The 138,195-nt window shown below is 42.0% G+C and overlaps 1 protein-coding gene across 1 annotated transcript; it reads right to left on the bottom strand.

The window, feature by feature from the left end:
- Positions 1–636: 636 nt before the first annotated feature.
- LIN28B (lin-28 homolog B) lies at positions 637–94,104 on the bottom strand. Its single transcript, XM_068412966.1, has 4 exons — positions 94,071–94,104; positions 87,386–87,573; positions 47,861–48,045; positions 637–1,006 (listed from the first exon to the last, which is right to left on the bottom strand). The coding sequence occupies exons 1-4, from the start codon at positions 94,102–94,104 to the stop codon at positions 637–639; spliced, it is 777 nt and encodes a 258-aa protein (XP_068269067.1).
- Positions 94,105–138,195: the final 44,091 nt, after the last annotated feature.

Consider the following 138,195-nt stretch of genomic DNA (forward strand, 5'->3'; position numbering starts at 1 on the left):
GTCATGCTGAGTTGTGACACTGCCCTATATGGGCATGGGGAGGGGAGAGGTTTTGATACTTTGTGAAGATGAGAAAGAAAATAACTCAAATTGATGGCATGGGGGATGTCTTAGTATCTTTAGTACCATATGGCAGCTTTAAAATATGAAAGTATCCTTTGGTTCACAAGAGAAGTAACAGTCTTGATCTCAGTTCTGTGTGTGGTTTTTCAGGTTTGGTTTGTTTTTAAGTGAGGTTTCTTGAGTTTTCTTGTTTGTTTTTTTTGAACATGTTTGGAAATAGGTTCAAGGAATGAGTTCAGGAATGTTTGTAGATACTGTGCCTATTGCTTCACAGTAGTGTCTTGTGGGAGCTGGAGAGTGGTCTGATGGAAAAAATATATATTTATAGATATGTACACATACACACACACGCGTGCACACTCATACACACACATACAGAAGGTAAAACATAATGCACCCTGCTCAAATGTATTTTTCTTGGAGTGATTTGTCTATCAAAGAAAAAAAATTCACAGTTCCTCAACAGTAGTTAAAATTCCAGGTCAGCTACTGATAATGAAATTATTTCCCCTGTACTTGCATGAGGTAGACATCCCGAGAGGATAAAGAAAATGGAAAGTTATGACAAATGCTTTAAGTTTTTTTCCTTTTCTGAACAGAAGGCCCCTTTCTGCTCGGTTCTTCGGGCGATGCAGACAACTTACTCGACGAAGCTTCCTGTGGTGACCTGCCCGAGTGCTCCGAGATCTCTGGCCTGCCCTCCTGAGAGTATGATGGAGATGAGTAGCCGTGCGTTCCTCCCCCTTCTCTCGGGAAAGCAGAAGTGGAAGGCTGCGGTTCAGCTTCGTGTCTTCCCTGAGAACTAGTGGGCTGCTGCGAGACAGTTTTATGGGGGCAGTTAGCCACCATGTGCATGATGCTCTGACAGTAATGGCACTTCTTTGGCTGCGGAGGTAGACTACATTCTTTAGCGTGGTGGTCGAGGCCACCACAGTTGTAGCATCTAAAACCAAAGACAGACAGCTAGTTATAAAACGCAGTGTCAAACGGTAGGATTTTCTACATCAGGTAAGCTCAGAGTAAGCCTTCACAAGGTCTGCTGGTGAAACAGCGGGGGCTTCTGCACCCATAGCCCACTGCCGCAGGCTGAGGGACATCTGAGTTTTGCTTTTTAAGTCACTGTGAAGGCACCCCTTTGTCGCACCGGTGCCAAAAACACCTTGTGCTTGGGACTGGGAACCTTTTACCGGGGGTCCAGGCCTGCCGGCTCGGCTCTCCCCTCCCTACCGGGCCGCCGCCGGGGCGCGGCCGCCGCCTCCCGGGCCCGGCGCCGGGCCCCGGCCCCACTAGAGGGCACCCGATACTCAGGCATGGCTCCGCCGCCAACAGCTCTGTTTACCAGGCATTTACAGCATTAAACGCCTGCCAGTACTCGTGTTTCAGCGCCCGACGGAACGAACATGGCAAAGCGGGGCGAGGAGCGCAGAGGAGGCCGTCACCAGCGCTGGCCTCCTCACCCTGAGGCGGCTTCACCCTGAGGCGGCTTCGCCCTGAGGCGGCTTCACTCCGCGTTCGCCCGTCGCCGGGTCGGGGCCATAAAGAAACGTGCAGAGAGATGTTCAGCCTCAGATGTAACCATGTCCTAACGGACGTGCTGCTTTCAGCCAGGGAAGCCCAAACGTGGAGGAGGGATGTGGTGCCCTGTCACCAGCCAGGCTCTCACCCGGGGCCTGGCACCTTGCCTCCCCCGGCTCAGCCAAGACACGACGAGCAGGGGTGGGGGCCAAACTTTTACAACGCTTATGTTGCAGAGGGTTCATAACTGGCATTTACAGTTTCGATTCAAAAGAAAATAAATAAAGCCCTGGCAAGAGTCATAAAACAGGGTTGGTTTGTTTTCTCTCAAAATTCCCAAGCCACGTGCAAGTGGTGGTGACCCGCGGTGCCTCAACAGGACATGGCTGCCCAGGAGCCGCCCCCACGCAGCACAGGCAAGGCCTCCTCCCCAGTTGTCAAAAATGGCTAAAATCCGCTAAATACTCTGCTATTGACCTTGTTAGGCAGGCGAGTCCGGAAGAAATCTCCAGCAATTCCTTACTGAATCCTCTCGCTTTGTAACACACGCCAAGAACACCAGTCCTTGCATTACCTTGTTCTAACATGATACAAAGAAAGAATTATATGCCTTTGGCATGGTGACCCTATGCCAGTCATGTTCACCACTCAGCTTTCTATTTTGGCTATTTTTCTATAGTTTCTGATTTTGTTTTATAAAACTTGCACTGCATGCACAGACATTTAATTAATTATAATCTAACATGTCACTGGAGAGAGCTAAACCAGTAATTTTTTTTGCTTTCCCTTAACCATCAACTAATATAAAAAACAACCACACAAATACTTAGGCTTGGTGGAGTCAACTAAAGGATTAAAAAAGACTGTAATTATAACTAACTATATATACAAAACAGTGCAATGTGTTCTGGCTTGAGCACACATCAAAATATTTTAAATTTTCAGATTCCTGGAAAGTAACAAGGCACTGTTTCAGCTAGTATTTAGTGGTCACTACTAGTCTATACAAACTGAAGAAGTTTAGTTCATGCAAAGCTGTATGTACAGCTGGAGTCTCACCTACAGAATTTACTTTACCTTCCAAAGAAATGCTATTGGTGAAACCTGCGTAATTTTTAACAAGATTGCAAAATGGCTGTTAACATTTGCAAATCCACTCCAAGAAACAATCCCTCAGCACCTCCCTCTTCATATCTCTTCTTCTTTATTAGCGACACACTAACCATATCTTTATTTTAACAGACAAATGAAAAAACAGCATAGGTTGCCCATGGCATGCTGTCATGTCCTACAAGACTGACCTATAACTTAGGGAAGTTAAATGATGAACAGAACTTCATTATCGTTTCAGAAAACATTGTAATTAAATTGTCATATCTTCCCTATAAATTAATAAGAAACAAGAAACCAAACCTATTATATGAACTCTGCACTTCTATGATAACTGCAATAGCATATTTTAGGTGAACTGGTTCCTTTTTTATGTCACCACTGCACTGAAGTTTTATGTGATTTTTCAGTGGAATTTGAAGACTATGCTTACACTAGTCTGTCTACATATACTACAGAATAACCCATGAAGAGACACAGAATGTAAAGCTTCCTTTGAATCAGGTAGAAAATAACATGTACAAGCCCCATTGTCATTTAGTATTGATTTCCCTAGCAGGTACATACTAAATATGTTGTAAAATACAAACATGCTGATCTAAGACCAAAACATCAACCTTTTTCCCCCTCTAACTTAAAAAAAAAGGTTTAAGTTATTAAACAATATCCATCAGACTACTTTTTTCCCAACTCATTGCAGATATTTTCAAATTACTGACCCCCATTTAACAGTAGCACTCAGTCTTCTTAATTGGCATTCAGCTATGTTTCCTTGACAAGCTTTCTAAACACCTTCTGGGTAAAATAATAAGAGACTAAAACTTGCAATTAGAGAAACAAAAGAACAGCAACAACAAAAACCCTTAAGCATTTTACTTTCTCCCCCTCCAAAAAATACATCTAAGAATTCACAAGTGTGGTATTTATTATAATTTAGGTTATACTAAAGAATTATGTTTATTATTTTCTTCATTGGTTTCTAGCAGTGTACTGTTCCCGGGCTAAGTGTGGTGTAATAAATACAGTATAACATGGGAGCGTGCAGACATTCTGAAAATCGTGCGTTTTATCTTAATTCAGAATATAGAATTTTATAGCTGTGAATTTATTTGGACTTGCTTCTTTCCCTTAATATCATATGTATTTAGAATGGTTAAAAAAGCTTGAAAATAGGTTAAAGGGCCTCAGTAGCAGGGTAGGAGGTAGTCATGGACAAATCAATTTAATCAGTCACTATGGTATGCACTGTGTTATCCAATTCAGTGAACCATTTCACCTCACCAATTGACCAAGAATCTGCTGTCAGGGCCCCTGCTTCCACTCAAGAGGCTCCCGTCACCTTCTGCATATATATTTATCAATACATCCTACTTGCAAAATATTGTAATTCCCTGCATTTATTCAAATTGTCACTAAAATGTCACCATAAAAGAAAACTCTATCACAAGCACTTGTGATTAAACGACGATTTGGCTTTTCAGGAATGTTTTTTCTTAACAACCAACGCAAGCATCTGGCTAAAGTGTTTCATTAGAATATATATGTGCCAGCCGGGGTGTGCCTGGACTTAAACAGGGGGGTGGTATTTATTCATTTCTTTTAACTATTTATTCATTCCTTGTCAATCACTCTTACCAGGAGAACAGATCACACCCAGCTCTGAAATGCCTTCCCTCTCAAGGGATTTACACCAAAATGGAAATGGTCAGCCACCTCAGAGCTCACAAATGATACCACATGGCATCATCCAGCGCATTAACGTATGGTATTAACCCTTTTGTCCAAAATGCTTCAACTCTTTGCTCCTCTCTCCTGTATATACTTCTGTTACAACATAATGAAACCTGATAGCATATGATATGTGCACATAAGCTTATACATCCACATCTCTATATACATACATATATAGAGCAATAATATACAAGCTGGCTTCTCTAAGAAAATTAGCAAATTCTCATTTGAGTGTGTTCTCAGAAACTCTGTATTAGTACAACCATAACAAGTATTTCTTCACTTCAGAAGCACCATGGAAATAATGTATGTTAGCTTAAACACAACCTAGAAGTTTATATGTAAATTTCATGATGAGATGAATAAACCGCAAAAATCCCTTAAAGTGCAATTATAGTGGAAGCAACCCTTACAAAAAAAGCAACAGCAAGGATTTGTTAAAATAGGCCTGTCTTTCTCACAGTAGGCTCTCATGATTTACTAGGTAGCTTCAGGCTCAAAAAATAATGTAACAGAGTACTCTCAAAGAGATGGCAACTATCCTAATGGGGAATCCTTTCCTCACTACAGCACTGACAGGAAGGTGAATCAGAGTGATTTTTTTGATATAAAAAAGATGAACACTTTAATAAAGGAATGGCTCGAGGAACTTGTCTAGCATTTTATTTCAATATTCTCTAGAAAACAGTAACATTAATACCTATTAACGAAGAAAGAAGAGAGCATATAGCAAGGTTAAAAAAAACACTTCTAAATTCTCCTTCTCTATGGATTTGTGATTGCACAGAACTATAGATATTAAAGAAAACATGAACAAGCAAAAAGCATACAGATTCCAACAGAAACTATGCTGTATTAAGTGCAATAAGCTGATGACTGAAATTCACTAGAAGTACTCAATTTCACAACCAAATGCAAATACAAAGTAAAACAGTCTGTAGTTTTCAGCTTTTTTCCTTGTCCGCTCCAGCAGTCAGCTCCTACTTAGGAAGCACACCCTAGCCCTATCCCTTTTAAAATTACAATAGCCCTGCCTTGAAAATATGTTCACCACAATAACAGCTCAGCTGAGCTAAGCAGTAAGGAGGGCAAGCACAACTGCTTGCTTCTTCATGCCGCTTTATAATATGATTTAGATGATAATCCAATATATATGACAAGTAGAGAATAATTTCTGTGGCTCCACACTATTATCCGTTGAGAGAAAAAGCCTTAAAATTACCCTGATGACTGACTTTTTCTTGGGCGGGGGGGAGGGGGGGAGAAGGGAAGAGGTTAACATCTAACAGGGATAGAAAAGGGAAGAAAGGGAGTATAGTCAGAGGAAGACTAAAATAATTCACCAGGATATTCCCTACACCAACTCCTCTCTTGTTTTTCCTTTTTGAATGCTATCAGACAACAAAAAAATGCATCTTGGCTAACAATGCTCCATCTAGCAATGTTAATGCTTTGAAAACTGGCATGGTATTCTAACAGCATGTGCAAGAGATGTTTTTACAATACACTGAATGCCAACTAAGCAGTTAAAGCATAAAGGACATGTTTAAAATTGTACCTAAATGTGCTTTTTTTCGTCATTACTTTCACAACCTACCTAAATAAAGGCCAGTTCTTGCAGACAGAACACGCAGCAGATTGCTTGAACTACCCTATTTTGCTGTAAAGGGAGGTTGAACTATCCATGATCTAACAGAAATATGGATCTTAAACAAAACTAAGATGTTTTATTCTTCAAGGGCTTCAGTGACTTGTCTTGAAAATCAGGCCGTGGGGCAGTGCAAGGGGACACTTCTGGCTGGTGGATGTGAACACTTAGAAAAGCTCAGGGAGGCCTGTGCTTGCTCAGGCACCACCTGGGACGAGTAAGAAACACCTCCAACACCTCCACAGGACTGAAAGAGGCTCTGGACTGTCGATGATCTCCTAATTTCAAACTCTAAGTATATTTTAATGGATTACTTAAATACTCCAGTAACCAAATCTTGGATATAAAATCTGTCACAGCAACACTCCAAGGACTGACAGGATCACAGGTGACTGCTGCTAAATGGGCACCTCTCGTATGTTACTGTATTATAAAAGGACTAATCATTTTTACTTAATACAGGTATAATACGAAAATCCTTCTTGCTGAGAAGCCTACACTTAAAAGTGAAAAAACAGTTTGAGTATTTTTTGAAACAGGACATTACCCTTATGCCTTAAAAACAGACAGCACATGCAGACCTCATCCTTCAGAGCAAGAAATGCTGGAACTAAATAGAAGGCTGCAGTCATTGCAACTTAAAAACAGGCAGCAACTGTCCCTGGAAAATAGAAAAGTTTGGTCGGCTGCCAGGGCAACAAGCTGCAGGAGCAGCAGTAGAACAGGAGCAAGAGGAGCAGGAGCAGCAGCTGCAGCGTGTGGCAGCGGAGGAGCGGGAGGCAGTGGGGACCCCCGCGCACCCCGAGCAGCCGCCAGCACCTGCCGGCAGCCCCGCACTGGGGACCAGCTCCTCTGGCATTTCACTCCTTCCTCCGCTGCTTTTACTGCGCTGCTCCGCTGCTTTTACCGGGGGATTCCCTTGCAGGCGTTGTTTTGGGAGATTTCTCCTTCCCAAACCTTTTAAGCAGCATTAAATCCCAGGAGAAATAAAGCTGGCCTGTGTTTTTTAAAAAGTCATAGGGCGCAGGAGGGAGCCTCGCCGCAGTGTATGGCCGTGCTCCCTCGCTGCCGAGCTGTGCTCCACAGCTGCCCTGCTGCCCGCACCCAACGGGGAGTTAATCCGCAGAAATGTGGCCCAGGTTTTTGTTTTTAAAGGACGAAAACCAGCGGTGAGTCAACGAGACGTACAGAAGACGCACTGAACGTATACACTCTGTCTGTGCCCTCGGAAAGGGAAGTTGCTGGAATGTTTCTGCTCACATTCACATTGCTGGGTTTTATGATATTTTGTTTATCAACCTTTAATTCTTAAGCTGTAGCAGAATGCAGGAGAGAATACAGGTAACTGAAAACACTCTAATAAGGTATTAGTATTCAAAATGTTGAACACTGAAATAATACTGAAAAAATCATTTAAGGTCAAGTGAAATTATCTTGTTAAGTAAACTGGAGAATGAAGCATTTAGCATCTTCATGAGAACATTTATGGTCTGTCCAGCAAGCAGGGTCACACTATGGCAGAAAACTTCACTAGCACCCTCACTTACCAATCCATAAAAAAAAAATCAGTTTAATTTTAAAACTGTGTATTTCCAGTGTATTTTTAGCAAGTACACTGGAAAATGGTGTATTACCAATTCAGAAAGTGGCACATCAGGGCCATATTTAGATTTGTGCTGATCCTGTGAGTATTTGCTACCCTGAACCCCCCGTTCATGCAAAACACTGTGCAGAGGCAACATGCTGGGAAAGTTAATTGCAGGCTGTTGCTCTTCAGTAAAATTCAGTTTGAAAATTTCCTGTGCTTTACTAGCTTTTTGAGATTAACAGAAATGTAATTTTCAAAAAAAAAGATAACCTCCTAAAGAAATAAAGATTAATTAAAATAAAAATGCTCATCTATCTATTTCTCCTCCAGATCCTACAACACATAACGTACCAGACATTGGAGACTTTCGATTTCATGAGACAAACAAGGTCCCTCCATTTTTTTAAGCTTGCCTTCTTTCATCTTACAGATAGCCCCAGTGTGCTGACACAAGCCCCGTCTGCAAGGTTTCCAATAACACAGGGTCGAGTATTGATGATGTTTACTCTTTAGAAATAAATAAATAAAAAAGCTCCATTGTAAACTAATCAGATCGACTAGTTTTCTGTGGTTAGTTCTAAATCAATCTATTTCCCCCGGTGTATTGCAGAAGTAATATCAATAGGTTATGGTCTTTTGTTGCTTGGGTTTCCCCTCCCCCTCACCCCCCAACAAAGAAGCTGACAAACAACGTGGGGCATTTGCCTGATAAACCAGGCCTGACGGGATACAATTTAGCTTAAGTTCATGAGGAAATGAATTTGTTTAAAATCTGCTAATATGATTTCACTGGAAGGTGGATTATTTTTGGGGGTTTTTTTTGGAGAACCAAGAACAACAATGAAACAGAAAGGTGGTTCAAAATGCACAAAATGCAGTCTCTTTCCCCACAAAAATTGAAAGGACTACAAGGACAGCAGCTCTTAAAAAATAACCTCAACGATGTTGTTTCCATTTTTTCTTCCTTTCCATGAAACCTTATCTCTGCTAGCCACTCAGCCCTCTTTACAGGCATGGAGGAAAATTATTTTTCAGATAATCACTTAAAAATCCTTATGAAATGCATCCTCATGAAGGAATGCTTTAGATGTACTTTCATTTGTTACAACAAAAGGGTTTTCTTTATTTTGATAGTTAAGAACTCCTGAAATAACAATTTACAAATTGCAAAGCAAGGTCTTTTTTTCTAAATAACATGAAAGATGGTTTTGCTCCAACAGTATCAATATAGCGTGGAAAGAACGTGTGTATTTTAATGGCTTTAACCCATCCAGATAAAGCAGATACAAGATCAATGATGGTTTAAGTAAGTTATGTTTTAAACAGTCGTATACCACGCATTTCAAACATGAAATGTTATACCATGATTTCAAATAAGTCTACTACTGTTAATCTTTTTGCATTATGAAACCACACACACAAATATTTTGAAACCACACACACAAACTTCCCTTGTAAGTCTTAATTTCTGTGGGAATAATAATTTAAAAAAAGGGATTTTAAATTAAAACAGTTCTGTACGCAGTACTTTCAAAAACAGTAAGTATTTTCCATAGTTCATGTTGGTGGAAAGGCTGCCATAAAGATGTCGTCAGGGTTCTGCTGCAGTGTCTACCCACATTTGCAGCATATTGCCAATGTTAGCTGGTGTACAGCACTGGGCAGGCATGGGGGTGGCCAGAACTAAGCTGGCTGCATTTGAAACCAGTCCTCAGTGCCCCTGTTTACAGAAGCATAGTTTAGTAACACCAGAAGTCTTCACAGAGGTGGCTTGAGCCTCCTGGCCATGTGGATAAGGATGCACGCTGCATAAAACCAGCTCAACTCTTTCTGAGTCAGTGAGGTGCTGTTCATGAGCTAAGAGGCATGCCTGACCTTATCTGCCTCTGAGCCGGTCCGGGGTTTCTACATCCACTGATCAGATAATCCACAGATGAGATAAGAGGGTAGTAGGTAACTGGGAATTAGCTGTTAAAAATTGCCGTTTCCCTTTGTTCCTTATTTTATCACTAACGTTAGCGGCAAATACAAGTAACACCAACTCCTCACAACAGCAGGAAACAGCAAATGACATCCTGGCAGTAGGTTAGAGCACTTAAGCAAATAGTGGTAGAGGAAGAGGAGGAGAAGGAAGGCTGCTCTTGAAGTTCATAACCCATTCTTCTTCCCAAAATACCAGTTTAGAGTCATATGACTTTAGGTATCCCTTATAAATCAGTATCATGCACAAAGTTTCAGAAATAATCTGGCAACAGGAGTACAGACTAACTTAGATCCTAGCCTTGAAACTGAATCTCCTATTGCATTCACTGAATTAGATGACTTGCATGAATATAGGCTTCACAAGCATTAAGGATTGCAGGATTTGACCAGCAACTCACATCTTCATTTCATTCTTCAGAAATAAAGGTGTGGTTACATTGTGACACACTCATATGAGGAGGCCATGCCAGCTATCTCTATAGGGGTTCCTTCCAGAGCTCGTGGAATCGATAGAATAAGTCATGTCACGTGGAATACACACAGGGCATCCTTTCCCAACTGTGTAACAAAAGGCTAACAAACATGGTGGTTGGTTTTCCTTGAAACAGCACCTACAAGTTCACATGTTCAATACCTGCAAGAAGGATTAAGCCATTCAGATGCTCTATAGCCACATTTTACTGGTATGGGAAATTTGTATCACTGTGATGCACTGACTGAGAAAACAAGCAGTCAGTTCCTAATTCAGTTTTCCAAACTTGCATCTTAAGATGTCTAAAAGGGACTAGCTCCATATATTGACATTATTACCAAATGTCTGTGTTCAGCATTTTCTATAACACATTTTTAAGAGGCTTTCAACATCTTAAAGAAAAAAAATAGTTTTGAAACTTTTCACATCAAAATGCAGAAGCAACAGTAAAGCATGAAAAGAAGATTTCAGCTGCAACAGGATTAAGCCTCATGTATGTTAAAGCTTTTAATTCCCACCTGAGTCAGGTATTTCTGTTGTCCCACACTGCCTGATCCCCGAGAATTAAAAGTCAAATAATGCCATTTTCTACTATTCCACCCTATCTCACCACCAGATTTATGTTCGTTGTTAATTCTCTCAATAATTGTGTACATAAAAATAAAACCCACATTTGTACACATAAAAACATTATTAATTCAAAATTCAGAGTTTTCTTTTTCGTAGTTTGGCCTCAGGATAGCAAATCTCATCCACAGGTTTGAGTTTAATACTTCTTTCTCTGAATTCTGTTAATTTTGTGTACAGCTAAAAATAATGAAACATAAATGAAATAATTTCACTATACGTGGTAAAGTAGATCACTTTATCCCTCTTGGTTGTGATTACGCAGATTAAGTGACACCACTCCAGTAAAATGATAACAATGAGGTTAATGAAACTTTTTTAAAATATTGCATCTTCCCAGAAACAGAGAATCTTCTTAATGGTCTTAATTCTGCTCTCAGTCACATGGGTGTAAATCCAGAGCAATTCTGATGACTTCACTGAGCTTATTCTCCATTAACTTTAATAGCGTAACTGAGAAAAGAATTTCCCACTGTGTATGAATACTGAAAGTCACATTGCAGTAGCCAAGGCTGGTTGCAGAGGTCAGGCTGATACAAGCTGTGAGGCAAGGTAGCAATGAAGGCTGAAGCCCCTCAGTTCCACCAGTACATCTGTGTTTGCTGGCTGATGTAACACTTGAAAGCATAATGCAGCATACATCACAAAGTTGAAAAAAGAAAACCAAAGAATCATGGACAAGGTAGAGGAGTGATGTGTTTGATTCTTCTGCCCATTTATGTTCAGCCTTTCAGGTTAAGAAAGAATGAACGAATGATTTCCAAAGTAAGGATGTTTATAGGCCAAGGATCAATTTTTCTGGCATGACTGACGAACTCTGCATCAGCAGATTTAGATAAAACAGGAACTCTAGACTTATATAAAATGTTTGAAAGCAAAGAACAATTTAGATAAGGGCACCCCAGTCGTGATCAATGCAAGGAGACAGCAGATTACAAGTTGGACACCGAGTGCACTGGCCAAAGAAAAATGCAATGGATGCGCTCACTGAGCACAGCACAATGAGCTATCTGTAGTTTTGATCAGAAATTCATACCCAAACCACAGCTTCAATTATGGAAGCCCTGAATTTACAATTTTGAAAGCAGGCTCAAACCAGAAGAGCAGTTAATGCCAGCATGGTGTCTGTGCCTTAACAATTCATCTATACTCTAAACCAAACAACCTTCCAGTTATCAGTAGCATTCACTGTGCAAGGCAGGAAAACTGTATGTTAAGACGGAAAGTGCACAGAGGCAGAAAGTGCAACACGTTTTTAATACAAGCCCTGAAGTTGCTAGTGATGAATCAGACCTGTGGTTGGGATAGAAGAAGGCACGTATGTCTCTGCAGCCACTTACACGAAGCATGCACAGGCCAGCAAGGTACTGAATTTCTGTCGGGGGAATGGTTACGAGTTCTTCCCATTTTGGAGGGCAAATCCCGACTTCTTGCAAAATAAAGGATTACTCAGTTATGCTTATAGGCTGCCTGCTCTCGTCTGATCCCAGGTTCTGGGGGCAGGTTAGAAGACATGGAAAGGTGACTGGGACATACTGCAGTGGCTAGGAATGGAACATATAACATGTCAAATGCACAGGAATTAATGGGATTTCATTAGCCCTGACTGAAACCCAGTTTCTTCCTGTTTCAGTGATTATTGGCCATACCGCTACGAGTTTATGGAGACAACTCTTACTATTCATTGAGCAGTTAATTATTTCAGTGATAGATCTTCTGCAGGAAAAATTGAGAGTCTGCTTCTCCCACAAGGCCTTAAAATATCGCACCTGAACCAGCTGGGGCAGTGGATTTGAACTCGCAGCTAGACAGAAAACTGGATCTATTTTATTTCCATTCTGGATAAATGCCCATTGCTGGGTAGAGGGAGCAGGGAGTTAGCTGGCAGGCAGAGTGAGGGAGCCTGGCCGCTCAGCACCAGGCTGGAGCAGGGGCCCTACCATGAAGTCAGCGTCCTCCATTTGAGTGAACCCTTCCTCACAGCTACTCCTGAGGGGTGGCATATGGTGCCACAACCCTCAATCTGTGCAATAACAAATTGTATTGGGTGTCAGTGTTGGGTATCTGTATTACTGCACCATTGAAAAAAACACACCACCAGTCTTAGGAGCTGCCGTATGCTTTGTCGCTGAACTCTTCACCCTGTATTGCCCAGAGCCTCCCCTGCTGCCTGCCCTCTTTAGGCAGAGCCTCCCCTCACGCCTCATGGTGCTGCTTCCACCACTGGGTGTAATCCTCCTGCAACTGGTCAGTGACCCCTGTTCCCCAGAGAGTGAAGATGAGAAACTCCTGTCTCTTACCTACAATCTACTAATCCTTCTTCAAAAGGCTGAACAACAACCATCTGGAGATCACAGCAACCTCCTGACAGAGTGAAGACTTGCATACAAACATGTCTTTCACACTGAGTGAGGTATGTGGTGAACCCTTGGGGACCCTTTGTGTAGGTTAAAGTGTGCTCACTAGCTTGGGCCATATAGGTGAAGGGGAGGGCTCAGGAGCCAACCTGATAATTTTGTGGGACTCAGCTGTAAGCTAGAGCACCGAGTTGCTGGCCGCCCAGTAGAAAACCCAATTGATACAAGACACAGTAAGTAAACTCGGGTTTTGAGGCTCTTGGCAGGACCTAAACATTAAATCTAGGAACCCAACGCCTTCTGTGTGGTTGAAAATAGTAATACCTGAACAGTTTTAGCCATAGAAGACAAAGGACCAGACCTTTAAAGGTCTGACACTTCCTACGTTATTCCTGGATACTTCCAGGAACAAACCAATTGTTTATTAAACTGGTCTCACTCTTGAAAACCTGGAAGGCCAGAAAGCCCTGCTCCTAAATCAAGATCCCTTTGGCCCTCCACCTTACAAGCCTTATAATTCTAAATATCCGAAATACCTGGAAATACCCAATTCCAAATAACCACAGAGTGGAGGGAGACTGTCCCCTCCACCCAGGACAGATTTCCCACATGAAAAGTCTCATCCTTCCCAGGCTCAGAAGCTGGTGGTGGAGGGTGTGGCACCACCTTCTTTTTCTGTCACAGGCAGCCCGTGTGACCCTGTTGTGTAAAAACAAACATTTACAGGTATTTAAATGCCTAAGGCCCGCTGACTTCAGAGGCAAGCAAGATCCTCATAGCTTTGAGGATCTGGGTCTGTGACCCTCGGGTTTATATCTGGTAAAGTAAGGAAAAAAAAATGTTACGGTGCAACACAGTACAACCATATGGTGATCAGGACACAAATTAATTGGCATTCACTGAACTAGAGCAGGAATCAAGCATGTCCTAGACAATGCATAAAATACCTGATTTTGATATTGTTGTCTTTGTTACGGCTATTTCACTGCTGTCCAACTATTGGGATGAAAAGTCATAGACAAGTTGTGAAAATTCATTTCACTTACATCTCCAATCCAAACATTACAGAGAAAATGAGGGCTATCAAGAGCTTAATTCGCACAATGCAGAAAAACCCTCCACAGGTCTTTTTCATTCCCTGTTGGCAGGAAGCACAAAAATGAGAATCAGATGCAGAAAACACACGCTTTCTACGCGGTGCAAAAGTCTGAACCAGAATGTCTTCAACAAACTACTGTGCTTAGCTTTCATCCCAGTTTCCTGGAAAGCTTTGCACAGTGAGAGCCACCGCTGCTTGCTGTCTTGGCAGCATCAGCGACAGCTCCTGGGGTGCCCTTCTGTTTTCACACTCTGTACTGTGAAACAAGCCAGCAACAGTGTGCTCTGCCAGGCAGGACGTGGGGAACTGCCAGGGATCCTGCTCGAGTGCTGCAACACATCCAGAACTGTACTCAGTGACCAGGACCCCAGCTCAACTACTTCACGTTTCACACATAGCTTTTCTTTGGTAATGTGAAAATTAAGGCAAGATAATCACCCAGCAAACAGCCCCCTTTTCAAGAAGAATGCTTCCAAAGACATTTGATCTGCTTTCAAAAACTCCTGAGGATGATCTGTGCAGCAACCAAAACTGCCAGCCAATTCTCAACAGCAAAAGTTTTCAGTTAATTCATCTGCTTTTTTCAGTTTATAGTGTTTGTTTAGCTTGGTTCACATCACACTTCCAGTTTTGAGGCAAAATCATAATCCACTGCATTGCCACAACTGTGGGTGCGATAAACACTGGCAGGAGGTGGGAGGGAGTAGATTAAGCAGTGAGATTCCCATCGTCCTCAAACGCTCTTGCTAGAGAAACTGCAACGTGGAACCGCACCCTGTGGCTGGGACTTAACCCTGGTCACAGCGCACACAGGGCCTTCACATAAATCTATGCCAGATTTCTACCTGGGTTCATTAATATGTTCATAATATTTCATTTATCTGATCTGCACCAGTAGGAGTGTGTATGTGAAGGATGGATGAAAGAATCATGCATTGGAAGTCCAGGCACAAGATACAGATGTTGAACTTGGTTTTGTAAACAGGGTGGCCGTGGCTGAACTCCCTTTCAGTTAAGAGACAATGAGCCGGAAGAGAACTCAGCTGACAAAAAAGTAGCCGAGTTGGCTGCAAAGTGTGTTTTGAGTTAAATACATGCTAAATACAGCACACAGAGATGCATATTTTCCCTCTTCTAAGTAAATATGGTTTTACACCATATTCCCCATAAATCAACCATCCCTATTTCAGGTTAACTAGTTCTTTTTTTGTGAACTTTCCCTGTACTCACGCATAGCATAGCTCGGGCAGTTTCCACCTTATGCTCATGCAAGTGCTACATGCAGCTGGACAATTTCCCTTCTACCTCCTTCACAGGTTCTGCCTTGCTGCGTTATTCTTTCTTTGCTTTCTTTCCACTGCAATGCTTGGTGTGGAAGCATTGCACCTGTCAGGACTCAGCAAGAATAGCACTCAAACTATTTTTTCTTTCTGAGGCCATTGTGAATATAGGGCTTGAGTCAAAAGCTGTTGCTCAGGGACAGAGAGCAGTCTGGTAGCTAAAAAAGGAGAAGAGAAGGGAATGTCAATGGTTTGTGACCAATTAGTCATGAGATGACTTCTCAGCTCCATTTGCTTTGCCTGTAGTTACCTCAAATGCAGTGGGCAGGAAGCCTTTGAGAGGAGCCTGGCAGCTTCGACGTGCCTGTCAAATGGCATCTTACAATGATCATGGCTGTGATTACAGGACTGCTGCATACAGTCAGAAACGAAAGTGTAATGTTTAAGGATATTCCTGTCTTTGTCAGAGATATGAAAAGGCAGCACAGAGGGGCCATGAGGGTGGGTCGGACAGTTGGACAACAGAGGAGGGAGAGGGATAAACAAGCACAGGGCCATTCACACCAACCCCTCTATTAATGGCAGATAACGGAGGCCATCATCAGTGACACTGCCTCACCTGCCAGCAAAGCCTGGAAGGCACAAAGCAACTGCAGGGCTGTTCAACGCTGGCGAGGCCGAAGCCAGCCTAGCCAGCCTTTCGGCAGCAGGCTCAAGAGGAAGCGTGCCCTGTCACAGCGGCACTGCACAGCTCACCAAGGAGGAAGCTCAACGTGGCGGGCCACTTGTGTGGGGCCTTCCTGCGTGAGACTACAGATGTTGCTAGGATAACTGTTACTCAACAATGTCTGCTGGTTTTATGGTATGCAATTGTAATTGTTTAACTTCAGGAGAAGTATGATGTTTTGCTCCATTACTGAACTCATGATTTATGGTCAAAGGCAGCCAAGATGGCGAGTTTTCTTGTAGTAGTTGTCACCCAGTGCAACACTCGCCCTGCTCTGTGGAATGCCTTGAACACCTCTGCAGTAACAATAGAGGTATTCTTTCTCTGGAAATTACCCTAGATCTTTACCACAGAGTTAACTGCTCAAATGCTTGTCTTACAGATCATAAAACAGCTTCACAATTTAATTATCAACTTTGATATTCATTCAATAACAATTGCATTTTTATTCAAGAATGGGACAGCCTATAGGACAGTCGGGTTCCCTTGAAGCATCGCAAAGCTGAGACAAAGAGCATGATTTCCACAAAATGTTGTGGTAATTCCAATGCTTTATTACACTCAATGGCATAGAAATTAACAGGCCAACATATCTGTTGATACACCGCTGGCTCTCTACAGCTGAAATTTTTTGAAAGTCATTATTTGCCATGGTTAACTATTCTATTACCTAAGTATTTTGGTGGCTCCGAAAGCAGAATGCTTTACAACAGAATACATTTCCGTGCATCAATATCTCTTTTAGTTTAAAAGTGGATTGGAGTTTTCAGGTTACCCTACCAGAAATGCTGGTGGTAACATTTCTCAGGCCTCTAATAATTTCTGCTGTTAGCTGAATCCAGGCACTAATATTATAATGCCCTTAAAATATTTTGAGTAAACAATATTTGACTGTGATTCTAATTTGTTGACAGGAAATTTTTTTTGTAAATGATTTAGCCAAAAAATCTGCACTTTCCAAACAGTACTTACAAATTATCTAAATGCTACTACTCTGTATCTTTCAAAGAGCATCAATACCAAATGCGTTTACCACACATGTTAGGAGACCCTTGCCACGTGCGTTTAGAGTGGTGCTCCCTCCAGTCTGGCTCCAAAGTTAAAGCATCTGAAGTGTAAATTGTATGTGACACAGCCAAGGAAACCCACTTTACTTTAACCTTGTTAATGGCGAGCCAGATGGAACTGCTGAGGCCACCCATTGTTCAGGTTTGCATTTTTGTGTAATGCCATGGTGTAGGTCCATAGGGCCTCATGAATTCCCCTCCTCTGAATATATGCTGTGCTGTTAAAGGCACTGAAAGGATCAAGCTCTGCTCTGAGAGCAGCTGGCTTTGTATTTTTTTAATGGTTGTTAGCAGCAGCAGCAGGCCCATTCTACTCCCCCATTCTCCCCCTGCCCTTCTTAAAATCCTGATCTGTCAGTTCTTGAGTGAAATCAAGCCCTAACTCTGTCCTATGCAGCACATCATACATTACCTCAGGTTTATTCCCCCAAATATTAATCAAAAAGTCTCAGATTCTCTCTCCCTTGCAGCCTCAGACCCTGCCCCAGCCGTTTTTAATCACACAAATAATCATCACCGATTTCATCAAGTCAGGTCATAATTTCTTTCCTACCAAACCCAGCTAACCTGTGCCTGCATAATTTTTGCTACTGATCACCGCCTTCTGAAAATTTGGTCAAATTTCCCTGTCTTGACCTCTTTTGTGCCTTTAAGATGAAAATGCAAGCAAGAGGAATTTTGAGTAAAGATAGCCCACAGCAGACCCCTCAGTCTGAGAAATAAGGGGTAGCTTGCGAATTGTTATATGCCAAGACCCATCTGTACAGTGCTCTGATGTAGAAGATAACATCTTGCAATGCCTGCGCCATGATGCAGCTATGTCAGACATCTGCTGATTAAAAGCTACAACACACGATGTAACAGAGGTAGTGAAAAACCCACAAGGTTGTAGGTGGCTGCCTAGCAGATTTGCAGCTGTGGTGTGATATTGCAAGGCGTCAGTGGTTGGGAGAGGGGAGTACTGTTCTCCCTGCTTACTCCAGCTGTGGTGCATGCTGTTCTGAACGAGATGAGAAAAAGCGTGAAGCCATCCCTCCAGCCCTTCCTCCCCAGTGGGCCTAACATCAGAAAAACAAACTGCACCTCACAAAAAGGAGACTGCAGCCAGAAATGACTGAATTGCACCACCGAGCACCAAATAATGCAATTGCCTCTTTGTGAGAGGACTTTGACATCCTGGCTCCTGAAGACAATGCAGTTAGCATAACCTGTGAGTGATATTAGAGGGATGTTGCAAACAATTATCTGTTGTTACAGAAAGTACACAGAGGCTTTTGCAACACTGGGGCTGATCAGATTATTAAAAGGGATGAGAAACCATAATCAATATTTCAGAGCAAATTCCCTGACCGGTTCAAAGTGACTTGCTTTTGTACTACACTGGCAGAGTAAGGAAGGAAATCCCCCTACCAGATCCTCAGGTCGTGCCTCACCTGGTTTAGGAGACACACCGCTCATTGAAATATACTATATTCCTGCTGTTCCCAGCTGGCCTACGTGCCTTTGGGAAGAGGAGCCAGGAGGCACCTGAAGCTCAGCAGCACTGAGCCTGCTCTAGCGTGAACCAGAGCAGGGAATCAAGGACCTGATCGTTTCTCTTCTTTCCCCAAGCTGCTCTAGACACCTTTAATGTTTCTTTAATATGGTTGTCCTTAAAGGCTGCCTAGATGCTGTGAGGTGGCTCAGCAGGATACACTGCACAAGGCACGGCAGTTTTATACTCACTATGTTGATAAAAACATTTCTAATTCCAAACCATAAATCACAGGGAAGCATGGGAGGTTCAAAAACAAGTGAAGCTCTTCAGGTCAGTAAACTGTTTTTTACCCATTTCAGAGTTCATGTGGTAGACCTTATTTTAACTGATAATTTTCCCTTGCACACTGTAACAGATCCTTTTTGAAGGCCAGGTTACCTTTGGTACACTTCCATTGTCTAAGAAAATAATCTAGGCAACAAAATACAAATGCTAGGTAGGGTACAATAATAAAGGTAAGGCACGATTTGCAACTGATAAACTAACTTCGCACTTCACCCACTTTTTCTAATTTTTCCAGGTCTTCTCTATTAGTAGGATGCAGGGCAGTTACACATATTTTGAGATCAGACTGGCTTGATTGCCATTGCCTGCAGTTTTACGTCCTTCTTTCATGGGCACTCTTTAGCCCTAAGTCCATATCCCAAAGCAAAAGCTGTTAATAACCCTGGACTGATGTGACGCTTGGTACTTTAGCACCCTAGGATGGAGATTAGATGCTCCCCTTGATTTCAGCATGCTAAGCTTCCTTGAAGCATTGTTTCTTTCAGAGGCAGCTGTCTGCATTTCCATACCTTACCCTGCCTCTCACCACCAAAGTTAAAATCACATGTGTATCAGTTAGAAAAAATAGCTGCAAAAATTATTTTTCCTATGAAGTCTTGTAGAATGAATTAGAAAATTTCCTTTGAAGAACTGTCATTGGGAAACCCAAAACATTATCTTCTTATGTATTACATAGAAACACTTTGTAATTGATGCATATACTAAAATTAGACAGAAATAATATGGTTTCTGCTACTGTGTGTGAAATTTATGTTATTTTTTTCCTTGTCACAAAGAAGGCAGGTTATCATTTTAGTGCATTTAAGTTCCAAAGTAAAACTCTGAAACCGTAACACACTTAAAGTAATATGATCAATGTGAAATAGCAGAACACTACAATAGGAAATGCTAGTTTTAGTACGTATCTCCAATTGTCTTCACGTAATTCACAGCAGTTCAAACTAATGCAACAGAAGGAGAAAAAAAATTAAACAGGTTGCTCAGAGGAAGCTGGTGGGGAAGGAAGAGCTGTGATTACACCACACGCTGCGTTTCTCCAAGCCTACCGCTCGCATTTTGCAAGTTTTGAGGAGGAGCAGGAAGGGAACGGAGAAATTACCACTGCGCTGCTCTGCCACGCTAAAATGCCAAACTAGAACTTAAGAGTGAATTAAGCCTGATCACTGCAGCTTTTAAAGGCTGTTCTTCAGTCCCACAAGCATGTTGGGCACAGAGGTGAGGAATGCTGCTCACCTTCCCAGTCAGTTACCAGCTTCCTGGTACTGTACAGTTTAATAGCCGAGTTAATGGTGTGGTGTCACCAAAGCATCTCAAATAGGTAGGATTTGCTTTTCTCATCCTGTTTTCCTTCCCTGGCCAGAAAAACCACAAGTTGCAGCCCTGCTAAAAGCACAGGCCATCATTCTTGTAGGGAACTGGTGTGCAGTGGGATCTGGTACTTCAGGTCTGTGTGGCAGTCCAACAGGGGAAGCTCGAATAGAAAAGGCCTTGCTTGGGATGCTCCCCAAACCCTCTGCGAGGTGTTGCCAATGCCTATTTACATCTCTGGTCTTTTGGAGGCCAAACCCAGCTTCCTGCTGGGTTTTGTGCTCCTGATGCTTTCCTCCAGTAAACCCCGCAGACTCTTAAATCCCCACCTGCCACCAACGAGGGCAGACCTCGCATCGCTCCTACTACAGGGGTCACAAAGCCGTGGTCGTGTTGCAGGGACGTCTCTGCCATGCCCAGCAGAGCACAACATGTTTCATGCTGAGCTGCCTGTAGGGTTTTGTACTCCAGATAAACCCACTGAATGTGGAGCTGTTACCAAGAGGCATCCCCTGCTCCGCCACCACCCTATCCATTTGATCCTTGGTACCCTTTTTTTTTTTTTTTTTCAGGATTAGTTTCTCTCAGTTACGCTCCCTGAACTGGCTCCGGGTGGGATTAGATCAGCACCAGCAACCCTGCGGGGAAAGGACCACAACGCTGGCTGGGGGTGCGGGGGGTGGGCACAGCAGCCAGCCAGTCCCCAGTAATATGAAACTGCACCCTGGCAGAGACCTGGCTTACAGAGTCAGGGGCACCATCCATTTATTTTAAAGTCACAGTTCCCCTACAGGAAAAATAACGAATGGGGATTCAATCTGTTAATTCTGTCCAGTAGCTGCGAGATCCCTGCTTCTTCAGCTTGTACAGCACAGTGCAGAAAAATCTATAACTCAAAAACCTAGTATGCTTTATCCTTAAAACTAGTGCAGTATCGCTTTCTGAAATTTACAGTATTTTCAACTTAATAGTGTCTCTCTAACAAGGAAAAACACCCTGAAAGGCATCATTTGTCAGCCACAAAAAAAAAAAAAAAAAAATCAGTTGGATTGTGAAGTACAGCTGTCTGAGTCTTTGGCTGAAGAGTTTTAGGGCAATTGTTGGGGAGAGTTTTGGCAAGCCTGGACCAGACGTAGTTGAAAACTAGCTGTGTGTCCCCAGGGGATGTCAGCGTGTGAAGAGGAAGAGTCCCAAGACCCAGCTATGTATTAATGGACACAGGCATGAGATATAGAACGCAGCTGGAAGTTTATGCTCTTGATATTTGGCATATGTGATTTACAAACACATAAAAAGGAAAAAAAAAATCTCAGGATGTTCAATGCCTACGTCGACAGTAACTTAAATGTATGCATGCACTGCACGTTTAAGAACATCATTATTGATGCAAGCAATTTTAAGTTAACCCTCAAATCTGAAGGAATCTGTCCTGAACGCTCCCTGGGCCAAGGCCATGTCTGCACGTTTCCCATCTGCTGAGGGGTACATACCAATCCAATTGCACTTGGTAGGGGAACACTGACCTGACCAGACTGCAGACCTCACCTTTCTTCCAGAGAGGCTCTTTTCCTCTGTAGAAAGAGACTGCAGCACAGGCAGAATTAAGTTATTGGCACACTCTGCCAAACGGGTCTCTAGGGCTGCATTTATCACAACATCCTCAGGAGAAGTCTCCTGGCCATGTTGCTTGACCGTCTCAGCAGTCTCAGCCTGTGGGTGCGTTTGGCAGTGTCACAAGCACTGCCTGTCTGAAATATCAAGAGGGGAATTTTACAAGCACCTGCCTTTTTATAGCAAGCACAGGAGGGGCCACCCTGGGACACCTGAGCCTGCTCATCCACATCCCACATGGCAGCAGCAGAACCCCTACCTTCAGGCCGCACACTTGGCCTCCTTCCTCAAATAGTCTGTGCACAGCCAGGAAAACCAGCCCTCCCGCTCCCCAGGGCTACACACCAGTCACAGCACACCTACGAGGAGACTGGCACTTGGCACCAAGCCTTTCCCCCACCACACTTCAGCGCAACCACAGCTGCAGCACGCGTCTTCATTTGCACTGGCTTTCACAGGTAATGCACATCCCCCAAACACAGAGTGCTTGGGGCCCCTGGGCAGCTTCAACTGTACAAGCACCCAGCCTGCCCCAGCAGAGAGCTGTACCCCAGCCAGGGAGAGCCCTGGCCAGTCATGTACCCTGGACACCTGTGCTGTTCTCTGTCTCTTGGTCACCTCGCAGCTGACCCATGTTTGGCACTCCACTTCCTCTGAATCATGTGAAATATGCACATTAATGAAGCATCTCTAACTATTCCTCACCTTTTCTGGGGGAAAAATAGGGGCAAGAGGAAGGTGAGCACTACAGCCTGACTGATTCGGGGCTGAAGTATGCTGAAGACCTGTCTACAGGCACTAGAAGTCATCAGTCCACAGAAAGCATCAGGTAGGAAGCAGCCCTGCTTTCCTCTGCCGTGGAGAGGTGAGCACTGTCCACCCACCACTTCTCTTTAATCCAGTCAGCCCCAGTCCCACCAACTACCTCGCTCATATCCAGCAATCCCTTTTACCACATTTCCTCCTCATCTCCAGTTCTTCACACCCCCACCTTCACTTCCATCCCGATTCTGCTCCCAATCGTCACATTTAGCTTTTACATACTGATATGCATGAACCATTTCAGAGGTCATAGCTGGCTACTTCAAAGAAATGAGGATTTTTAAACGGACAAACTTAAACTATCGTTTAATAAAGTCACGCCTTTTTTTTAAAAAACAGACTTGTTTCAAGTCTTTACACATGAACCTGTCCCTGTGGAATCTTTTATTTTTTCTTTAACTGAGAATGAGAATCTACTTTAAGAAAACAATTCCAAGTTAAATGAAAATGGATTTATATGCCACACACAAACTGCAGTCCTCTACAGTGTAACAAAATACGCAAGCTCAAGCAAATTTACCACCTGCTACCATAGAAAGGGAACATGGTGGTATCCTGTTCCCAACAAGGCACCTCATTATAGCAGCCGGATGTTTTCACTACAGTGATTAGTGTGCATACAGTGTCATGACTAATTTCCAGCACTAATACCACCTTACAATTCATCTACTTTTTCACTTACAGTCTCAATCATAATTTGTAATTCAAGAATTTTTTGCAGGTTTGTGAAATCTCTCAACCGATCTGCCTACACAAGCGAGACTGTACATACAAAAGGCGCATGTCGTGACATCGTTACTTCTGTTGTTACCTGGCTTAATGAGAGTGAGCTATATATTGGTATAGCTTCGTTTTGCCTGATACCTCATACTGCAAAAGGGGAATAATGTAAAGCAATGCACTCTAGGATGGTCCAGCAGAGAGAACCGGGAGAAAGACGCAGACTAGGGACTGTCAGCTGGTTAGAGGAAGATGTCCTACTAATGCAACACATGCAGCACCTTTTAGAAGAAGCCACACAGAGCCTTAGCTACCAGCGACTGCAATAAACTAAACTGGGTTACAAAGCCAGGATTCGCCACGTTCCACAGCGTCACTTTGTTACATGACTACCTGTACCAAGCTCACCCTGTGGAAGTTTGGTATAGAAAGGGAATATCACTGTCAGCATAAGAAAGAAGCACTAATCCATTCCTGTCAGCTTTACCATGCAACTATACAAATGGTATATGTCATCAACATATACATTTCATTCTGAACTGATCTCTTATTAGGTCATCTTCCTTTTGATACCCGCTTTCTTCAATGCAGCTGAGGCAACCTTGCATAAATCTATTGTGTATACATTTATGTGTATACTGTATATATGTATACAATACGTACGTATACAACAGATTTAACAGAATTTTTTTTTGGCTCTTCACAATTAAAGTCAACCTTCTATAAAATGCATCTTACCATTACACTAGTGTAAGGACTATTATTATTCTGCCAAATTCAAAAGCTTTCCAAATTTGACTAATTCATATTTTATGAAATAAAGAAATGTGGGTCATTAAGAAAAATGAGATATAACAGCTTAGATATATTACGATATACTTCTAAAGATTTTATGGATAGCTATCACCTGAAAGTATCTCATAGACATTCATGTTCACCTGGCAGTTGGGAACAACTATAACCACTACTCACAAAGAAAACCAACATGCTGCTTTGCTGGCTTCTCATTCAAATTAGCAGTTAGAAACAGAGGAGGAACACAAAAACCAATAGTCCCTTCAACAAAAAAGACCACCAGTAATCCAGATTTCTGAAACCTTCCGAACTCAACTGCATTACTACAAAAGGTATTTTCTGATGAGTTCTTACTTTGAAAAGCAGGGGGGCAGTGCAGGCTAAACCCTAGAAAGCAAAGCGAAGAAATCGTCTCTCTATAGCAGTTCATGGTAAGGAAGTGACTCAGCTGAGGCAAATTTCAAAGTCCATTTGGAGACACTGATTCCAAGAGCACTGGGGGCTTCAGTCAGAAATCTGGTGCAGCGGCACTGCCAGAAATTTCAACCTTCACAAGCACATAAACCTGAAAACACTACTTGCAGTAATTCTGATCACTTTTGTCTAGTTCCGCAGCAACTTTTTGTTGTGAAAAGAGTGAGGGAACTGAGGATATATTCTCTACCTATTTCTCACACAGATTAAGCAAAAACAAAGCAGGGTTTCATCATAAAACCTCAAATATAATTTCTAAGTCATTCAAAAATTGTATTATAACTTCCTTGAGTTTTGAATTCCCCCTTCCTCAAACTCAGCAAGCAGTCTACTCTGCCCTGCAAACTACTGCACACTAAACTTGGAGGCAGTTCTTAATACATTTAGAACTAATGCGACAATAATTAAGTGATGAAAAACCTCCAGCACCCTACTCTCCACTAGAGCAGTTTTCGATCTGTAAATCTCAGGGGTTTTATAGTCTATTTTTTAAATAGACTATTTTTAAAGGGTAGGCCAAAAATAGTTAAGAAAAGCACGTTTGTGGACAGGATGTTTGAATCATCAAACATCGTGAAACAAGAGGATACATACCTCCAACAAAAATCCTGAGGAGCAGGTCTTCCAGATTAAAAAAATGTGTGTGTATCACTGCTCTCTAATAATTCAAATATCCAAGAACCACAATTACTATCATAATTAAAGCCAGGAGTGATTTTAAGTATTGTGCGGACTAAGAAGGAAACCGATTCTGCAGTGAAGAGTTTACTATCTAAACAGATAGAACAGAGGGAAGGTACAGAAAGGGCTTAGGCAAACAAGAAAGTTATCTTAAGTCATGTCAGGCACACTATCTTTGCAGTTGCTTAACTTTTTTCCTTTACCAATTAACAATTCTTCTGTTCCTTCACAATGATTCACGTGTTCTTACAAGTGGGTAACCAAAGTTGTTCTGTAAAACAGAATTAGCTCTCTACCCATTGATCCTACCTATTTATTTAACCACAGAGAGGGCTGAGAAGCAAGAATCACAAAATGGCTGATCAGAAGCTACCCCATTTTACCCCAAGAATTTAAATGGGGAACAGATCTCCAAGATACAACAGCCTTCAGGGTTGGTCTTGCCCCTTCAAATGGTCCCTCTTTCCCCTATGCCTGCAGTACTCGGGGGGATGCGGGCCACAGCTTGTTGTGGCAGTACCACCAAGGATGAAGGGCACACCCAGGCATGGTGACACTGCTGGGGTCGCGGGGCGTGCCCGGCTGCAGCAGCTCTTGCAGCTGGTAAGAGCTTCTCCAGCCACCCCAGTGAAATGGTACGAAGGAAACAAAGCGGTGGCTGCATCCGTGGGAACGGTCCATGGGTTTCTGCAGTCCATGACAGCTCCTCTTGCTTTCCCTTCTTTTCCTTCCATGAAGGAGGAAGAAATGATGGTGATAATTTTGCTCAGTTTCCCCTCACATGTAAGTCAGGCCTAAGAGCTAAAAAAGGTTTTAGCCTTTAGAGGAATAGTTTGGAAAGTTATACGCTTGCAAAGGGGTTTAAATCTCATATCCTTCACTATCAAAAGAACAATAATAACGTGTGGAGGTTAGACAGAGGCTGACAGACGGCTGTCCACTTGAGTTTAGCTGTGTTTTATAGTACTTTAATTTAATTAGTAGCCATACCTATAGGACAAGTACCAGAATCTATAAACTGTTAGACTGAGCCTAAGCTGTGAGATATCTGTAACTTTTCATTTTCTTTCCTGCTAGGTGAGTTTGCACGCGGAAACACTAGTCTGGCTTTTGCAAGCGATACTGAAACCACTTTTATTTGTGCTTTAAACAAGCAAGATAAAAACATGACTGCTTACACAAATCCTTAAACTTTCGTAATTTTCAGATGTGGAAATTTTCAGATGTGGAAAGGTCTTTTTCTAGGTAATATCATCTTTGAAATTGATTGTACAGATGAAAGATGAAGTCCTCGTTCTTCTAAAAACACATACTAATGAATTTTGAACTATGACAGACAAGAACAAACAGACAGTGCTGTTTTCTTTTAAATCAGTCTATGAAAGAACATTCCTTGGTGACAAGTTTGCATTGGAAAGGAATTAACTTTTGAACAACTGTAACAAAAAGAGATGCTTACAAATGTTTTTAAGCATCACACTTAGGAAATTTTAATATGGGAATATTTTTTCCTGTGTACTGACAGCACCTGTATTCTCCAATGAGAGCGAAGGGTCTTCAGATCATAAGCAAGATTCAGGTTCCACAACACTTACTATTGCTGCTTCTAAGAAACAGAGCTGATTAAGTGCATACAGGCTGTATGATCAGATCCTGAATTATTATCCTAAAAAATGTTGTGCAAAAGCATTTAGCATACAAAATACATACTGCATTTATACTGAACAGGCATTATGTTTCTCCAATAAAAAAAAATTCTTCAGCGTTAATGTCCTCAAATAATATAAATTGCTTGCATCAACAAACACAGTACAATTAGCTTGTTACCCTTAAACTGAGTTTAAAATAAGCAAATTGTTTGATGACTTTGATGTTTTCCACCCAAAATGTGCTGGCTAATTTTTCCATTCCAGTTCCCATTCCAATCTTTTAACTGCCTTAATCTCCTGCCCTCAGATGTTGACCTCCTAAGAACAGAGGTCATAGGTTAGCACAGACAGACCTCAAAAGATCTGGACTATCAATTCATGCCTGAAAGATTTCTCTTCCACAAAAGAACCACTAAAAAAGCAAATTCCAAAATCCAGCTCCACAGGCTGCATAAAATCTAAACTTGTTGATATGTTACATTCATAAATTTTCTAAAAAGATTGAATCTAAACAGTATGAATTAATTTCTGTAGGATACAAAAATAAATAAAGCCAATGGCATCGACATGGAATAATGACTGAACTCAAAGATAAAAAAGGAAAGCTCTAGATAGGGGAGAATTAAGAGTTGGCATCTTTAACCACTGATATGTATGTTTTAAATGTTTCTAACCTCTACATTCAAAAGTAGCTTTTTTCTACATCAGGCATTTTTAAACACAATTTGTTTTCTTGTAAGGGTGAAAGAATGACATTAGCTAACTCAAAAAATGAAACAGCACCAGTTTATACAAATTTTACTGATTATTAGTGAGACTGCTAACTCATTTTCTTGCCATAATCAGCCATACAACAGATTCCTTGCTGCTTGCTTGGTCAATGAGCGTACAGCTCTCATTAAAAAAATGCCAGATGTTTCTTTTCTATGCATAAATGAAATGTATAGATTGTAAAGGAGAAAGATAACTTCATGAGGCTCCAGTGAGTTAGAAATACAGGGATAACAGGAACAACCCATTTGATAAAATTAATTCTGAGCTCCAAGTAAAATTTGTACGTTACAAAACATACACGAGGACAAAAATTCTAAAAGTGAAGTGATTAATGATACTCCCACATTTAATAACACAAAATCCCATTGAACTATTTAACAAAAAGTAAATTAAAACACTCTGTGGGTTCTTTTTTGACTTTAGTTTCCTAAGTGCTTTGCACATTTTAAGTAATTATTAACAGGAGACATAGGCACATACTCCTAGTATTAATTATGCGAACAGCTAACCATGGTTCTCTAAAAATATATCAAAGCACAAAAACATGGAAAAATGAGCCTGATTAACAGGAAATTAACAATTTGTCATATACTTACTAGAAAGAAGTGATTTACAATGAGTAACTCAGGAAAAAGAATGTAAATAAAATTAAACCTTTAAAAAGGTAAATAACCAGGCTTTTCCTTATCTCTGAGCTAAATACAATTTCTAATCCTGTTGCCAACTACTGATAATTCCCTCCCATTGACGGAAGAAGCAACTCTGCATAATTTTATAGAACAACTCGTCTCATTATGCACACACAGACTGATACACACACACACGCTATTGTCTTGTTTTACATTATTAGTTTAGCACAACAAAAAGGTAGAGCTACTAACTTTAAACACTAGCAAATCTGAAGCTGAATTTGAAACATTGAACTATTTCAGCTTTTTGTCTTGGTTAAAAGATATCCATTTATCCTTGAGGAAATCAAAGCATTCTGGTTAAACTTTGATGCAAAGGCTGTTGCAACATTAATTGCAGACAATGAAATAAGAGCAGTCTGTGGTTTGCTATTGTTTTCAGAGCTGTCTGAAGTAAATTAAATGCTTAGCATTTAAACAGTCCAACAGCTAAAAGAGTAAAACTCCCAAGTAACTTCTAGGCTAAAGAAAGTCATTCAGCACAAGACCAGTGCCATTTAAATCAATTTTTGTACTTTCAACTATTCATTGTAAAAGCTCTAGTGCCAGGAGACTCAACACCAGTAAGCTTATAAATGAATGGAGATCAAAGAAAATAAATTGTTTAGCTCACTCCCATATTTCATAGTGACCCTTCACAACTCCTTCCTCCTTAACCGTTCCACGGGTCTGTTACTGAGCAAACCCAGCTCCCTCTACTCCATCAATAACACCGCCTCGGCTCGCTATTCCTCCAGCTCGGTCATGGCCACCTTTGTTCTCTCTTGCATGTGTACATGCAATTTCTTCCGTGAAACCAGTCTCTTCATCCTCATCCTACAGTGTCACAGTATGGTTTCAAAGAAAAAACAGTCCAAATTTTCAAGCCTAGCTTCTAGTCAGAGGAGCGTTCACACTAATTTCTACCCATTACCTACAAATTCAGCATTTGAAAACAATTTACACTGAAGTTAACACAGCCTGTGAACCGACATGTGAGTTCTCCTACATGGCCTTTTCTCATTTGCTGCATGAATTATAAAATAGTTATTGCATACTTCTTCTTTTGCCTACTCAATTCAATGCTTGGACTCAGCACTAAATCCAGCTAAATCTTGAACACAATACAGAAGTACTGACTTTGGGACTCTAGCTAAGATATCTTCATGCATTACAAACATTAATTACTTTGCAATGGCTCTATGAAATTGTGTAGTTTAATTGGTCTCAATGAAATGCACAGGATTCTGGAGCACAAGAAAAAAGCCAAAATAATTTTCCAGAGGAGCCTTATTCTAGGTGCCTGATTTGAAATATTAGAGCCCGTAGAGCACTTACTATTTTATAGCACCCGATACGTTTAGGGCAAATCTCAAACTGAGCAACTGTTACAGCTGGGAGCATTTGGTGGTTCTGCAAAACAAACTCCAGATGTGTTAAGTTTGTCACCTGGTAAATGAGGAACACACAACAAGCAGACTACTGCAGAAAGCCCCATTTCAGATCAACCCTCCCAGATCTGCTGGGATCACCTCAATCTTTGCAGGGCTGAAAAGAGGGACTTCAGCTCCTTGTGCATTAGCTCTTGACCTGCAGCAATCTTTCAAAATGAAGGAAACTTTGATTGAATCCCTGTTTGTGCCTGAGGGGATTCAGGCTTCTCTCTGCACTCCCTGAAGAGTGCCCTAACTACCAGCTTTGAGGTGATCATTAGGAGACTGGGAAAACTCTGTACTTCTCATATTGACACCATTTTCAATGGTCTGTCCTCCCATCCACAAACCGTTCTCTTCCCTCTCCTTCCTGATCTGCCCTATGTTTGTGTTTTCATATTCCTGCTCCTTCCTAATCTTCTCAGGTGGGGAAGAAGCTGCATCCCGTAGTCTGAGGGGGATGAAGAAAGACTACAAGGCCCTAGGACGGTTGGTGAAAGAGTCTGGGGCGCAAGTTGTTTTCTCCTCCCTCCTTCCATTTTCAGGTGATGACGTGGGATGGAACAGTAGGATTCTCTCTATTAACGCCTGGCTACGAGACTGGTGCTACAGGCAGGGCTTTGGGTTCTTTGATAATGGCTGGTTTTATAAGGCAACAGGCGTGACAGTGATACATGGGAAAGGTTTATGTCGTAGGGGCAAAAGGGTTCTGGGACAGGAATTAGCAGGGCTCATTTGGAGAGCTTTAAACTAGATTCGAAGGGGGATGGGGTGGTAGCTGGGCTTGCACCACTGGGGCAATGCTCTAGTGTTGAGGTAGACCAGGAGGCCCCCCATCCCCCTGGGGTGAAGTCAGGGGGTGAATCTGGGATGAAATCGGTGTGCCCAGCTCGCTCCCTGAAATGCCTGTACACCAATGCACGCAGCATGGGGAATAAGCAGGAGGAGTTAGAAATCCGTGTTCGGTCGGGGGGCTATGATTTAGTGGCAGTTACAGAGACTTGGTGGGACGCCTCGCATGACTGGAATGTGGTCATGGATGGCTATGTCCTGTTCAGGAAAGACAGGCCGCTAAGGAGAGGTGGTGGAGTTGCTCTTTATGTGAGTGAGCAGCTAGAATGTATTGAGTTCTGTCCAGAGGCAGATCAGGAGCGAGTTGAGAGTTTGTGGGTGCGAATTAAGGGGCAGGCTGGCAGGGGTGATACTGTTGTGGGTGTCTATTACAGGCCACTGGATCAGGATGAGGAGGGTGATGAGGCCTTCTACAGGCAGCTGAGAGCAGTCTCGCAATTACAGGGCCTGATTGTTGTGGGGGATTTCAACTACCCTGATATTTGCTGGGAGGCCTACTCAGCCAGCCATCCCCAGTCCAGGAGGTTCCTCCAGTGCATTGATGATAACTTTCTGATGCAAATGGTGGATGAGCCAACTAGGAGAGGAGCGCTGCTGGATCTGATCCTCACTAACAAGGAGGGTCTGGTTGAAGAGGTGAAGGTTGAGGGCAGCCTTGGTTGTAGCGACCATGAGATGGTAGAGTTCAGGATCTCATGTGGCAGGAACAGAATAGCTAGCAGAATCACAACCCTGAACTTCAGGAGGGCCAACTTTGGCCTTTTTAAGCAATTGCTAGGGGAAATACCATGGGTCAGGGTACTAGAAGGTAAGGGGGCCCAAGATAGTTGGTTAGCGTTCAACGACTGCTTCTTCCGAGCTCAAGATCAGAGCATCCCAACAAGTAGGAAGTCAAGGAAGGGGACCAAGAGACCTGCATGGTTGAACAGGGAACTGCTGGGCAAACTCAAGTGGAAGAAGAAGGTGTACAGATCGTGGAAGGAGGGGCTGGCCACTTGGGAGGAATATAAGTCTGTTGTCAGAGGATGTAGGGAGGCAACTAGGAAAGCTAAGGCCTCCTTGGAATTAAACCTTGCAAGAGAGGTCAAGGACAACAGAAAGGGCTTCTTCAAATACACTGCAGGTAAAGCCAACACTAGAGACAATGTAGGCCCACTGATGAATGAGGTGGGGGTCCTGGAGACAGAGGATAAAAAGAAGACGGAGTTACTGAATGCCTTCTTTGCCTCTGTCTATACTGTTGGAGGCTGTCCTGAGGAGCCCTGGACCCCTGCGGCCTCAGAAGAAGTCAAGATAGAGGAGGAATCTGTCTTGGTTGATGAGGGCTGGGTCAGGGACCAATTAAGCAACCTGGATGTCCATAAATCCATGGGCCCTGATGGGATGCACCCGCGGGTGCTGAGGGAGCTGGCGGAAGTCATTGCTAGGCCACTCTCCATCATCTTTGCTAAGTCGTGGGCAACGGGAGAGGTGCCTGAGGACTGGAGGAAAGCGAATGTCACTCCAGTCTTCAAAAAGGGCAGGAAGGAGGACCCGGGTAACTATAGACCGGTCAGCCTCACCTCCATCCCCGGAAAGGTGATGGAGCAACTTGTCCTTGGTGCTGTCTCTAGGCACATCAAGGATAGGGGGATCATTAGGGGCACTCAGCATGGCTTCACCAAGGGGAAGTCTTGCTCAACCAACTTGATAGCCTTTTATGAGGATGTTACCCGGTGGATAGATGATGGTAAAGCTGTGGATGTGGTCTATCTCGATTTCAGTAAAGCGTTTGACACGGTCTCCCACAGCATCCTTGCAGCTAAACTGGGGAAGTGTGGTCTGGATGATCGGGTAGTGAGGTGGATTGTAAACTGGCTGAAGGAAAGAAGCCAGAGAGTAGTGGTCAGCGGGACAGAGTCCAGTTGGAGGTCTGTGTCTAGCGGAGTCCCGCAAGGGTCGGTACTGGGACCAGTTCTATTCAATATATTCATTAATGACTTGGATGAGGGATTAGAGTGCGCTGTCAGCAAGTTCGCTGATGACACAAAACTGGGAGGAGTGGCTGATGTGCCGGAAGGCTGCGCAGGCATTCAGAGAGACCTGGACAGGCTGGAGAGTTGGGCGGGGAGAAATTTAATGAAATATAACAAGGGCAAGTGTAGAGTCCTGCATCTGGGCAAGAACAACCCCATGTATGAGTACAAGTTGGGGACAGAGCTGTTGGAGAGCAGCGTAGGGGAAAGGGACCTGGGGGTCCTAGTGGACAACAGGATGACCATGAGCCAGCAGTGTGCCCTTGTGGCCAAGAAGGCCAATGGCATCCTGGGGTGTATTAGAAGGGGTGTGGTCAGCAGGTCAAGAGAGGTTCTCCTCCCCCTCTACTCTGCCCTGGTGAGGCCGCATCTGGAGTATTGTGTCCAGTTCTGGGCCCCTCCGTTCAAGGACAGGGAACTGCTAGAGAGAGTCCAGCGCAGAGCCACAAAGATGATTAAGGGAGTGGAACATCTCCCTTATGAGGAGAGGCTGAGGGAGCTGGGTCTCTTTAGCTTAGAGAAGAGGAGACTGAGGGGTGACCTCATTAATGTTTATAAATATGTAAAGGGCAAGTGTCAAGAGGATGGAGCCAGGCTCTTCTCAGTGACATCCCTTGACAGGACAAGGGGCAATGGGTGCAAGCTGGAGCACAGGAGGTTCCACTTAAATTTGAGGAAAAACTTCTTTACTGTAAGGGTGACTGAACACTGGAACAGGCTGCCCAGAGAGGTTGTGGAGTCTCCTTCTCTGGAGACATTCAAAACCCGCCTGGACGCGTTCCTGTGTGATATGGTCTAGGCAATCCTGCCCCGGCAGGGGGATTGGACTAGATGATCTTTCGAGGTCCCTTCCAATCCCTAACATTCTGTGATTCTGTGATTCTGTGATTCTCCCTATCTGTTGTCCTTGAACTATCTTCCTGTCACCCTGCTTGAGGGATCATGGACATCACAGGAGCATTTCTATGTGAGCTCCACTGTCTCTTCCCTGAACAGCTTCCCATAACCAGAAGAAGTAACTGCAAAGTCCCACTCAGTCCTGCTACTTCTGGATGGAGGATTACACATCGCTATGCAGGGGGTGGCTTAAACCGGTAATTTTTTTCCAAAATAAACCTACCTTTCCTGGTGTAAATGCGCCCTTAAAGCCATGATTTCTTTCACGACATAGCCTATGTCTTATTACCTGCTTGGGAAGTGCTCTGGCATACTGTAGGTGCACTTGGGGGGGTGTGCACATTGGGAAGAGCATTAGCATGCCTGCTCCACCTCTACAGAGATGACTACCTCTGTGACACTTTCCTCTTACATAATAAGCTGCTGAGCTCATTATAAGATATCAAAATAAGATATTGAAGTAAATTCACATTTTAAAATTATTCATATTTAAGTAGGTTTGATCTTCAAGTGTCAAGGACAGAAACATGAAGCCACAGCTAATAAAAGAAACAGCTGCAGCAATTTGGAATTATATTACTGCACAGACTTTATTAATTTGAAGTTAAAGGGCTCCAGAACTTTTATTCCTTCTGAAGAGCTTCAGATTCATCAACAGTGGTAAATCAAAGGCAATGTTTTGGGAATACCTGATTTAGCAGCTATGCTATAATTCAGTTTTCTCCAACTTTCAAGTTCTTGGTATCTTTTTCAACCGGCCAAGATATTTGGCAAATGTTTCTCTCATCTGGAATCACCATTGTCTCTTGCCTTAGTGTTATATATTTATTACATGCCTTGAGTACGTTTGCTAGGTGATGCTAGAGTGCAACACATCAAGAAGAGCAAGGAAATGCAACTGTTTTCCTAAAATAAAAGGGATTTGGGGTTTAACTATTTACACTGAACATTTTTGTAGTAAAATATAGCACAGACTGTGTGCATCTTTTTAAAAGACAGTTCGTCCTGCGAGCAGTTCTGTTCCCAGTTCATTCATAGCTATAGCACAGCACATGAGCAAAAAGCAGCACAGTCTGTAGAGAGGGTCAACATCAACTTGAAATTTCCATGATCAGGCAAATCTTTTCAAATTACACCCTCTTCCCTACTACTTTCAAAGCACAGGCTTAAGTATTTACTGAGTTGGGCCCTGAAAATGTATGCACTTTTTTGTTTATTCTTGTCTACTTGAAAGTAGTATATTAGTAGAAGTAAGAAATTAAATGGCAAGAGATAAATTTGAATTAAGGAAGAAGATGCTAGTTATATTAGGAAGACTTTTAGAAACAGAAATGATGTTTTATAAATTATTTACTGAAATACTTTAAACATACACTCTACTGAAGTTACGCATAATCTCTGTTAAATTGAGCAAAGTTCTCAATTCTTTCTTGCTTCTAAATTGCTTCAGATATGGGGAATCATTACTACAGGTAAGACTCCAGTATGATCATTAGGCATATCAGTACACCATAGCAGAGGCCTGAACATATGCTGGTACTTCACTGTAAGACCTCTTCCCTGGATGAAAGAGGGTGAAATACTCAGAAAACATGAGGCCTGAGAAGACATCCAACTAAAGAAAAATATTCTGCATTACAAAAACAGTGTATGTACTTAAGAAACCCATATGCTGTGCAGGGACAGCTTTACTCTACATGAGGCTGCATAAAAACGACACCTTCCTACTCACTTCATATGTTCCTTGTACATTTTCAGAATTGTATCTACTTACTTTAGCATCAAATTTGGATTTATTATAAACAGTATGAAAAATTTGGGGCCTATCTCTTCTTAATTGTACATGCATACAAACGGATACCAAAGACAACTTATTCAGGCTCTACTTTGATATTAACACAAGCTTGCAATGAAGAGAATTAGGCTTAGATACCACTTAGTGGTATCACTGCCACCAGGTTCCCAGCTCTTGCTTTAGCACAGAAACTTGGCATTCACTTGAAGCACACGAATAGCCCTATCAGAAGGCACATCTGATGGAAAGGAAGCACATATTTTTGTGTGTTCTATTGATTCGTACACCTAACTGCAAAGCCCAATTCCTGCCCGCACCTGAGCGAGCAGGCTGAAACACCGTGGGGTCATGCACGTTCACCAGCAACCCGAGATCTGAACAGAGCCCTTTCAAGTGGCCTTGTGATGGCTTTGGTAGTTAAATTGTGTGAAACCAGAAAACAGTCTTTCAAATGAACGAGGAATTGCCTGTATTACCACCCAGCGCATTACAGTGTGTCTGTGTACCCCAAAGTAACTCTAACTGACCTTGGTCTCAGAAGCAGCGTAGCCGGTAAGGGATCAAATTAAGGTTTGTAGCCTGCATCTAACTATGGGTACTTGGCTGTGCAAATTAAACAATGTTCTCTACATTTAAAATTTGCAATAGGATTTCCTCCATGTCTTCTGAAAGACAAACCCTTTTATTCTAATATTATACATATTGTTATGCACAACTGTAACCATTTCTACACCAAGCTCCAACATTCAAGTACTGATCTATTGGCTCGGCATCCTGGCTCCCTACTGTTTGAGCTACGGAAATAGGCAGGAAGAGAAATCCATTGTCTTTTGAGGAAGGCAACTCCTGACGCTGTGTGCTGGATCTGGGGGTAGAAGCTAGGCTAGACATGGCTTGCTGTCTTCTGAGAGGCGAGGCTTTCCTGCTTGTGCTCTCACTCTAGGGCACTTATGCTACCATAGCTCTACACCTGCATTTACAGAAGACTGAAGTTTAGCTACACCAGAGGCTGGAGATGAAATCATGCCAAATAGTGTATGGTCCATAGATACTCAGCACTATACACACCAGTCAGGGGCAGTTGTTGTCTTTCCTCCCTCAAGCCACCTTCCTTTCATCTTTTGGTGAAGAAAATATGCAGTCTTGGCGATAGGAATCTGTTCTCATCACACTGGACGGACCAAGTCCTGGAAGCACATCGTGTGTTTCATAGAATCACAGAATCATAGAATTGTTAACGTTGGAAAAGACCTAAAAGATCATCAAATCCAACCATCAACCCAATGCCACCATGCCTGCTAAACCATGTCCTGAAGCGCCACATCTAGACTTTTTTTGAACACCTCCAGGGATAGTGACTCCACCACCTCCCTGGACAGCCTGTTCCAATGCCTAATGACTCTTTCAGTGAAGAAATTCTTCCTAAGATCCAGCCTGAACCTCCCCTGGCGTAATTTGAGGCCATTTCCTCTCGTCCTATTGCTGGTTACCCAGGAGAAGAGACCGACCCCCCCCTCACCACAACCTCCTATCAGGTAGTTATAGAGGGCGATAAGGTCTCCCCTCAGCCTCCTCTTCTGCAAACTAAACCACCCCAGTTCCCTCAACCGCTCCTCATAAGACTTGTGTTCCAGACCCTTCACCAGCTTTGTTGCCCTTCTTTGGACACGCTCCAGCAGCTCAATGTCCTTCTTGTAGTGAGGGGCCCAGAACTGGACACAGTATTCGAGGTGCGGCCTCACCAGTGCTGAGTACAGGGGAACAATCACTTCCCTTGTCCTGCTGGCCACACTATTTCTGATACAAGCCAGGATGCTGTTGGCCTTCTTGACCACCTGGGCACCCTGCTGGCTCATATTCAGCCATCTGTCCACCAGCACCCCCAGGTCTTTTTCTGCCAGGCAGCTTTCCAGCCACTCTGCCCCAAGCTTGTAGCGTTGCATGGGGTTGTTGTGACGAAGCGCAGGACTTGGCACTTGGCCTTGTTGAACTTCATATAGTTACACAGAATCACAGAATGTTATATATATATATATAGTTAGTTAGTTAGTTAGTTAGCTTGGGCCCATCGATCCAGCCTGTCCAGATCTCTCTGCAGAGCCTTCCTACCCTCAGGCAGATCAACACTTCCACCCAACTTGGTGTCGTCTGCAAAATTACTGAGGGTGCACTCAATCCCCTCGTCCAGATCATCAATAAAGATATTAAACAGTATTGGCCCCAAGTATTGGCCCCAAGACCGAGCCCTGGGGGATACCACTGGTCACCGGCCGCCAACTGGATTTAACTCCATTCACTACCACTCTCTGGGCTCAGCTGTCCAGCCAGTTTTTTACCCAGTGAACAGTACTCTTGTCCAAGCCACAAGCTGCCAGCTTCTCCAGAAGAATGCCGTGGGAGACTGTGTCAAAGGCTTCACTGAAGTCTAAGTAGACCACATGCACAGACTTTCCCTCATCCACTAGGCAGGTCACCTGGTCATAGAAGATCAGGTTGCTCAGGCACGAACCCATGCTGGCTGGGCCCGATCCCGTGGTTGTCCTGGACATGCTGTGTGATTGCGCTCAGGATGATCTGCTCCATCACCTTCCCCAGCACCAAGGTCAGGCTGACAGGCCTGTAGTTCCTGGGATCCTCCTTCTGGCCCTTCTTGTAGATGGGTGTCACATTGGCCAGCCTCCAGTCGTCTGGGACCTCCCCAGTTAGCCAGGACTGCTGGTAAATGATGGAGAGCAGCTTGGCGAGCTCATCTGACAGCTCCCTCAGTACCCTTGGGTGGATCCCATCCGGCCCCAGAGACTTGTTCATGTCTAGCTGGAGCAGCAGGTCGCTAACTGCTTCCTCCTATATGATGAGGGGATTATTCTGTTCCCCATTCCCGTCATCCAGTTCAGGGGGCTGAGTGCCCTGAGGATAACTGGTCTGACTGTTAAAGACTGAGGCAAAGGCAGCATTAAGTATCTCTGCCTTTTCCTCATCCTTGGTGACAATGTTTCCCCCCACATCCAGTAAAGGGTGGAGATTCTCCTTGGTCCTCCTTTTGTTGTTAATGTGTTTGTAAAAACATTTTTTGTTGTCTTTTACGACAGTGGCCAGAGTGAGTTCTATCTGGGCTTTCGCCTTTCTAATTTTCTCTCTGTACACCCTGACAGCATCCTTGTACTCTTCCCGAGTTGCCTGTCCCTTCTTCCAAAGATGGTAAACACTCTTCTTATTCCTGAGTTCCAGCCAAAGCTCTCTGTTCAGCCAGGCCGGTCTTCTTCCCCGCCGGCTCATCTTCCAGTACACAGGGACAGTCTGCTCCTGCACGTTTAAGATTACCTCCTTGAAGAATGTCCAGCCTTCCTGGACCCCTTTGCCCTTCAGGACTGTCTCCCAAGGGACTCTCTCAACCAGCGTCCTGAACAGGCCAAAGTCCGCCCTCTGGAAATCCAAGGTAGCAGTTTTGCTGACCCCTTTCCTTACCTCGCCAAGAATCGAAAACTCTGGCATTTCGTGATCGCTATGCCCAAGACGGCCTCCGACCTCCACATCTCCCACCAGTCCTTCTCTGTTTGCAAACAGCAGGTCTAGCCGGGCACCTCCCCTGGTAGGCTCACTTACCAGCTGCATCAGGAAGTTATCTTATCTTCCACACACTCCAGGAACCTCCTGGACTGTTTTCTCTCTGCTGTGTTATATTCACAGCAGACATCTGGCAAGCTGAAGTCGCCCACATGGACAAGTGCTAGCAATCGCGAAACTTCTCCCAGCCGCTTATACAATGCTTCATCTGCCTCTTCCTCCTGGTTGGGTGGTCTATAACAGACTCCCACCAGGATATTTCCCTTGTTAGCTTTCCCCCTGATCTTTACCCATAAGCACTGGTATGGGTACATATATATATATATATAACTTATACCCGTAAGTTTGGTATGTAGGAAGGCTGTGGCTGCTGAGCTCTCTTAAACACAAATGGATGATGTAGAGATTTTAACAAGGGCTGCCTAATGAATATATGCAGTAACACTTTTCAGAGGCTTCTAACTTAGACTTGGATAGGTCTGCACAAAGACGAGGAAAGATTAACCCCTGCCCTAGAGATCCATCTCCAAGCCAGCTTTCAAGCTCCGACCCTCTCTTTTGTTTCAAGAGAACAAAACTATGGTGGTCTTTGCAGTCCATAAGCCTAAGAGGGGTCTCAAACATCACTGGAAAGAGGAACTAAACACCCAATAGAATCACTGTGAAGCAGGGAAAAAGCAAACAGACATGAAAATGCCCTGTGCTTGAAAAATGGGAGAAGCGAGAATGAAAACTGGAAAGGAAGAAATTCTTACCACCTAAACCCAGGTGAAAGAGTCAGGGAGGGGGAGGAGGTGTTCAAATTTTCATTTCCAAAACATCACTCTCAAGTAAGGTCCTTTTGCAAGGCTGTATTTTTAAGAAATCTGTGTAAAAGCCATGCAACTTCTGCATTACTTCTGTGCCAGCCATCTCTTTAGAAAACAGCTGAACTGTGAACACCCTCTACCTCAGAGAGGAGCAGGATAATTCAACCTTTTGACAGTGATGTGCTGACACCATTTTGTGCCAAAGGCTACAAAACCCTGAATTTTTCATCGCATTCTCTGGGTGGCTGGACACTCTCGCTTTGACTGCCCCCCTGTTTCACCCCAGTGCTGCTCAGGACCTGCCCAAAGCAGGTCCCTGGGGCTGGCCGAAGGCAGGAGGGGCTGTGGCCCCAGTGTCGTAGCTGTGTGTAGTGACTGCCAGCCTGGCCTTGCCTCCCAGCTCTCGGACGAAGGGACTCTGACGGGCTTTCCCTATCCACCTCAGCCCCATCTGTCTGCTAGGCATGGTTTTTATGAGCTTTTTCTCATTTCGGTACTAGTTCAGGGCTCTCCTTCCCAGCCCGTACCACCTCCATTATTCACGTCTCCTTCACAAAAATCTGCTTGGCTCGAGCTGTAGGAGGCTTTTCTATGAAAATTAAATTATACACTTGAGTGTGATTCAGTCAGTAGAGGTGGAACCAATACAGTTTCAAGTTTGAAGTGACTTTGCATCATGTAACTTTTCTGTCCTAAACTAGCTCTCCTAGTCCTCCTAACTTCAATCCGAATGCCCTCCACAGCACTCCATCATTGCTGCCTGCATCACACCTGTTCAGGGGCTGTTTGTGCAGACCACAAACTTTGAAAGACTTCTAAGATCTTCATATTATAGTTTGACTTTGGATCATCTGCAGAATGTCTTCAGATATTAAATCAGTTTTCTATCTGACTCAGACACAAACTAATTTTAAGTGACAGTTCATCAGGGAAGTATTTTATTTTTTAATTACAGTGGCTATATTTCAACCTGTGGTTTAGAAATATGTTTTCTTTCACTTGAAAATTTTGCTTTTGGTCATGTCTAGGAGTCACTGGTAAACACCATTTATTATATCTTAACGCAAAACCACTTCTTTTCTGTTGTCTCACCTTTGTAAATGTCTACGTTGGAAAAAGTTTTTTGAAATGTTATATTGATGCTGCAGTGCTCATTACTATTTAGCCAATGGCTAAATATATGGCTCTTTCCCTAGCCGTATTTCCAGAACATAATTCAGCATCACCGTTTATCCAGTGGCAATGCTTCATTAAGCTCCCTTATCCAGCAGCTCCTGACTCCCTCTCTCACAGTTTACTTTCAGGGCTGCGCTGTAAACCAAGTCAGTGAAACATGTCATGTCAAACCCAAAAATCTCACAAAATGCTACTTATTTATTATATGTTTAAATCCAAACCACTTACTGATACAGGCTCCCTGCCACAAGTGTGATGTTAGTGGTAGCATAGGACTGAAACATCATAAATTAGAACTGGGAGATTGAGCTATACCCTTAATTATTTCTTCCTTGTCCCTCCTTTCTTGCTTTACTTTATTGCTTCCATTTTGGTGAAAATACTTCAAAACAAAAAAAGAAAATAAAAAGTTGTCATCCTCCCCATGCCCCCTTGAAATGTTCCAAGTGAAGCAAGTGCCAAGCCGAGCACAGTTACAGCACTACAGACACTCTGCTGAAAAAGTATCCAGCTTTGAGCTTCTACTAGGAATTTTTACAGATACTGGATAATACCTCTAGGTCCTGAAGATAACTCTAGCTTCTAGTCCTGTAAGCATCATGCATCTTCTTTGTTAATATTGTGCCAAAGGCCTGTTGGTCAAATTTATTTAAATGTACACTGCACTGAAGAATATTTTCCCAGCTATATACATTAATAAAAATAATATTAAATAAAAAATTACAACTGATAAACAGTCCTTTACCAGGTTTCATTTTAGGTCACATACAAACACCGGGAGTGTTTTTTGTTTTTTTTTTTAAAAAAAAACAAACCAGAATTTTTTTCCTTCCTCCCTTTTTCCTCCTCCAAACCTTATTCTCAGATGGTGGGCTAGGTTCCGATTTCATTTATTCTACTCTATATCAAGATTTCACAGACTTGTCTACAAGTTACTGAGCAGGTGATTAAGGTGTGAATTCAGAGTACTTTATCTTTTCTGCATCAGCTCCCTGTGGTCATTCCTAGAGAGCAGCATAGCGTGCTTTTCTCTCAGCTCACTGTCAAAGTTGAGCGTAACACATTGTGTTCGGCATGTGTTAGGAGTCCCTATGAAGGGAGCCGCAACCTGCTGCAGCGTAACATGTTGCAAATTCATCTCCTGGCTTACTTAGGCAGAGACCAGCCCCAAGAGCCGCCACTGTGCATCTTTGCCATCAAACACCACTTCTGAAGCCAGCACTTCTCAGATGCACAATACAGCTGAGTCTCATTTAGAAACCTCCCCTCTAGCCCAGATTGCTCTAGACACTGTGAAAAAAATATATACGTAGGACACAGGGATAATAAAATAGCTTAAAGTAAGGTCTGGGAACCTAAAGCCTGAGGGCTGCTTATAGCCACAGCTTCATTTCACACGGACCACAAAAGACTTTCCCTTCCTCGTACTGGCACGTACTAGCATGCTGGCTGAGAAAGATGCCAAAGTGGCCAATATCACCGACAGTAATTACAAAGCCTTCCCACCCATGTTATAAAATTAATGTGACCCACAGTAACGCTGAAGGGGAAATATTATCATTGCAAGGTCCCCACAGCAACAACACTCTGCAAATTACAGAGACTCTGAGTCTATTGTGGAAGCACCACAAAATCTACCAAACAGCACCAATATTTGGTAACCTCTGTGTCACGACTTCCCCCCCCGCCCCACCCTGCACATATTGCCGCTTTTCCCTTTCTTTTTCCCACCCTTGCTATCTCTGTCAGACATTCTTCCCTTCTGCCTTAAATCCTGCCTACACCATTAATAGAGTCATGGGATCCATTCAAATGGGATCTATTTAAAAAGATGCAGTGAGGCTCGGCCCTCACGCTGTTACACTGGTAACGTAGAAAAGAGATAAACACAAGAACGTGGAATTAGCTTTCATAAATGGAGGCAGTTCTCACAGTACAACAGCAATCTTCAAGAAATTTTCCATGATGGAGATGTACTTTTTTTATTAGCTAGGCGTTCAATCAAAACTAATTTTCCTTCAAGCAATGACACTGCTCCTCACTGAGTGATAATGTCAATACTACTTCAGACATTCCAAATTTCATACTTTTTTGGTGTCTTATGACTTAAGTATAAGAATTATGAGACAGAAGTGGGTAGATGTTTTTTTCCCACATTTTCATATTCAAATTAATTGAATTTTATTTTGAATTTTTCCTTCTTTAAAGGCAAGTGAACATGAAAGAGTGCACTGTCTTATGGATCACCCCTCTGCACTGTTTTTCAGGGTATTGTCTGTTCAATTTTTTCTAGGCTTCAGCTATGAAAAAACATAATTGAAATTAGGATTCATCTCACCTAACTTTAGAGACATGTAAGGGAAGTATCTACAGCATTGGAGCTCGGCTCCCTTTGTAGTCCCTGAAGAGAAAGAGCCACAAGGCAAGATTCATCCCCAATATTTTAGATGCTTCCCTAGGACGAGGTGAATTGCACTCTGAAAGTACTGCTTCCTCTGCATTGACTACACTGTGCACTATATATATCTACGTTTGTTCAGATCCTTGTGTCCTTAAATATGCAGTTTTTCCTCATCTACTTACAACCTGCCCATTTAAATTTCAAGGTTTTTGAAGCAAGGACTGTCTTCTTTCATATAAATGTGCAACAATCAGGACAACAGTATCATGACTGCGGCCTTTATTTGCTGCCATAGTATGAATACCCTAATATCCTAAAAAAATTAGTAATTACAGTCCATGGAAAACCAATGGTTTAAATAAGAACTACATTGGAAGCCTAGTGGAAAAAGGGGGGAAAAAAAAAAGGGGGGAAAAAAAAAGGGGGGGAAAAAAAAAGGGGGGAAAAAAAAAGGGGGGAAAAAAAAGGGGGGGAAAAAAAGGGGGGGGAAAAAAAAAAAGGGGGGAAAAAAAAAGGGGGGGAAAAAAAAAAAAGGGGGGAAAAAAAAGGGGGGAAAAAAAAAGGGGGGAAAAAAAAAGGGGGGGAAAAAGGGGGGGAAAAAAAAGGGGGGGAAAAAAGGGGGGGAAAAAGGGGGGGAAAAAGGGGGGGAAAAAGGGGGGAGAAAAAGGGGGGAGAAAAGGGGGGAGAAAAGGGGGGAGAAAAGGGGGGAGAAAAGGGGGGAGAAAAGGGGGGAGAAAAGGGGGGAGAAAAGGGGGGAAAAAAAGGGGGGAAAAAAGGGGGGAAAAAAGGGGGGAAAAAAGGGGGGAAAAAAGGGGGGGAAAAAGGGGGGGAAAAAGGGGGGGAAAAAGGGGGGAAAAAGGGGGGGAAAAAGGGGGGGAAAAAGGGGGGGAAAAAGGGGGGGAAAAAAGGGGGGGAAAAAAAGGGGGGGAAAAAAGGGGGGGAAAAAAGAGGGGGAAAAAAGGGGGGGAAAAAAGGGGGGGAAAAAAAGGGGGGGAAAAAAGGGGGGGAAAAAAGGGGGGGAAAAAAGGGGGGGCAAAAGGGGGGGGAAAAAAGGGGGGGAAAAAAGGGGGGGCAAAAAGGGGGGGGAAAAAGGGGGGGGAAAAAGGGGGGGGAAAAAAGGGGGGGAAAAAGGGGGGGAAAAAGGGGGGGGAAAAAGGGGGGGGAAAAAGGGGGGGGAAAAAAGGGGGGGGAAAAAAGGGGGGGGAAAAAAGGGGGGGGAAAAAAGGGGGGGGAAAAAAGGGGGGGGAAAAAAGGGGGGGGAAAAAAGGGGGGGAAAAAAGGGGGGGGAAAAAAGGGGGGGGAAAAAAGGGGGGGAAAAAAGGGGGGGAAAAAGGGGGGGAAAAAAGGGGGGGAAAAAAGGGGGAAAAAAGGGGGGAAAAAAGGGGGGAAAAAAGGGGGGGAAAAAAGGGGGGAAAAAAGGGGGGGAAAAAAGGGGGGGAAAAAAGGGGGGGGAAAAAGGGGGGAGAAAAAGGGGGGAGAAAAAGGGGGGAGAAAAAGGGGGGAGAAAAAGGGGGGAGAAAAGGGGGGAGAAAAGGGGGAGAAAAGGGGGGAGAAAAAGGGGGGAGAAAAAGGGGGGAGAAAAGGGGGGAGAAAAAGGGGGGAGAAAAAGGGGGGAGAAAAAGGGGGGAGAAAAAGGGGGGAGAAAAAGGGGGGAGAAAAAGGGGGGAGAAAAAGGGGGGGAAAAAGGGGGTGGAAAAAAGGGGGGAGAAAAAAGGGGGGAGAAAAAAGGGGGGAGAAAAAAGGGGGGAGAAAAAAGGGGGGAGAAAAAAGGGGGGAGAAAAAAGGGGGGAGAAAAAGGGGGGAGAAAAAAGGGGGAGAAAAAGGGGGAGAAAGGGGGAGGAGAAAGGGGGGAGGAAGAAAGGGGGGGAGAAAGGGGGGAGAAAGGGGGGAGAAAGGGGGGGAGAAAGGGGGGGAGAAAGGGGGGGAGAAAGGGGGGGAGAAAGGGGGGAGAAAGGGGGGGAGAAAGGGGGGGAGAAAGGGGGGGAGAAAGGGGGGGAGAAAGGGGGGAGAAAGGGGGGGAGAAAGGGGGGAGAAAGGGGGGGAGAAAGGGGGGGAGAAAGGGGGGGAGAAAGGGGGGGAGAAAGGGGGGGGAGAAAGGGGGGGGGAGAAAGGGGGGGGAGAAAGGGGGGGAGAAAGGGGGGGAGAAAGGGGGGGAGAAAGGGGGGGGAGAAAGGGGGGGAGAAAGGGGGGGAGAAAGGGGGGGAGAAAGGGGGGGGAGAAAGGGGGGGAGAAAGGGGGGGGAGAAAGGGGGGGGAGAAAGGGGGGGGAGAAAGGGGGGGGAGAAAGGGGGGGGAGAAAGGGGGGGAGAAAGGGGGGGGAGAAAGGGGGGGAGAAAGGGGGGGGAAAAGGGGGGGGAAAAGGGGGGGGAAAAGGGGGGGGAAAAGGGGGGGGAAAAGGGGGGGAAAAGGGGGGGGAAAAGGGGGGGAAAAGGGGGGGGAAAAGGGGGGGGAAAAGGGGGGGGAAAAGGGGGGGGAAAAGGGGGGGGAAAAGGGGGGGGGGAAAAGGGGGGGAAAAGGGGGGGAAAAGGGGGGGGAAAAGGGGGGGGAAAAGGGGGGGGAAAAGGGGGGGGAAAAGGGGGGGGAAAAGGGGGGGGAAAAGGGGGGGAAAAGGGGGGGAAAAGGGGGGGAAAAGGGGGGGAAAAGGGGGGGAAAAAGGGGGGGAAAAAGGGGGGGAAAAGGGGGGGAAAAAGGGGGGAAAAAGGGGGGGAAAAGGGGGGGAAAAAGGGGGGAAAAAGGGGGGAAAAAGGGGGGAAAAAGGGGGGGAAAAAGGGGGGGAAAAAGGGGGGAAAAAGGGGGGGAAAGGGGGGGAAAGGGGGGGAAAGGGGGGGAAAGGGGGGGAAAGGGGGGGAAAAGGGGGGGGAAAGGGGGGGAAAGGGGGGGAAAGGGGGGAAAGGGGGGGAAAGGGGGGGAAAGGGGGGGAAAGGGGGGGAAAGGGGGGGAAAGGGGGGGAAGGGGGGGGAAGGGGGGGGGAGGGGGGGAAGGGGGGGAAGGGGGGGGAAGGGGGGGGAAGGGGGGGGAAGGGGGGGGAGAAAGGAAAAAAAAAAAAAAGGAAAAAAGAAAAAAAATTTCACAGCCATTGCATGCAAGACAACTCTGAAGGCCAGATATGGTGAGCAATCAAAAGGAAAGCTTTGTCCGGCTTACAAAGTGTCTCCTTGTTTTGGTTATGGACTCTGATCTATCACAGCAGCAATAAATTTTGTTCATGGCCTTTAGCTTTTACAAAGAAGGTGAAAGAGTGACAACTATCATGTTGTCTCCAGTCCTTAATTAAAAAAAAAAAAAGAAAAAAAATAAAAAAAAAGAAGCCTTTTAAACAGAGGTGGGGACAAGTGGAGTTCATCCATATCCATAGAAATGATCCCTCATTTCTCAAGGCTGGGCTACACTGCCTTTTCAGGTGACCCCTCTTTCTCAAGCTACTCATTGCTTTAGAATTTGCAATGGAAGACAACCACCTCTCAGTCATGCTATACATCAAATACTGCAGGCAAACTTGGCTGTTCAGATGTTCTTACTAGGATCCTTCACAAACTATGTATCCCCCTTGATCTCAGTCATTACAGCTACTGGGCTGGGCAATACCATTAGGAAAAAAGGGAGATTCACCTAAATACAAGAGATTTTGCGCATGAAGGCTGTCCTTGGGGAACTAGGTGCAGGTGGCTTTGGAGTGAAAAGGACTACAGAACTTCAAGCCATCAGAGGCAGAAAATAAAGTAAAACAGTGCAAGTCAGACTGCTGCACTTGTGTATAAAGAAGTGCAGCTCTTGAGACTAACCTGGAATTTGTAAGATATTATTACAACAGTTCTTCCGACCACCAGGCATTAAAATTTCTGGAAACACTTGATACTCTGTTCACTAAGTAAAAATATAATTAATCAAATGATGTACTTCTCAACCCTGACTGCACCACCTACACTTTCTTCTGTGTAAAACTACTGATGCACAGTTTAAACTGCCACTGCACACAATAGTCTCTTTAGAATGCACAATTCTCACCTAAACATAACCAGTTATTTCACCTGTATTCAGACTGACCTCTCTTCTCAGTCTAACAGCAATATTTTCAAGAGAGTATTACATTCCTTTGCAGGCTCCCTCTAATTCAATAAAACCTTCTCAAGTAACAGCAATCAAGTGGGTGATTTATGGAGTTGTATAGATACAGCTTAGTAAGTTTAATCAAATTACTTGGCTACATGTAAAAGCCAAATTTACACAGAAGGGTTTCCTTTCACCAATTAATAAATACTGAAAACATAATTTCAATAAAAACTTGCAAAGAAAAAAAAAGGGGGGGAATAGCAAAGTATGGTAATTACCTATCGCCCTTTGGTTTTCTTTTTTGTACTGTCTTCCCTTTGGGTCGTCTTTCACTTCCTAAACAGGGGCTCCCACCAGGGCCTGTTACCCGTATTGATTCAAGGCCTTTGGAAGATTTCTTAAAAGTAAATTCCACTGGTTCTCCTTCTTTTAGGCTTCTAAATCCTTCCATGTAAAGCTTGCTCTGTAAATAGGAAAAATACTCTCGGTTACCATTGCCTGAAAAACAATATTTACATTCATAATCAGCAGGACAAATTATCCTGTCTACTATCCTAGAATACACACAGGTTGAATAACAGTTTCCTCTGCATAAGCTATAGCAGACGATGCTACAAATTATGGTCCTGGATAAACTGAAAACACTATTCAACACTAAACAAGTAACAAGAACCTATTTTCAGTATCAACAAAACTGAAATAACATTTTCCTTTTCTGTGATGAATGCTATAGACGTAAGAAGCAGAGAAAATGCTGTATTCTTAAAACCTCTGTCTAACCAGCATCAGGAACCGACAAGGCTTTTTTAACAAAATGGAAAGAGCAAATGTTCACTTCAGAGCTAATTCGTTTATGATCAACATTATTATAATTCATATTCCTTATATCAGGGACATGGCTGTGCTGCTCTGAAAATGAATCAAAGATACAACGAGCATGAGAGGCAGGAGGAAGGCACTCTGAACAAAGCCTACTGAAATGGGCAATTCAAATATCCCCAGTAAGCTGCTAAATTTCTGTTCACTACCCCAAACATCTTAGCTAGCTAGCATGATTTAGGTATGGATTTGTATTTTCATTCACAGAAAAGGAAATTATTATCATCAGGGCAAGTGAAATAAATACTGATAAATCTTTTGATATTACACTGTAGGAGCAAAACCTTGGACAAGCTGAAATCAACAGGAGCTCACCATTGATTCTGATGCACTGAAAGTTTCCATCTCAATTCGTAATAAAATACGTACAATTTTAAGTCTACATCCCAGGACAAATCTGACAAATCAAACTCTTAAATAAAATGATCATCAAGTTAAGTGAGACAATTTTTTTGGGGGAAAAAGATAAAATGATAGACACTGGTTGTACTAAACGTTTATTTTAGAAGTTACACATTACATGAATGAGATCAGTTGGACTCACAGAGAATAATACAAAAGCCGTCAACTTCCAAACACTTGCAGTTTTTGCAGGAGAGTTATGAAACATGTTTTCTTTCTTTGCTCATGAACTCTTTATCAGAAGAGAAAAACGCATCCTGACTGATTCTTACTCTGTTCTCCAGCACTCACTTGGCCAAACCACGGAGTCAAGAAGGGAATCTTTACTGCAGGTGCCATCCTGCTCAGTCACATGTCAAAAAGAACCGAGCAACACTTGACTCTGTAAGTCACTTCTACTACCCCACAAGTGCAACTGGGGAACATGTTCAAATCAGACGGCAATCCCTGACATGGGCTCCCTGTATTCATGTTATGGGTATGGGAGGTCTGCAGCACCAAGACACTATATTAGCAAAGCACAAGAACTGACACCTACAGAGTTCATAGTTCATACATAAAGAGGGAGCTAGTCTCTTCACAAGGATGCACAGAGAACAGGACAAGAGACAACAGGCCCAACCTGCTTCAGGGGAAACTCCATCCAGACATAAGGGGAAGTTGCTCACTATGAGATTAAGCAGAGAAGTCCAGAGTAGTAGTACAGTTCCCTTTGCTGGAAATAGCTAAGACTCAGCTTAACAGGGCACTTAATAACCTAATCCAAGGCCCTGCTTTCAGCAAAACGCTGGACTAGATGATCTCAAGAGGTCCCTTCCAACCTAGACTTTTCTGTCATTCAGATATCTTAATCCTGAGCTGAATCACACCTGGTGAGACTGCAAAACAGGATTCCAGTTCCTGGTTCTGCAGCAGAGTTACCACGGGGAACCTGTGTCACTGAATTTCTCCTGGTCTTTCTAAAGAGGGACACCACTGCAAAGTCCATTTCCCACAGCACTAATAGACTAAGTTAAAAATTATAAAATAATTGGGAATATTTATTTTAATGAAACCATGTGAAAGCAGATGTACCTTTGCTTCCAAAAACCCCAAGTACCGGACGAGCTGAGTTCTCACAGTCTACCCAGCAGCAACCATTCATAACGCAACAAGACACTACCAATGCCAGTCTGACAGAGGGACTCAGTTGCTTACAATTTTTCCAGCAGCCAAAAGTAAGCAAGAACACATCTTCACTGCTTAGGACAAAGGCTGTTTTTGCTTATCCAGTTGTGCAGCTCTAGCACATGTGGCTGTTCCACCAACTGTCCTAACAGTGTGAAGCATGAGACAAATAGTTGACCTTCTAGGTGAGAGGTTGAGCCCTATTTAAAAGGTGGGGGAGGCGGTACAGGGCAGGAGGATGCACATGAAAGAAGAAATATGATATCTGTTCCCTGAATCATAAGCTTGGCTGTTTTTTGAAATGAAAATATAAGGTATGAAAAAGGAAATACGCAAGTCTTCTCACTAATATGACTGGAAGACAGTAATTCTACATAAACCAATGAAACAAACCACCCAGGAAGGCAACATTGCTTCAAGCAAGCCCTCCACTTGGAAATGTCTGTATAGCAATAAGGGGATCTGTCACAAGGAAGAAACATTCAAGTTCAGAATATGCCCAAAGAAGACATCACCACTTATCAACTGAAACAACAGATTCTGCCTGTGGCGTGAATCCATCCCTCCCTAGGTCCATCCACACCTCTTCAGTCTTCAGCAGCCACCAGGGAAAATCTCGTTAAAAGGAAAGAACTGAACAAGTATTTTGTCTGAAACTAAAACATATAGTTAAATGTTCCAAAACTAGACAACGTGACAATACAGATGGGTGCTAATCACAAGGGGAACCTCAAGCAGATAAACATAAGCCCTTATTTCTCAGTAATACTGAACACGGCATGGATGCTTTTGTCTTTTTGTTTAATTACAACTTAATGAAGATATAGTTAAGTCTCAGCACGACTTCTTCGGTGTTTTTCCTTGCTGAGTTTCACTGTTACAAAACAAATGCCAAAAGGTTGACATCCGATATGAACGTAACGTTATGTCTTCTACTTCAGAAGAAAGAAGTACTTATTTAAAATGCAACCTAAAACAGGATGCTATTAGTACTCCAAAATGTTTTTATTTTTCTCATTTCACTTTTAGCAACAGAACTTTTACTTCCAAACAAAGTACCATGTTTACAAGAGGGATTTTAAAATACATTTTAAAGTCAAAACTAATGGAACAATTATGCTTTCATAAATCACATACTATGCCTATGCAAGTGTACATTTTTTGCATCTTTGTGTTTTCCAGCACTTTCAACAATAGAAAATGTTGAAAAAAACACTTCAAATGACCTGCACAGTATTCGCCTTGAATACACCTCAACAGCTTTTCAGTGTTATAGATGGATTTGGTGCCGTCTGACTTATTGTGTAAATGTACACTACCATGCTGTCAGTCAGCTCATGGTGAGAGATTCTCTAAGGGTGCAATAACAATTCAAAGCCATAGTGAAAAAACGGCATTTGGAAACCAGCAAAACAAATCTAAAACCTGAATCCCTCTTAACTTGTCTGAAGAGCTGGACAAAAAATGTCTGTAGAGTTGATAATTTAATGTTGAGAGACCCAGCTCAGTATTTTCCTCACATTACTTAAACAAATAAAACCCACACAATTAAAAGCAGCCAGAGTTTCAAGTCAGTGAACCATTTCTAGAGACCTGAATGGGGTGTATGGGCACACCGCCAACGAACAAAGGGAAAAACTTAAAAGCAACATGCTTTTCCTCCTTTTTCTCTTTCAGCTGTCAGAGACTTTGCTGTTATTTTTACCGGCAGTCAATATAGTGATTTCAGACTAGAGATTTTTTTCTTTTTCTTTTTTTAACTTGACAGTGCCATTTCTATTTTTTTATAGGTATCCTATTATTTCTTGGTATTTTAGCCTATACTGTAAAGTCTCACACACCTCTGTCACAAGCAACGGCTTGGTCCAAAATACTGGCAATTTCATAAGAGTATGAGCAACGACAAAAAATAAAGAGTGTAAAAATGCATGATCACAAGTTCTTGGAAAGCATTTCCTGCTACGAAACAAAAACCAAAACGTAACAAAAATAAACTGTATTAGCAAGATGGTCCCAAAGAAAAGTACCATTTCATGGGCAGTGTCAGGGAGTGCTTACAACTCTCACCAGGCTCTACAAAAGAAAGGAAGTTTGGAATTAAAGCTCATTACAGGGGCCTGATCGCCTCCAATATGTGTGCATTACTTTTATTAAGGTGTGGGGAGAGAAGGAAGAACAGGGTCCCAGTAAGTGCCTCCTCACAACTTCTTTGCCATTTCTAGTCAGGGCTGTGAACAACTGCTGTCGCAAACATTGAATTCTTTAGAGGGGGAGTGAAAAGTTATTCAGTGGCATTCTGCTTAGATCATTTATTTTTGGTATCTCTCATTTCTGCCCCTTTTTATCTAGTGATTGATTGATTGCTCGGTACAATGACCAGATGCCACCAATATGCCCAGTTTCCCAAAGTAAGAAAACTGTTTTCCCTCCAAAATTATCTACAATTAAATCCAGACATGAAGCAAAGCATATCCTGAAGCACAACTGCACTGAAGATCATAAGAAATTCTCTCCAAAACAACCTTGTACAGTTCCATCAAGAGCTAGCAAACTTTGAGTAAAGCAAGAGCACAGAGTAAGAGGACACAAAAGTAAAACAATTTACACTGGATCTATACTACTGCTCTTACCTGCATTAAGTCAAAACCAGAATTTAACTGTTGTGCACTGCAAATGTTAGGGGAAGCGCTGCAAAATAGTATCAGTTGCATGATACAAGTCCTGCTGCTAGGACTTTCGCTGTCCACCAAAAGTTCGTTTTAGGAGGTTCATGAAGATCATGTATTTTTGCAGACAGAATGCTAAACCAAACAAAAAGTCCACTAGACGGAACAACAGCCCCTCCAAGAGTAACGCACAGCTCTGCCGCACTAACAGAGGATTTGAAGGCCAGGCACCCACAGACAACTCATCATTGCTCCAGCTGACCTCAAGGGCTTTTTCCTGCTCCTAGAGCCTTATCTTGCACCAAATCTGGCACTTCTCTGTCCTCCCACAAGCCAATTTAACTCACTAATCTGACAGGAAACAAACTCAGTTTAAAAAGGCGGGGGAGGATAAGAGGAAGAGGAAACAGGGATAGATTTTTGTTTTTTCCAGTGAGCTAAATCTGTTTACAGAAAGGTTCAACGAGCTCCAGGGCACACACAGTAGAAAGGGCAACTTCTGAGATCAGAATGTGTTCCTTAATATTTTATGTAAAAAAGAAAAATCTACAGTATTACAAATACCTTTTGTAAAGCTCAACATAATATAAATTAACTTTACTTTAAAGCTATAAACCACTTTATTTCTCAAAGATTTGCACTTCAGCTCTTAGGCAATGAAGAGCCATGTACACCACACAACGGTTATTAGGGCGAGCTATTGCAAGCAACTTCACAGTAGGGAAAGAACTGGTACATAGGCAGTTACTGCAATGCAGCTGGTACACTGCAATTTCACACCCTTATTTACTTCAAATTTGTTTCTGTCTTGAATTTCCACCTCGACCGCAGTCACGTTCATAACCTTGGTCCCATTCATCATCCTGTCGCTGTCCCCACACTGTTACTCTTCTGAGAACTGTGCAAAGGTATTTATTTAGCTTTTGAACAAAAGGCTCTCTCTAATTCAAAACCAGCCTCCTATACAACAGAAGAATTTCTTCTTTCTCCATTTATTTGCATGTCTAAAGAAACTTTTACTAACTGCATTAATTCCTAAGAACTTTAAGTAAATTCTAACTCAGCTTAATACTTTTAGTTCTTGTTCCACCACAACTTCCAAGAAGTGACTTCCTTTGATAATATACTGCTCCTTCTTTTTGCATTACCCTTTCTCTACCAATATCCCTCTCAGGAGAAGGTTCCCTGCTAGAAGGATTTGGTAATTTCCCACAATTCTCCTTTTTCCTTTACTTGGGATTCAAGTTGAACCTTTTCTCCATTTAAGCCTCCAGTACTTCAGCTTGCCTATGTTCACTAACCAGTTCTCCTAATTTAACAAATGTTCACCTTAAAAAAATTGTTATTGACTTTTTATCATCCCATTTAACTTAAACCAAATTAACCCAGTTCATATTTTGTCTTCATTTTTTAAACAATCAGGTTTACTATAAGGTCAGCAATTCCTTCCAAGTCCAAAATAACACAACTTCTATTCTGAATTACTCTTTTGGTAAGAAAACTATTGACTGTCATGTACAGAAATATCACATCATTATAATATCGTCTGTGCTTAAATATAGACCTGGCCTACTACATAGCCTACCTATGATGTTACTATTCCTACTAGTATTTCTCTCTCATAATATTGTTATTACATTGACTGTACATAAATCCTAAACTAGAGGTCTACAACAGGTCTTTCTTAATTCCTTCCCAAAGTGATTTTAACCAAACAGATTCTACCATGTCCATGCTACTGTTTGCTTCTTTACATGGTGCCACTATATTTGCGACACCTTAGTCATTTTCTGCATAATTTTCCATGTTTGTGTTCGGGCCATGAATGCTATTTGGCCATGTTTCCGCTGCCTCTGTATCTGGTTACACATTCAGCACCAGCTGTTCTAGTTTTGTATATTAATGAAAAGAGCCTGGATAATAAACATCTCATTTGCTTTTCCTCTGTGACCTCACCGTCTTTTCTCGCTACAGTAAGTATATTTTTTTGTTAGTGTAGCACCTACACAACTAGTCTTCTACTACTAGTTTTCATCCTTCCTTTCCTCCTTCGCATAGACCATTTGTGTTACTGCATGTGCAATTCTCATTTACCCAATTTTCCTTCTTCTGTGCTTTAATACCAGGCATGAAAATCAAGCCAGCCTCTTCTCCCATTTCTTAGTTTAAGTACTTTCCCATCAGTCATGCTAGGCACAAGATAAGAGTTTTAGGGCTCAGTTCAGTCAGTTCAAAGGGACGGTTCCTCTTCCCCCACCTCAGTCTCACATTGACTCAGGAAGAAAACCGTTTACTTCTTCTTGGTAATGTCAGGTTTTCTACTATGTTTCTGCTCCCTGAATCAGTTCTATGTAGAGTCAGAAAAACCACGAGCACACCTCAAAAGAAGCCGCGTGAGTGTGCAGCCATGGCAGGCAAAGCTGTCCTCTGCAGCACCTTGCCAACTTACCATTTACATTGCCTCAATGATCTAAAACCACACCGTTAAACCCCAGACAGTTTATAATACCCTCTGAAGTCAATAAATAGGGCAGATTATCCTCTTTCTATTCTCACTGGGAGGAGGCACTTTTTTTCCCTGTTTTTTCTTCTTTCACGAGACAAGGGCCTGAGGTTCCGATGAACAGGCTCTCCAAGGCACGCTGATATTCAGGTTCATTTTAGTGAAGCGTCAAGTGCAAAACTTCCTGACAGGGGAGAAAACAAGCATGTCTAGACTGTGGGCACAGTGTACGTCTTCCCCTGATGACATGCCGTACACTGAAAAATTCATGACAACGGTGAGCTGCATACTTTTGTAGTGTCCCCCTAGGCAGAGTATTTTTCAAGCCTCCTTTCTGTTAAGAACCCAAACCTCCAAGGCAGAGGTCAAAACAAACCATTCTTGCAGCTCGTCTTCTATTACCTGCAGAAAGGAGGTGCCACACAGAGTCACAGATCTTTTTTTTCCCCCACTTCTGGAAGAAAAAAAAAAAAAAAAGAAAAAAGAAGAAAGAAAAGAAAAAAGGAAAGGAAAGGAAAGGAAAGGAAAGGAAAGGGAAAAGAGCATGGGCCACCAGAAAATCCTCGAATGCCATCAAGTCTAATTCTCTCATTTCTTCCACGAGGGATGGAAATACACCGAAACCTGCGTGATGGGTGTGGTTGAGCTGTCCCGGTCTGGCATCTCTCCTATGAGTTTAACGGTGAGGGCAGAACACGGTACGGCTATGATTCCCTCGTTTTAAAAAGCACACTGAAGATACTGGAACACAGTTCTCCTCTAACAGATCTAAAAATCAGCCTATTTCAATGTAGATCGTCACATAAAGACGGGTGAAAGTGCAAAAGCACAGGAAGACGCAATGTAAAACCCACACAGTTTGCTGCATTTTTCAAGTACTGAAAATGTACTCCAGTAGAAAGCACAGACTCAATGGTAGAGTTGTTTCACCTAAAACTAAACCACAGTTTCCTCCAGATTTACTACACCTTTCTGGTGTTGTTAACCACATTTTCAGAAACAACTGCAGCACCTCTATTTTCCATGCCTGCCCTATGATGTCTGTAAGCTTTTTTTCCGTGCTTCTCCATAAACACCCATGCATGGGAATGACAATCCCCTATGCCAGATGTTTTAGCTATATAAAGGTCTATCCACCTCCCTTGCCACCTCCTACCATCCCAAGAGACTGCTTGTAATTAAAAAGAAACCAGGGATTGCATCCCACCTTTATATGAGAAAATTGCATGGTTCACGTCCCACCACTAGACAGAGGAACGGCTAACACTGTGGGCAACTACAGAAGCCACAGGCTGACACTGGAAAAAGGCATTTCACACAAGTGATTCAGCAAGTCAGCAGTACCGAGGGAGTCCTGAACCTGTTCAGGCAGTTCAGCTCACCCTGTTCTCATGGCAGAATATATCCCAATTATACCAGCCTGCCTCTTTCTTCCTGAAGTGTGGCATAACAGGTAGCTATCAATTCTGCAGACCAACAGGGGACCAGCAGTTGGGGAGAGGGTAGCTGGGTTGTGTTAGTAGATACAGGCTAATACATACCCAGGACAGAAAGGATCTTACTTGTGAGCAGTAAGTTGGGGTAGGACTGTGGGGTGGGAAGAATAGAGGTAAGAGAGAGGATGGTGGTTGGATCGTGCTGGAACTCATCAACTTGACTTTCTCCAGGGGCAGGGTACAGGGTGGTGGAAGGGCTGGGCCATGCCGAAAGACCAGGGTGGCAGTCTACAAGGAATGGGCTGGGGCAATGGCCTGGCTGACGACTCAAGCTAAAACTGACTGGGGAAAAAGAAGTGGCTGACAGTTACAGTGGCTACAGGTTCTCAAAGCCACAGAAGAGCCAACTCCCCTCTCTTCCCAGGCTGCAAAGGTACAGGAGCAGATCAGGTCCTGGAAGCAGAACGAGGGTTTACCGCCCAATCCTGACTTAGACTGTGCTAGCAGTCCACCCCTGCTACTACCTCCTTTTCTTTCTCCTTCTCCTCTGGTCGGTCAAAACTACCTGTAGGCTGGAGCCTGAAGAACTGTCCTCACACCACCACCTCTTCTCCCAGGCCCTGGGCTGAGAAACTGAGCCACCCAGCCCAGCACAGTGCCACAATTACAACCTCACAGGTCCTTGCCTCAGAAACCCGAGATCCCTGCTGTGGAGGATGCTTTCCGAAAAATACCATCAGCTGCATTAGCACAAAGCCCCTCCATGCTTCAATGACCTCTTCTAATTCTTCAGAGAGAAAAAAGCTGTCTGCTTGAAAGCTACTGTGAGCCGGGGAGCGAGGGAGTAAGTGAGCGTGGATCATATTTTAGCCAACTGGGAATAACTATACCCTAAGCAATCCCAAGATAAAAATCCATTATCTTGTAAACAGGAACCTCTCTCGAACTATTCTCAAGCATTTGGGCAAATATTGTTTTTAATTGTATGGTACAGGTGTCCTTGGTTCCCACAGAGGACTCATGTTGCACTGTGCAAGGTCCTGCACAAATGATACAAGAAGGTATGGTTTATCAACGGGCAATACACCAACGCTGTTAAAGCATTTGGAGGTCAGAACCTACATTTACTATTTATTTTTTAATTCAATTTATTTAAAATGCCAATATGTAAGTGAAACACAAAAATAAAATACTGGTTAGAATATTTGTTTACTAAAATCAAAGTCACCATGCACACAAAAATAAGACAAGAATATCTGACAAAACTGGTGGGGTTCAAATGTCATTGCTCCTAAAGCAAAGAAGTGATAAATAGGCTGAATTTTTTATTGGGGCTGGTTTATTTTGAGGTTGCAGTTATTTTCACGACATTATCTGTACTGTAAAAACAAAACACTTTTTCCTTTACTATAAAAGCAAAATTAAACAGCAACATGTATACTGTATTAACAGTTCCTGACTTATGATGCAAGTTCTCTATATTTCTATGCTTTTTTATTATGGTTAATCTTCCTTAGCTATTCTTGTACATCAGATTATACATGTACTAATTTTTCATTTTTTTAATCTAGTACTAGACAATAGTTCTACCAACTTATAGTCAGCTATATCTTAATTAGATACAATTTATCAGAATTACAAATATTGATTAAATATTCAGATATTTGAATAAAATAACACTTTTGTCTTGGAGGAAGAATGAGCACAAGATTATTTTATACTTCAAACCTTTATGACTTTTTTTGGAGGGAAGGGAGTGGCAGATCACCTAAATACAGGTTAAGGTACTAGAGAGCAGTGAAACCAGTAATAAATGTCTAACATGGTTTGGACATAACAGGAAATGAGTGGGTGACTTCAAATTAATTTTTTTTTTTTTTTTTTTTAGAAATACACAGCAGTAGAAGGAGATCGGGTTGATGATTCAAAAAGTAACTTGAACTTAGAAGCACCTTTAAATTGTTATTTGGGAAGGTATTTAATTTGTAACTTTACTGTGAACTAGTTCTCTAAACAGCTGCATTTTAAAAGCTGACAGAAATTGTTGGTTCGAAGCCACTTCTGTTATCAAAGCGTAAGCTATATTCTGTTACAGAGGACACGTCCTGTGTTTCAGTGAAACACCTCTGAATCTACAGTGATACAAATGAGAAAACAACATTTAAGGCAAAACCCTTCTAAAGTAAACGGAAGGCAGATTAAAGTGGTTTTTATGGAAGAGGACAAAGGATTTTAACTATAAAAGATAAACTATTTAAATTTATTAGCATAGGTATTGGGGAAGTACTCAGAAATGCTTGAAGAACTTTTAAAATAGTATCTTATTACTATAGTTATGATTGTATTTATTGAGGAAGTAATTGTGAAACTGGAATATCATGCATACAACTGCATTAATCAAATGACAGTAATGTTGGTTTCTGCTCACATTACACAATGCAAGACTACTTAAATATTATTTAAGACTCCAATATTGAATCTGTCAATTTTATGCCCTAATTTTAGCATGCTCTGCCAAAGAATGTAAATGTTTTCCGAGGCCTCCTGAAAGAGGGTCAGGCCAGCTGCAGCAGTAAGATACAAAGGGGTTCCTTAAGGACAAGTCCTTCCTCTTACAATCTGCTGACAGAGCTCCCATCAACACTCATGGGAGAGAGCAGACCCAGAAGCATCAGCCTATTAACTCTGAATTTGTTTGCTTTTGTGGGTTGATTACACCTCAGACATGCCAGACACATCGCATTATGAAACGCAGGCAGGTGACTAGTTCTGATGCAGTTATAAGGCAAATATTCCACAAGAGAAATGCTTCCAAACACACATTCATGGTTTAGCTGGATCACCTAGTAATATCCTTTCAATATCATGATTTGAGCTGTAGACTCTCCTCCATCCTTCTTTCAATACTAAAAACACACTGTACTGTAGCGCACCAGTGGATACATGGCACGCTTAGGTTTCCACTGCCTGTCGTGGGTTCTCCTGGCTGATGAAGGGAGAGTGAGCAACAAACAAGTGTCTTCTCTTCCAAATACCCTTTCCAGGCCAAGGTATCGCAAGACCAGGGACACTGGCTTTGCAGTAGTTACTTTTTCTTAACTTCTGAGAAGTTTATTTCTATTGTATCTGTCTGTAATAACATTAAAGCAGTTCTCTATGTAATGATTTTATTCCTCTTGGTTCTGGCTGAAGACTTTTCCTCCTCATAGCATTACACTTTATATGGGAGAAAAAATCAGAACTGTATAAAAATTGAAGTCTTTTCACTGCAACATATTTATGTTTCCACTCAGTCTTTTTGCTGCATTAATTGCAATGGTCTGGTCTCACAGACTGCCTAGCATCAGTGAAAGCTGCCAACCCTCCCCACACCAACAGCTCAGTACCCCCAAAAAACTGAAACTCACGATAAACAAAATACAGCCTGAAATCTCTACCACCTATATTATTCTTTTACAGGTCCAATAAAAGCTGCCTACTCCCTGAGTTGTTTGTTTTTAATATTAGAAGTAAACAAATTCCAGGCTCTGTTTTTATTGGATTGTTTGAAAGAGAAAGCTCCAAAGGCTAAAATCAGAGGTACATCGTGTAGTAACGAAGATGCAAGAAACACAGCTGAGTTGCGGGAAACAATAAGTTCTGTGTATTATTTCTTTATTTAGACTCCTTTCAGTGACGTATCTTATGACCATATTCACACCAACATTTATTTTCTGGCTACTATGTAAGATGCAGCCACTTGTAGCTGAACGCATGACACATTACGTTGGGAGGAGTAGTAGGTGATCACAAAATCAAGTCAGTACAAATTAAAGTGAGAGAAATAAAAAGGGGTTAGATTTGCAGCAGTATGTGCAACTTCAGCTTCACTATTTTCTAAATTTTTTCCTCCTTGACTGCACAAACTCAGTTTTCCCTTATCACAGTTTATATACGTGTTATATGCATGTGTGTGCATGTGCAAACGCATGTGTAATTTAAAGCCTACTCCATAATGTAGCTTGACCAAATAGATAAATCAAACAGAAGCCAAATTCAACACTAGGACACACAAGGTGCCCATTATAAAGTATAATAAAAGGTTAGCATGAAAGCTCTTGCTGGCAGAAAAAATTACTTGCCAGTAACTTGAGTTCTGCAGACACCTCTTGTACGTATTATGCTATGGAGGAACAGGTATGTTGTAGTATTTGACCACAAAGGCTTTATTTAATCTAGGCAGCACCTACACTGGATGCATGTGCCCAGGAGTTCTTGCACCAGCAGGTTCCACAGAGGTACCCCACTGGGAGAGGAAGCTAGCAGAATCAGGAGAAGAGGCAGAGGAGAAGGAAGGCTACTGAGCAATTGCTCAAGCTCTGGTTAAATGAGCTCTAATCATTACCAGTAGATTCACCTGAGTGTGGGTCAACATCCATTTGTGCAGTCTTTGACTCTCAGTTATAGCTACAAATAGCTGTGGAGATGCAGTGAAGTAAACTTACCAGGAAAAACTGAAAAACTATCTATGTGTGGGAATGACTCTGCTTTTGGTAAAGGTGGTTTTGGAAGACGGTAGATTAAATTGTTGTGTGAAGTAACTTGAAAACCTTGAGTAGGAACACGGTGAATCCTCATGGAAGATTTGTTACTCCTGTCCTCTGCAATCCCAAAACCACCATGCCACTTCCCAAAAATAAGAGTAGTAGCAAGCAGACTGTCATCAACAGGAGTGGTGGTCCCACTTGAAAGGCTGTTCATGTTCCAGCTTAATTAGACTCCTGAAAGTACTGTAACATAGAATTAGAGAAGATATAAGTACCAGTGGTGAGAACACAGAATAGACACTGTGCTCTATTTCCACCAGGCTTCGATAGCTGGAGAACACGCTCACTTTTTAAGCTGAGCAATTTTCACAGAATCACAGAATCACAGAATGTTAGGGATTGGAAGGGACCTCGAAAGATCATCTAGTCCAATCCCCCTGCCAGAGCAGGATTACCTAGACCAAATCACACATTAATGAGGTCACCCCTCAGTCTCCTCTTCTCTAAGCTAAAGAGACCCAGCTCCCTCAGCCTCTCCTCATAAGGGAGATGTTCCACTCCCTTAATCATCTTTGTGGCTCTGCGCTGGACTCTCTCTAGCAGTTCCCTGTCCTTCTTGAACTGAGGGGCCCAGAACTGGACACAATACTCCAGATGCGGCCTCACCAGGGCAGAGTAGAGGGGGAGGAGAACCTCTCTTGACCTGCTAACCACACCCCTTCTAATACACCCCACGATGCCATTGGCCTTCTCGGCCACAAGGGCACACTGCTGGCTCATGGTCATCCTGTTGTCCACTAGGACCCCCAGGTCCCTTTCCCCTACGCTGCTCTCCAACAGCTCTGCCCCCAACTTGTACTCATACATGGGGGTTGTTCTTGCCCAGATGCAGGACTCTACACTTGCCCTTGTTATATTTCATTAAATTTCTCCCCGCCCAACTCTCCAGCCTGTCCAGGTCTCTCTGAATGCCTGCGCAGCCTTCCGGCACATCAGCCACTCCTCCCAGTTTTGTGTCATCAGCGAACTTGCTGACAGTGCACTCTATTCCCTCATCCAAGTCATTAATGAATATATTGAATAGAACTGGTCCCAGTACCGACCCTTGAGGGACTCCGCTAGACACAGGCCTCCAACTGAACTCTGTCCCATTGACCACCACTCTCTGGCTTCTTTCCTTCAGCCAGTTTACAATCCACCTCACTACCCGATCATCCAGACCACACTTCCTCAGTTTAGCTGCGAGGATGCTGTGGGAGGACAGGGTTTTAAGTACTGGTAAAAGTTTCTGTACATTGAGAGCCCAGACCTTGCCTGCTGGAGGTCTGGATTGCTTGCCCTGCAAATGTCACTAGTTTATTTCAACACACAGCATCCCTTTCCTTGCACTGGTCCCTTTGGTTTTCTGCCCCCGCCCCCACCCCCAGAATAAGACCTAAAGGCAGAAACATTGGTTTTGTCTATACAAAGTCTATACAAAGTTTCAGACAAGGCTTGGTCTCAGTTACAGTTGCTGATGTTTGAAAGACCATAGGTGTCCAAGCCCTTGACTTCATAGGAATAGCTAAATTTTTTCACCAGTCAGAACACCTTCTGCTTCAAACCAGGGTAAAACTCAGCCGAGCCAGCAGGAGCTTCACTCACCAAGTCTCAGAGTTTGAACTATCACTACTAGATAGATGGCCATCAATGGTGCTTTTCTGAAACTTGAAAAACCCTCACACACCATGATGCATTATTAATGACCTGTTAATATATAAAAACATTTGTTGCATCTGTTCTGTGTTCCTTTTTCTACGTCAAATAGTAACACTGCATCGTTTCTGATACAGCCTGCTCCCAAGTCTTGAAAACCTGACTCAATCACACGTTATCTAAACATCAGGAATATTTTTTGCTTCCTTTACATGCTTCAACTTCAGGGCTTAAATGGAATTTCTCATAAAGAAATGGTAACATGCTTAATAATGTGCTTAGATTTATAACATATACTATTATAAACTGTGTTTTATGCTGTAACAACCCGTACTCACAATTGCATGCAACATTTTGGTTTTGTCCCTGTTGTTTTCTGCTCCATTTTACTTAATATGACAAGCTATCCAGGCAAGTTTTTTCACTAAATGAGACATTTTGGTTCTTAAAAACAAAACAAACCAACCAACCAAAACAAAACAAAACATTACAAATGAACTGTTCATAAAATAAAAACACCTGTCTCTTTAAACAGCAGCTTGAATCTACAATATCTTACTAAATTCCTAAGAATATGTGTGGACAAAGACAGGGGTAGGGATATCTCTATGTAGATACATAGAGAGTATCCTATTTTCAGAAACCAAGTATTTCTGGAATGACAACAAAACGAAAATGTTAGAATTACTCATATGAACTCGTTAACGTCATTTTTCATTTAAATGATGGCCTTTTCAGGAAAAGGGAGCAGCTGCCTTCTGTTCTTCCCAGCTGCAGATTCAGATTCCTTCCTCCACCCAGGCTTGGTACTCATCTGAGTCATCACTAGTTTAGGTAGCAATGCCAGCATAAAATTAATTTGACAAAAAAAACGGTGGGGTTTGGGGGGGGGGTTTGTTTGTTTGGGTTTTTTAAACAGGTTTAGCTTGCTGAACTGACTCATGCTGAAGCCCAGGCAAGCCTAGAAAGAGCAAAGCAGGGAAGACTGCTCCTTCTGATGCAGCTAACCTAAATGGGCTAAACTGTGATGTCAAATCAGACCTTGAGAGTACCAGTCGCCGAAACCTTTAAAAGATAAATAAAGTTTTGTAAATAAAAGCAATTTCAAAATATTTTTCTTTGTGAGAAGTTTCATTAAAGTAGTCACACACTATGGTCAGAACTCAGAGGGACACAGATGAACTCTTCATGGAAAATTTGGAATTTGTGACAAAACCTTTCTATCAATAACTGTGAAGACCAGTACAGACCTCTACACAAAAAAAGAAAAATATTTCAAAGTGAAAAAACACTTCACTGGGAAGTAAATCTGTTTGTATTAACATAATATACCAAATTATAAAATTCATATCTGATAAACTCATCTGCTGATGAGCCAATCAAGATACTCGCTTTTTCAGCCCCTTTCTCATGTCATCTTCACACATCCACTGCCTCCAAAATCATGGATTAGTAAATGCTAACATACTGAATTAGAGATGGCAACTACTGTTGGAGTAAGTCTGGGTAAACAGCTAGGCTTCTTAGTAACTGGGAACTAATATAAAGCAGGAATGAAAAACATTTCTGAGAAAATATCAAGCTTGCAGAGCAATGAACTACAGGGCTTTAAAAATTCTTGCCATGAGATCCCCCCAAAAGCAATTAAGTGACAAGACAAGATATTTCTACCCCAGTATCAGAACTCAGCCTACAGAACTGCTAATCAAATAAAACAGTGCTGTGCACAACGTGCTGACCCCTCCCACTCTGCAAAAGGTGTATTATCGGTAGCTCATAGAATCATAGAATCATAGAATGGTTTGGGTTAGAAGGGACCTTAAAGATCATCTAGTTCCAACTCCCCTGCCACAGGCAGGGACACCTTCCTCTAGACCAGGTTGCTCAAAGCCTCATCCAACCTGGCCTTAAACACTGCCAGGGAGGGGGCAGCCACAAGCTCTCTGGGCAACCTGTTCCGGTGTCTTACCACCCTCACAGTAAAGAATTTCTTCCTCACACGGTATTTAGAAAATATGTGCAAGGGAACAAAAACTACCACCCTGGGTAAGTTCCACTCAGACTGTGGATGTGGCTGAAGTTAAGCACATCTCCATTCACTATATTATGAAGAAAATTTTCAGCCTCCTGCAAGAATCAGTAACACTGACAATCAAATATGAACTCACATTTTAGACTGTAGCTGTGGGCTCATCTTCACTACTGTTAAATCAATTGTACTTAACTCAATTACAATGAGGTAACTATATTAACATGAGTCAGTGCATCCACACATGGCATTTGCACGTGTGCTTAGTGAATTGCTGTTACCTCCCACATGGCACAAGTACTTCACTCAATCACATTAAACAGCACACAGCTCAGGACACTTTCACCTGTGGTTCAAGCCAACATGAAACCACACTGCTGCCAAATGCCTCTATCCCACTTGCACAGGGTAGATCTACTGCAAAGCTGTCCTTAACCAAGTACAAACCCCTGTGTGGGTTTACCTACCCACTGTAGGGCCTCCCATCTTTTAAAAATTACTGTGTCCTAATCCTTTTGGAAAGGGAACAAAAATATCCGTCTTTGCAATCTGTTATTATTAAACAGAAAGGTGAGGAGAAAATTAATAATAAATAAAAAAACTTCAACAAAACTGTGTGGGCTACAAAAATTTTACCGTTACCACAAACATTGTGATTCATGGGCTCCTGACTACATCTGCTGGCAACCACATATGCACCCATTTCAAAGTCGCTCCTGCCTCTCCATCCCTCCATGTCTCAGGCTACATACATGTCGCTAATCAAACAGCTCAGGCATCATTCTGTGGCTCTGAAGCGAGGTGGCACAGCATAATTTAACATCCATCTGGCAGAATTCTTTCCTTTTCCATCTCTGCCCCATTCCCAAAAGACAGAGTAGCTGTGCTCAGACTGACTGGAGGGATGCCACCAGACATGCACCCTGCTGCCAGATGTGCCAGATGCAGTAGCAGTTGCTATGGGGAGAAAAAAAATGATAGGGAACAACATGGTACCTCTCACACAGCACGGAGGATCACACTCCACTGCCTCAGCCTGCTCCTGACCCTGGTTTATTTTTCACTAGATGCAGTCTTAAAGCCCACAAAGTGAGTAATATTGGTTTGGTTAGTAAGGGAGACTTAGCGCAATTACGTTTAGCTGGCCCATGCCTTAATTTAAGCAAGAACCTGTACCCTGGTACCTGTAAGCACAGCTCAGCAGTGATCCTCTCTCATCTCTGGATCCTGACAGAAATCTCTGAACAACTTTTTAATATAATCAAAAAGCAGTTGCCAAGAAACTGAACCCATAGTCAGACGTGTAAAAAGCAGACCCACAGGTACAGAAAAATAGCAAACTAATGCAACACGTATTTTCTCTTAAAAGACTGTTTAAAGCCACTGAACACAGTATTCAGGAGATTCTATAATCAGATACTGTACCTACTTCACAAAACTTGTGAATGCCTCCCCTCGTTGTACATGGATAATCATGACTGATAAACATGGAAATGTAATACCGACTGCAGAATACACTCCCTGGTGTTCAGGTGTCTGACATGGTTAACAAATGGTAGTGCATAAATCCTATCAAAGGAAAGATGAAAATCAACTAAAGATGGATAAGACTTTGGAGACATCAGGACAAGAGGAATGTAGGTTTCTTATGTTTGTCTAAAGAAGCACTTTCTAAAACACTTTTAAATAGCTTCATCATCTACTCAATTAGCCAGGTATAAGCATACTTTATCACAAAAGTACAAGTGTTTTCTGCTTATATTCTGTAAATGAATACACTGTTCTACAGAACACAGAACCCAGAATACTAATGCCAAGAAATAGGTTAAATATGTTAATATAAGGTTTTAAAATATCATTATTACAAAACATTAAGTTAAGGTCAACTTCTGAATGAAAAAATATATTTATGCACAGAGATGTCATTTCTTACGAATAAATAAAAGGCATTCATTTGTAAGGACTGATTAGTATATAAATTGTGTCACATGGTTTTCAAGGGTTTATCTTAGGGAAGCTTGTTTGAAATGCAGAAAACCGGAAAGGAAATAACCATTCTATTTGGAGCTTGCTTGCCTTTTTAGACCAAGAGTGCTTTTAACTATGCTTATTTTTTCTGAATTGTGATAACAAATCACAATAGAAAAACAGATCTTAACGAAATCTATTTAGGGATTTTACACAAATAGCCGTGCTCTCTTTCAATATTAAATGTCGAACAATCTGTACAAAACCTCAAGCTCTGGCTTAAGACTCCTGCATTATTTTATAGATAAAACAGTAGACAGTCACTTTTCTTTTGCTGCCTTTGCAGTCTTTTTCCTGACTTATGCACTCTGGTTTTAATCCAACAGTATTCTGTGATCTTACCAGTGTCCGGTGTGGCTACAAGCTCACATAGTGGGGTCAAGAGAGAGCACAACCAGAAAACTTGTGAAAAGGAAAACAAAATGGAGGAGGGGCACCCACTGAAGATGAAGGAAAGCCAGCAGAAATGTCTACAGCGTACGCTGCATTTTGCCCAGCTCTACTGAAGTACTGTTTTCTTATCACTACTTAAGAATTAAAAAAGGTGTTAAAAAAAACTCTACCTTGGTCAACCTCTCCAAATTTCCAGGGGCAATTCTGAAATTATTTATTTCCTATAGGTTATATCCTATTTGCAAAAAAAATCGAGAGTTTATGGTAAAATGCTGACCCACAAGTGCTAAGCTGATGGGAGAGAAAATAGTTTGTAATTCCACAGAAAGGAAATTTTAGAGATGTATATATTTTTTCTCAGGAGAGATAGATATTGTTTCATTTTATAAAATAAATAAAATCCTGTGCTATGTGAATACCTTTAAATTGAAATTAAATTTACATTTTATAGTCTTAAGTTTTTCAAACATTACTTTCACAGCTAATACTCCCTTTAAAAATATTTTCTCACATGCAGCCTGTACTTTCTTACATTAAATTTTCCATTTGCTTGCAACATACCCTCCCTCCGCAACCACTGAAAAAAAGATTAATTGTTTACTGCATTATAACTACCTGAAATTTAGAAATCAATAATGACCCGAAGAACAACATACAAATAATGATAAATGTTATTTTATTCACTTAAATCAGTCTTTGCTAGAATAATTTGCCAAATAATTCAATTTGTTATAATATACCCAATATTGATATCCTCCTTATTCTTATCTGTGTGCCAGGAACAGACATACCTACTTTGGTCAGTCTTATATTAAGGCAACTGTGTACAGTTGTGATCCACTTAGAGCATGCATATAGTATCAGTGCACAAAGCACACAAATTATTGTTTACAAGAGAAAGTGCCAAATTACTTTAATCAACCATTAATCTCTGGTTGATAATAAATTAAGGTTACTGAAAACTGTAATGATTTCCTCACAGTTACCTGCTGCAGTCTAACAGATTTTTTTTTAGTGGCACTTCGCAATTTTTCTTTCTAAAATAAACACCTAGATGCATTTACAAGAAAAGCAGCTACAAATTCAAACCGTATATAATTTTACATATGAAAGACAACTTTATTGTGAGGATCCTGATCAAATGCTATTAAACACAGAGCTTTACAACTGAATAGGTTCCATTCGTCAGTGGCAATCTTCTCTGTATGAGAACTATTTCCCAAAATTTCAGGACATACTTTTTTCTCAATAAAAAACAGACACATGCAGCAGTTTCTCCCAAACCACACTGACCCTGCCCAGTGTAGACTGGCAGCAGTGCCCTGAAGAGCTGCCAGATCTCTTACACTCCTGCTCTGCCCATCCTCAGCTGCTCAAGGCTACTCACCCCTGACAGAAATTATATATATATTTGTAATATATATAAAAATAAAGGTTCCTTCAATTTACATACATCTTTATTACCTCCTCACCAAACACCCCTCAGGGAGAGGGGTGCACTCTAATCTACAGTAGCAACATACTGTATCTGTAGTATGGTGCAACTTAGCCAGCCACAGCACAACCTGTGTCAATAAACAATTACAAGATAATCACCCTTGCTTTTTATTAACTACAACATCCTTCTGACTTTATGTTAAATTAGCAGCAACCAGACCTCAACATTTTCCATATATCTACTATATCTGCCCAGGTTATGCATATGCAGCACCTGGTGTAATTCCATTGACCCTGCACAGACGGAATTCAGTCCTACCTGCTCTCAGACAAATTGAGAGCTTGTCCTGCAACTTCCTATGCAAGGGAGTCCTGCACAGAGCTCAATTTGGAACCTTGATCATCATAAGCCAAGTCCAATGAAGTCCAAGTGACTTCTTAACTCTGTAGGTATGGCACAGGTAACCAGCACTCTGCAGCACTGAACAAATACCATGAACGACAAACCACGCGCACATGCATGAGAAGAAGTATTTCTTTAAAAACACTCACTCAGTTCATTCAGGACACTTCAGTGGTTTATTTCTGTGAAAATATTTTTCGAGTGTCCTTAAAAGAGAAACAGAAATTACTGCTACAGCCTGCTTTGAAGCAGAGATTGGGCACCAGGAGAGAAGCTCTTTATGGCTTATTTGATGTAGCACCTGTTGGCCACAAACTTTAGTCAAAGTAGCCACTGAGTTCAGCTAATATACATCAGGTAGGGTCTGCTAAGAAACTTTAAATCATGGAGACTCTTCAAGGGGGCTTAACTTGATCCTCCTGTAATATTAAGTAAAAGGTGCGCCAGGCAAAGGAGACAGCTTAATTATACCTGCTAGTTACACACCAGCAGGGTAGTCACAAATTAAATGTTGCCAATGGCAAACTCACTCCCAAATATTTTTATTTTTTAAAAAGTTACAGAAATAGACACATCTACTATTTGCAGGGCTGGACTGTTAACATCTCTTTCTGAGGAAGTGAATGCCAGACTGAGCACAGCACTTATACAAGGTTCAGTCACGATGAGCATACGCCAACAAAGACAGAGGTTCTAGGAGATGCAGTCAGGCAAAGTCTCGCTCTGCCATTTCTTCCTAGCCAGCAAGTTAAATCAATGAGACCAAGGAGAAGTTCAGGGAAGAAGACCTCCCATTTTATTTTGGCTCAACTCCTCAAAAATTACACTCTACCACTGTCCTGACACCTGAGTGGTTGTATTCTGCATTTCCTCAGCCTGCACACTTCCACCACTTTCCTCAAGTTAGCTCCAGTTTTCACATAGCAAAACCAAAGTCCTATGAGCTTGCTGATACAAATGAAATTAAAACATGCAAAATAAACGACTAGTTTTCAGCTCAAACAGCAACGGACTGTAATTCCTCCTGCAGCTACAAGACAGCAGAATTGACACGGGAGTCTGGGTGGGAACATGTGGCCATGACGGAGGCAGGGGTGGGTGGGATTGCCTCTTCTAGCAAGTCTGCAGTTTGGTGGCTTAAGGCAATAATGAAACTGCAGGGTTATAACAAGCAAGGATTTTGTCCAGGGAAAAAAAAAACAAACAAGAAATGTACAGTGTACCACATGTTCAGCAAACAATTTTTTTCTTCAACATTAATAGAGAGGCTTACTTAATTAAAAAAAAAAATGAAGCATAATTCTGGGGCTCGTAAAAACTGCAATAAAAAGTTTGATGTGTATCAACCAAAATGTCATTAAAGCTCTGGTGTATGGAGTGACAATGCTTCGGCTCGCAGAGATTTGTGATTTTTGAAAAGCATTTCTACCACTTGGGATTGTAAAAGCAACATTTAACATTAACCTTAAAAATAGACAAAGAATTTTACATAAGAAGGTTTAAATAAGTTGCCAACCTCAATGGAAATATTATCTACGTATTCCAATTATCTGACATGTACAATCAAAAACCTGTACATTTTGTAAAACTATGCTATGTTTAATTGAAAATCCACAGCCAGCCAGCACATGTGAATTAATCAACTTGAGACAAAGTTATCTGTATTTGAAATGTGAAATCCTGCTGCTTGACAAACACTTTAAAAAAAGCATGTGTCACCTATTTGAAGCTAACAATACAAGTAATGTAGGCTTTAATCCTTGCATTATTTTATTTTGAAACAATCAAAGCAAGTTTAGGGTTCTGTCAGTACTAATTCCCTTCACAACATATGCATCTAAAAAAATCATTTGCAAGTAAAAGTGTTATCAGAAAAACAATGAGATTCCAGTGAGCTGGATGCTGATGGGGGAGGAAGGGGCAACTGACACCACTGTACTGAAGTCAACAGAATTACACCAAACTCATCCCATAGGAGACTGTCCCAGAGTAGTGAATCATTACACACCACTCACAGCCTAAAAGCACATTTTGTATTTTCGAATGTAAAAACAACAAAAAAAAGTCTACTTTCCTATTATAAGCTACAATCAGAGAACTTGTAGAACAGTTTTATACAACTCACCCACATAGACAGAATTCAGCCATTTCCTTAGCAGCAAAACTGCTGCTGTGGAAGAAATATGTGTACTTCTTATATAGTATAGATTATTTTTTCATTTTTTAAAAAGAAAACAAAAAAATAGACTATCAATCTTTCCTCAATTAAAAAAATATTTTCAGCAGTGAAACTATAGTTCTTACACAAGGAAAAAAATTCCCGTTGAGTCCAAGTGGAACTTTGCCCAAGGCCAGACTAAAGCAGAAGACCATTTTTAAGAGGTGAATAGTTATAAAAGTCACATATTTAAGGTCCTAATCTTGAAACCTTTATTTACATGAATAGTTCTTACTTTAAAGAACAAGTGTTTGCAAGATCGGAATCCTACAATCATTAATCTTTTTGAATGGCTTTTTAGCATGAAAGACTATGTTCTCCTTCAAAATAAACACAAACAGATAATTCTGCTGAATATTTTGCAAAGCCTTTCTTTGTGTTGTCACGTTACAACACTGAGAAGTTAAATGAAAGAGAAATTGTAGGCTGTGAGCTAACACCCCGCTTGTTAGAGCTTAAAAGTTCTAAGTTTAAGAAAAATTATTGGTTGTTGGTAAAAATGTATTCACTTTAACATTTCAAATCTAAATAGGACTGCTTCAACACAGCGTGTTATTTAGTAGCATGTTTTGCTTGATCATTAAGAGGGGAAGTTTAGCTATTTACTGAGAGGTCCAAGGAGATCACTAAATGTCGCATACCCACATTTAATTCTCCACCCAGTATTCGTTTTCCTCTAAGCATCAACGAAGAAAACAAATGCAACATTAGCTGAGGTTTCATATGCTCCTTAAAAAGAGGTCGCATGTTTTCAAGGTCGTTTTTAATGTGAAGGGTGACAAACACACCACCACCACCCCCATCTCCACGCTCTGCAACCCCTCCACTATAACGCCTGTATCGTCGCCGCCGACGGGGTGGGCTCCCAGGCCGGGGAAGGGGCTGGGTGGGCGGCTCGCCCCATCCGGGCCGCCTGGGGAGCCCCTGGGGTGACTGACTACCCGGTGGGAGAGGCAGCGGTTCCCCAAGCCCCGCGCCGCGGAAGGCTAGCGCGGGGGCGGGCAGGGACATCCCCTCTGGAGTTACACGTCCTCAGGCCCCCTAAAACGAAAGGTGCAAGCGAGGCACCGTGCTTCGAGGCAGGGCCGCTGCTGCCAGCGCGCCTCCGGGGCTGCCCACGTGTGACTGCCACCTCACCGCCGGCCTTCCCGCGGCCGCCTCTTCCTCCCGGGGAGCGGAGAAAGGGGAAGGACCCCGCGGCCGTAGAACAAAGGGTGGCACTGGCCGCCCGCCGCCCTCCCTGCGTGGGGCCTGTGGGCCGAAAAGCGGCCCTGGGCCGCGGCTAATCGTAACGATAGGCCCTGCGTGCGCCTGAACGCGCCGGGGCCGGCCGGGCTGCCCGCCCCGCCGCCATCTTGGTGGGCAACCCCCGCGCTTTCTGGGGGGCCTGGTGCGGCGACGGCTGGTCCGCCGGGCCGGGCCCCCTGCGTGGGGTGCCGAGATAAGAACAAAGCGTTGGGTGCTCGCTTTAACCCCGGCTCGCTTTACCAGTGCTTACGTCTTCAATAGCCCCCCGCATACACATACGATACCATGGCGCTAAGTGCGGGCATAGATTGTAGCAAACCTCTAGGAACGTGCAAGTATGCACAAGTGTGCTGCTGTTTATTTGCCCGTTCATTAATTTGCGTTTGCTGTAGATTAATTTGCTCTGTGGCTGATGGTAAATTGGTCCCTCAGCGTGGGAAATGGTGACCATCCCCACGGCACCGCGCTAGCACTTCCAGTGGATGGCGAGTATGTGTTTTATTGCTGAACAGACACGGCGCAGCATTAAATCCATTCCCTTCATAAGTGCTGCCCCGTCGAACAAGTCAGACCCTCAGATAGCTATTTTTGGTGTATCGTTATTTTGATTCTCAGGGATACTAACCAGCATTTCCAGTTCTGCACTGTGTGCTAAATTGACTTTTCTTTTAAAAAACAATTTAAACCATATTAAGGGAGTAGTAACATGAACATCTTTGAATCTTTCACATTAATCACTTTCTCGGGCCATAGCTAACTACCAGGGGAGGACCGGGTTATGAATGGCCCAAGGAAGCGAGAGGCAGTGAATAGCCCTGACCCTGGCTTCCCCGGTGCGATCGGAGGGCCTGCAACCCGAGCCGGGAGGGTGCAGATTCCTCCCGCCCCGGCCGAGGGGGGAGGCCGCCGTTAAGGAGGCTCCCGCCGGCGCGGCGGCCCCTCGGGGCGGCCATCGAACCCCGCGCCGGCGGGCGTACCGTCCTCTCGGCTGCGAGGCCTGTGGGGGAACGCCCCCAAAAATAGCGATATACCTCACTTTCAAATACCTAATCGCCTACCTAAATTCATCTACCTAAAGTCTTTAAGATAAGCATTAAAACCGGACATAGGTTTATACTGCTACATGCAAAACATAAAACCCCCCAGTCTTCCTGCCTATTTTGCCACCGGCATGAAAAGGAGCAGAACTGAATCATCTGTCTTTACATCAGCCAATCAATTAATCTACATTTGATAAATTCGTAACTGAGGACAGCATTTCAGGTGTTTTGTTCACTGTAGTGGTAATGTTTTGCTGTTGTTCATGTTCACAGTGATGATCTTAGACAAAAACAGGCATAAGAACAAAATTTTGCAGTGATTCCATTCATGCATGTTTCAAATGAAGAGAGGTACTAACTGCATTTATCCTACAGTCCATTACCAGAGCAGTCCAAGACAACTTTTATATTAGAAGCAACCTGCACTACTGGAATATTACCAACTGAACACACAATAAATACAGTACGTATACAAGAAAAATCATAGCTCATTTTTTGCAAGACCAGAGGTTCTCCATCCACGCCAACCATAGCACAGCGGAGGAGTCAATAGCTGACCGGCAAACCTTGTCAAGATTAAGACCCAGAATCTTTACTTTTGGTCCCTTCTAGACACTAATTATATGGATTTGCAATGCACTGATCCAGAAGGGGACTGACAAATATAAAACCCACAGTGATTGATAATTAGCATCAATCTCAGCCATTCCTTTATGCAGCAGAATCCAAACTGACCCGCATTATTAAACCTATTTCCTGAAATAGGCATGAACACCGTAGAAGATGAAAACAAGGCTTGTATGCAAGTGTTTAAGAGATCTTTTATTAATTCATAATGAATATTTCCTTGTGGGTTTTTTTGCATAATAGCTAAATTAATTTTGCTAACTTAATTTCTTAATGCTTGAATGTAGCTTTTTAATGGTAACATTTTAATAGCAACATTGTTACCAGAAAGCTCTTTATAAAATTAGTCAAATTCATGGGAACTGGAAATTTTAAATTTTGTACATCTGTTTTTGGCAAGAAAATACTTTGTCTAGTGAATGTGTCAAAATTATTTTACAATAATGTAATCAATATTTTTCAACAAACCAATTTTTAAAGGAAGCAAGGATTACTATCTTTCATATATATTTAGCATGTACTCTTATTTTTTTATAATTTACTTCCATACAGATTTAATAAAAGGAAATAATTTGCTATTTTGTCCATCATAAAATAATTGGCAATGAGATGTGAGTGTGCCAAGAACAATGTGCTAGCAAGACATACAGATTCAGATTAACTTTGTTAAACTGTTGGAATTCAACAACTAAAACCCCCATATTAAACTTTCTCCATGTTAAGTGGAGAAAGCAGTAGATCAGTACACGTTTTTATTCTCTTACGTATTATCAGTAAATAATTATCTGCCAAGCTAGTCCTCTTTTAGACCTGAAATGCCAGGAATTTCAAACTTGTCCACAAAATGGCAAAGCTACACTTAAACTAAGGAAGACCCCGCTGAAAACGAACAAAGGAAGCCAATTGAGTATTTTCTGCCACATAAAATGTAAATAAAGAAGAATCACGTTTCTCTTAAGGTACATGGTACAGCTGAATGCGCTGCAAGGAATCTAGATGAACATTCATATGTGATAAGTTCATACAAATAATACTGTTATGTAATTAGTTTTGGGGCATTTTAAAGGTTGTGAAGCACTCACAAACACAGTAAAAACAAGTACGCTGAACGATACACACATAAACCCCTTACATTTATTTCTGTTTTAAATATGTAAACTCCCAAATGAAACTATCAGAAAAATAATCCTTAAGAGAAATTGTGCATACCTATTGAAACTTCTTGGTGACTATTTCACTGATTTCACCTGGCTCAGCATTTCATCTCTTAGTAACATTTGGTCCTTGAAGTGTATCTAAAATATAATGTACTTTTAAAATGCACATCAAATGGAGGGAGAAAATAGAAACTAAGCTAAGGTTTACCAGTTTCTAAGAATTTAACAAATAGATTATATTTGTCATCCTAAAACCAGAAATATTACAACAAAATCAATCATTTTATGCCAATTACCTCAATACTCCTCAAGAGAATATATAATATACTATAGATGAATTTCATGACACCTATTGTGGTCAGTGCTGGTTTAACTCCCTTGTAATGGACATACTATTAACAAAGAATAAATACTAAATTACATATGTATACAAGGAACACAAATTATAACCATAAAAGCATAGCATTGCTTTATATATAATTAAAAACAATTACTGATTCCCATGTGAAAAGACTATATTAATATGTAGGAGATCATAGAAAATGTTAAACATTGATTATACGATCGAATAATGAACACTAAAAATAATTAATCTTTAGCAAAAGGACAGTGCTTCAACTGTAGCCATTTTAACAGTCTAATCTTGGTCCATTTACAGTTGTCACCAGTTAAAGAAATGATCATCCAAGGAAGAAGTACTATCTGTGTGAAGATTAACAATAAACCCACATAAGCATGGAATGGGCTATCCCTTTCCAATAAACTATTAATAATTGTCAGTAAAAAAGAAACTACTATATTACAAAACCAAAATAATCTTCCATTTTAAAAAATATGTAATTGCTTAATGAAGATAAATTAATGAAGATGAATGTAAAAATTCTTTGGGGAAATCGAATCCACCAATTAAATTATTAAACATAAAGAGATTTTGTTGCTCAAAGCAGACTTCAGATTAATTTTGGAAAGTATTTGCTGTCTTGCAAAAATGTTATGTAGTCATTGAATGCAAAGACATGATATAAAATGGAAAATGCATTTTCATTTTTTCTAAAAGTCTTTGCTAATTTCTACTGAAGATGACGTAGGCATAGATCAAATTTAAGGGAACCTTCTCAACCAGAATGTTTCGAATATAAATAATTTTAAACATTTTCAAATCTGATAGATCAGATTTTAGAGTCTTTAGTAGATTTCTTTTTTATTCTTGAGGAAAAGAAGGCATTGCTAAGAGAAGAATCTGTTATCCTACTTTCTTAGTGTAGATAATAGACTATAGTCTCCTGGAGACTATAGTCCAGGAGAATGAAGTGCTCCTTAGTGAAAGATGTGGTATTTACTGCTGCATTAAGTGTTCGCAAAAGCATGAATTAACACTAGCAAAATCCTATTCCAATTAGTCTAAGCAAAGATTTTATCTTCCAATGCACTATACTTCTGCCTGAAAAACCTGAATATGATTTTCATCATGACAATGCACCTTTAAAATCTTTTGCTCTCTCATCACCTACAGTTCAATCCCACAGTACTCTTCATTTCTGACATTGTTTATTCATGCATCTGCTTCACACCCTAATCAATCACCTTACAAGTAACGTCTGTCTTTAACAATTATCACTAATTTCTGAAGCCAATTAAAAACACTTTCAAAAATAATTTTACTTTTATCTTTGTTTCTAGGTTGCAATAGTTTCTAAACCAGAATCACCCACAATGAACAGGATGCCCTGCTGAATGTCCTGTTAGTTAAAATCAGTGTGCACGCTACAGCCACAGAGACCCTATACAACAAACCGTGTTCTTACTTACAGGGTTAACTTCTACCCTACATTTCCCATCCATTAAACAGTTTTTGCAAAACATGCTCCATGAAAACAGTAAACCAATGTGATTTTGATTCATATAAACCAGCTATTAGAAATGTAACATGCTTTCTTTAACTAGCACGCACACACAAAAACCCCCAAAACCAAACAATGAAGCAGACAAACAAAGCAGGTTTGGCAGAGTCAGATGAGAATTTAATCACTGTAGCGAAGGGCTATTAAGCGCTGTGGTGAAATGGAAACTTTTTGACTAACTGCATTTACAAATAATCGAGGACTATTTTACACCTCCAAATCTGTAAACTGTCCACCTCCTCCTGTCTGGACAGAGGGTTCAGCTACTTCCCCGTCCCCATAAGTCAGCGCTCCCCCTTACATCTGGGTAGGATCTCTACATCCCTAACACAGGAGCTCGGGAAAAAGGCAGATAGTGAAGGAGACTGCCAAGAGGATTCCCATCCTTCCCCTTGTGAACACAGATACACAATACTGCTGTTACAAAGTTTTTCAGAAGTTTTCCCAATACCTACCGCATCCTATTACCTCTGCCAGAAATCAAAGGCCCTGTATAGGTGGCCCCAACTGTCTCTAGATTACTGAATAGCTGTTCAAGATCCCAAGGCGCTTTCACTGCAAGGGTGAACTTCATTCCCCTTCAACAGAACCTGCCTGCGCACCCACGGTGAGAGGTCTTTTTCACGTTACTTCTACCACTCTCCTTTCCTGTGAGGGAATCATTTGGGACTGAGCATTTTTCAACAGGAATGAAAAAACCCCACAACATTATCAGCCTGAGAGCTTTGCATCAAAGCAGCCTAGCAGATTAGTGGTCAGGTGAAATTAGGTAAGACATTAAATATTATACATTCACGTACAAAAAACGTAGCGTATTGCGAAAAGTATATGCAAGTTACATAAATGTCAAGTTCATGCATACGCATCATGTTAAGTTGTATCATTTTAGGTTAACTTTTCAGTAAGCAGCACTGACCCAAACCCTAGTTTACTACTCTACATTGTAGGTACTGTACAGGGAACAAATCAGATCATGATATGGCCTTCAAGTTTTTGAGCACAAAAAGCATACTTACACACTTAAAAAAACAAAAGGACGTGAACTATGTACTTCCAGTAAGAACAATCATATAAGAGACTTAAAATCCACTCCTAATGCTGTCCAGTTTACTGAACAAGTTTCACAGGTCAGTGGGACCACTTTACATGAGAAGACTGAGCAGAATTTGGCCCATCAGGTCTGTAATATCCACAAGAAAAGAAGGTATGTCATGGTTTCATTCTGTTAAGGATAAGTTTTTGTTTACTGTTGAAATAATTCTCAAATTTCCATTCACCTGATGTACTATCATTTTTAATACCTGGGGGAGAGGGTAGCAAACAGGTTTGTGAATAATTCTTTGATCTTATTCCACTTCAGTGTCAACAATTGCCGATTTTCAAAATTAGCCATCTACCTGTCTTAGGCCAGGTAATTAAACAGGGTAAGATAGCAATATATATCTGCTACATACAGGGAGTAGTTGGAGGTCTAATCCAAAGTCTACAGAAGTCAGTTTGGGTCTATTAGGTACATTCTAGATTAAAACTTATATATATTTCTTGTATTTCCAATATAACGAGTCTAAGAATATTCAGAAATTACTACACATGGTCAGCAGAGGCTTTTAAAAAGCCCATATTTCCACTAAGATTGTATTATTACAAATAGCCCATAAAACCAACCAAGATTTTGATTACTAGCTTGCAAAACACAGTTGTAAAATGAAATAAAACATTTTAAAAATTATAGCACATGTGCACTATTAAGAGATTTTAAAGACACCTGTACTTTGAAAAAATACAAGTTCATGCTTATTCTAGTCTACTTAAAGTACATAAGGGCTACTATCACTTTTACTCTCAATTTCAGCCCAGGGATTATTTTGGTGCATGTATTTATATGACCATAAACAAATAAAGTTCTAACACGAATGTTAAAATAGCCTCAAGAGGCACTATAATAAAAGCAATCTAGGAAAAAAAAATCCCTCAATGCTGCATACCTATAAATTACCATGACTAATTAGAAGAGGGCCTCTCTGGGAACAGATTAGCTTTGATGGGAAAGCCACTATCAGCTACGTTCATGAGAAGTACACACTTATGAATATAATAACAACATTAGTGTTTTCTAACAGAGCACCATAAGATCTGTGGTAGTCATGGAATATTACTTTGATTTTGTAGACAAATTCATACACTCCAAATATTGATTATACATGCATTCACTCAGATTTTACCTGTTAAACAAGTTTAACAGGTGAAAATACTAACCTATGATGCTAACAAAACCAAACCAAACAAACCTTTCAGCCTCCCTCCTTCCAGAAAATGTAATTCTAGCATTAGGTTAGAACTTTGGAATAGAAAGCATCAGTGTGATTTTCTTGGATCCTGCACTGATAATAGAACAAGGATATTATACATACTCTCAGACAAATAACTTTTCAAATGTATTGATGTATTTAATTTTCAGAGTTACACATATGGAATGATTAGGGGGCTATACTTTTCAGATTATCAACTAATTTCACTAAGCTCTCACCTATCCGCTAAAAAGATGTATCCAAATTACTATGAACATGACCTGCAAATACACTTACTTCTGTTCTGTAGAAGTAAGAAACACAGACTGTTGTCATGAATTGAGAATTCCTCCTATTTTTTTTGTTTTATTTTATAAATAGTGCAGTTTTAAAACTGCAATTCAACATATTTCAATGCCACAGCGTAGCTGTAATCAATAAAACAAGACAAAAGAAAAAAATAGAGACATATAAGATTGAACTAAAGAGTGACCAAAAAAGATTCCTGAAACATTCCAAGGAGAGCTCAGATGCTTGAGCTCATTCCACTAGCCACAGGTGCCCTTTTTCTTGAAAAGTCTTTCAAGTCTTCCTTTTCATTAAAAGACTTTCATTGTCTCTCCATCCCCAGCTGAAGGTAACACCAGCATTCTATTTTGCACCAGAGGAGACTGCAGTTTCATTCACATTTCTGCAACAGTAAATTCCAGCTCTCTTTCCTCCTGTACCTTCACCTCACCCTGGCAGCTGCTTGTTTGCATCCTTGGCTGCCCTTCCATGGTGCCAACACTGCCCACTATTATTTGTGGGGATCATGGGGCTTCTCTAATATGAAAAAGTGATAAAAATCAGATATGAAAACCAAAATTTCTCCAGCTGGATTTGCCATGCACCTTCACAAGCACTTATGCTAGCCCAGCAGGGAGAGTGCTATAAAAGCTCTTGAAGCTTACTTAAGCAGCAGCACTGCTGCCAAATGTAAAAGTAAAATCTCAGCCATAGGACTCCCACCAAGAAGGGTGGCTGTAGGAGTTTGAACCTCCACCTGTTCACCACACTGCGACTGCAAAGCCAACTCAGCTGCTTGCAGAGCAGCTGCTGACCTGCTGCATGTTACAGCTTTGCATGTTAGGAAAAAAATAAAAATCAGTGCCATTTTTTCTTAATACAGTAGGCTGTAAAACTTGCAGCAGTTTCCACAGCTGCTCCACAAGCAGCTGAGCCATCTCTGAAGTGGGGATCTGGAATTCCCTCTAGCCATCTCCCAAGGAGTTAACCCCCCATTTTAAGTCAAGACCAGCCAGAATAATCTGAAGAAAGGCCTGGACACCCAATTTCTCCAACTAAATATGCTCGAGCAATCAGAAGCACTTCTCCACCTTCCATGCAGAGGTGTTTAATGATACTCTGCTGATGTAAGAGCAATTTAAAGATTCACTGCTTTCACCAGTGATACCCAGCAAGCAAAAGCTAGTCCAGACCTGTCATGAGTAGTGTACCTTAGAAAGAGCTAAGTATCACATAATATCTTTCTATCAGTTGTGATAACTTTTGGCTGATTTAACAAAAGGGGAAAAAAGGCACCCTTAAACACAGGGAATGAAAAAAGTAAACTGTATGTCCTTATTTCTTTGCGTTCGTTTGAGAAACATCATAAATGGTCTTTACCCTCCGGTTTCTAGGTTCCTAGGATCTTACTTAAATTATACCTTTATGGTCACTTTTATACACCTTTGTAGAAACTCATGAGCCTAATGTTGCTTCTGTTGATAATTAGTGGGCAAAGATGACAGGCCTTTACTGAGACGGGCTACATAAGGAAGACAAAATAAACAATATTTACATAGGAGTGTACTTTGTAAAGAGTCTAAAACAAAACTCTGGATGCATCTAGATATATTTACTACCTCAGTAACGTATTTGCAAACCAGGACAAGCAACAATAACATTTTTCCCAATTTGACAATTCATTTCCTTTTAGCTTCGGTTCATATATCTGCTTTGATATCTTATGTTTGTGCCCCAGACAAAATATCCTCTTCCTTCCACTATCCCAACGCTGTGCACAACTTCCTCAGCCTTGGAGAAAGAGAGGATAGCATGCTCTGGAAAGGGTGTACTTACTGCTCTGCCAAAGAGGGAAATCTCTCTTAAGACAAAATAGTCCCATTGCGGGCCTCTGTCTTTGGGTCGCTTGCGATTTTTGCTTGTCAACATTTAATGTTTAAACTTCTTAAGCAAAATCTGATCTGATTCAATACCATTTAGGTTTAATGGGACTTGCCATTCACTTAAATGCTACATACATCTATCGATAAAAAGCACTGTAATGTTGGGTTTAGATGTAACCAGATGAAATCTGGAAGGTATTTCCACAGATGGCGGCTCCATAACTTAAATACCAAGTGACATGTTTCTTCAGACAACCACCTTAAACCATCAAGCTCTCAGCGAAGTATTTTGCCATCTGTCTATGCATCCATAGGTAGCACTCGCAATGTAGGACTGGGCCTAATTAGTAGCCAAAATAAATTAAAAAAAAAAAATCCCAAACAAGGCTGTACTGCTCCACACCACAAATCCGTGGTCCTGTAATTTAAAGTCAGTTTTCCCTGTATGCTCCAACACAGCTGGTGAGTGCCAAAGCTTGGCTCCTGATCTCCAACAGTTACCCATTACAGATTCTACATGCGTTGAGGCTGCTGAGCAGACGTTGACACCCACATCTTTAGCGTAGGTCTGATCTCTGATACATCTCTGATACACGTGCTCACTGCAGACACACGTTTGCTCCCCATTCGCTTCCTTCCTCAGCTTCCCTCTCTAAATCCTGCTGGCCACTTTTGTTTTGATTAGGAATGGGCTTGCCTGGTCCCCAGCAGAAGTCAAAGATGACAAGTTTGTAATAACATACTCTGCACAGAGACTTCTGTACTTCAAAGGGGCATTGCTATGTCATATTTAACAATAAGGTGCAATGCAATAATGATCCTGTTTGCTTGCCCAGAACTTCCAGTTATCCTGAGCAATTAAGTGGCTTTTTACAGGCTCCTAATAATGCAGAAATGGAAAAGATGTGCTAGATTAATGAATGCATCCTTGCAAAAGCACAGGATCACGTGTGCCACAATATTAGAAAGTCAGCATTGATTGTATCATGCCATACCGAACTTCATCCTAAAAAAAGCAGTTCAACTTTGGCTAAAAGACTAGGAATTTAAAGAATAGGCATCTGATTCATCATCAAAAAGGATGGTCAGTCAAATTAAGGGAAAAGACTTTTCAGATGCTGCTTACATGTCTAATTTTCCATTTATTCTTCTGTTTACAATCATAACTGAATACTCTCAGTAATTTTCCCTTCTCCTTTTGTTATAGGTACTTGTAACAAAAAGAGCAAAATTTATAATATACAAATGATACCGCAGTGCAGTGCAGAAGGACTCAATGAAAGAAAAAAGGCTCTCTTCCATTTTTATCAAATCTTATAATAGCAGTAACTTGCAGCAACAGTAAGAAAGTTCAGATGAAAGTGAAAAATTTCAAACCGACCACGTTCCTTTTAGTGAGAAAACAAAATACACCAACTCCTGCATGCTGCTCCTCCCTTCTTTCCTCTCCCCATCTCATAAAAGAGGATCCCAAAGGATCATGTTTAAAGTCCCCGTTCAGAAATCCTATATCAGTCCCCTAACACAGTAAGAATTTTGGACTACAGAGGCAGGTCCCAACAAACACCTTCTAAACTGAACAATCCATCTCATCCTGAAAGACCGCATTACTCAGAAACAGAACATAAAATTATAACCCTTGATATTCACAAACATGTATTTAATTGCCTCTATTTACATCCAGCACCCTACCCTTCATTATCATCTTCAACATCTGGGCTTTAGGCTAAGCAACGGAAAATAGACGTTTCTAACACAGTCCCTACAAAATGTGTGCAAAGAAGAATCCACAGCATTTCTGCCTTACTGCCAGCATCCAAAGAAGTTGTACGTATCTAAGTTGTGTGTACAATTTTGAACACATAAAAAAATTTAACAATCATCATCCTTTTCTCTGATTTTATGAAAGCTTCAGATCTTCCTAGCAATCAAGACCTTTTTTCACGGGCACTACAAAAGCTTTCACTCACGCCACCTTGCCAGTCTGTTCTACCCTTTGACAAATAGATCTTTTTCTAAAATTTAACAAGAGCTGTTCATACATAATTATGTGCAGAATTCACATCATACAAGAGAGGCAAGCTATATTATTCATTCCGTGCTAGCCTATTAAAAGTCCAAATGACAATACTGAGCAAATTCACTAAGGTGCACATTCCTTGGATTTAGCAACGTAACACAGGCCCAACATTGATACTATTCATTTTTTTATAAAAGAAACACAGTGTGGACTAGGCACATTGCTGCATTGGACACGGCTTGTCTTTGAAAAGATAAATAGTTTTGGGGACTTGTAATTTTTATATGACACTGAATGACTCAAAACACATGACTTAAAGATATAAGCTAAAGAATAAAGCTAAAAAGGGACAAGAGTGTAAGTGTACCCTATTTACGTTGTACACACATACACAAATGCACATACATAATGGCTGACGTCTTTCTACCTTAAATAATGCATCTAGCTAGGTACCTCATTACCAGAAGGGTAACAAGAACCTGAAGGTAGTTCAGAGAAGATCAATCAAAATGATTAGTGCTGAAGGAAGGACTTAAAAGGTAGAGTTAAAAACTCAATACTGCAGCTGTTTCATGAACAGAACTTTCATTGGGTGAAGGGGAAGAGAAGACCAAACAAAAGCACCATCCTCTAAAAATATATCAATATATACAATTAGTGAAGCACTGACTTTAGAAAAACATGACTATAATCTGCACACAAGGAAGTAGGAATTCCAAGAAGAAAGCAAAATTATTTATTGCAAGCTCAAAAGTCTAGGCATAATGAAGTTAAACTATCACAGGAATTTTGACTCGACATTCAATAAGTATTGCTCATAGCAAGATCTCATAAACTGGGTATAACCTCACCAAGAAAAGGTAAGAAAAGGCAGTAAAAATACTGTTTCAGGGTTCAAGCTAGCTTTGACAGGACTTGGACTAAATAAGATAGAAGCTTCTTTCCTCTGCTTAGACTGTCCGATTCTATGAAATGATACTAGTAGCTACAAACATCGCAGAACAAGTGAATGTACCCAATGCTGTGCGCACACACTTAAATATATGATGAAGTGTTTTCAAAGGAGTTTTGAAGAGCAATATTTTGTTTCAACAGATTAATAAACTAACAGCTTTGCCCTGAAAAGGCCTTGTCACATGACTAAATTTTTCAAATTAATGAAACTAATAGGAATAGGGTCCAATCACTGTTAGGCAACAGATTCTGTTGTACAAGCAGCACTGTTAAATAACATTACTGGTTTAAAGACAGTTTATGCTCTGGCTGCTACTGTTACCACTGCTCAGTTAGTCATCTAACACAAAGCATTCTATATAGCAATATAAATTATCTAATATGTACTCTGAAACGGAATAGATACTGTTTCTCCCCGTTACATTAAATGGAAAAATTCTACTTTTGATATTGATAGAAAGAGGATTCAGGTCACCATGAAGTTTAGGTATATCTAGATTTCATCAGAAAGAAAAAGGTGAGAAACGTATTTTCTTTGTTGTAAGAGCAATCCATTGCAGAATACTAATAAATTCACTCAGTAAGACATAAGTAAAATGCAAAATGACTGAGGCACACAGCTTATGTGCAATGAAACATGCTATTTTTCACTGCATTTTACACTGTGATATGTCTTAGAAACCTAAGGACATTGATAAATTGTAGATTATGAAAGTGTAAACAAACATGTCTAACATTTCCTTCTTGTCCCCTCCTTTAGGAGATACAACGGAATAGCGACTTCCAAATTTACCACATACTTTTTTATTATTTTCTATGATTACTTTCCATTATGGAACAGCACACCTTGTCTAGTATTACTTAAATGTATCACGTTGTCATGCACTTCAAAACCTCTCTACTTCCACAGCTCTAAGAATATCTTTGTTTCCAAATGCGTTTTTTTATAAACAACACTGCTATGCTTTAAATGTTTGTCTTCTGTTATTAGAGAAGCAAAAAGAATGACACGTATTAACACAAAATTAGATTAAGAAAAAGTTTTTTTTATCTATAAAGTAAATCTATAGAACTATAAAGAGCAACTTCACAACTTAAAAAGGTACAAAGAAGGGAAGAAAGGCGGAAAAACAGGAGGAAGACTGCTCCTTCTTTGATAAGTATTTCATTCATTCAGTTCTAAAACGAAACAGCAGCAGCAAAGAGGGGGGCAGCTCGTCTGCCAGTACGAAGCGGGAAGTGTAGGAATTTAACAAGTTCACTACTGGATTCTACACTTTGTACATAATTCCAAATGCAAACAGCTAATATTGATGTGCAGGCCCTTAGGCGTAGGTTACACATAAGGCAGGAAGGTCAGAAACCCACTCCAACCACTGCAAGGAGCAAGGCAACATGCCACAGCAGCAGCACTCTTTCTAAGTTTCAGCCACCTTTTTATTAACCTAATGAAAGGTGTATTCTTTAAAAAAGCCTGATGAAAGTTACCACAAAATATGTCCGGGTCATCAAATAGAACATTAAAAGGGAATCACTATATAATCATGGAACACCCCCCTGCATCGTCATTGCAAACGTCATAGAAAATGGACAACCACGTAAAAAGTTAAGATGCCTTTTTGCCTTCCTAACAGGGCCCTAGTCAAACCCAAAATGGTCTCTTTACCTGATACCGCTCTTCTGTTCTCTCATCCCAGAGAAGACGGGTGAAATGCAAAATAGCGTTGTTGCAACTAGATACTAACAGAAAGACCAGGAAAGGTCCACACATGCTCCTTCTTCACAAACCACGCCACAGACTTTGGGAAAAGTTCCCTTAACTTTATAATTTTGTACGACGTACCTTGCATGTGAAACTCCTTTGCATAAAGGCATTCATACCAGCTCCCACATTCAAAACACAAACACCATTCATGCTACTGTGCTTAAAAAATAAAAAGAAGCAGCCTCACAGAGTGGCTGCTTTTGGTCTGATTCCTTGATCGTTACATTTTTTTTCTAGGAAGGAATATTTAAAAATCAACTAACCAAACTACATGCATGCTTCAGGGTATCACCACAGGGACACTCTCAGGTCTGAATTACTGCAAAATAACACTATAATTATGTCTTCATTTCACTAACTAATCTCAGGTGAGCTTTTAAAAAGCAATTCGAGGTTTACAAGAAAAGCGTTTAAAATTGTATTCAAATGTTATCCGAGTGAAAACCAACATTTATTTATCCTTTTCCGAGCTTAATTTTAATAGGTTTCCAAGGAAAGGCATACCTGCTCCTGGTCGGTCTGGTGACAAATGATAAACCTTGTTAAAAAGAAAAGTGTGGCATGCAAAAATAAATAAAAAGCACAGGAGAAGTTCTAACCAAGGAGGAAGACACGAAGAAACATTATCCCTTTGCACAAATCTCCAGCCACAGAGACTAAGCACAATCTAACGACCTTATTTACTCAAATTGTACGCTGCCAACAAAACCACTACCTAAGGCAACTTTTTAATTACAGATGTACCTAAATACCTAGGAAAAACAGGTTACTTCTCTTCACATGAAACCGGCGTCCCACTGAGCTCAACCAAATGTAGCAGGCTGAGATGGAAAACAAAAATGGGTCTTACTTGGTGTACAAAGACATCAACCGGAGACTCCAAGGGGCTTCCCTCTCGGTTGCTCATGGAGATGAACCCGAATCCCATTCTCACATTGAACCATTTGCAATGGCCGGTTCCGTGCAAAACCTGGGATTCCTCCTCTTCCTCCTGCTCCGGCAACTTCCCGGGCTCGTCTCCACCTTTACTCGCCCCTGCTGAGGAAGAGGGAAAGGCCGGGGGGGTGGGGTGTGGGGGGGTGTGAAGCGGGGAGAAAAAGAAGGAAGGGGGGGACAAGATGCAAAGCAAAGAGTTAAATTCTGGTAACAGCCTTTTGCCACTGTATAAAGGAGTTACTACAGAAGAAACAGGAAAAAAAAGGCGAAGAAAACAAAACCAAAAAGCAAACGGCGAAAAGAGCTTCTTTTTTCCTAAATCCTAAAATAAACAACCTTCTCCCCAAAATACGTAAAAAAATAAAATCACCGGAGGTTACAGAGGAAACACCGCGTACGGAGGCTCTCCCTCTCTCTTTGCCCAGGGCAGCCCACGTTTCTGTACATACGTGTATTTTTCCATTTAACTCCATCTTTCAGCCACATTACAGCACGGAACGCGATACTTTACTTGAATATTGCTGGTTTAAGACCGATCCCATTTCTCAACAGAAATTCTCAGCCCAATTAGTCTCTCCTCGCAAGGCGCAGGACCGGGGGCGAGGAGGGGGAGGCCGGCCGAGGAGGGGTGGAGGAGAGAGAATAAGCAAAATTGGGTAGATTGCACAACGGGTTATTGCACATGCAGCGCGGAAACCACTATTTTCCAACGTGTATCCATCCCTCCTTGGAATAAACTTTCGATTAAAGTTGGGACAGGTGTACGGCTGTTTTCTCATCCCACCACTGCAACTGTGCTTAATCAAACAGGAACAATTCAAACAATAGCCCCCTGAAAGCTTTTCAAGTTGTGAATCGGTGTGGGCGGTACGGAACAGTTTCTGAGCTGGGTAACAATGGGTTTGGAGAAAGCCCCCTTGCGCGAGCTGCTAAAAAAGGGTAATGCATAGTTGGGTTAAAAGGGGGGTGGGGGGGAGGGGGGGGGGGGAAGAGGGAGAGAGCGAGCGAGCGAAAATCAGAGTAAAACAATAGAAAAAGAAAATTAACCTTCGGCCATGTTGCCCCACGGGCCCTCTGCTCCAAACTCGTGAGATGAAAACTTTCCCTGTGGATCGAAGTGGTCTTCTGCATTAATCTAACATCCTGATTTTGAACGATCGCAAATTTAGCTCGCATGGTCTAATGTGCTTTCCCTCTTTTGATTTTTCCCCTTCTCTCTCGCTCCGTTTCTGGCCCCCTGCGCACACGTGACTCGGTCAATTACATGCTTTCTTGCTACTAATTTCACATCGGATCCTTAAGGGGTTGGCAGGAGGCAGGAGTAGCCAATCGCCATTTCAACGAGGCTGACACACCAAAATAATTTATGAATGAACAAGAAATTTCCAACAGGTTTTTGGTTTTTTTTTTTCGACAGCTAATCTGCACGCTTCTTTACGGGAAATCGAGATGACGTATTATTCTGGGGTTTCTGCACTCCCGTGCATGCACAAATACGTAGGAAGATCCATGTCTTTCTAGATACAGCCCAGAGAACCACAAATGCATGCAGAGGCGGGTGTGCAGATGCGATTATTAGGGTATCTGTGCACTCTCCAGGCGGGGTACGCGCGCACACTCGAATGCAAGATGCTTACAAATGAGATCTGGCCGTGTGTATAGACACGCGCTACGTATGTTGGGGGGCAGCTGTGTTACCGTCTGCGCAAAATACGGGCGTGTGTATAATCGGATCGCCGTTTCCACCTGAAGAAAAGCCACCCAAAGGCTCCGCGGTCCCGGGGGGGGTGGAGGAAATCTGCCTCTCCCTACGCGTGTGTGTGATGTGCGTGTGCAGGCGTGTGCGTGTGCCCCTGCCGCCAGTGCTGCTCACGCCTTTGCTGCACGTTACTGATTTCGCATTCACATTAAAAGCGCGGCGAAAACGCGATATCACCTTAATATGGCCCAGAATGTGCGGAGGTTTAGCGTTTCAAAACATTTCTGGAGGGGGATGGGGCGAGGAATTGTACTTCACAGGTTTCTCCGCCATCTCTTTCCGGGGGAGGGGATGTGATTAATGACTTCCTAAATAAGAGCCCAGTTTTCAAGCCTAGTATTGGAGTGAACCTCAATCAGCAGCGATTGTTCCCCGGGAGCCGGGGCGGCGGCGGGGGGGGGGGTTGGGGGGGGTGGAAGGAGAGGAGGAGGAGGAGGAGGAGGAGGGCGACTGACAGAGAAAAGGATTTGCTTGGAGAGGAGGAAGGCGAAAAAAAAAAAGAAGCCGGAGGAAGAAGACAAAGAGGGGAGGAATAAGGCTGACCGGGTACTGCTGGTTTAAGTCTTCACTGCCAGCGGGAAGGGGGATCCCACTCGGAAAAGAAACGTGTTACATGTAACGGGCTCGGTAACAGCCCGAGCGCGCCCCTGCACAAAGGCGCTCGCTCCCCCGCGGCTCGCACAGGTACCCAGCCGGCAGCGTGCTCCCAAGCCCTCCCTGCTGCTCCACGTACGGCCAAACGCTTATTTAAAAAATATTTTTAGAAATGTAAAAATCTCAACCCCTAATTAGGTGAGATTCCGTTTTATTTTCCATATGTCCTACCTCCTTCCGTGTAAAGGTACAGATGAAGGTATGAAAACATCAGACTTTGCCTCTTCTGTTATCACCACCACCTACTCGCATATAACCTCACTTTACATCCAGTATTGTATAACCTTTAAACTTTGCCTATACCTTGTTAAAACCTGGCCTCAATTACTTTCTTATTAAAACCCCTTCCCCCCCCTCCCCCCCCGGCATCCTCTCTTATCCCAGGGACACACACAAACAAAAGCCAAAGCAACAAGCCGATCCGTGCAGAACCTGACTGCAAGGGGTTTACGCATTTGCAAAGCACTTGCTGTTGTTTGGGAAGTGGCGTCGATCAGTCTGCCCAATTAAGGGGGACGCCTTTGCCCCGATGGGCCTGTTTACTCCTTTTGTTGCCTTTCAGGAAAGCGTAAATTCCCCTGCTAGCGCCTCGTTTCTCTGTGAAACACCGAGGTGCTCAGTTTGATCGTTTGCTAGAAAGAAGCGAGGGTGGGCAAAAGTGTACAACTACCAGCAGCCTGGCAAGTGGAGCAGAAGCTTTAAATCCTGAAATTCCTTTGCAGTCTTCAACCGTAAATTTCCTATAGGTTATTTCAACAGTGGAGGTCGACTTCCTACACTGACCTGCCTAACGCATTCGTGCAATATACCACTTCTTTTTGCTTGTAACCTCCCTTCCCCCTTTACGATAGCGATTATTTTCCAATATTAAATCACCAGTAATTTTATATGCTTGGATCTTATGACCGTGACGATATCTAATATATAATAAATGTACGAGATTTTAACATGCGTGAAACCCCAGCTATGAACAAGAAATTAAGGTTATCGGAAGAAAAAAAATGCTTACACCACTTACTTGAGGTGCCCAAGACTACATTTCTTGTAGCAGAATGGCGCATTTATAAAATGCAAGCTCTTCGTGTTCCTCCTTTTGAAAAGACAAAGTATTCTAATACCGTTTTGAAGGTCTTTATTTTTTCAGATTGATTTATTCTACCGACATTTGGTGTAAAAATTCCTTAGAGGCTAGAATATTGGTTAAACAGACACAAACGAGTTGATTGAGTTCATTAAATGGAAAAAATGTCTTGTTAGCAAATTTCAGTTAAAAGAAAATTCAGTGTAATATGTTCTGCGATGAATAAATGAAAGACTACAAAACCACGTAAATAAATGAAATTAAAAATATTTGTTGTGAAGTATTTCTTACATTGCAAAATAAATGCAGATTTTGTAAAATGGAGAGGGGGATTTGCAAAGGGTCTTTACTGAGATTTTCAGGCCTCCAGTATTAGTGGAATTAAGGTTGGGGTCACTGGACTGGTCACTGGTGTCAGATGTTATCGACTCATTCATTTCCTGCAAGGGACATCAGCCTTTCAAGTTTTGTGGAAGGTAGAGAGCTGTTGCCAGCTGGGAACTCTCCGGAAAAAAAAAAAAAAAGAAAAAAAAAGGGAGGAAAAAAAAAAGGAATCCAACCCCCTAACACCGTTCCAAAATTCATTCGCGAAGAATTGGAAGAAGGAGGGGGAGCCAAGAGGATAAAGGGGGAAAAAGCCCTACAGGACAAGCCAGTTCGTGGGAAAAATAGTTTAATGGTAGTAGTTCATATATTAAAAAAGATATTTCTATCCTTACATTTCGCTAAGTAGATGCTAATTTTGGTAGAGACAATTATAGGAAGCTGGAAAGCGCACAGTAAGAGCTCACTTGAAACTATGTAACCAAAACCAGTCGGGTTAGATTTCCAATTTGTCACCTTCCTAAAACTTTGAAAGTCCTAACTCTGTTTTCTTCTATTTCCCCAAACAAACAATAAAAGCGCCCACCTCCAAAAAAAAGGCAGAAAGAAAGAAAAAAAACACCAAAAGCCAAACAAACGACTGACCCCGCGTGCATTTGAAACAAAACGCGTGTTTTACACTTGAAAGCAGAGCTCGGGGTGCTGCCACCACTTCCCATTTCAAAGCAAAGCCAACATTTCTCGCCGTCGGGCAGGCAGGAAAAGCAGGGACGGTGCCGGAGAGCCCTACCCCCCCCTCCCCTTCTTCACGTCTTGGGGCTGTTTGCTTTACCCCACAGCAACCCCCCCCCGCACGCTGCTCTCGCTGATGTTTGACCGAATAAGACGCCCGTCGTGCTTCCTACACGGTTTCTATTGAAACCTACTCTTTTTAAGGCGGGGGGAGGAGGGGGGGGGGCTTTCCGGCCGCTTCCTCAGGGCAGAGACCCCTGGCCTGGGGGGTCGGTGCGGCCCCTGAGGGGGGTCTCTGCCGGTGCTTAAGCTCTTCCCGCCAAAACCCTCTCACCTACAGTTTGGGCGCCAAAACCGCCTTCCCTTTCCGCCGCCGTGAAGCGCCCGGTTTGAGGGCTGGGGGTTGCCACCGACCCGGCGGGCTTTCCTTTCGGCAGCGGCCGTGTCTCTCTGGGTGGTGGGGGGGAAAGCCCGTTTCCAATCGTTCGTTTTGTAACGGTTTTGGGAGCCCCCCAACGGCTGCCCCGGCGCTGCTCAGCCGGTACACCTGAGGTAAAGCGCCAGCCGCCCTCAGCCCCGCGGGCGCGCACGGCTCCCCGCGGCCCGCCTCTGCCTTCGCTAGGGAGACGGGGCGGCCCTCGCCGAAGGATCACGGCGCAGTTTGCAGGCGCCGCTGTTTTAATATTTTAATTGACGGCCGGAGCGTAGTGTTAAACAAGCGCTTTACTGACATTTGCTGTTGAAATGAAACGCGGCGGCTGCCGGTGCCTCACAGCCCTCCGGTGCGGTCCACCCTGCCTTCCGTGGATTATTGCCGGCGGCTTGCGAGTTTTTTTTTATAAAATACTGGAAATTACACTAGTCCCGGGCGTGATCCGAGGGCAGGAGGACGCGGGAGGCACCCACTTGGAGAGCTCTGCCGCAGGATGTGGTCTCACGTACAGTAACTGTCTCTCAGCTGTGGATTTGCAACTGATAGCGGCCGCTTCCCCGGCGGATTTAAGGAGGCTCTAGCCAGTCGTCGTGGGACACCGTCCGACAGGGCTAAAACGTGCAGGGAAGACCGGCCCTCGCAGAGGGATCGGCTGCCGCCGCTGCCCGTCCGAAGTAACCGCGCCGGCGGCCAGCGGCCCGGTTTCACCACTTCCCCTCCCGCGGTGCAGTCGCAGGACGATGAGCGGGCGGGTCTGCGCCTCGGGCGCTCTCGCTCCAGCCCCTCTCCTCACCCGGGACAGCCGCACCCGGGCTCAGCGTGTGTGAGTTGGCGGGGCGCGCATCCCGCCCGCCGGGTAACCGCCCAGGCGCTCTCGCCCGCCGCATGGCAGCCTGCGCCAGCCTGGCGGTGACACGGGCAGCTCCTCCCGCCCCGGCACACAGGTAAAACCTGACCTCTACCGCCGCAACGAGCGCTTCCCGTTGCGCGGGAGCCGGGGCACGGACGGCTCACAAGTGTCTCCGGGACGAGCGCCCAGCGCCTCTGGGCGGGGGAGCCCCGCGGCCCCTGCCCGCCGCCCCGCGCATGCGCCGCCGCGGGCGGGCACAGCGGGCACCCGGGAAGGGCCGCGCCCCGCCGTCACCGCCGCCGCGGGAGGCCGCTACGGGCGTGCCCGCCGGTTGGGCTGAGCTTGAGAGAAGCGGCGTCGCGATGAGAGAGGGCTGCGTGGCCGTAACGCCCAGCCGGCTCTGTACCTTGATAGCGGCATGGAAATAACTTCAGGCGTTAGAGTGTTAGTGAGGGACTCAGGTGTGTATGGCCATCCCTGGCAGTCCAAAAGTGTTCTTACAGACGTGTGGGCTCATGCAGTTCACAACAGGTATCTGACGGTGGGTTACTGTAAATAAACTTTCCTTATATAGTTGTTTATTTGACTTAGAGAGGCAGAACACTCAAACAGCATCAATCAAAATCTCTGAAGCTTGTATACAAAATCAATGATTCCCCGCCCCCCAAGAATTAAGTTCATCTGAGCCAGTGGGACACAAGTGCTGCAGTACCTCAGTTTTATAGACACAAAGTCAGCCATGTAAGACACTACAGAGAAGACTGACCTGAGCCTGAGGAGACCTTCTTGAATGACCTCATCGTCTTCTGAGGAACCTAAAATCAGAGAGCTGGAGTCAGTACTGTGTATGTTGTACCAGAGTAACATATTTAATTACCTCTTCTCCAGTTTAACGGCTCATTAGAAGGCCATAAAATGCCAGGGCATTGACTCTGTGAAGTGACCTGTAAACTTATTAACTGTTTGAGACTTACCTAGCTCATCAGAAACACAATGAGATAACCAAGGCATGAGATAAAAGTCAGCTGCTGCTGCTTTTTTTTTTAAGCGTCCATAAAGGCGTTACCCCTTTCATTGGTCTCTTACGAAAGATACGCAGTTGATGACAACAGAGGGAAAAGACACAGATTTGCAGGATATTGGACGGTGTTTATTTCCTTTATCAATATTTAATTGCAATAGGTAACCTAAGAACAAGTGAGTTGTCTTTACTACCCTTAAATTGTACAAATTAAGCAATCAGTCATACCTTGTATATGATTTAAAAAAAACAATAAAAATGATTCTTTGGGATTCTTTCATGGTCAAAATGGTAACTCCATGTCAATTTATGAGTATCAGTAGAAAAAAATACTTTCAATTATATCAGTTATAAAACTGCAGAGCATAATATGTAATGGTATTACATTCTAGGTCTCAATCTGAACCAAACCAATTAGTCATAAAAATACAGATGTGTGATTTGATTGAAACTAGATGAAAGGTGTACTTTTGATCTAGTTGAGCAAGGCCTGGCTAATTTTGTATAATGCCAATAAAAATATCAGGCAGAAAACGAGTACCACAGATGGTAGGAAGCATGAAGGAAAAGACCTTGGTTTTGGAGTAAGCTTGTTACTTAGGCTGTCCAGTTTGTTTAATATTAATAAATGAAAGGTTGATAGGAGCATGCACAAACTCACCTGCTACAAGCCTGTCCTCTTGTCACCCGCTACTGTCTTTTGAATAATCTGCTTTAACTAAAACCCATCCCAAACCAAGAAGGAATTGCATTATTTTCTTTTTTAGATATAAGCCCAATTCTCTTCTCTTCTAGAGAAATCTGAGATTTGTCTTTTTCCAATTTAAGAGCACATCCTGACAGGTTTCCTGTTTTCTTACTATAAAATGGGATATTCCACTAGGAGGGAGCAAAGCCAGAAGAATGACCAAAGACAAATGAGAATCAAATTTCTCTAACTTCTTTTCCCCTACAGTCAGTTACCCTGTGTCCTTTCCAACACCAGGAATCGGAAAAGGGGATGGTACAATCTTTCTTTCCGGTGCAACAACACTGGCAAGCTGATTCAGTTCCTCTTCTTCTGTAGTAACTAAGTTTTCTACTGGAATTGTGTGGACTTTTGCCTTGTATCGAACCTAACTCTGCTTTTACACCTTCAAGCACTGAAGCCCAATCTCTTGTGTCTGCTGCTTTGTTCTGCCAACCTGTGGCTACGTGGCTTTTGTGTCTTTCGGATTTACTTGCATTATTTATGCAACATAATGAAATATGCAAGCATAGAGTAAAGGATCCGTTCTTGGCTTTGGCACATAGTCTGCTTCAGTTTATGAAGAGATTAAAAATAAATATTTGGAGGAGTGATGTCAGGACTCAAAGAGGAAAAGTACAGTTCTTAAAAATTGTAGCAGAAAACAGCACAAGCTTGAGTTATTGTTTCCAGTATTGCCATTTCATAACACATTTGTAAGCATCACATATTTTAGTGTGTCATATAAACATATCAGATTATTAAGTAGAAAAAAGGAGATGTAATTTTTTTATAAAGTAGTTATTATAAAAAGCTTCCCAATAGGATACACAAAACTTGGCACAGGGGGCATTAGCATAGAAAAGCCTGGGCATTCCAATTCTATGAACTCATTTAAACCAGATAGTTTAAATGAGAAACTGACTGGCATGTATCTTACTGTGTCCTACTGAAAGCCCTAAGAAATCAGTCCCTGATTTAAATGGAAGCAGGTTCGGGCTCTGAAATGGCTCATGGTGAACTCTTCTATGCCTCCTTATGCTGTACAAAACAGAAAAATATTTTGGCATTTTAGTTCTGAAACTATCTTGGCATTTGCATGAACTCTGTAACTGCAAATAACCAAATAAATGCTGTTTAGGAATTATGTACTAGACAGCAAGATGTTTTTAGACAAAAAGTTACTTGCTTTGAAAGCAATCCTTGTTTTAACTATGAATTCACAGCATGTGGAAGGACACTGTAACAGTAGGCACAAAAATAATGCAACAGAACACCATATGGAATTATTGCAGGACAGCAAATACAATGAAAAGAGTAGTATCAGTTAAAGACACACTGACAGACATCCAACAAAGGGAATCCACCTTTCCTTACAGGCAGCACATTCTGTAATTCAACTTACTTAACAGCTTATACAGTTTATTTTTTGATAACTTATTGGTCAGTGGAAAATAATACTCAGTTTATACCTATTTAAAAAGAAAAAAATTATTTCGTAAGCATTGTTTTGAATTCATTAGCTTAAGCAAATTTGCTGCCAAAAGATACAGAAACATAATTTGCTTGGATGAAAGTAAAGCAGACGTGCGTAGTTACCCCATTTAAATAAGTCATATGCTCTCCTTCAAAAATCAGTTGAAAATAAAAATTCAGATGTTAAACCTGTTTCTACTACAGTCAGTAGTAGCCAGGGGACTGATTTCTTCCACAAAGTAAAGCCAGCAGTATTTTTTGAAAGAATGCTGGATATTATAAATACGATCAGAGTGCAGAAGAACTAGAGAACAAAACCAACTGATCCTTTATTTTATAAGATACAAGTTTGATAGTGATGCAAAGGAAGAGGGGAAAACATTCCAATGTTAAAGGAGCTCTTTTATTTAACTCAGCGGGAGCGAAGACTTAAATAGATGAGTGCTGCAACGTATATAGAAAATTTTAAAACTGTGTACAGAACCCAAGCACAGCAAGAGCATAAAACATCAGCTTTTTAAACATTTAATACACACACACTGGTCAGATATATTAACTTAGAAAATTTTGTCATTAACAAACTTTTCTGTCTATCTTTTGAACCAGCCAGTAAAAATTAACACTTTATTCTCGTTTACAGTTCTTGGCTGCTGGTAGAAGCACTCTGCACGCAGTATTTTGATTTCAAACATCACAAATGAGTGTTGTCTTACACTCTGAATTAACTTGTTCTAAGAGTATGAACATGGATTCCTTACTGTACATTTCTAAACAGCGGATTTCCTCCTAAGATGTTTTCATTGTTTTAACTCTCTTTTTCTTTGTTTCATTCAGTAAAATACAGTTAGTTTGAAATGCATAAATAAGAAAAATTAGAATTTCCTGAAAATGTGCACTCAGGTGTTAATGTCCTTATGTAATTCCGGGAGTGGGGGGGGGAAGTTGAAAGCTCTCACAATTTTCTTCTTAGTCTAGCCATAATTTTCTTTGCTTTTCTTCCATACTTTTATTCTTACACCATTACAATATTTTTCTAGCAAGTGAAGACAAAAGCAAGCGCGTGTGAGATGCTGAAGCATGTAAAAATGCTGATTCAAGAAAATGAGTTGAACAACTACCAAATTAAAATTTAGTCTTTCTTTACTAATTTCACCCAAATTTGTCACTGATCTGTAGGAGGGTAATTACAGTTTGAAGTAAATAAAATAGCTTGGCAATAGTCCGGGTATGCTTTTCTCAGATATAAAAAGAGGCTAAGCATACGTTAGTTTTTAAGAAATGCAGTACACATTTTTGAAGATCAAACATCCAGTTACACACCTTTTAACTACTTGTAAGGATGTCGGTTGACTACAGTGGGAACAGGAACAGAGAAAGGTAAAACGTGCTTCCACCGTTGTTATGAATATGAGTCTTTTGGGCGACAAATAGGAGTAATAAAACCCACCATATCAGCATCAGAGCCAATGAAAGCCTGCCAACTATTTAAATGGGATCAAAGTTTCTCTTCAAAATGAAATATGATTATTACATTGATATTGACAATTATTTTAGCATTAAAAACTATTTATAATTTATTTAGGTTAAAAATTTAATAATATGTACTAAAGGAACATGTGGAACAAGATTGTTTTTGTTTTAAGGATGGAAATTAGGTATACACAATTCTCATCTTTAGTGTATTTGATTTAGTATATGTAATTTCATATAGTCTGCATTTGAATGTACATATATTAAGCAACGATAATTATTTAATAAAAAGCAATGTAAAATAAGTACCTTTTGAACAATACTTTGTAAGGTTCAAAGACGACTTTTTTTACACAATTTAAAATTAAAACACATCACCCTCTACTACTACTGTTTTTCTTCTTCCTTCATATTTAAAGTATTTTGTTCCCAGTTTACTGTTAGCATGGGCATATTGAAATTGCCACACATTGGTTTGCTATACAGCAAATGAAACAATGAGAAAACTACCTTGAGATCTTATCACATTTGTTTTCAGATGGATTTTCTTTGTATTTTTAAAATTAATTAGTGTCAGTACTTTGTAAGGAAAAAACCTTTAAAAGCCACAATTCTCAAATCATAGATAGATCAATGTATTTTTCAGGGCTTGATCACTGATTTATTTTGCAGTTATTTATGAGAAACTACATATACTGTAAGATTTTATTTCCCCACTTGAAAACTATTTGCAAACAAAACAATACCAAATGAAGCCCTGAAAAGATACATATTAAAGGCCAAATTAAGAAAGAGCCGTTATGGCAACAAAGTAAATTCAGTATTTAAGTTTTTAGTTTAAAGAAAAATGCATTTTTCCCATTCTCCCTGATTACACTTAATTGAATGTGTATTGTTCACATTGAATGTAGAAATGTTACATTTTAAATCCAGAATTGTACATGCTTTTTCCTCAATGCAAAACCATTATTAAACCAAGATTAAATCTGTTCTATCAACAAACGGTATAACTTACAACTTTTGTTTAGGTTATAAAAATTAACCAACTAAATCTTAACCAATTAAGACTTTAACATCATCCCCTCAAAAGAGATGGCACTACAACAAATTTTATTTTTAAACATATATTCTATAGATTTTTCTTTTTAAAACAACTTTAGTATGGTTTGCTCAGACCTCCTCAGATGTTTTACATTGATCTAATACTTGTTTTCATGCAATTTATACCTTTCACATATCCTTTCCTTTGCATAGAATTTTTGTTTTATTTGTACATGCCATTTACCTACAAAACACAGAATCTTCTTTCTTGGTTTGGAGTTTGTTTTTAATCACGGAATTATTACTTGAGAGCGTAATCTTTATTAAGATGGAAATTTTTTTATCATTTGTATTTCATAACGTGCTCACCAAATGCTGCTATGGATATTGTGGATTAAAACAATCAAACCAAAGGTTACAAAAGTAAAAGAACAGATGAGTGTCTGTATTTTAAACACCAATATTCACTTTCCTAGAAGTATGGATAGTACAGAGTGTATGGCATTTTTCTCATTTTAACTGGAGTGGACAGCAGTTCTGTATGTCAAACCTTCTGACCGAGTCACTGTTTAAAACACCTGAACAGATAAAGTAATGCAATGGTCATTTTTTATAAGCTTTAGTGCAGATAGATAGGTCATTAATTCAAAACAGAAAGAAGTACACAGGAACATCCGTGATATATAACTAAAAATTCACAAGCTCTAAAATCAAAGATGAAAATCTTTAAAATCAGTGCACACATCAGTATTTGAAGAAGGTACAGGAGACACGGTATCTGAAAGAAAAGCAAAAACTTACTATGCAACACAAAAATACTAGTGAGTGTACAAATTTTAACAGTATAATTTGTGTGCGTTATCCTTAGGTGTTGCAATACTGCACATGGTCTAAATATATATCAAATGTTACCTATAGAATATTTATTAAGTACTTTTTAGAATATTTATGAAAACATGGTTTAGTGTAAATGTGGTATTATTAATATAAACATTGAAACAATCCTTTCAAATTGTTAAGAACCCTGAATCTTAATTAGTGAAAGAATACTACAGTGCATATAATAAAATGATAATCACATACACATAACAGTTAAACAGTCAGTTTTTAGGTCTGTGTAATTACTGCACAGTGACATAAAGAAAGCTGCAGACTGGAAGTAAGATTTTTGGGAAAGGAAGTGCTGCGCTAGAAATAGTAAGTACGTGCATGAATGCCAAAATGCATGGACCTGCAATTTCACTTTACTGAAATCACAGCCTGGATCATCAGGACAGACCTCTTCTTTTGCAAAGATCACTGAAAAGCAGAAAATGGCTACATGCTCTTCTCTTAGTTCTCAAGTACAAATAATAAATACAGATTGTAGATCATTAAATGTTAAACTAAGAAACGTATTTAAATGTTTGAATTTAGACAGATCTATTTTTATATTGGTAACAGTAGCACAAATAATTCCATATTACAGTCACATTCAAGAAAAGAGGGAATTGTGTAAAACTACCTCTATTTCCCTGTTAAAATTGCCTAGTTAAATATTACAGTCCTCGCTTTTCTGTATAATTAAGCTTTTGTTCAACCGTGAAAAAACTAGAAACTGATTGCTTGAAAATGAGCTCCATGACCTTTGTCCCGGTTTGTCACCTCTGACCTTTAATTTGAAGACCCTGCATATCAATTCATTCTATTTTTAGAAGGAGAATGTTAAAAAGTCTGTATATTTTTAAAATTGTTATCCTCCCATATGAAACATGCCAGCTTATTTTTGTCTTTTTTTAGCCTCTACACATCAAACCATAGTAGCATATTTGCTTTTTATTGTGCAACTGCATTTGAAACACCCAGTGTGCAATTACAGAACATGAACACTTGTCTCTGTGGTGAAAAAAAAGCTGTTTTAATTTTTTAACGCAGTAGAGATGCTGAAGCACATTAAAGTGAATTTCAGGAAAAAAAAATCTTCTAGATTGCATGCCTTTTAAAATTTAACTGTCTTTTCTTAAAGAGAGGAAGAAAGAAAAAAGGTCATGTCTGTGTTTGTATTGCTGCTAAAGGATACCTGTTTTTTCTTGAACCTTCCCCCTGCTATCGGGGGGTTATTCCGTTCTCACTGACGACCTGCTGTTTTGATACTAGATTTCAGACTGTCCTTTCATAAACTGAACCTGTGGTTAAAAATAGCAAATTCCTGTCTAGTTGCTGGTTTCAGATGCAATTCCATTTTATATAGGTAACATTATGCTTCATAAGTTGTCTACAAAAAAATCTTTATTGCTTTTATCTTTATACCCTTTTCTAAACAAGAAGGCGTGACAGTATCTCTGCCACTGATGTGACTGCCAGCGTTCCGTACCAAAGCGATACGGCGCACTGCGTAAAGGCTTTCGGTGAAAGCATTTCCCTACCGTGACCCCCTGTGAACGACACAAAAACATACGAGACGAATAAACGACGACGACACCACGTGCAGCCGTGCCCGTGACGCCGGGCCCTCCCTGGGGCTGCGGGCAGGCCACGCCACGCCACGCCAGCGGCGGGCTCCCGCCGGCCCCGGCACCGGCACGGCTGGCGGGCTTCAGCACCGCGGCCAGCGGCGCGGCGGGCGGAGGAGGAGGGGCTGCCCCCCGCGCCCGCCTCGCTGCCCCGCGGCGCCCGGCAGCGCCCGGCCGGCCCTCCGCACGCCCGGCCGGTCATCGTCTTCGGTGACCGGGACCTCCCTACGCCGCACGACGGACCCGTCGGTCCGCCTGACAAGGCCGGGCGCCCGGGCTCTTCGCTGAGGGGGAAAATGGAATCTGCCTCCCGCCCCAGCGCCCTGCGCGGAGCGTCGCTTGGAGCCTCGCCAGTTCGCTCAGCCATCGCGCTGCCTGTCGCGGGTTTCAGCTGCGATTCAAGCAGAACACTACCACGGAGTTACAAAAAAAGGAAAAGATGAAGAATAAATATTTTAACCGCTTGGGCTTTACAATTAATTTCAGCGCTTGGGGACTCGATCTGAACCACTGCTTGTGACCTACCACCGCATCCTAGCAATGGCTTGGGCAGCAGCTGATCAGGCCTAGGAGGGTCTGGGGTTTCCTGCTTCATTTATTTATCACCATTTTTCCTCTTCTGAAATTTGTAATACATGCCAGTTAACACATTTGCAGATTAAAAAAAAAAGTTTTGATAAAACTGAGATGGCAGCACATGCCCATTACAGAATGTATTTTAAACACAAAGTAGAAGACAGCTATTTTTGTCATACTCACACAGGCAGAGTTTTTAGTACAGCTGCATTTTTGTAACTACTACATGGGGCAAACACCAGCCATAATCACTACTTTTGCCATTACATACATGATTCATTTCACTACAGCAAAGGAAACTTGTCTTCCTGGTGTATTAATAATTAAGGTAATAATTTAATTCAATATTGATTCTTACTACTCCATACCAAGGGGAAAAAAACATCATCATTCTTTAAAGAACTATGGCTTAGTTGCATATCTTATAGTTTTCCAGACAAGCTTGTCAGTGTTGTCTCCTCTTAAGTTTTAAGTTTTTTTTAGTATGTTTTAAAAAATAAATGACTTGTACTTTTGTAAAGCAAAGCACACAGATATCAATCTAAGAGGAAACATGCACTATTGCATTTTAGTACAATATTATATCCAGACACCACTAAAACTATACACAACTATATTTAAACGAACTACAACCAAATTTAACAATAATTATTTTCTTAGTATCTGATGACTTGTTCATGACAGGACATTTCTCTGTACTTGCAATTATTAATAGTGTTTCCATGCAAGATGTGAAATTCCAAATCAGGCTATTAGAGGGGGAAAACCCCCCAGCCTTGTGTATGGCCTATTTAAAAAGAACAGCAAGATCAGTTATGTAAGGTAAAAGCGTAAAGTCTGTAAACAAACTGGAAGAGTGTACTACTCTTTCGTCCCATCACTGCAAGAACATCATACATAATTTACTCACAACCACTGACAACCGGTAAGAGAGAAAGTAAATGAATAAAATCTCTTTAGGCAATATGTTTATCAGATTAAAATGGATAATTCCCTCATGTTAAAGCAAAAAGAGATTTAAAATTAACCTAGAGTTTTCAGATTTATTTAGATACACCAATTTCATGTTTTGTAACAGCTTGGACAAAATATTTACGTGCGCTGCTGTTGAGATGTTTGCTTATTTTTTAATTAATTTACTAGCTGTTTATCTGATCCACTGCATGATTTACCACAGTCTAACCACTGCAGCCGAATGAAGGTGCCGGCGATCGGCCACAGACGCCCACCGAGATACCCGAAGCAGACGTTAGGCGCGGGTGAAGCCCCGGAGCAGGGCGAGATGCCCTTGTACCTCCCAGCACGGCGGCAGGCAGCCCGCCCACCCGGGCGTGGAACCGGACACGGAGAAACGAGGCGTTTTGGAGGCACTTCGGCACTTTGTTACTGCGTCCCGTCGGCACCGGCAACGCCGCCTCAGAGCCACCCGTGGGGCTACATGTGACCGTTACCAGGAAAGCGCGCCCGCCCGCACCTCCGCCGGCGGGGACGCACCGCCGCACCCCGCACCGCCCCGGCCCTCTCCCCGCAACCCCGCGGGGCGGCCACCGCCGAGGGCGGACAGCGGCCGGCTGCGACCCCGCGCTCCCTGCGGCGCGGCAGGGAACCATTCAAAATGGCGGCCCCGCCACCACTCGCGTTTAAACCCCCGCACCGCGCACACGGTGCTGCGCGAGACACCCGGCAGCAGCGCCCGCCCCGGCCCCTCGCCCCCGCCCGCTCCGGTGGTAGTTACCACAGGGCGGTCAAACCCCGCACCCTTCGGGGCGCACCGCCGCGGCCCCATCCTCCGTTCCCCGTCCGCCTCACGGCGGACACGCCGCCCGGCGGGTCCTATACCGCCGCCCGTCCACTTTCCTCCCCGGCCTTTCCTTCCGCCCCGGCCGCCGGGCCACGGGCGCTCCGCGCTGGTCGCCGCCCGCCCCCCTGACCGGTCACCGCCATACGGCGGCGGCGGGGCGCGGGCCGCCCCCTGGCGTCGGGCTGCCGCAGCGTCCCCGCGGCCGCTGCTCAGCCGTTACCTCGGCCCCGGCCGCCGCCACGGCGCTGGCGGCTCTCGGCGGGGCGCTGCGCCCCGCGCCCCGCTCGGCGGCGGGGGGAGGCTCCGTCCCTTCACCCTTCCTCTACTACGACTGCTATCGTCGTTCGTGTTTGACGTGCGGAGCGGCCCCGCCACCCGCTTCCCCCCGTCCCGGAGGGGAAGCCGCGGCTCAGGTGCTGACAGCTGAGCCGGCGGCGGCGGCTGCGGCTCCGGCTCCGCTCGAGGGCAGCGGCAGCCGGCGGAGGAGGGGGCGCGGCGGCGAAGGAAAAAAAGGTGCGAACCCGGAAGTACACCCGCCACGCCGCCGCCCGCAGGGAAGCACCCGCGCCCCAACACAACAATGTGGGGCCACTTCGCCTCCGCCGAGCGCAACTTTTCCTGCGGCACCGGTAAAACCCGCCCGCCGCCCCCTCCCCGCAGCCGACCGCGGCCGGCGGGAGGCGGACCCGCGCGCGCTCCGGCAGGTGCGGCGCCGGCGGGAGAGCGAGACCCGGCGGCGGCCCCGCCGCGAAGGAGAGGTGAAGGGAGCTCGCTTACCTCCCGCGCGCCATGGTGGCCGGGCTAAGCGGGGCTGCGCCGGCGGCTGCCGCGGTGGGGAGGCGAGCGCAGGGGCTGGGGGCACGCACCCACCGACGGGCACCCCCGGGGGCTTTGCCTTCCCGAGCCGTTGGGAGGACGGAACGGAGGAGGAAGCGAGCCGCAGCGGCAGGAGGGAACCGGTGCTCAGGCTGGGAAGGCGGCGGCAGCCAGCGAGGAGGGGCGGCGGCGGTGGCGGGCAGATGCGGCCCCAGCGCTGGCTCACGCCGCAGCCGCCGCGCACCTGCCCGCCGCCCTCCCCGCGGGCGGGCGGGAGCCCGGCGGCTGCGCGCGGGGGCGCTCAAGGGCAGCGCGAGCCGGCGGGCGGGGCGGTGCCGCTCGCGCCCCCCGGGAGCCGCCCGTCAGCACGCCGCTCCCCGGCGCCCGCGCGCAGCGCGGTCAGCGCCGCCCCGCTGGTGCCGCCCGCCCTGCCCTCAGCTTCCTCCTTCCCTCCCCGCTCCAGCCGACATCCCCCGGGCGCCTGGCTGAGCTGTCCGGGCTTCGTCTTTCCGCAGGCCCCTTCCCGTCCCCTCCGGCTCCCTCCCTCTGGGCCCGGTACAGCGTGGGCCCGGGTCACCTTCACAGCCTCTCGGCCTCCCGCTTGCAATGGTCGAGGGCCTCTTCTTGCAGGAGCCAGCCTGGAGGGCCCTGCTGGCTGCATCAACTGGCCTGGGACACTGGCCTCCTCCCCTGCCATTTGAAGCCATCTCTGTGTCTCATGGCTGCATAACGTGGAGGCCATTTGTCTCCCGTGTTTGCACCTGGCTCTGATGGCCCGAGGACCGGACTCCCCAGCTGCAGCACATCCAGTCCACCTGCTGCCCACCTCCAAATCTGCCGCTGGCAGGTGGGGCTTTGCTCTTACGAGGAGGATCTTGCACAGCAAGATCTTAACCAGCTGCAGCCATGACCTGGTGGTGGGTCTCATGATGTGCTGTCGTGACATCTTCTACCACGATGGGGTTCCTTTCCTGGCATGTCAGACTTTATTAATCTCAGTTTCGTTTTTCTAGCTCGTTCTGACTTACCCACAGAATACTCCAATGGTAGTTTACATACCGTCATGAACACGCTTCACCCAAGTGTATATAGTATATATAGTACATTGTTCTAGAAATAGCAGGGTTAACAAAGCTTGGTTACCTAGGGATTAATGTTCCACATCCTTTTTCTGCCCATCCCCTCTACATAGGCTCCAATAGTCCCAACTTCCCACATGCACTAGCAAAACGGAGATGGCTCCCAGCGGTGTGTATGCTGGCAGGCTCACCAGGCGCTTGTGCTGAGGATTAGCCAGCTGCTAAGTCAGGCAGTAGGCAACTGGTGAAGTCACACCATCTTTCCTCTGGTGGGGACACTGATTAGCAGTCATTTATTTGACTGCTGATTTTCACAACACTTAGTATTTTTGGGTCCTTTCTGTGGAATTTGGCTGAAATTGTAAAAAGGGTTCAAAAGTTATTTGGGAGCAAAGAAATGGATACTGAATGCAATTGCATTGAGAGACCAAGATAAAAATGGCACATGGAAAGGATGGCTGTTGGAAACACTCATTGGCTGCCCAGAGAGGTTGTGGAGTCTCCTTTTGAAGTCTGGAGACATTCAAAACCCGCCTGGACGCGTTCCTGCGTGACATGATCTAGGTAATCCTGCTCCAGCAGGGGGATTGGACTAGATGATCTTTCGAGGTCCCTTCCAATCCCTAACATTCTGTGATTCTGTGATTTCCTACTCTGTAGCGAGCGCAGTTCGCATAGGTTTCTGTTAGGCATTGGTATGCCTGCCTCGATCACATCTTCACATTCTTGGGCTTTCCTTTGTGGATTTTATTTTTGAGGCTCCAGTAAGACTTTCAAGAATTTATCAGCACTTTTTGAGTGTAATTAAGGGCCCAGTCAGTGCTGAAATACTTACCGTGCATAGCGCTTTAACTTCTTTTTCACAAAAAAATCTTCACACAGAGTTTTGCTCTGTGATCTTAGCCTGTGATTAAAGAAGCTATGGAGCCTCTTGAGCCTTCAAACACTGTGCCTTACTTTGCTGAGAAAGATTTTGCATTGGACAGAAAAATATTTTCAAGGCACAGGAGAGAGTCTTGCGCAACAAGTCACCAAATGATGCTGCTCCACTTAGACTTATCTAGGCATAGCCCTAGAAAGTTACTTCATTCATGTTTCCCAAATGAGATTTAAGTAGCCACATTTTGCTAATACTCCTAATATTTGACCATACAACCTAAAATTTAGTGTGCGCTCTCTATGTATATATATATAAACAAATCTAGCCCAATATATAGCTATATTACCCTAACACAGCTCTAGCTATATTTTGCTGATAGTTTGAGAATGTGTGATATTTTCTGAAAAACAAACAAACAAAACCAAAGCACAGTCAGAACTTGTTTTCTCACTTAATTTTGTTATTTCTAATAGATGAGGAACAGTTGCTTCCTGGTCCCTGGTATTTGTGCTGAGAGGTTTTTTTTCAGAAAAAGAAACCTGCGCACCTGCTTTGTTTTTGTGCCATCAGCATATGACGTAATCTAATTTTATAGCAAGTTTTTTTAAGTTTTAAAGAAATTACTTACAGAACATCAGCAGAATTGAACTCTTTCAATAAATAACTGAACTGCAAACCGTTTGAAAGGCTGTGAAAACACTGCACGTTCTTTTCTATTACTTTCCATTTCTCAGCTTTTTTTTCACTGGGCTTGTTCATAGGGTTTCCCCTGAGAACTTGGTGGAATATTTGTTTCTTCCTATGCAGATTAAACAGTTCTAGGCATTTTCATGAGGTATGAGATTTTTTCTGAGGGTGACCTATTAAAGTGACCTGCCATCCCTGGTGAAACAGAAAACGCACTGAAGATATTTTGCAAAAAAAAAAATAGTACTTGAAAAAGAACTTTTAATTTTTCATGCTATATGTTCCATCCAAAGCAAAACAAAACATCTAGTCTGTTTGTGTTGTGCTGTCATCAAAAATATTTTCTGGAATAGTTTATGAAAATATGTCATATCATTATATATAATATTTATCTAGTGAGGTCTACTACAGCTTTTTCACTTAAGTAAAAAAAAAAAAAAAAAGGAAAACATTCAGTAAATAGCACTGGTTTCCATTCTGTAATGGTGTCTCCAACTGTGGGAAACATTCCTTGAACGTTTGGAAAGAAGGAGCTGAGACACTGATGTCGGGGAGGGAATTTCTGAGGTTCCAGGTAACGCCTCTGGCACATTCCCAGGTTTCAGAAACCAGTCCAAAGCCAGAGGTTTCAGACTGAGAGTGGTTGCTCCTATTCCACCCTCATTGCTACTCAGACCAGAGAGTCCATTTACTCATTTTATCCCACAGAGAGAGTCTTCTGCTCCCACAGCTTTGTGCTACATCAGGCTTCCCGTCCTTCCACATTTCTCCTCTTGGCATTCTGTTTCGGTCATGCTGTCTCCTTTCCTGACGGTATCATCTCCCAGTTGCCAGCTCCTTCATTAGTCTTACTTTATGCCAGCTTAATCAGGGGCTGAGTAGGCACTTCTGGAGATTGTGTATAGGTTCATCTGCAATATTTCTATGAACTGTTATTTGTTATAGGTAGGTGTGTTTGTGTCAGCTATTACTAAAACTGTCTAAAAATTTCCCATTATAAGACAGTTTTCCAGTTACTTGTATCTTTGGCAAGCTAGCTCTTGTATGAACTTTTTCATGCCTTCTGTTATAGGCTGTTCACATTTTTTTCCCAGTCATTTCTAGGAATAATATCAAAAAAAAAAAGTTTGGTCTATGTGAAGATACTGTTTTCTTTAAAATGATCTAGTGGTCCCAACATTTAGAGCAGGCACTTCAAATCTGGTGTAATGGCAGGAAAATGCCTTTTGTGGTTCATGTGGGTACTCTCTCCAGACCTGGCTGAGCTATAACCCCTTACCAAACCACAGTTTGCACACACTGAAAGACTTTCTTAACAGCTAAAATCTACAAAGCCTTGGGTCCAACAAAAACCCAAGTCACTTTCCACACTGAACGCTGAGCAGCCTATGTGCACTGGGTCTTCTACAGCGAATGGGTACAGTTCACATACACATTCCCCTCCTTGTCAGGGCTACAGCATCTCAGGGAAAACTTTCCATGGATGCTTTTAGCTGCTCCTTTTCCCAAACAGGTTCTTGTTTGAGAACTATGAACAAGGAATTTCTCTCTCTTGTCCTTTTAGTGACCCTACTGTGAACACCCTGAAAGCATGGAGGAAGAAGCTGTCTGAGTCAAACGGAAAAGACGACAAATGCCAGACCAGGATGAGAAAAAAAAAATAGATTAAGAGGACGAGTCTCCTGAGATCAGGACTGTTCAAGGGGCAAAAAGCGAAGTCTAGAAATTGGGGAGCAGAAGCAAAGGCTCACTGCCCAAGAGCATTTCACCTTATGTCAGCATGTTTATTTGCCAGCATAGTGTAATCCACAATATGTAAAGTATGAGTTAATGAAGACCAGGATTACTGTTGGCTGGAAGAGCTGTCATATGTATCTGTGGGAAGTAGCAGCGTCTCTCCTGTTAGTTGTGAGGGGCAGAGACCAGGAGTATGCGTGGGGGAGACTGACTACAAAACCACGAGGGAAGCGTGGGAAGTTAGTGGGTGAATAGTCTACACTAAAAGAAGGAAGAGAAAAAGGGTCTGGGAATGCAGTGGAGAAGGAAAACTGATACAGATGCTTGTCTGCAAAATGGGGATTACAAGAGTATGTAAATAGGTTTGATTGATAAGGAACTAACTTCATGCTAGACGAAGGCAGGACAGAAACATGGAAAAAACTTGAGAGTGGAAACAGTATACACGGCCGGTGTGTGGGGGTCCTGTGTGCATCCCCCCTTCTGGGCGTGTGGCTGCCTGGGCTCAGGGCCAGCTTAGAGATAGTATAACTGGTAGTCTTGAAAGAAAACACTATAAGAAACCTCAGTGAGGGCCTGCTGCTCCTTCATCCAGGAGCTGGTTTTAAGCTGAGGCTCTCACCCTTGTTCCTGGCTGGAGCTGCATTGCAGCTGTATTGCAGCCATGGCCATGCCTGTTGATCTGGATCCTGACTGGTGACAGGCTTGACATCCCCATGGGCTGGTCTGGCCATCTGGAGTCTTGTCTGGCCTTGGTTGCCACCAACAGACCTGCTCTGTGCTGTTGTTAGTGAGACCCCTGCCTCACTGGGCCTGCTCCCCTTCCTCAGCAGAGCAGCCTCCCCTTGCTGCCCTCGGCACTGTGGACTTGCTGTGGACCTTTCCCTATGGCTTCATGTTCCACCAGTGGTCTCAGGAGCAGAAACATAGTAAGATTGCAGTAAGATTGCTCCTTCAGCTTTGGAAGGTGTATACCAGGTATATACCCTAATGGTCTCAAGCCTGGTGATAAATCATATGACTACCATATACTCCATTTAACCCCCTTTTCATTTATTTTCTAAAAACACAAAAAAAATTTAAAAATTACTGCAGTTGTAAAGCAAAGTGTTCCCTGCAGGCTGGCAGCAAAACTGATACAAAATGTGCTATAGAAGGACTCTGGTGAGGGTCTTGTTTTGTGTTTCCTGTTTTCTCCCCTCCCAGAACTGCTCATGCCTCATGAAGGTCCAAACTGTGCTCTGTTTCTTTGCTGGCAATGGCTGTATACAGTTACAGAACTTTCTTTTTTTTCTCCTTTTAGCCGTTAGTCTCTTTATTTGCCCTTTGGGATTTTTCTAATTTTTTAATGACCCAATGAAAATGTTAGTAACAGTGAAGTTTCCTATTTTTCTTCTGTCTTCCTCCTATTTTATTTGCTTTTGCCAGTGGGGCCAAAGGAAGGAAGTGATTTTTTTTAAGTTAGGTTGGAAAAGCTGTGCCAAAATATGCTGTTCTGCTTTATTTTGTGGCCTTGTGAAAATCAGGCAGCATTTTATTAAGCTTTAAATTTTCATAGAAGGTTCTCAACAATGTTCCATTTACAAACCTAGACAGGTATCTAAGCACATGAGCAATCAACATGGTAATCAGAGAAAAGTATTTTATCACAAATGCCTTTTTAGACATTTATTTAGTTGCAGCTAAGTCAATTGCATTGCAGTCAAGCCTTTATTACAGGCACACTAAGAGCACTCTGCCAAGCCTCAACTGTTGACTTCTTCACGCCTTTTCTAAACCAATATTTACCACCTTTACAAGACTACACTGAACTCCAAACCAGTAGGTATTTTGCCTTCTTCAAATGTGTGATTTCTGTCCTTGTTCAGTGGCTCAGATATACACTAATTTGAAAGCTGAGGTTGTGCTCGTTGTTTAAGCTGGTGCAGAAACTGAGTTGTGTGCATCCAGAAACTTGCCATGGCATCAACTGGTGATGGGTTGATCAGGAAGATCAACGCAAAGAGGAAGCTGCGAACCCCCTCAGTCAGTGCAGAGCCTGCTTTCTGTGTTCTTGCCTGTTCACGCATGTGAAGACCCTTTGGCCACATCTGAATTAGCAAAATGAACAGGGCCAGGCCAAATGCCACAGCACCAGTTGTGCATGGTCCATGAAGTGGTTTTGTGCCAATCAGGCTTTGCCAAAACAATCAGTGCCAGGCTCTGGTTGGGGAACTAGCATGGGCCACGGCCAAGCCCTAATAGGCAGATTGCTTTTGGCCTGGTTGCAGGGGTAACAGGTTTAAACTCTTATATGGTTGTGAGATGTGCCAGGCCAGTTGGCCACAGAGTCAGAAAATGAGCCCTGTATTGTTTTATTTACCAGTATAGACATGGCCTTTGGGCCTTGACCCCTCTATGAGGTTGGTGGGAGGAGAGGAAGGGGAGTCTCTACTATGACGACCCCTTTTGTAACAGCCAGCTCCAAAGAGAGTAATAATTGAATGGTTGCTGGTCTGAATTGCTTCTATATTTTACATTACACCATCACTGAAGAAAAAGAAGATAGTAAGGAGGGAATAAGAGCTCAGGCCTCCTTGTGTCCAGCTGACTACTCAAAGTGGTAGTTTGTGGCCAAGTTTTTAAATGTTTATTCTACTTATCCCAGGATTCTGACTCATGTTCGGTCCAGTTCAAGCAGAAAAGTATGAACATGCTCCTCTACAGAATAATTATCAAAGTGGTGGTTATGGCACTTTTTTAAAAGGAAAAATAATATGTAGCTTTTCGTCTAGTGCTCATCAGAAGCCACAGCAAGGAGTCTGGTGCAGGATGAGGGATTTACGGTAAAGCTGAATTGATGCACAAGATCTTCAGACTTAAACAATGATTTCAATAAGACCACGGTCATGTTCAAATACTTTTTTAGGAATTCAGCGACTTATACTTGGTTAAACATCAATATTTTAATGCTTTTTAAATCAATATGTATAGCCTTTAAGAATAATAACCATAAGAAAATGTTAGCTTAACATTAGGAATAAATTTTATTTTGTTCTGGCTGAGTCTGGTCTGTCGGTTTTATTGCATTACATTTTATGCAGTTTTCATCAGCTCAAACTGTCTGGCTCCTTATAGCAGCTTGATTTAAGGAGTTTGAACTAGTTTCCTCGGGGAACTGCATGCTCAAAAAATTGAATTGTTAGCTGGTAGGAAAAAATTACAGAACATTTTTCAAAGTATACAGTGGTGAAGAAAGGAAATGATTACTTGGAGTCGGGGGCGTAGAGTGAGAAAGTGCCTGCCTCATGCATCTGTGGGTGGTAAACCACAGTTGGTTTAAACATTTACTTTGTTTCTTCATCTACCATTACTCCAATCACAAGAACTAATTACAGTCATTTAGGTCAGCATTTCTGTATTCTATTGAATATTGAAAAAACAGGTAGAGAAGTTAAAATGATTTAGAAGGAGCTTCTCTGCATATCCACTGGGCTAGAATAATATGCAAATAGAATAACATTTTCCAAGCATTCATTTTCAGCATCACTTTTATTGTTAAACACAAATTTTAAGAGTGAAACCTTAATTGATGAGGAAGGCTTAAAGCGCTCAAAAATATTGTCTCAAAAGACTTTGTTTTACTCCTGGCTTACCTCTGTCACTTCAGTTTGAGTCAATCATCAGAATTCACTCATAGATTAATTGCAGAAGTAAACAACATCGCTACAGAGTGAACTGATTGAAAGCTAAGCTGATTCAAATGGAGAATGCTTTCATACAGGAGAGTCTCCCTTCATATTTCCCATACCCTTTAAAATAAATAAAGAAAAAAAAAGACAATAGAAATAGAAGCACGGTGTTATAATAGATTTTGAGTTATTTTCTGACTTTCTTTAAAAGTCAGTATAGTTTTAAGTCCCATTGTACTTGTTATCAGAGCTAATTTGGAAAAAAATTAGGCAGACAGAATCCAAGTTAAAATGTGAGTGGGGAAGGAATGATGAAATGGAGATCTTAGCAAATCTTACTTATTTGATCTTTTAGATATGCAAAAAAAAAGTGACAGGTAACAGAGATAAAAACCACTGAATGAAAAGAGAAAAAGAGGTGCTCCTTGGCCAAAGTAAAAGCTGAGCTAGGAAGTAGAGGACCAGTTTGCTGTGGGAACAGAAAGATCTTGGGACTTTTCCCAACAGATTCTAGAGTATAAATAACAAAGACATGTCTGAGGCTCAAAACAAAGCCAACGAATCAGTTACCTATAGAATGGCAATGGAGGCAAAGATTCTCTGTGCAATCAGGGAAGAATTACTGATGATGAAAAGGAGGGCAGAGAAACTGGAGCGTCAAAAATCTGACAATCACTGAAGGACTGAGTAGTGTGAGTAGTCGCAATATTTGGCTGGTTAATGAAGCCACTGAAGAGAAGACTCCATGCCAGAGCTAGGTGGACATGGAGGAAGAAGGGATGCAGGGCTCACACTCAGCAGCTGGAAAGCTGGGTGATTAACTGTGAATGTATAAAAAAACATCCAGGTGTCTGTCATTTTTCTCTCTTGGGAACAGAGTGCGGGCATCATCTGATCAATACTCTGAAGTTATTAGGCTTAATAATATAGGCTACTAAAGTGCAGAGCTAAATCCATTGCTAGAAAAACTCCACTGCAGGCAATGGAAGTATCAAAGAAATTATTCTGGACCAGCAGTACTGTAATTTATATGGACTGATGTGTGTTTAAGTAGCCAAGTGTGTAACTTCTAGCTTTAAACCATGTCCTTTTCCCCAAGCAGTTTATCTGTACTTCAGCAACACATCCTTCATCTAAGGAGTTGAAAGCTGCTCTTTCTGTGTGTTTAAGTACCATGCTTGAGTTTTCATGTGATAAAGTAACCCTTCCTAATCCTAGCTCTATTTTAATTTATCAAAACTGATTGTCCCATTCCCCTCTTACTACCAAGAGATGAAAATGGAAGTGACACAAATCAGTGGAGAGACTTTTACACCCTTACACATATGATTCATTATTCATGTTGGGAAATTTTATCCAATAAGTGTGGAAGAATCTAATTGTTTGTGAATTATTTTTGTGAAAGCACATTCATAGCTCTATTCATATATAATTTTCAGGTTATTTATTAGCAGCGGCTGCTTGTGACCCTAATTAAAGTAATAGTTGCAGGTGACCCAAAAGTAATGGAAGAATGACCATTTCCTCTGGCCCAGTTTCATGAATGCGTTATCTTCCTTTAAACCTAGATTTCTGTGTTGGGAACAATAACATACCAACACTGTCTAATGAAATCACCCTCAACCATCATGACCTTTGGTTTACTCAACCTTTTGCTTCTATCGTTAATTATATGTGCGTTATAGTTAGTGTAGAGGAGATTATTTGATCATTGCTAAAAACTTATCATCAACCTTGCTTTCTTCTGAAGAAAGGGGAAAAACTAAGAAACAAGCCTGGAAAGCAGTTAAGAGAGAGAGCATTCATGAGAGAGCTGAAAATTGAAATCTCTACAGCCTGGAACAGTGAAGAGATGCAAAGCAAGCAGTGGGTAAGACATTCTTGGACAAAGCAGAAGTTATTTGCTGATATACAGAGGATTTGTACTTGCTTTGAGGGTTTTTCCATTGCATAATCAAGTGTAACACCAATAAAAGATTACAAACTGACAATCCTCTGAAAGATAATCAGCTATACAGTAGTTGCAACATGGGAAGTAGCTGGGTTCTTGCAAGACACCAACATTGTTTGGTCCTGACCAAGAGGACCTGTTTTCACAAATAAGAGTACAATTTGGAAGAGGGTGTAGCCTAGATGACACGATACCTATCTCAGGGGTAGATCTTTGTTCTTTTCCCAGGTCTGGTCCCTTTTCATAGGGACAGCTTCTCATGCATCAGAGTTTGGGCCATTCACTAAGCTGGAAGGGCCACTGAAAAAAAGTGTTCTGCCTCAAGCTGATCCTGGCACAAATGGTGCCTTCCCTCACTGGGAACTGGCCTGGGGAATGGGCATGGCTGAAGTACATTATTTTTCAGCTAGATACTTTTTACAGAGAGGTGATTTTTTTTCAGCTAGATAAATTCCATGGTTGTATTCCACTGGGCAAGTGAATGAGAGTGAGTTGGGTGGGAAGAAGGGGAAAACAACCCCACTTGTCATGTCTGATTTAGTCCCTGACTTCCCATGTTCATAAGGCAGGAACAAAGCTATCGAAGGCTGCTGTTGATGTAGCAGGCTCTGAGCTGTGACAACGGCATGATGAGACAAAGACTTCAGTGAGACAGTATTGCAGATTTCTTACTTCATTCTGTGATGATGCAGCTGCTACTCAGCTTTCCTTTCAAGTAAGACAGTGTAGCTCTGTAGCTTAAAGAGAAGTCTTTAGGATACCTTAAAACTGTGCTTCACTGCTCATTCAGCAAAACAGTCCCCAAACAGGATCATAGAATGGCTGAGTTTGGAAAAGACCTCTGGAAATCATCTAATTCAGCTCCTCTGCTCAAAGCAGGGTCACCTACAGCAGGGTGCTCAGGGCCATGACCAGTCATTTTTGATATCTCCCAGGATGGAAACACCACAACCTCACCAGGCAACCTGTGCCAGCGTTCAACCACCCTCACAGTAAAAACATTTTTTATGTTTAAATGTAATCTGTTGTATTTCAATCTGTGCTCATTGCTTCTTGTCCTGTCACTGGATAGCACTGAGAAGAGCATTCTCCAAGCTAAACAACCCCAGCTCTCTCCCTGTATGATAGGTGCTGCAATCCCTTAATCAGCTTAGTGACCCTTCGCTGGACCTGCTCAACTTATTATATAGATATACAGGACTATAACATTACAGCGAATAGTCACAGCTGACAAGTACTTTTTGGAAACATATGCCTTTCCCAGGTGACAATCACCTGGTCTAAGTGCATACTTCAAATATTTGACATTGTTTAGCAGCTTGCAGTGCCCTTCTTACCCTTTCAAAAGTACTGATCACCTTCACTGCTCCAGAACCTGGCCATATCACAGAATCACAGAATCACAGAATGTTAGGGATTGGAAGGGACCTCGAAAGAGCATCTAGTCCAATCCCCCTGCCGGAGCAGGATTGCCTAGACCATATCACACAGGAATGCATCCAGGTGGGTTTTGAATGTCTCCAGAGAAGGAGACTCCACAACCTCTCTGGGCAGCCTGTTCCAGTGTTCGGTCACCCTCACAATAAAGAAGTTTTTCCTCATATTTGTGTGGAACCTCCTGTGTTCCAGCTTGCACCCATTGCCCCTTGTCCTGTCAAGGGATGTCACTGAGAAGAGCCTGGCTCCATCGTCATGACACTTGCCCTTTACATATTTATAAACATTAATGAGGTCACCCCTCAGTCTCCTCTTCTCCAAGCTAAAGAGACCCAGCTCCCTCAGCCTCTCCTCATAAGGGAGATGTTCCACTCCCTTAATCATCTTCGTGGCTCTGCGCTGGACTCTCTCTAGCAGTTCCCTGTCCTTCTTGAACTGAGGGGCCCAGAACTGGACACAATATTCCAGATGCGGCCTCCCCAGGGCAGAGTAGAGGGGGAGGAGAACCTCTCTTGACCTGCTGACCACACCCCTTCTAATACACCCCAGGATGCCATTGGCCTTCTTGGCCACAAGGGCACACTGCTGGCTCATGGTCATCCTGTTGTCTACTAGGACCCCCAGGTCCCTTTCCCCTACGCTGCTCTCCAACAGCTCTGCCCCCAACTTGTACTGGTACATGGGGGTACATGGTACATGGGGGTATATACAAGTTAACTACGGTATTGCCTTTTCCAGCTTCTCTTCAAACACTGACTGTTTTTAGGAAAACCTAAAAAACACTGCAAATATCTCTTCAAAGATCTTAGTCTCTACCAAGTTCCTTTGAGCTTGCAGAATTTTACCAAAGATTCAGTTTTACTTTTGAAAGGAGAGTAACTAAGAGAAAAGACTTTATTTCCTGGCATCAGTTAGCTCCTTTGTGCAACGAAGACCCTTTAAGGCAGATTCATGGCTTGCAGCAATCTTGTTTAAAGAACAGGTCATTCTAGGAGCGTATCCCAGGATTGATGGGAGTTGTAAACTTGAGATGCATTCTACAAAAGGGGACAGACATAAAGAAAAAACAACAAAAATGTCTATCCCTTTTCTCCTTAAAAGTCATGCTAGCTTTGATATGGATTTTCCCAGGGAGAGATCTGGGTTGCTCTGTTCTATGAGACAAACCCCAGAAAGAGCCTGTACGAAGACTAAAAATTGTCCTAGAGCAATGAGAGGCTTTGTAAAGATGAATTTCAGATATAAGAGTGTTATAAGACCTTTTTCTTTGCTCTTAGTGCAAAACTGGGAGGAGTGGTTGATAGATCAGATAGTTACACTGCCATTCAGAGGAACCTGGACGGGCTGGAGAAATGGGCTGAGAGGCATTCTCTAAGTTCCACAAAGAGAAGTGACAAGCCTGCACCTGGGAAGGAACAACCCCATGCACCAGCACATGCTGGGGGCTTGACGAGCTGGAAAGCAGCTTGGCAGTAAATGAGCTGGGGGTCCTGGTAGGCACCAAGTTGAACATGAGCCAGCAATGTGCCCTTGTGGCAAAGAGGGGCAGCAGTACCCTGGGCTGCATTAGGAACAGCATCTGGAGTACTGGGTCCAGTTCTGTGCTTACCAGTACAAGACAGACATGCTGGAGTGAGTCCAGCAAAGGGCCACAAAGACGATTAAGGGATTGGAGCATCTGTCATATGAGGAGAGGCTGAGAAGGCTGGGACTGTTCAGCCTGCAGAAGAGAAGGCTCGAGGAGATCTGATCAATCAGTATAAATACCTGATGGGGAGAAGGAGAAAAGACAGATCCAGGCTTTTCTCAGTGATGCCCAGTGAAAGGACAAGAGGCAATGGGCACAAGCAGAAATACCAGAGATTCCATTTAAACATTAAAGATGATCGAATGCTGGCACGCATTAGCCAGAGAGGTTGTGCAGTCTCCGTCCTCAGAGATCATGAAAATTCGACTGGACCCAGCCCTGGACACCCTGCTGTAGGTGACCTTATTTTGAGCAGAGGAGTTGAACTAGTTGATCTCCAGATATCCCTTCTGACCTCAGTGATTCTGTGATCTATGAAATGAGGCCAGCTGTGTACAAGATATCACAGTAGTTACGGTAAAAATGCTAACCTCAGTGAAAGACAGGATACTGAAAGAAATTTGTTTGACTCAAGATTCATGGATTAATTTAACATTAAAGAGAAAGAAAAATGTTAGCAAATGGCGGAAAAGAGGGAAATGTATCAAGGTGGAAACAACTAGCAAGGCAATGTAGTAGAAATGAGACTGTTCTGTAATAAACATGGTGTGTAATAAACACTACATAAAGGGGTTCTGCAGAGGATGGACAGCAGAAGAATGTATGTTACAAAACCAGAAATATATAATCATAACACAAAGAGTTTAATAATAATGAAATAGTAATAAAAGTACTTAACTCAGTGCCTGTCTTCCACATGTCTCCAGCCACTTTCACAGAAATAAAACGAAGCATAAACACACAGCTAGGAGGGAAGAGGCTTGATGCAGAAACAGAGCATTTTTCTAAAGGAAGCTCTCTTACAGACTGAATTTAGTGTTGGAAATAATACATAAGCAAAAAGTGAATTGCAACCTAGAAAAAGGAGCTAAGCACAAACATAATCAGAGCCAGCATAAATAGTATAAATCAATCTACATTAAAAATGAAACATAAACCCAAACACTGTCCTGAGGGCAGATATCTGTAGCTCAGCTGGAGCTGTATGTAGCTGCATGGGCTCATCTGGGTGGAACAGCTTGCAAGATCAGTGCTCAGGTAAGGCTGTGTCAAAATTAAGGAAAGTGAGAAAAATGGAAGTTCTTCTTAACTTAGGTTAAGAACTCATCTGGCCAAGTCACTTGGGTAACTGCATGCTGTCCGAGTAGAGTATGTAATGGTGGAATATGACATAGAGTTAGTGCAATTAAAGTGCATTGTGCAAATTTGAGCTGATCAAGTGGGTGAGAAATTGTCTCCTGACTTCTGACCATGGTTTTAAACTGGTGTCTCAAACATATTTTTAGGGGCAGATGCAACCAGCGTGGCAACCTTTCATCACCTTTCAGTTAAAAAAACCCCAAAAGACATGTACCTATGTTTCCACATTTTGTCATAACTTCTACACCACTGATGTACTAAGTCATCATATGCTAGTTCTTTGGGCTCTCTATAGGAACATCATAACATCAGATTATGATCTGAGGTAAAACCCCCAACAGTACGATATAAATTTTTAATAATTGTAAAATTCACAGTGCATTAAACACAAACATATCAAACACAAGTCTTAAGTGAATAGGAGTGAACACCACTGTAATTACATGAAATAAATATCCTACAAGAAAATTGGGGTGAAAATTTGACCAGTTTTGGAGAAAAACTTCAATTTAAAAAAGGGAAAGTATTCCAAAGTTATAGATTAGATGTAACATAATAGATACACTTACTTTTACTTACTAAAAGTAAGTAAATTCACTACCCTAAGTTCATAATAATTAAGTGTTCATTCGGAGTGCTTCATGAAAGTAGTTCAAGAGTCCTGGAATGACTGAAGAATTTTTTGACGGCTTAAGAAGTTGGTTTTTATTTATTGGTTACTGCTTTAAGATGATAATCAGACAAGATCAGTGTTCTAATTGTACGAGCTACACTATGTAGCAGTGCTACTTGTCACTTAGCATCCTTCTAGTGAGTTACTTCTGGTACTTACAAAAAATATTAGCCTCACTCTAGGGATACAGAAATTGAGACATAAAGGAATAAATTGTGCAACGTCACTCAGTGAATCAGTGACAATATTAAATGTAGAACCAAATGGAATTTGAGGAATCCATTCTGCCTGTTAAGTATTCTCTCTCCTATGGGAATCAGATTCCCTCACTGTTCCCTTTTCATAGCACAAGAATAAAAACATCCCTTAATGAAGACTTTAGAGCAAAGAATTTTTCACAAAGTTTGTTAACCACAACTTTCACTGCCTTTCTAAAAAATATAATTGAAAATCTGAGGAAGAGTCAAGAAAGCCTAGAGAACTGTCTCCCTCAGCATGCTGGTTTCTTTGTATAGGTGACAAATACTGGGATTCACATACTTCAGCTTGACAACATGCTGTGTATGCTACTTAACAGCTAATAGTGGAACCCTCAGAGGGAAATTAAATGGAAACCAAACCACAAAAAGGAGTTTTTTGTAACTTCTTAATAGATATAGATACAGAACATTTCCTAACCTTCATTATAGCCCTTCCTAGGTCTGGATATCTAATTCTGCGTATAAATTCCTCTGCCATTCAACCATAAACTGACACTTAATAAGGGAGACAAGTCTCATACAGCTCTTCAGAGCCATCCTATTGTGCTGTGCCAGACCTGGGAACATCTAAATAACAGATATGCTAACACAGCTGGAAGTCTGAAGAAAAAAGGATTCTTTTTTTTCTTTTCTTTTGTTTAACTAACCAGCCAGCATCTATGAGGGGAGAAACAGCAAAAATAAGGAAAGGAGGAGGTAAAGGCTTTATCCCTTCATTATCTCTATGGTCAGAAGAGAAAGAAGGTCTGTTAAAAACAGAAGAGATTTTCAACTGAGCCTGCACTGATTCGTCCTTCAGGCTCTGCTCATGAAAGCTGAACTGTAGCCATGCACAACTTCTACAGCTTTTGTTTAGTCAAGGGGACCTAGATCTTAAAAAGTGAGTGGAGCAGGCAGAGAATGGGTGAATTTGATCACATGGTGTGAATTCTTCTTTTTCTTGCTTGCTTTTTTCCTACCTGACCTCTAAGTGCCAAGACTATTTGTGTAAGGGTTCATGCAAATAGAGAAAAAAAAAAAAGACAATATGTTCAGTAAAGAGTTTGCAATCTCAAAATAAGAATGAAGATTGACAGGAAGGTATCAGGAGGCAATAAGATAATAGTGATCACAGCACACCAGTAATCTAAGTGTTGTCATATTTTCTGCAGGCATTGTGGAAGAAGTGTAAGGGACCTATCTGAAAAAGGGTAGTGAAATGGCCTTGCAGTAGCTATAGAGAGCTCCTAATTATTATTTTAACAAATAGGCAACGTAGAGACTGACCTGAGACAGGAACAGACATCTTACTAAAAAATGACTTCATCACCACAAATTGAGTTCAGTGGGGCGCGGTATGTGGAATGGCAGTCGGAGATGTGACAGTACGGCCCCCTCCCAGAGCCGGCAGTCCTGTCACCTGCTCTCTCCTGCATGAATGCTCCCGCTGAATCCCTGTTGACACAGAAGAAAGTAGACTGGGAGCAAATCAAACTCTTTGAAATGAAGCTGCTCTCTTATTCCCCCTTCCTCCCCCACCCCAACGCACTCCTGACATCCTCCAAATTTTGTGTAAAGCTAATTGTCCCTTCCCTCCAGGGACTCCATCAAACAATGCTGCTATTGTCTCAGCCTTCCAACATGTCTACCCCAGGACTCAGCAAGGCAAGAGAAGAGCTTTTCTTCAATATACTTTGAAAAAACAAAATAATCTTTTATCCCTTTCCTACTTGCATTTTGTGTTAAATGAAACTGGACACTCTTTCTACTGACAGTCACCGGTACTCACCAAGTAAGTCTGTCGTTTGCTGACATGCAAACAGTGTGCAAAATACATAATGGTTGCTAATTAATATGTGTTTGTCCAAAAAACTCTACCTAACCAGGAAGGGTCTAGCAGCAGACCTACTCTCCTGTCCTCTTGGAACCTCAAACAAAACCACAACAGAGAGTGAAGTAAATGAATCTTGGAACAACCATTTGCTATGTGTATGAAAGACACCAAAGTACTTAGAGGCAAACTTTCATGGAGTAAAGTACCATTGTTCCGCTGACTTCTGAACCAATTCATCTATCAAGTGTGACCTACATTACAGGTTATGTCCTGACCTTTGAAGTATCACCACAGCTGTGCTCCTCTTAGACAATTCAAAGCTCTGGTTGAAGTAAGGAAGGGCTGGAGACAAAACTTTCTCTGTCAAAGAGACACAGAGATAGAGCAAACTTCCAGAGAAGAGGATGATCCAGAGTAGGAAATGCCCCCAACCCTTCTCTTTTAAAGACATATTTCCATCATTTGTGACACTGATCAATGCTAACTTCAATTCTTTATTTTTTTTCAAAAGGAGCGCTAAAGAACTTTTTGTTCTGCTGTTGCCTGATTACTGTTACATCTGGCAATAAAATACTACAGGAATTAGGTTTTCCAACTATCAATTTGTTCATTTCAACAGGAAAGGAACTGGTGAGCAGTAATATGTTTCCTATTTGTGAAATTGCTTTCTTGCCCTTTCTATAGTGTCAGATTTTTGCATACTCTTGAAGCTGGTCGTCAGCTTTCCATAAAAAAACCCAGAAAACCCCTTCTCAAAATTTTTTTTAACTTAGGAGAGGAGGTTGGAGGTTTGGTGAAACTTACTGATAATTCTCCTTTTTTTTTTAATTTTATGTGGAAAGTCACTTTCAAATCCACATTAGCAAAACTCCTAAGTTTCCTACTTATATCTTCTGCATTACACCCATGTTTATGCTTGTGCAGTTAGCTAGTGAAACTTTCATTAATGGACCTGTCTGAAAGGTAAGCCCACAAAATCATCCAGAAAAGCAAAAAATATTTTAACCTGTGTTATGTCTGCACTTAAGCCTGTCAATTATTTGGACTTACGTGGGAAAGTTTTGAAAAACTTATAACTTAAATACCAAGTATAGGATGAGTTTTCTTCCTCAGCTGAACCGTGTCTCATCTCAGTCATAGAATCATAGAATGGTTTGGGTTGGAAGGGACCTTAAAGATCATCTAGTTCCAACCCCCAACCCCCTCTGCCACAGGCAGGGACACCTTCCACTAGACCAGGTCACTCAAGGCCCCATCCAATCTGGCCTTGAACACTGCCAGGGAGGGGGCACACACAGCTTCTCTGGGCAACCTGTTCCAGTGTCTCACCACCCTCACAGTAAAGAATTTCTCCCTCATATCTAATCCAAATCTACCCTCTTTCAGTTTAAAACCATTCCCCCTCGTCCTATCACCACATACCCGTGTAAAAAGCCTATCTCCAGCTTTTCTGTAGGCCCCCTTCAGGTACTGGAAGGCTGCTAGAAGGTCTCCTCGGAGCCTTCTCTTCTCCAGGCTGAAGACCCCCAACTCTCTCAGCCTGTTTTCATAGGACAGGTTCTCCAGCCCTCTGATCATCTTTGTGGCCCTCCTCTGGACTTGCTCCAACAGGTCCATGTCCTTCTTATGTTGGGGGCCCCAGAGCTGGATGCAGACTCCAGGTGGGGTCTCACCAGAGCAGAGTAGAGGGGCAGAATCACTTCCCTCAACCTGCTGGTCACACATCTTTTGATGCAGCTCAGGATATGGTTGGCTTTCTGGGCTGCAAGCACACATTGCCAGCTTGTGTCGAGCTAAGTCCTCTTGAAGAAACTCATATGTCTACAAGATGCCACCTGAAAGGCTTCTTACTTTGGTCTTTGAGATACAAAAAGGATATGAAAAATTATTCACAGACAGCTCTTCCCTGACTGCATATTTGAGAAGATTCAGTTGTGCTGTTGAGCACACCACCTGTACAGACTCATGTACACACAAGCACTTAGGGACGGCTACTGATTTACGCACCATGGAACGTGAAGGGAGGAGAAAACAGCATGTGTTCTGGGGAGATGCAAGGGAGATGCAAGCTTAATGCTTTTAGGATGTCAAGGCAATATGCTTGGAGGTCTGCACTCGTTTGCAAGACACAGTGCTCATCTTGCTCCTCTCTTAACTCTATGCTAGTTGTCCTCTCAGGCAATTCCACCAGTTCCACTGTTTTCCCTCCATCTCTGAATTAGTCAGCATTTCCACCTCATTGATGGTAAATTGCATTGCCCTCAGCGCCTGTGGGCACATAATTTGGCACATATATATTTTTGTAATAGTACTATTTAAGATACTAATATACAATGAGCTCAAGAATGGAATAAACTGCAGGACTCATTTCTAAGACAGCATTTCTAGGAACTCTTTTAGTGCCATATTTGGAAACCAAAATCTCATAGGACCACATTTAAGATGCTCTTTTTCCCCTTTAACCAGGAGATTACCTCTTCCATCAAGGCATCTTCCACTAATACACATTATAACAACTCTACACACACATCCCAGGCTATTCTACTGTGGGCTGAGGATTCAGTAATTGCACAGATTTGTTTAAAAGAAAGTTGAGGCAATAAAGCCTTGCTGACTGAGAGCTGGTGTAGACCTTTAACTAAATCTAAGGTTGTGCTGACAGCAATATTACTTAGAGCTTCAAAAACTTTAAACTTATATCCTACAGAGGGGAAAATATTTAAAAAGTACAGATCCGCACAAGCTCATTGGCCAAGCTTTCAGGTCATTACAAAGTAAAAACCACTCCTTTGCCTTGTATAGTTTTAGATGGTGTAGTGCTTTTCTTTTCAGACTCAGTAACATATATGCTCTGCCAGGGTTTGAAGGAAGGGAGAAGAAATAAGAAAAAAAGAGAAATATATGTATCATGAACAGAGGGAAGGAAATAGGGCAAACTTGTTCTCACTGCTCAGCTTATAGGTCTGTCAGGATATTAAATACATAAAGTTCATGTGACTGCCCAGAACTTCCTACGTTGATGCCCATTCTTCTGTAACTCACTTACTAAGGGTCTAATTGAGCAGAAACAGGGTCCATAGCTACATAAAGTCAAGCTCTTTCAGTGTTGTTACTGAGTGTTATTACTGAAGTGATTCATCAGCTTAGTTGGCCTGACTTCAGAACTATTAATTCCTGAGACGTGGTTGTGAGTAGAGACTTTGTTAGAATATCTTTTCTTCCTGTGAAACACTAATCTCCAAAGTCAAAACTCACCTTACACAGCCACTGAGGCTATTTTTGTATATCCAAAGTTAATCCAGCTCTGAGCTACAGTAATGATGATATATCCCTTTAACAACAGGCATGGAAGTTTTACTCTGTTCTTTTAAAACTGTCCCTAGCATATATTCAATTGCATATCTTGGATATCTGACAGGCCAGTATCTGACTGATGGGGTGCGATCACTCTTCCTCAAAGTTATCTAGTGGTTTAAATAACGCAAAGATCCAAACCAAAGATTTTCTTTGGATAAGGCCAACTTGAATTTTCATTTGTGTTTAAGCTCTAGTTAATGAACATTAATTGACTAAGATGATCACATTATAGACTGGACACGTACATTTTTGATTAACCATGTTTAAAGTGCAAATGTTTTGAGTCATGGGACAAATACGTAAATAGTGTTTGCATTATAATTTGTAATTGCATTAATTAACACACATTAAAACAGACCTACAGTTTATGAAACTGACAGTGGGAAGTCATTACATAATGGGCATTGCAAATTATGGCCTGGCAGTAATTAACAATTAACTCTGTAATTAACTAAGTAATTAACTCTGTTGGAGAATAGAAAATAAGAATGATTTTACTAATTTAAACATAAAGCCCAATATCCTAACTCAAGCAATGATCAGCATGATTCACTAAAGCACGTAAAGCATATAGTGATACATAGTATATTCTCCTGATCTTATCCACTGGCATTTTAGAGCCAGAGCTGTATCCAGGACTTTGTGTTTAACAGCCTTTGATGAACTTTTTTCTAGGAACTTCTCTAGTTGGTTTTAGAACCCGTCTATACTTTGGGCTACCACAATGTCCTGTGGCAACGAGTTCCAGTTTCTTATGTGCTGTCTGAAATAATCCTTCCTTTTGTTCTTATTCAGAATGCTGTCTGGAAATTCCACTTGATGCTCCATAACCACTTTGTGTGCACCTTTTCTGTGCTATTCCTGACTTTACAGAGCTCTGTTATATCTTCTTTCTCACCCCAGCTTTGTCTTTGAGTATTTAGAAACTCATGAGATGGGAGCAGTTTTGTAACTTTGACCATCCCTGACATCCTTTTATATCCTTTCTGAGCTGGGTGAGGGGGCAGAAGTGCCCACAGTATTCAGTGGTGCAATGATGTTTTCTTTTTGTTCTTTCCTCTCTGTTGATTTACTCTGGAAAACATATCATTCTCCCACGCAAATACCATGGGGCATCGCTGCTGTCTGCCCTCAGAAGAGATGATGCCTGTGTGGAGATCATGCCTTGTGGGATTTTTTCTACCAGACCTGATGTGGGAGTTTTTTTAGGAGACATCGTCAGCTCTGCAAAATAAAATGAACTCACATTTCATCAGTGAAGGAATGGGCTCACTAGTCAACTAATTAACAAACTAGTCGTTCTCTGGGGCTGACAAAACAGCCGGTGCTGGCCCTTGTTTCTAAAGGAGGGTGCCCATATGCACGCTCCCTGTTGGAAATGGTCCCTGACCTTGGCCAATTCTCGAGCTATGATTGGGAATTGCTTGGGAGAGGTGGGCCTGGGCAAAACTCTTCCAAGGACTGCTTCAACAATTTATCAATACAGACACTTCAGTTCCAGTGCCTGGCAACTGTTCCGGGCACTGATTTACTCATACAGAGAGAAGCTCAGGGGTGGGTAAGATCAGCACAGCGGCGGGCATGCTGTGTGGGTGCGTGTCCTCTCAAATCTGTGACGTTGTATTTGCTCTGTATTTGGAGCTGGAGAAAATTGCTCAGAAATTAGATCAGTCCAGCTGTTTTCTTCTACAGTATACTTCAAAGACCTAGGAGACATAATAGCACAAGAGAGCAACACTTAGGACTGAGAAAATGAAAGATATGCCCTATTTGTATAGAATACATATTTAAAGAAGGAGACGTTAATAAGCAATTAAGTATTTATAAGGTAGTCCAGGAATCAAGATCAGGTGATTGCAGAGGGGAGGGGAGGATTTCCTCTGACTGAAGATTAGGAATAATCAGGATTAGATACAGACATTAAACCGTTGGAGTACACAAGTTCTGCAGAGTTAGCATATGCAGAAATCAGATTTTGCTTAATAGCACGTTAAAGAATTTTTAACATACATATCCATAAACAAGTCTGGACTTGCATGGGAATAGATATCTCCCTAATGCTCTATTTAAATATTTACATAAAGGCATAATTTATATATAAATAGATAGACATTAATTCCTTTATGGTTGGATTCTGATCTCCATAAGAATATTCTGGAAGAATATTCTGCTCATTATCCGATGCCCTTGCTATAAATAGAAAACTGACAAAAAATATTATTCAGTCTCTGTTCCAGTTTTATTGAGGGGATTTTTTTAAGGACAGAGACAAAAATTAACATATTTCTCTTATTTATACATCACTGCATGTACCTTTGTAGATGAATACGTTTAGATTATAATTTTTGTTGCTTCATTAATTATTTAGGTATGGTATGAAAATCAAAGTTTCAGATTAAAACAGCTATTGTCTGCTTTTAAGAACAGTCAGAAACTAGGTCATTGCAAGAACTGAAAACATCCCAGTGGTCTGTCACAGGTCTGTCATATTCTATATTTTAATGTGTAGGTAATACAGTATATTGTTAATGTGAGATCTGGCATGTCTTATTCAGCCTAATTTAAGTTGTGTCAACTGTGAAACTTGCCAAGGGAAGTAGAAGCCAAGCACAGCCTGTGGGTGCTAGGCTGCCTTAGCAATTTTTATGTGACAGCTCAGAAGGCTCTTGACCTCATGCCCTGAACCTCCTTTTGCATATGCATATGAAAGTTTCAAAACTCAAGGTTTCTGCTCCATCCCTCCGGGTGAGCTCTGCAGAGCACAGTCCTGGTGCTCCATGCAGTTCTGCAATGTAGCCAGGACGTGTGGCCTGAGGATGGGGTTCTGCTGGTAGCGTTTTGTTCATGGGAAAATCATTCCAGTCCCTGGAAGACAGTAGTAGGCAATAAATTAAACTCCTCTGTAGTACTTATCTCCCTGTAGCCTTCTGCTGCTGCTGTTTCCTGTGCATTCCTGTAGTCTTGTCCCACGCAGCCACTAACATCATGGGCTTACTGTGCCCTTGCTTTTTGCTGTCAGGTGCCCTCTCTGGCATCCCATGCATATTACAGACAGCAGCTGGCTGGAGAGTGTCACTTTTCCTTGCTTCTGTAGCTCAAGTTACAAATAACCACTGTATGAGAAAACTTTGCCAAATGGTCTGTGGCTGTGTGCCACTTCTTGGCTATGGCTACATCTTCTAGCACTTTACCATAGCTGCTTTTATGGTAGCTTCATTTTCCATGGGTTAATGCTTTTATACATATATTGTCTTCAGAAAAGCTGAGCTATAAATAGGGAGGGTTTTTCCAAAGTGTATGAAGTAGACCATTCATCTCACTGATTTCTCTTAGGTGACCCCAAAGAGCCCAAAGAGGGATATGAGTAACAGCCTAAAATAATAGCTCAGAATGATGTAAAGCATTCTGCTTCTTGTCCTCCACACCCCTTCCTCTCTTCCCAGGATCCATACCCCCTCCTTGCTCCAAGGAAGTTAATGAGATGATGACATAAGCAAGGGTGACAAGACTGGGTACACTACACAGCTATTTTTCCCAAACATATATATGTTTTAGATGATTAGCTCTTAATTTACACTTTTGCTTTCATGCATAAAGTTGAATTCTTTGGCAATAGACACAACCCAACGACAAACCTTTCTGAATAACAACAGATATTATAAGAAAGAAAAAATACTATAATAAGAAATAATAATAAAGTTACCATTTATTATCATTATTACATGTGTTCCAGTGCTCAAGGTTTGTCAGGTGTTTAGAGAGTAACACAGAATGAATGACCTTTCCTCTCAAAACTATATATGTCAAATCATCCTTTAAAACCGACGCTTGCCCAACCTCTCCCTGTCCCATATTCCCAGGCCATGGTACCAAACAATCAGCTACGTCCGGGATGTTCGCTGAAGCTAACCTGCCTCTGTTTTGTGGCTCCAGGGTCCCATAGGTCCCATGAATCTGAAAGGCCAACTGACCAGCTACACATGACAAGGAGGACAAGGGAGGCCACAAGGCTGAGGAGCAACCAGTGGTACATACTGGAAAACAGGGTCCCCAGATACAGTTTTGCCCCTCAGCAGGTGCCTTGTTGCATGATGCAGTGCTTCAAGGAGGGAGCGAGCCACAGGAACCTTGTCACGCGTCCAAATTCAGGGAGAAAAAAGTGGGAAACTAATGTTGAGAGGTCTGAAAATTTCAAAATCCAAATATGGGTTTCATGCAGTACAGGAAAACCCAAAAAAAGAAAATCCGGAAGCTTTTTATCGTTTTTTTTTGAAGCTGAAACCAGGATAATGCCCAGAATCCTATCCTTCCATGGCTTTGCCATGAGCTGTTAAAAAGAAACCTTATCTTAAAGTACACATCCTCATTCCCCTGGCTAGCTCTTCAGGCACACTACTAAGTCACATCCTGCCTTCTGGGAAATGCTCTAGTGCAAGGAGGAAAATGAGACTGCAACAGGAAACTGTTAACTCTCCAGGTCTCACTGGGCTTGGGTTGGTTTGTTTTCTGCCTGTAAGTGTATGTTCTGAAGGCCTGAAGTGATACTAGAAGCTGATGCAGAGGAGAAGGACGAGGGTAGTGGTTGTGGGTGGGCAAGTTTTTAAAAATAAAGTGGCAGAATAGGAAGATAAGGAATGTGATGGGTAATCTTAGGAATGCAGGGCAGGAAATGGATTGTGAATTAGCATCTCGCCATGGGGGGAAGGTATACATCGTCTATCTTCATCACTGTCAATGGTTAAAACTGATGTTGAAAGAAACATTGATCTATAACTTAGTCTTAAAATGTTAAAACTAGAAAATCACATACTGAGAACAGGTGGAAAAGTGAATAACATTTAAGAAGCTGATCAAGCATCAGGGAAGGAAAGAAAACTCTTTAATGGAATACAGAAACTCTATTAGCTGTCTTCAATGAAACTTGAGCTCAGGCTGTACTGACTAATGTAAAGTTACCCATGAAACCAAGTGCTTTAGGAGCTTCTGGCAAAAGAGCTGGGGAGCTACACTAATAAATTTTGCGACACGAACGTGCTCTTTACACACAAATTCTAACAGATTGTGTTTAGAAATATTGAAAAATATAAATACAATTAACTAAGTGACTGGTCTGAAAATTTGATTTTTGTATGTTGGAAGCATTAGACTTTCTGCAGAAAGTATCTATGTCAGATATATTTTTAGATAAGTTCTGGTATTTCATTGTCTTGCTGACATTTTGTATTTCTCCAGTGGTACTCATGACAAAATAATTGATGAGTACTAAATCAATGTACGTTAACTCCTGAGTCTATGACTCTATATCCCTTGTGACTGTGGTAGTGGTCAATATGTCTAGTTGCTTTTCAGAGAAGAAAGTACACAGGAAGGAACTGATTTTGTACCAAAACACAGACAGATTCCAGACAAATTACAAGATAGAAGTTGAGAGAAACAAGAAACGATCACTTTTCATCCTTTACATTTTTACTTTCAATATTTGCAAAGGATTACTATCAGTAAAGGATACTGTTATAGTAAATGATGTATCAGGAATAAGCTTTAACACCCCAAAACTTTTTTCCTCCTAAATTTTGAAACATCCTACCATAACACGCTCATTTTACAATGTACAGAACAGAGCTCAGCAGAACATGAGTCATCTTTCAGTCAGGCACACAAATAACCTACGTTTGCAGAAACTCTTACCCCAGATGGCAGGTGACCTTCAGCCATGGGATGCAGATTCACAATTTTGGAGGCTCCACACCAGTGCTTCTCCCACCTTGCCCTGTATGAGTGCATTCTGGGTGTCCGTGCTTTGGGGGTAGTATTAGGCAGTTGCAGGGTGGTGTCTCTGCTCTCTGTTGGCTTCTCACCACTCCAAAACCCAGAGCCAAGCCCCACACCATCTTTTATCTGCATATTAGGATGCCTGATCTCTTCATAAAGCAGAAGCAAACCCCCCAAGGGAGACCAGCAACCACCAAACTGCATTATGAAAGCTGAAGACACAGCAGGTGAATTCAATTTTAAGGCCAAAGTAACTTTAGTAAAAGTGCCTTCACTTAATAGCTGAATGGCAAGAGTTGGTCAACTTCAGTTAAGTGGTTTGTAAGGCTGGAGGTGTGAGGTGCAGGGGAGGATGACAGCCTGTGTGAGAATCCTGTAAGATGGGAGCCTAGAGCCTGCCTGCCTGCAGCAAGCTGAGAGCCAGTGAAGGAGCTAAAGGTTCAGGGCTTCATTTCCCAGTAAGTCTTATGGTGCCTCGGGGTATTTCAGCTACAAGTTGCTGTGTAAGGGTTTTAATTGTGTTCTGGGCAACCTATCCGTGGTTGCTGAGGGAACAAATGCTGCAGCTTGTCATTGCATCTCACAACGAAGGAACCAAAAGTAAATCTGGGTCAAAGCACCTTTTGGTGTTTTGTCTGGTTTTTTTCAGAGCACGTGTAAGATCCCGGGAAATTTGCCTGTTGTGGCAATGTCTCTGTGCAGATCTTAGGTATCGCTTCAACTTTTTAAGCACAACTGAAAGACTCTATGGACTGCAGAAAGAAAGGGTTGAGCAGAGACACAGAAGCAGTCAGCAGTTTTGCTGCAGAACAGAGTCGAGCAAAGCAGCACAGCGTGAATAACCAGCAGAAACAACATCAAGAGTTTGCAACTGATGGCAGTAGCTAATGGTAAACCTGGCTAGTGTGAGCAACCGGTCCCAAACACAAGAACATTGCTAGTGTGAGTAGCTAGAGGCAAATAGAGCGTCCCTCCAAAGAAACAATTGAGAGCACAACTACTACATCAGCTTTCAAATAGAGAATTATGGGGGAATAGTATTCCAGGAATGAAGATCGGTATCTGTCACTTGGATGTCTCCAAACCTTGGTTGGAAATGGAAATTGGACTTTCTCATTATCTTACAAGCATTCAGAACTGTAGGATGAGAACATGGTCAAGAATATTAGGAAAATAAAAATAGCTGTACAAGAAAAAGCCAAGTCTATCTAGTCTGATACCCCACCTCTCACAGCAGATGTTTAGAGAAAGAGTGTAAAAAAAGGGCAAGTGGGGAGTAACAAATCCCTGCTATGTCCTTGCTGTGAGTCTCCAGCAGAAGGGTTAAATCTTCAGCTTTTTTTTTCTAGTAGAAACAACTGTGCATAGGGACTATATTTGGAGCTGATAATTCGTTTTTCTGAATATGTTTATGACTAGGAATATTATTCTTAGGTTACTTTCTCCACAAAATTTTCAAGCTGATAAATGAGTTTTTCCATATCCAGTTACTTATCAGGAAGGAGCCAACCAGAATAATCTACTGTAATTCATTCAGGCTGACATCTTGTGGCTGGTTTTTGTACGCCGCCTTCTGCTCGCCTTTCTTAGAAAAGACTGACCTTCTCCCTTGGCTTAAATAGCTATCGTACATCTTCTGTATGTCACTGACTGTGTATTAGCTACACGATTCTGAAAATTATTCAGTAACCCCAACAGGGAGCTCAGAAAAGAACTAATGCTGGTATCAAAATTTACTGCCATTTTTTTCAGAGCTTCATGGTTTTGAATAGCTAATGTACAAAGGCATTCTTATCACTGCAATCACAGCCCTCTTTCGCATGTGTCTGTTTACATCCTGATATTTGTCTGCTTAAATATTTCTAAAACTGTTAGTAATCCTACCCTAGAACATTAAACAAACTTAAAGGCATTGGCTAGAGTAACAAGGGAGTATACTTTAGTTTGAAAATCTCTCCGATGATGTTCTGTCTTTTGTGAGTTAATAGCTACCGCGTCCAGCAGAATGTCTGTAGTGAGGCCTGCCTTTGGCATATATTTAGTCGAGACAGTTACTGGGAGCACTGCTGTGCTCCCCAAGGTTTCATCGTGTATTTTATTGTGGTGCAAGAGTAAAAGACACACTACCAATGTCTGCAAAACGGGACCCATTTCAAAGCATGAAATACTATTATTGCCAGTCCAAACAGTACAGCAATTGCTACATTATTTTTTTAATCTCAGGGATGGCATAATAATATGGGGCTCCATCTTCATATTCTTCTGAATTTAAAGGTCGACATTTCTCTCTCAGACAGCAATTTGCAACATGCAATATGTTGATACAAAGCTGGAAAGTGATGTGGACGTTTATCTGAAACTTTCTGATCTTCTATTGGTACTTCATTAGCTTGTTCACAGTCACCAACAACTTCTGCAGCAATACTTTATAGGTTTGGGACACCAAGGGGAGTCCACCTGCATAGCATCAGCAGCAAGTAGCAGAGAAACAGCAGATCAATTACCTCCAGTTATTATTGTGCTAAGGATGGAACAACCCAATATCTTCTCGTGTACATAATTCATTCATTTATTTATTTGCTTGAGAAAAGGAGATTGCCTGCCTTTGAACTTTTCTGAGTGACAGAATTGCTCTCTTGTCTCCCAACAACTAAAATGAGCCCAGTTTTAATAGACTTCCAAAAGGAAACTAGTTAAGAACAAATTAATAGTTTTTGCTTGTCCTTCAAAATGGAATAGTTCTAGAACGGCAGCATATAATGACAGCCTGAATGTAATTTTTACAGCGTTAACAAGGACCTGAAACAGCGACAGATAATGAAAATCTCAGTATATTGTAAATTCTAAATTTTCAGCAAATGCAACAAAATAATTAGTTCCACTGTTCATTTAATATGTTTAGGTTGTTGTTCAGGATGTAATGTAGTATTTCAGCATTGTTCACCTCGCAGGTTTCCTTATTGTGACCTCTGCTTGAGTATAGAGATAATGAATTACGGGACTTTAAGTCATGATTACTATTGCAGAACTGTAAATATGCATGTTCTAGAAACATGAGAGAATATAAAGAAATTGCCATAATTATCTGGAGGAAAAAACCCCTCACATCTGTAGAGAGCTGCAGCTGCACAGAATAAAGTTGCAAACACAACTAACCAAAGAAGTGGTAGGGAAAACATGACAGCCAGCAAGAATTTTACAAGAATGGCATCACAGAAGTTAGACAGACAAGGACAGAATGATTATCGACTTCTTATTGCCCAAGCAGATGTTTAAATAGTCAGCTCTTCACTCATTCCACCTAGGCTAATACCGAGAGGAGCATAATGATTAGCAGAACAAAGGCTTGTGTTTATGTCTTACTCACCCTTTGGTATTTTCTGCTCAAAAATGCTTCGTGCAGAAGATGGCTTTTACTAAAAGAAGAATGATGCTGTTTTTGTTTAAATATGAGACATAGTTGTAAGCTTTTCAAGCTCCAGTAAAGATATTGCAAAGTTAAGGCCTATGGCATTATGAAAGTAGTTCAAAGTATCTTCACTCTAATCCTTGAACACTGTGGATTTGTTTTGAGGCACAATAAAACTTCCTTTCAAAAATTAATATAACAGAAATGTAGCAGAAATATAACAGAACTGACAGAGTTGCTTTAGACCAGGAGCATGGACATACTAGACAAAGAGAGAGTTAAAAAATACATCTTCAAATCTGGATGCTTTATTACTGAGAAATTTCAGCAGCTCAGCTTTAAGGAAACGTAGGTAGGCGTCAAGTAGTGCTAACAGCTCCACAGAGAATAGAAATGGATGCAGAAACCATAATTGATGGTCCTTTAGTTTAGAAATGTTGTTGAGTGTCAGTGTAAATCATGCGGGTCACAAAAATAGGCAATAACATTTTTAACCTTATGTTAGGTTCTAATTAGAATTAAATTAAAAAAAGATCTGTACCTCTTTTGCAGCAGTCATGAGTCTCTCTTAGTATAGTTCATATAGCAAAGCAGGAAAGAAATAGAAGGAAAGAATTCAATAGTTCAACAATGCAGATAAAATAAAACTGGAAAAAGGGATGGGGAGTTTCTCTGATGTCCTGACCCACAGCTACTCACCTGCCTGTTGGCAGAATCAAAGCAACTGCAGTGCTTCCAGAGCCTTCTCTGAGTGAACTTCCCCCCTTGATAAAATAACTTCATAGTAAAACGAAAAGAAACACCAAGTATACACAATTTGTACTTTTCAAGAACATGGTTTTCAGTATTATTTAGGGAACTAAGTTTGTCCATTAAAAGAAGATATTAAAATGGTTTTAAGAAATCGCATTGATTCTAAAACCAGCATCTTTTTACATAGGATAATATCCTCAAAAATACAAGACATAGAAATATTAGATCTTATTTTGTGAGATTTATTATTATTATCATCATTATTATCATTATTATTATTACAGCCTCTATTAGTATTGCTTTGGTACCTATAGCACAAATAATGAGGCTCAGAACTCAAATCTTAACACAGTCAAGTTCATATTTCATTTGGCAGTAGAAATAAGTGTGGACATAATCCATATTATTATTATTGTCTTATAAATCCCTTTGACAACAAAGTAAGGTTGCATTGATTGTTTTTCAGATGGATATGTAAATGAAACAATTGATTTCCAGTCTGGATAACGGATAAAAGTGGAACAGTTTAATGCTACATTTTCTTACCCTCAATGCTATCGATAACAAGGCTATAGATAGATTTTGGAATCTGAAAGGCATCCAGGAAAACAATGATTCATGTATATATGTATAAAGCCTATCTATCCAATGATACACAGCTAATACATCCTGAAAAGGTTACTGTAAGTCTAACTGTGGTAACATTTTATGTGGTCAGCTGTACTAAAATACAGCTGTATGAATTAGTGTATAGGACAGACATGCAGCTATGTTAGCAGTGGAATTCACAGAGATACGTATAGATTCTTCCTCATTATTTTCACTGGGATTATGCATGGTTCTCTGTCTGGAGTGGCTTGATCTGATTTCCTCAGTCCCTAAGAGCATATATCCAGCAATAAGAGAAGTCCTCTCAAGAGCAGAGGAAAAGCAGCATGGACTTGTTTTCTGTGAATATCTTATGTTCTTTGATGGTAACACAGGAAAGAGGAAGGTAGCAGAAGTAGGTCTCTGTGAATTAAGTTGATCTCTGCTATAATTCTGCAAAGGTCCTCTCTCAACATAGCCTCATCTTCAGCACAGGCAAGTTCCTGCACAGAAGATGCAGGTAGTTTCCAACCTCAGTCTGCTGGTGTGTGCAGAAGAAGCCGGCTCAGCCCACAACGTGGCTATTGGGAAAAATGGCTCCAAGCCACACTCTGAAGATGTGCTGACTCCCAACACTGCAATGCAGCAGAGAAGAAAATCTCTGCTGGCAGAGCAGCTTCCAGGAAGAACTCAAATTGCACTTGTGAGTCCACTGCTAGGGAAGGGAATCAAGGCTAATGGAATTGCAGGGGAAAGGACACTGGATCATCATACTCGGTTACGTTTTTAGTTCATTCCTTGATGAAACGTGAGCTACCACACTATCTGCTCCTTCAGTATTAGCGGCAGACAAAGAAAGAGATACTCTTTTACCTATTTGTAAATATTTAATGATATTTTTCCTTCTGAAGAAATTTTTTTTCAAGTAGTCCTGTCTCATAATTTGCCAGCAACTGAATAGGGCCCGCTAAAGTGAATCTGAACTTTAGCAGAATATCTTTTTTTTGGTAAAAGGAGACAACAGAATACAGCTGAAAGGCACTTTCTCACACATTGAATTAGTTCCTATGTTTTGGCATCCAGTGATGCCAAAAATGTCCAATTTAAGACTGGGTGCTTGGGCTCAGCACTGTCCAGAGAAGACTCTTTGTGAAGACCTAGCAATCTAATGATAGACAAGATGCAACAAAAAAATGAGATCCAAAGTTCACTGCAGTCTTTATGCCACAAATTTCTCTGGGCATTTAAAACCAGAAATATCAGTATCAATTTCTCTCTTTCTTCTATGCTGTAGGCTAACTAGCTTGAAGTTCTTATAATTTCATATGCCTGTGTGAAGAATGTACAGAGGAAAAATAGAGTGAAAGAGCTGAAGGTTTTTATTTTTACTTAGTACTGCATTCCCTTTCTGACAACAAACTGCATTCCTTCAAACCCTGAAAATAATTTTTATCTCTGAAGAAGATTTTGCTCGTAGCAAAATAAATGCCACGAGCTCCACAGCTTTAATTGTTTTGATGGTATTATGTTTTTGAAAAGAAACACAGTCTAAATCGGGTCTCCCCTGAGAATGCTCACAGCAGTGAACTTCCTGAAAAATCCAGGGACAGTGTTTCTCTCACAGGACTGATATTTGATTTGATTTCATTCTCTGTGAAAGACAAATTTGACTAACTGCTCTTAGGCAGTTGAAGACAACATCTTTAGATATGCGAGTGCAATGGATAGATCTATTAGTGTCTGCTTATCTCAGCACTGAAAAGAACTCTGCTGACTGCAGTCAATGAGCAAATGACTTAAAAGCTGTAAGTGGTAAGTTGGGAATCTTAGTCTTTCCTTGGGGTGATATTTTTTTCCTTGACACCAAGCAAGTTAATAAAATTGGGAAGTATTACTGATGATACCTGTCACAGTGTAACTGATTTTAGCTAATTTTACTACTTTCAGCTAATTTTAGTCACTTAAAAGTTTTCAGTTTGAGACCTAGTCTTACTACAGGTGTGTTACAGACACCTCAGGTGTTTCATCCCTGTATAATACCAATTTTTAAATTAGATGGAATTAATTACCATCTGGAGGTGCCTAATTCTTCATGGCAGTCAATACAGGCATGGACAGTAGCAATACCACTGGAAAAGCACAGTGTTCAAGCACGAATTTCCCAGGACATACTAACAGCTCATAGGGTTGAGCTGCATTTTTTTTGGATGATGAAGTCTACTAAAAAGAAAGACCCTTAGCCTTTTATGCAGCCCTCAAACCAGCTGGGTGGATCTGGAGTTTAAGTCAGCCTCTGAAAGTGATACTGAAATTTGTGACCACTGACACTGACCACTGAGATCACGTTACCACCACCTCGTTTGCTTTTGGGCTTACACTGGATTTTTCTTCCTTGAATTTTTATGCGGTCATCAGCCAAAGGAGTTATTAGACTTCAGGAGGGAAGACTTCAAGTGCTTTATCTGCTTTGTTGCAGTTGGGAGTGACAACTGAAAGAAAAAAAAAGATGACAATTTA

The sequence above is a fragment of the Nyctibius grandis genome, chromosome 1 (genome assembly GCF_013368605.1).
Source record: "Nyctibius grandis isolate bNycGra1 chromosome 1, bNycGra1.pri, whole genome shotgun sequence".
Lineage (NCBI taxonomy): Eukaryota > Metazoa > Chordata > Aves > Nyctibiiformes > Nyctibiidae > Nyctibius > Nyctibius grandis.

Coding starts and splice junctions, on each gene's coding strand:
- LIN28B (XM_068412966.1), bottom strand. CDS start 94,104: ATGAGGTCATTCAAGAAGGTCTCCTCAGGCTCAG. Junction 87,574..94,070: donor GAAGGTCTCCTCAGGCTCAG/GTCAGTCTTCTC, acceptor CCTCTTCCTCAG/CAGGGGCGAGTAAAGGTGGA. Junction 1,007..47,860: donor AGAAAACCAAAGGGCGATAG/GTAATTACCATA, acceptor CTTTGGTTTTAG/ATGCTACAACTGTGGTGGCC.